The 141051-nt window shown below is 46.4% G+C and overlaps 7 protein-coding genes and 1 pseudogene across 9 annotated transcripts; 7 read left to right on the top strand and 1 right to left on the bottom strand.

The window, feature by feature from the left end:
- LOC129327828 (zinc finger protein 585A-like) overlaps positions 1-411 on the top strand; it is a 25697-nt pseudogene extending 25286 nt beyond the window's left edge.
- A 7514-nt stretch (positions 412-7925) lies between these two features.
- Positions 7926-16806, bottom strand: LOC129328718 (zinc finger protein 154-like). 2 transcript variants are annotated; one of them, XM_054977966.1, is made up of 5 exons: positions 16388-16806; positions 16099-16225; positions 13983-14062; positions 12922-13048; positions 7926-9215 (listed from the first exon to the last, which is right to left on the bottom strand). In XM_054977966.1, the coding sequence occupies exons 1-5, from the start codon at positions 16751-16753 to the stop codon at positions 8095-8097; spliced, it is 1821 nt and encodes a 606-aa protein (XP_054833941.1). In that variant the 5' UTR covers positions 16754-16806; the 3' UTR covers positions 7926-8094. The 2 variants fall into 2 exon arrangements, with proteins under 2 accessions (XP_054833941.1, XP_054833942.1); XM_054977967.1 differs by having other exon boundaries at positions 7926-9212.
- A 5358-nt stretch (positions 16807-22164) lies between these two features.
- On the top strand, positions 22165-29692 carry LOC129328716 (zinc finger protein 397-like). Its single transcript, XM_054977963.1, has 4 exons — positions 22165-22191; positions 24715-25725; positions 26349-26466; positions 27353-29692. The coding sequence occupies exons 2-4, from the start codon at positions 24937-24939 to the stop codon at positions 28276-28278; spliced, it is 1833 nt and encodes a 610-aa protein (XP_054833938.1). The 5' UTR covers positions 22165-22191; positions 24715-24936; the 3' UTR covers positions 28279-29692.
- An 18355-nt stretch (positions 29693-48047) lies between these two features.
- On the top strand, positions 48048-55941 carry LOC129328717 (zinc finger protein ZFP2-like). Its single transcript, XM_054977965.1, has 4 exons — positions 48048-48104; positions 49290-49977; positions 51539-51665; positions 53688-55941. Exons 2-4 carry the CDS (start codon positions 49573-49575, stop codon positions 54977-54979), a joined length of 1824 nt encoding a protein of 607 aa, XP_054833940.1. The 5' UTR covers positions 48048-48104; positions 49290-49572; the 3' UTR covers positions 54980-55941.
- A 4487-nt stretch (positions 55942-60428) lies between these two features.
- LOC129328747 (zinc finger protein 502-like) lies at positions 60429-68847 on the top strand. The gene is made up of 3 exons (XM_054978026.1): positions 60429-60487; positions 64726-67081; positions 68622-68847. Exon 2 carries the CDS (start codon positions 64773-64775, stop codon positions 65691-65693), a length of 921 nt encoding a protein of 306 aa, XP_054834001.1. The 5' UTR covers positions 60429-60487; positions 64726-64772; the 3' UTR covers positions 65694-67081; positions 68622-68847.
- Positions 68848-71715: 2868 nt separating this feature from the next.
- Positions 71716-114559, top strand: LOC129328682 (zinc finger protein ZFP2-like). Of its 2 annotated transcripts, XM_054977907.1 has the most exons (8): positions 71716-71754; positions 74017-74104; positions 76464-76542; positions 77006-77132; positions 77711-77803; positions 78744-78836; positions 80336-81366; positions 110584-114559. In XM_054977907.1, the coding sequence occupies exons 3-8, from the start codon at positions 76528-76530 to the stop codon at positions 111439-111441; spliced, it is 2217 nt and encodes a 738-aa protein (XP_054833882.1). In that variant the 5' UTR covers positions 71716-71754; positions 74017-74104; positions 76464-76527; the 3' UTR covers positions 111442-114559. The 2 variants fall into 2 exon arrangements, with proteins under 2 accessions (XP_054833882.1, XP_054833881.1); XM_054977906.1 differs by lacking the exons at positions 71716-71754; positions 74017-74104; positions 76464-76542; ... (2 more) ...; positions 78744-78836; positions 80336-81366 and adding exons at positions 92154-92209; positions 106911-107769; positions 108194-108320; positions 109686-109931 and having other exon boundaries at positions 110291-114559.
- Positions 114560-119722: 5163 nt separating this feature from the next.
- LOC129328725 (zinc finger and SCAN domain-containing protein 31-like) lies at positions 119723-125112 on the top strand. The gene is made up of 4 exons (XM_054977985.1): positions 119723-119804; positions 121008-121838; positions 122145-122271; positions 124263-125112. The coding sequence occupies exons 2-4, from the start codon at positions 121107-121109 to the stop codon at positions 125087-125089; spliced, it is 1686 nt and encodes a 561-aa protein (XP_054833960.1). The 5' UTR covers positions 119723-119804; positions 121008-121106; the 3' UTR covers positions 125090-125112.
- An 8189-nt stretch (positions 125113-133301) lies between these two features.
- Positions 133302-140196, top strand: LOC129327827 (zinc finger protein 436-like). Its single transcript, XM_054976580.1, has 4 exons — positions 133302-133967; positions 136943-137069; positions 137598-137693; positions 138677-140196. The coding sequence occupies exons 1-4, from the start codon at positions 133302-133304 to the stop codon at positions 140080-140082; spliced, it is 2295 nt and encodes a 764-aa protein (XP_054832555.1). The 3' UTR covers positions 140083-140196.
- Positions 140197-141051: the final 855 nt, after the last annotated feature.

The following is a 141051-nucleotide window of genomic DNA, read 5'->3' as shown; positions in this document are numbered from 1 at the left end:
CTGACTCTATGTTGCATCTTAATGTAATGTTTGGGGAGGGGGGAGAGCATCCTAAAGATCTCTCCATGGCATTATAGGATGTTGTCATGTTTTCTCTGTGTTCATATATTGTTTAACCCAGAATATTTTTGAGATCTAATATTGAACTAGCTTAAAAGGTATCTCTTTCCTGGACTCAGTGAAAGTGAAATTAGGGAGATCCAGATTCAAGTTCCCACTCGGTGATGAAATTCATTGGGCAACGTTGGGCCAGTTACTCTCTCTCAGATGCCTCTACCTCACAGGGTTGTTCGGTGGGTAGACGGGGGGAGGAGAGAGCCATCTGCGCCACACTGAACCCTTCAGAGGATGGTTGAATTTAAAAAAGAGAGAGAGACTGCTTTGTGGTACACTATTTGATTGTGATGCACTTTGAACATGAATGCTTTATGGTTATATTAAAAGTACATTTTGAAATATGGCACCCTCCCCAGGTTTTATTGTGTCCCCCACATTGCTTAGGAAGTACGTAAGAGACCATCTGGAGGTTTGTCATTAAGAAGCCGATCACGGATAACTTTCCACTGAGTCTTGCGAGACCACGGAAGTCCCGAATTTTTATTTGGGGATGGTAAAGGCCAGTGATATGAAAAATGTAGATTAATCCAAGATACTGTCGGCTGTTTGTAAGGACTATTGGGATATGCAGCAGTCAACCTGTTCTGGTTGGTACTTCCCCTTAAAGAGCAGATTTGCAGGTCGGAGAATGCTTTTAGAACGGGGGCTATTGAAGAGGGTACAGATCTCCAACAGCAGTCCTTTTAACCCCACCACCTAATTTATTTTATTTATTTAAAACATTTCTGTGCTGGCTTTCCACTCAATTCAGCGTCCCCAAGGTAACAAACCTTAAAACATTAGAGACATTAAAAAGCTTTTAAAATATAAATATATAAAAACTATTTAAAACACATAAAACATAATATGAACAAGTAAGAATATGAGCACATAAAAACTCAAACAGGGAGGAGGGCTAATAAGAATTAGCGAGGGAATGTCAAATGAAAGAAAAAACATTTTTTGTGCCTTACTTCCTTGAGCAGGGTACTCCTTATTCAGTCTCTTTTGTGTGCAAGGAAGTTGTTTCCCTCTTGTTTTAAATGAAAGAAAAAAACATTTCACCCATGGGCAGAAGACAACGATAGAAGGAGACAGATGTTGCTTCCTGGGGAGGAAGTTCCAAAGATTCAGCACCACAACCCAGAAAGCCCTTTCTCAGGTTGCCAACTGCAAGGTCTTCTCTTGATGCCCTCCATATGGCACAAGACAGACACAGTTATCTGTGCATGAATTTACTTCTGGATTACACCATTGCAATGTGGTCTCTATGAGGCTGCTATGGAAGACCACTTAGAAGCCTCAACTATATTATTTCTTTACTTCATTAATGCCCCACAGCTGTCCCCAATGGGGACTCAAAGCTGCTGACAACATTCTTCTCTGTTGTATCCTCACAAAGGCCCTGTGAGGATAGGGTTGCCAACCTCCAGGTGGGGGTCTTGCGATCTCCCAGGATTCCAACTGTCTCCAGATGACAGAGATCTGTTCTCCTGGAGAAAATGGCTTCTTTGGAGGATGGACTGTATGGAATTGTACCCTTCTCAGTTTCCTCCCCTCCCCAAACCCCACCCTCCCCAGGATCTCTGGGAATTTTCCAACCCAGAGCAGGCAAACCTATGAAAGGATCCTGCTTATAACAACAGAAAGTAAGACGCATACCTCCTAGGATAGGCCCCAGGCCCTAACTTTTTACAGTCCCGCTGGGAAAATGGCTCCTTTGGAGGGTGAACTCCATAGCATTGTATCCAGCTGTAGTCCCTCCCACCTCAAACCCCCAATTCTCCAGAAATGTCCCAACTTAGAGTTGGCAACCATAAGCTACACCCATACCCTGGAAATTGAGTTGGTCTTTAAGCTGCTAATGGACCCAAATCTTGCTCTTAAGTCAAGCATAAACTCTGAGGCAGAAATAATGTATTTAAAAAGAAAGCGTCTATTAAAAACAGAAAATTGTCCTAAAGGGGGAAACATATAAGGTAAGTTCATTGTTTAACTTATGCAGTCGCCAGACTCTAACATTCGTCCAATTGCACTGATATGAAGAGTATTATGTGGGGGGCGGTGGAGGGAATCTGGGGGGTGAGTATTAATCAGTGTTTCTAAGATTAAAGAGATATATGAAAATATACTGTGAAATAGAGAAAAAGGAGTGGGGGACTTGAAGGAGGCACGTCATTTCTGTCTGTATCCCTGTCCCCCACGATTTCCTCTTTTCCTCCTCCTTGTACCCCCCCCCCCCACATACACACACACACACTCTCCTTGTTCTTTGCTACTCAGGGCTGGACCAGGATCTATTCTGCAAATAATACTTAATATCACACAATTTAATTTTTAACTTCATTTTTGTCATCCACCTTTTCTGTTGCGATTCAAGCTGAATTGTCATAACATGGAATTGCACAGTTAAAGAACAAGGACTTTTAAAAATATATACTAAATAATCCCTTAAATTGGATTGCATAACTGGAGAATGACAAAATAAAGACAACTTAGTATACCTAATAAAACAATGCAGGATAAAAGGGGAGGGAAAGAAAGCTGCCTACACTTTTCAGCAGCAATGAACATGAGGAATGAAATCCATGTTGTACCTTCTACTGGGACCAACCAAAAAGCCACAAACATTGTGCAAGCTTTCCGGTTCAACAGGACTCATAATTAGCACATTAGAAGAATAACCTCTTTACACAACAAGATGGGTAGGAGTGTGTAGCAGTAGAAAAGAGCAAGAGTCCAGTAGCACCTATAAGGACAGATGGACTCACATTCTAGCGGTGTCTGAAGACGTGAGCTGTGGTGGCTCAGGAAAGCTCATATTCTACCACAAATTTTGTTAGTCTTATAGGTGCTACTGGACTCTTGCTCCTTTCTACTATTTACTGAAAAAACCCTTCCCATCAACTTCTGTTCCCCTCCCCCCACCCCTTTATAGGCGGGCTATGAAGGGAGACAAAGGAAGAAATAAAACAAGATGCAGTCTTTCGGGTGCCACTAGACCCCTGCTTCTTTCTGATGGCTCCTGAGTTTGGCGGAGCCCATCAGACAGGCTTCCTTTCGGGAAATCAACCCGAGGATAATCAAGGGGGTTTATTGCAACAGCCGCAGAAGCAGAAGCGCAGAGGCGGGAGCAATTTTCTATTGGGCAGAAGTCCAGTGAAGAGTTAAGAAGCGAGAGACGCAGATTCCTAGAAAGGACTTGAAGATGTGAGAGGAAAACTCGGACCGCCTCTTCCCTTTCTAGCCCCGCCTCCATTAATTCATTGCCTTTTAACGTTGATTGGCTGCGACTCGCATGGGGCAGGAGAAACGTGCAAAAGTGAATGGCTGCAGGTAAGTGAAGTGTCGTGCAGGATGCAGGTCGGAGGGACTAATTTCGCATTTTCAAACTAGAGGAAGGAATGGTGGGAAAATGAAGGCAGGCAGGCAGGCAGGCAGGCGTTAAGATAGGAACGCAGGCACACAGATGGGCACATAGCAGCTGCCTTCAACATACAATCTGCATATACTGAGGTTTGGAATAGCGATCGAAGTTGTTTCCTTTTTTCATTTCAATATCATCGGGGTATGGGTCAGTGCAGTATCTTTTAAGTTGGGGAAGCTCCGCAAACTGAGAGAGAGAGAGAAGTGGATCCATTGCTTTAGAGAGTAATTCCAAGCACGTTTAGGCAGAAGTAAATGACGTTTACTGGTTTATTTCCTAGTATCTTGGCTTGCAACTTCGTTTTGTCTCTGGCCTGCCCTTTGCCAGCTATAGGGGCTGACAAAGTTTAAAAAGCCAGTGTCACCGTCTTTGAAAAGAATACGTGTAAATGACTAAACCTCCACCCAGCCATACTGCGTATTTTGGGCTGAGCTGCAACTGAAGTTCTATTATTGCTGTCTGCTGTTTGGATGCAATGTGGTGCAAGTCTTCTTTTGGGTCTGAGTTGAAATCCTAGACAAGTGTGAATGTGGAGTGGGAGAAGTGGAGAAGAGGGGTAAAATTCACGGAGAATATGACTGTCAGTGGCTAAATGAAACCTCCGTGCTCAGAGGGAATATACCTCTGAATTCCAGTTTATTTATTTTGCTTACTTTGTAGTCTGTCTTCCTCACAGAGACTCAGTGATTTATGCAGTCAATTAAAAACCATGCGGATTACAGAATTAAAGAACAGCACACCCCAAAATAGGATAGAATAAATCTGCAAAACTGTTTTATGTGCTTTTAATATGCATTTTAGTTTTGCTTATGGATTGTTCTTACAATGTTTTGTTTTAATAGCTGCCTTGGTGGCCCTCACTGGGCAGAAAGGTGGCATGCAAATGTTGCAAAGTAAAACAAGCAAATAAATAAATGATTAAAGGAGTGAAAGTGACCTAAAGTTTCACTGACATCACTGGTGACCCTGTTCTCTTCATGCAAATGCCCTCCTGAACACTTATATGTTTGCATATTCTGTACATTTAGGCTATTTGGGTATGGGAATCTGTCAATCTTAACCCTTTGCAAGGTGCTACCTTTTGAAGCTTTTGCTCAGAGGAAGCATCCCCTGCAGAGCAGCAGATGAAGAGAGGCAGTCTGGTAGACGTGTGGGATCTAGGCCACGAAGGGCTATGAGATGAAGTGCCTTGAATAGAATTCAGGAGCAATTCGCGAATACGAGTAACGTGCATGCTCTGCTTAGCTCCTGATAATAATAGAGCTTGTAGCATGCTGTACCTTCTGTAGTTTGCACGTTGTCTTCAAGGGCAGACCCATGTAGTGTGTGTTAGAATAGTTGTCACATTCTGTCAGGTAGAGCTCAGTACCTTCACTACACGAGTTAAAGCTTTATTGACAATCTACGAGTTCAGCAGTCCAGTACAGGTTCATTGCCAGGAATGAAGTTCTGCACCAAGCCCCCAAGCTTATGCAGCCCAGTTCCCACCCCCTTAGCTGCCAGCCTAGCCTAGGTTCCCACTCCCCATCCCCCAATAGCTACAGTGTATATATAAAGCAGAAAGGACAGCAAAGCGGCTAGCAGTGAAGTGGAGAGGATGTTTTAGAAATTTCAGGAGTTCCAAGGTTATGTATCCATGGCAATGGTTCTTCTTCTCAGGCTGAAAACAGATAAGCTCTGCAGAGGAGACAACCACAGCGCCCAGCAGAGTTCTAACACAATGTGAATACAATGTCCATTAGAGTCCAGTCCTTAGCCTAGGCTCCCCTGGCTCTTACCAAGCAAGTCAGGGCTGTCAAGTCTGTAGTATGGCAGGCGATGCCAAGACGCTGACAACAGTCTAGCTTCCGGGTTCCTTCATTGGATTTTCAGAATTATCTAGCCGGCCCCTATAGAAACAGGAAGCTGGAGTAGATGAATCATTGGTCAGAACCATCAGAGAGGCACATGCTAAGGACTGTTCGTTTTCCAACCCGTGCCCTAGTCTGTGTTCTTGTGGAAAGGATGAAGGAGAGCCATCTACACAATAATACACTGCAGGAGAACAGTCTGGGACATTTATCATGTGACACAAGGATGTGTTAATTGTTCAGGTGACTCCACTTTTGTGTGTCTTTTATCTTTACACAGCTGTCCTCCTTTTCTTTTTCCAGGAACGATCTTCTCCAGCTCTCAGCTGCCTGCCTGAGCTCACCTATTTAACCCGTAAATAACAACATTGTGCTGAAAAACAGTATCTTTGTGGGGGCAATCCACATTCTGTGTTTGTTGAAAAAAACTCATTATCTCAATTCATAACTTTTGGGAATCATCATTTACCTTCTGCTGAGAGCATCTGGGAACGTGTGTTTCCGAGTTGTCTGGAGATTCTGGAGAATGCAAACTGCTGTGCTGGCTGGCCAAAAGCTCAATGGACAGGGAGTTGTGATGTCTGAGCACAACAACAGAGCAGGCCTCATGTCTGGTTTTCACCCTCCTTGCTTTGGGTCGTGGAAGCACATACCGTCGGTCTGGACTGGGAGCAACCTGTCCTTCAAGAACTCCAGTTCTGGGCTACTAAAGAGTTCCACTCAGTTCTAAGCCAGTTGAAGTCAATGGGCTCACAAGGGTGTAGCTTATGGTTGCCAACTCTAAGTTGGGACATTTCTGGAGAATTGGGGGTTTGAAGTGGGAGGGACTACAGCTGGATATAATGCTATGGAGTTCACCCTCCAAAGGAGCCATTTTCCCAGCGGGACTGTAAAAAGTTAGGGCCTGGGGCTTGTCCTAGGAGGTATGCGTCTTACTTTCTGTTGTTATAAGCAGGATCCTTTCATAGGTTTGCCTGCTCTGGGTTGGAACATTCCCAGAGATCCTGGGGAGGGTGGGGTTTGGGGAGGGGAGGAAACTGAGAAGGGTACAATTCCATACAGTCCATCCTCCAAAGAAGCCATTTTCTCCAGGAGAACAGATCTCTGTCATCAGGAGACAGTTGGAATCCTGGGAGATCGCAAGACCCCACCTGGAGGTTGGCAACCATATCCTCACAGGGCCATTGTGAGGATACAACAGAGAATGGTGTCAGCAGCTTTGAGTCCCCATTGGGGAGAGCTGTGGGGCATTAATGAAGTAAAGAAATAATAAATACATAGCTGAGGCTTCTAAGTGGTCTTCCATAGCAGCCTCATAGAGACCACATTGCAATGGTGTAATCCAGAAGTAAATTCATGCACAGATAACTGTGGCTGTCTCGTGCCACACGGAGGGCATCAAGAGAAGACCTTGCAGTTGGCAACCTGAGAAAGGGCTTTCTGGGTTGTGGTGCTGAAACTTTGGAACTCCCTCCCCAGGAAGAAACATCTGTCTCCTTCTATCATTGTCTTCTGCCCATGGGTGAAATTTTTTTTCTTTCATTTGACATCCCCTCGCTAATTCTTATTAGCCCACCTCCCTGTTTGTGAGTTTTTATGTGCTCATACTCTTACGTGTTCATATTATGTGTTTTAAATAGTTTATATATATTTATATTTTAAAAGCTTTAATATCTCTAATGTTTTAAAGTTTGTTACCTTGGGGACCCTGAATTGAGTGGAAAGACAACACAGAAATGTTTTAAATAAATAAAATAAACTAGGTGGTGGGGTTAAAAAGACTGCTGTTGGAGATCTGTACCCTCTTCAATAGCCCCAGTTCAAAAAGCATCCTCCACCCTGCTCATTTGCTCTATAAGGGGAAGTACCAACCAGAACAGGTTGACTGCTGCATATCCCAATAGGCCAACAGTATCTTGGTTTAATCTACATTTTTCATATCACTGGCCTTTACCGACTTCCATGGTCTCGCAAGGCTCGGTGGAAAGTTATCTGTGATCAGCTTCTGAACAACAAACCTCCAGATGGTCTCTCTCAACAGTCTTATGTACTTCCTAAGCAATGTGGGGGACACAATAAAACCTGGGGAGGGTGCCATGTTACAAAATGTACTTTCAATATAACCATAAAGCATTCATGTTCAAAGTGTATCACAATCAAATGGCGTACCACAAAGCAGTCTCTCTCTCTCTTAAATTCGACCATCCTCTGAGGGGTTCAGTGTGGCGCAGATGGCTCCCTCCTCCCCCCCATTCTACCCACCCAACAACCCTGTGAGGTAGAGGTGTCTAAGAGAGTAACCGGCCCAACGTTGCCCAATGAAGTTAATCACCAAGTGGGAACTTGAATCTGGATCTCCCTAGTTTCTCTCTCACTGAGTACAGGAAAGAGAGACCTTTTAAGCTAGTTCAATATTAGGAGCTCTCAAAAATATTCCGGGTTAAACAATATATGAACACAGAGAAAACATGACAACATCCTATAATGCCATGGAGAGATCTTTAGGATGTTCTCCATTATGGATTTTAAGGAATGCTCTCCCTCCTCCCCAAACATCACATTAAGATGCAACATAGAGTCAGGATGGTTTACAGAATGGAAAGAGAGAGTCTAAGAGCTGTTTTCAAAGCACTTGCTTTGGGCAAAGAAAGAACCCATTGTATAAAAGATCCCTTAAGACTAGTCGAGGTATGATTGTTCAGGGGTGGGGAACCACTCTATTTATATGCTTTTGTGTGAATTCCTTGATGAGAAAATCTGTGTTCCACCCGATGCTTTTGTTATGCCCTGCGAATTTCTAGGATTTATGGGATCCTCATCCTTGTGTATTTGCTGATGGGAAGTTAGCCTTTTTCTGTTGCTGAAAGTCTTTCCACACTCTGGGCACTGATACGGTTTTTCCCCTGTGTGGATTCTTTGATGCGAAGTCAGCGTTGAGCTCCAAGTGAAGCTCATGCCACACTCTGAGCACTGATAAGGTTTCTCCCCTGTGTGGACTCTTTGATGTCTAGTAAGAGTTGTGCTTAGATTGAAGCTCTTTCCACACTCTGAACATTTATATGGTTTCTCCCCTGTGTGGATTCGCTGATGCCTAGTAAGGGCAGGACTTTGACTAAAACACTTTCCACAATCGAAGCATTTATATGGTTGTTCCCCCGTGTGCATTTTGTGATGCGATATAAGGTTTGTGTTCCGAGTGAACTTCTTTCCACACACCAGACATTTAAACGGCTTATCCCCCGTGTGGCTTCTTTGATGCCTTGTAAGGTCTGAGCCTGTACTGCAGCTCTTTCCACACTCCATGCATTTATATGGTTCCTCTCCTGTGTGGATTCTTTGATGGTAAATCAGGGTTTTTCTCCAGGTGAAGTTTTTCCCACACTCTAGGCATTGATACGGTTTCTCCCCTGTGTGGATTCTTATATGCGAAATAAGATTTATTCTGTCTCTGAAGCTCTTGCCACACTGTAGGCATGCAAATGGTTTCTCTCCTGTGTGGATTCCTTGGTGTCTAATAAGTTTATCCCGTCGTCTGAAGCTCTTCCCACACTCAGAGCATTTAAAAGGTTTCTCCCCTGTGTGTATTGTCCAGTGAAGATTAAGGCCAGATTTTCGTGTGAAGCTTTTCCCACACATGGGGCATTTACTCCTTTCATTCCTCGTGGACTTTTTCCTTTGGAGTGGGATTTCTTCACAGCCACCATTCTGAAGTGTGGATACAGTCCTCCTCTTCTGTTTCACTTCAGTTTTCTTTGTCTGTTCATCTACTTCTTTACATCTGGTTGTTTCCAGCAATGTCCCAATTGGATCTCCCTGGTGCCCACTCACCCACCTGTCACCTGCTAAAACAAAGGCAGGAAAAAAGATGTTAAGAGACAGAAGGAGAAATTGAGCCTGAAATCAAGAAATCATCCCAAGTAGTTGCAGCTATGAATGACGGACTGTATCATCTTGAAGCATTAGGTTTTTTGAAAAAGAACTTCAGAATTAGACCAGCCTGTCATGCCACATATTAAAAACCTTTTTATTGACAATGAATGACACAGTGTGTTCTGGATTCTGGCCAGGGAAATAGGTTCATCTTGGTGGTAATGTATGTTTTTATTCATTTAGGATATTTCCATGCTGCCTCTTCAGAGCCCTGTTTGTGGCATCTTACAATTAAAACAACGTCACAGTATTAAAAACATGTCATTGGACATAAACAGCATAAAAACTATTCAAGAAAAAGAAACTGGCAATTTCAAAAGCTGGTAAGATAAAACTCCTAATTAAAATTATTGTGAGCATTTTTCAAGCAGAAGGTTCCCAATTTAATCTGGGATAACTCTAGATATACCGTCTCAACTAATAGGGCTTAAAAAACCTGTTCGTAAGACCTAGGAGACCCACCACCACTATTCAGAGAAGAAGGTGCAGGGTGTGCCAATGGCAGCTTCAGATGTTTAATAGAAGAGATGATTGTGTAAAGCCAGTGATCATCAAAGAGGTCCTCAGGGATCCCTGGCGCCTGTTTGTGTGATTCCTGTTGCCCAGATGATTCTTCCCCAAAGCAAAGAGCCATTCTTAGTTTTTCTCCATTTCACTGGTTCAGGAAGTACTCCCCTGGCTTTTTGTAAACGATGCAAAACCAAACTATTCAAAAAGGCTTTTTACTTGAATGGGAGGGCTGTATTGTAGGGATGGGGTCTCAGATGCTTCGCTAATGAGTTAGGGACCATAGACTTCATCACTAGATCGCCTTACATTTTATCTGCTGCTTTAAATATGTACTCCTAAGTATCACTTGTGCTCTATGTTGTCTAATGTTAGTCCTAGAATTGATTATGTTCTGCCTCAGTATTTTTTTCCTGCTCTGTATTGGATTCTTGCTAATACTATGGTCGCTTCCACACGTCCTTAATGAGACGGCCTGCTAACGGAACTTTGGTGGGTTATCTCACTCATTACATAAATCATCATTTCCCACGCATGAGCAGGTTGTCATGATCCTAGGTTTTGAGCGTTTTTTGTGAAACTTGTTTTGTTCCGTTTTCATTTTTGATGCTGCTTTTTTCGCACGATTATCTAACGTTATCAGTGCCTCTGGAGGCTTTTTTGCGCTTTTGAAGTGCCCTGCCACAAATCTCCAACCCCTCCTCTTGCCATTACCCCTCCCACACAAGTGTCTGGCTCTCATGTGCAATTGTATAAATCCCCCCCTTTTCTTTTTTTTTACTTTTTAAAAGGTTCCTTGTGCTATTACGGTGCAGTGCTTGCCACATTGGATCACTCAGCAATCAGTTTAGGAAGAAAGACTATCCGTTTAGGAAGAACATTGGGAACAGAATGCCATTTCTCATTTTATTTCAAACTAGCATTAAAGCTTGTTGTTTTGGAAAATATAACAGCTCCTAGCAGTGCTTCCTCCCACCCCGGCACCTCTCCCTGTGGCATCAGTCAAGAAGGGGATGGGGAAGAGAGCAAGGGCTCCCTCCTCCTCTGATCCCTCAGCCACAGCTTGGCTTGTGCACGGCCCTCCCAAGATCCAATGGAGGCAGTGGGAAGCACCATCCCCGCTGCTGTGGGACGTTGGGAGGGCCTTGCCCCGCACTGAGCCTTCCCGCAGTCTGTGCTGAGCCCTTCCGGGCCTCTGGAGGTCCCAAGGAGGCAGCGGGGAGGCAAACTGTTTTGCCCCTCATTCACTTCTTATCCCTGCATAGTGCGCCTCCACGGGGATAAGGAGTGAGTGCTAGGGAACATGGTTTCCCTTTTATATGGTAGGATATGAAATCGTGGGATTGCGCTACTCTACTGTTCACATATTTATTAAACACTTTTGCATTTAAAACTTTGGGAAATCAACAGGAGAGAACGGAGTACTACGCATGCCCAGTTTCTACAGAAACTGAAGGACAGGATGACGATATAGCGCAATCCTGCATGGGCTCCCCCCACCCCCAAGGAAAATTTGGTGGGATTGCACCAACGTCATTTGTGACAAGGTGCAGAAAGAACGCGCTTTCTGTTTTGGGACCTTTTTTCCTTCCTGTTGGGTTAATGATTTATGATTTTGATTATGATAATATTTAGCAGAGTAGAGACACGTGTTCAGCTTCTAAAATAATGTTTACTACATAAAGGATAAAATAATAAAGGTTACATTGGTGATAAAATAAAGAAGAGCTAACTAGCTTCTACGTCCTTACATGCTGGAGGTAACTGTGCAACTAACTAGTGGGCAATGGCGTCCTGGACAAAGGAAAGAATGTTACTTGCCCCCAATAAACTTGGTCAGCCAATAATCGATCCTAGATTAGTTCATTAGGCAGGCAACTCCCCTTTGCCCTGGCGGGAAGAGTTACTGGACATCTAAATGGCCTCATGCTAATTAATTATGCCAAGCTAAGACAGAAACAGATTAACCCTTTCATGACAGAAGTGAATAACACGTGCAAATCCTAACACTTCCGCTACAAACACACACAAGAAATGCTTGAGGATGCTGCGTATAGAAGGTGAGTTAAGAAAGCAGGTTGGGAACACTCAGCTTCAGGACAGAGAAAGCCCGAAAAAAGGGACATGTGGCAGCAACCCAAGTCTTTTAAACTTGTATCTATTTACCCTATGGCATTGTTTATGGAAATGTCCTTGATACTGTATTGAAATGTACTTAATACCGATTGTACCAATCTCATACTGTGTAATCCGCCTTGAGTCTCAGTGAGAAAGGCGGACTATAAATGACATGAATAACAACAACTACAATAATAATAACAACAGCCCAGGAGACAACACCTTTTCATCTCTGGAGTCTGCAACTGGCCCAAGGTCAGCCATCGAGCTTCCATGGCAGAACGGGGATTGGGACCTTGGTCTTCCAGACCCTAGTCTGACACTCTAACCAGTCCACTATGCTGGCTCACAAGATGCTTTAAATACACAACGGTGTTTAACCATGGGGGAGGGATATTGTCTGGGCAGTGCTGAAAAACAGCTGCTGCTTGTGTGCCTGGGCTTGACGTGGCCCCTGAATGCAGAAGAAGAAGAAGCCGGGAAAGTGTTTCAGGAACAGAAGGGAAGCCCAAACCCTGAGGAGAGCCCCCTACTTATCTATCCTACCCAACTTCCTCCGATGGCCAGCCAGGAGGCAGCCCGCACCATCCAAGCCTGATGCCATCTAAGGCATCTCTGGGAAAAGGGCTCCCGTCTCAGAGGGCTCCTTTCCCACTGAAGTGGCCTCATAATCCTGCCAAATGGAAGGTATTGGCTACTGAGACAGCAGCAGAGCAGGTACATATACGACTTCATAGCATTTGTACACTAATTTTCTTTTAATTTGTTCAAAAGGTTTCTCTCTTGTTTTTCTGTTACCTGCAAAACTGGTTGTATATATAACCCTGAATCAACTGTCTCTGGATCAACGGTCTCTCGCCAGCCAACAATACTTCCATTTTGTCTGTATTACAGTTCCGTTTCTTTGCTCCCTACCTTGTCCTTCGCTCACCTCAGGTCCCAGTTTCAAGACCTCCACTGACTTTAGCATCCCAGGAAAAGGAGGAGTCTCACCTCGACAGGTCACATTGGCAAAATTCTCTAACATGACTTCCCAATGGAGGTCTTTCTGGCCCGGATCCAGCAGGGCCCACTCCTCCTCGGTGAAATGCACAGACACCTCCTCAAAAGTCACCAGGCCCTGAAAGAAGAAGACACCCATTTTCTCCTCACAGATTGTCAATCCATTCATTTTTGTTACATCAAACGTTTATTTCCCACAGTTGCTGCTCACAGGCTCCTGTGATGGCTTCCAAACATAAGCCTAGATGATAACTATGTTTTCTGCTGGCAGAAGGCATTTCTCAGAATGGAATCCACGGGATTTCTTTTATTAGGACCAACCCATCTACAGACAACAGTGTGTAAGCGTCTGAGTTCTCCAGAACTCTTTGTCAGACTGGATGATAGAAATCTTCAGGACATGACAAATTCTCCTTGGAGTAGCAGAAGGCATTCCAGCCCCTGGAAATAAGAGGGTGAGGTACCTATTCTTCCCCTCGCACACCCACACACAATAGATTTGGGAGAAAAATGAACTGGCATCAATGAAATTAAAATGAATCAACAGAAACCCTGGAAAGACGAAACTGTTTTCAGGGGGCTCCTGAAACTCTCTAAGTTCAATGCCCGGTGAACAGCTGTGAGGACCAAACTCCAAAATCAAGGTGCCACAACACACTAGGCCCAGCGCATGTTTGTTAGCTTCCTATCAACTAGGGGACAGTGACTGGGTAGATCTTCACCAATCTGCAGGTTCCTACCGAACATGGCAGTCTCATTCCATTTAGGGATCTATTGGGAAAAATCAGCACTTTGAAGGGTATCTGGAAATTAACAAGGTTGTCTATAACTCATGCTAGCTAATGACCTCATAGCTGCCTTAATGCCACCTATGTCGAAAAGTAGTTAAAGTGAATGGAGTTAACGGTCATAAGGGCCACTCATGGTTTCACGAGCAATCATCTTTGATAAAAACCAAGAGAAAGAGACAGAGCCTTTCAGGCGCTTCAAGATGTCTGTGGGAGACAGAAGTGGGCGGGGTTGTAACCTCTCCCTTAAAATCTCAACCTTACCTGATCTGGCACTAAAGTTGCGTCCTCTAGACCACCAAGAAAAGATGACCTTGTTGGTTTTGCTGGCACCGTGTCCCAGCCTATGAGGAACAGAAAAGAAGGTGGAGAGATAAGTTAATAAATATTTTCCACTTAAGTTCTTTGAATTAAAAAAACCCCTCTCCCCATTTACCTCACTGGGCACTCTTAAGAACCTAATAGATTCCTCCAGGATCACACCAAAGGTCCGCCTAGTGCTACATGCTGTTTTTCTCTGTGGCCAACCAAATGCTATTCAGAGATACACTGTCTATATTTTTTCTCTACCGCTTTGAAAGTAATCTAACACACTAGCCATCATTTTCATTTTTTGGCAGCAAATGCCATATGGACTAGGAACCTGACTAGTTTAGGTCTCAAATAAACCAACACATTGCATCACTTCCCTTTGCTTGCACTGAATTAACTGCCAATCAGACTCCTTATTTGATGAAGCGAGCTTTCACTGATTTATATTCTGGGAAAGCTTATACTCTGGGAAATTTGGCTGGTCTTTAAAGGCGCTACTAGACTCTAATTTTGTTCCACTACTACAGAACAACACAATCTCTACAATCTCTTTTTTGTGACCCTGATTTTTCACTGATACGAAGGAGGAAGGAAAATCTCTTTACCTCATTTCTGTCTAAGCTATGGATTTTATTTTATTTTTCTTGTAAAAAATCCCAAAACACGTTAATCTTTTCATGCATGAAAGAGGCTTCAACCCTCTGACAGTTTCAAACACCAATTTCTCTAAAGCCATTAACATGCAAGCCATTTTTAAACCCTAGCATTGAATATGCCTTTCTCATTATCCCTGCGCACGGAGCTGACATCTTCATTGAGGCAGCCATCCGGAGTCAAGGATTTTCTCAAGACAGGCAGTGTGCTGTAGTGGTTAGAGTATCATATTATTTTATATATTTTGTTTGTTCGTTTATAGTCCGCCTTTCTCACAGAGATCCCAGGCAGATTACACAGCACAAGTGAAATACAATATAATCAACAAGCAGGACGTTCACTGAGCAAGTACATGCAAGGACCTGCTAGTTGAATCTCAATAACTTCACTGCAAGAGTCCAAGACTTCATGAGTTAAAGATTTATTGAAGATCCCCCGTTCAGCATCCCCAAATGCTCATTGTTAGGAATAAAACTGTTTCTCAGTACCCAACACATATAGACAGTTAAGCACAGGCCCGTTTGCCCCCCCCACCTCTTCTATCTATAACGAATAAGGAAAGGAATTTAGCTACACTAGAGATATCCTGGAATGCAAGGTTATGTATCTACGGTAATGGTTCTTTTCTTGGTGAAAGTTCAACATAGTTCCTCTGCCTGCTTGTAGAGAAGAAATAGTGTCAGCTAACAGGAATTTGTACACACGAGATTTTACACAGCATGTCAATGAATATCAAACCCCAATATTAAGTCTTAAGCACGGCAGAGGCACGGCAGGGGCTGACCAGGAAGCTTGGCTTATGGCAGGGGCCATGACCCTGAGAGTACAATAATGAACCACAGTTAGAACATTCAGTGAAAACAAATACAACGGGGTATAGTAGCAGAAAAATTTGGGAACAAGCCTAAAGTCGAGCCCAGAGATGAAATCTTTCTTCTACAACTCATAAATAATTTACATGGCATGTTAAACAACATGCCAACTCCCTAGTAGTGCATGTATCTGCATGAGCAGACAGTATCCAATAGTGCATGCTATAGTCCCAGAGACCCCAGGGGCCCAAACTGGGGTGCAGGGGATGGGGTCCAGGGAACAGCAGGGCACCTACCTTCTGTGCGCATGCTAGGTGTGCGCACACTCCTCCACAGAGGAATTCTAGAGTGTGCTGACTGAAAACTGCCTCTTCGGACCCACCACAGCCCCTTCCTTCATCCCATTCGACCAGACGAAGGAAGAAAGCACTGTATGTGTGTGAGTGCTCAAACTGAAACTGATTCCAAAGGGGCAGTTTTCAGTCTGCAAAGCACCGGGATTCCACTGTGCAGGGGGAGTGCATGCACATGCTCCTCCACTCATGCCCCCCATGCATCCCACAGAGAGAAAAAAACCTGACACACACCGCATTCATCATTACCCAGTGAGGTGATGCCTTGGTTAGCCTCCTGTGCGACTCTCCTGGAGTGCGGCCTCTGTTTGGTGCCTGATCGAGCCTTCTCTGCCTTAGGGAGTTTGCTGGCTATTCCCACTGAAAGGCCCTGCTCCTGAAACAAAGAAGGGAGGTGCCCATGCAGGGAATGGGGAGAAGGATTAGGAAAGAAAATTTGGGACATCAGTCCAGAGAAGTTCGAGGGGGGGGGGGCGGGGACTGGGCAATGGGTGGAGATTGCCCATCTTTTCTGCTTCTTAGATAAAAACGCTCTTACCTGCTCCGCCTGGCTCAGGAGGAAGCCTTCTGCCAGGGCCACTGCCTGGGAACTGGTCTCGGGCCCACATTCCCTGACCCAGCTCTCCATTGCTGGAGGCAGGACGGCCAGGAGCTGCTCCAGAATCACCAGGTCCAGGATCTCCTTCTTGCTGTGCCTATCCGGCTTCAGCCACTGATGGCAAAGATGGTGGAGTCGGCTGCAAACCTCTCGGGGCCCCTCGGCCTCCTGGTAGCGGAACTGCCTGAAGTGTTGGTACTGGACATGCGAGCTGATGGTATCTTCTGCCAAAAACGTCTGTCTGGCTCTTTCCCAGAATTCTCCCTGGCTTCCACGCTCCACGACTTCAGGACCACGCCCATTCATCTTCAGTCTCTTCCAAAAGATCCCCCTTTGTTCTTCTGCAGCCTCTTTTAAGAAAGGGGCTGCTTTAAAGACACATCAGGGTCCAAGGAAGGCCGGCAAAGTCAGCACATCGTTCTACATTCAACTTCTTGCCCTCAAATCAGGAATTTCAATCAAAGTAAAAGATGTCAATTAGCATCTCTGGCTTCTTCGGGAAGGAAAGGAAATGAAGAAAGCTTCGATTAAGAAAGAAATTACAGGATTACAGGTGTCTGTGTTCGTGCACGCGTGTCCTGAAAATATTTCCCCCTCCTCTTTCCTACTTCCCTGTATCCTCATCCCATAAGACCTGCCTCTGATTGAATCACATCTGACCTTTCCCATTTTCTCCATGATAATCTAGGCTAATACAAACCAGTCTGAAACTGATTTGGCTTTGCAGAGAGGAGAAACGGAGACGCTCCCTATATGACAACACCTGTTCCAAATGCACCAGTTCCCCTGATTTGTCCCTGGGTTGGATTCAAACTGAATTTTACACCCATGTAAGATCCTTTCGTTAGTGGAAGAGAATGTTCGTGCCACCTTCCCTCCCACCACTGCAGCTTGCTGATCTGTGAAATGTCATTCCTCGGGGCAGGGAACTGAGAGAGGGAGCAAATTGAACTTCTGAAGCAGGAAGGGGAAATGGATCAAAATTACCCCACCTCTTTCGTTAGCGGAAATTTTAGATGTTGTTAAGATGCCTTGCTAAACTTTTGCTAGGGTGAGTTGCTAGATTTGCCCTTCTTCACATTCCAGCACCTCATCTTAACTCTATAGGAGTAAAACCTCCAATTTGGGGTGCTGGTGGGCACAGCTTGTCTCTAATGTGTGGGTCCACCCAAACTAGGGGCCTGTTAACTTTGGGGACTCCTGGAGACAGGCAAGTCCTGTGTGATGATTTCCTGTGATGTCTCAATTAGAAGATGTCGGTGATGTGAGGTGGGGGTGGGAACAGAGGGACTCTTCCATTTAGGGTTGCCAGCTCCAGCTTGCGAAATTGCTGGAGATTTGAGGCGGTGCCTAAGGAGTGCTGTTTGGGGAGGGGCCTCAGCAGGGTATAATGCCACAGAACCCACCTACCAAAGCTGCCATTTCCTCCAGGGGAACTGATCTCCGAACCCTGGAGATCGGTTGTAATTCCAGGTTGTGCAAGGAGGATGGCCACCCAGAGTCCCTCGACACCCCTACTGATGCACTTCCAGCCATGTCAATGTGCACATGTGAATATTAAGGTGGCAAGCCCACCCAGTGGTGGCTTCCCCACAGCCCTGCTGGTGCGCCTACAGACACCTGAATGTGTGCCTGGGAATATTAAGTGCGATGAGCTGTCTGAAAATTCATCTGCCGGTAAAGCTCATTGGCAGCTAGGCGTGTGTGGGCCACCAGATCAATTCAGCATCTTCCCCAAAAGCAAACCAAACCTGTGGAACTGGTAGTGTAGAGTGAATGAACACTGCAGGGAGAGAAAAGCCTTGAGCAACAGAGGAGGAAGGAGGCAATAATCCTGAATAGGAGAAGCTCCCAGGTGCGGCTCTTCTGGAGGAATTCCGGATGGGGCAGCTGTACAGGCTGTTGGGTGGGTGAGTGGATTGGTGGGGGCTCTGTCTCCCCATCTTTTTGTCTCCATTGACGGCTGGGGGGGGGCTTCTTCCCACCTTACCCTTCATTTCTCTGCTTTGCCGCTTCCATTAACCCTCTGTTGCAGATCCCGGCCCCCAACCACATTTTGCAACTCACCAGATCTTGAATGGGGCAGGGAATCAAAAAGGGAAGTGGGAGGGCAAGGAAAAGCCTCTCTAGGAATAGGACTCTCTTTGTTTAACTCTTAAACTGAGAGCACCGCAAGATGCTTTTTGAGACAGAGTATAGGGAGGTGTTTGCGTTCAGACTGCCAGTTAAAAGTGGATAATTTATTTACTTCATTATTACCTTCCCACCACCACCATCCAGCTTGGGCTTCGCTTGTCAGGGCTAGGAAGCTAGTGCCAAGATATTATAAATACAATATGAATTCATAGAAAAATAGACCTATATACAAGACCAAGTCGAGGATGTGAAAAAGCAGGTGAGAAATACTATAAATGTGGATAAAGTTCATACATCTGTATTTTTTTTATCCAGGAACAAAGCATGGAACAAAAGATGAAGACAGTCCAAGCTCATCTGTGCCCTGCCCAAACTGGGGCCGGCTTGCTTTTCACTTTTTGTCACAAGACTTCCTCAGGGCAACTTCCACACTTCATTTACGTAATTACAAAAATGCACTTGAACTCATCTCTGAGGGGCGGCTTCATATTCCACCGCTTCTGGGCACTGCTGAATTAGCCAAAAGACACAGCATTTATTTGGAGTTTATTTTATAAACGGGGTGGGTGGGTGGTGTCCTTCATGTTAAGTAGGATTTAATACAAATATACATTTGGGAAAGTATTACACAAAGTAAAAATATCTACTTCTCTACAGTGTTTGTAAGGTTATAAGGCTTTAATCCCATGCCTCCTTAGTCTGGAGTAGAAAGAGAAGTTAAGATGCTCCTAAACCAAGCTTCAGCCAGGTGCTCCCTGCAGCCTAGGACCTCTTGGCCCGGCTTGACCTGGTTGAAAGGGGACATCCACGTCAACGGCCCTTTGGAAATTTCCCCTCTAAATTCAATAACCAGTCCCTCCCCCTCCATTACAAAAATGCCCCACCCTTTCATCAGAGGGAAGATGCTCCACCTTGTTTATATCGGTTGCCCCTTTTCTGTATCATTCCTAATGCCAGGATACCCTCTTTGAGAAGAAGCAACCCAAACTGCATTCACTGTTCCCCATGTGGCCATATCATAATCATATACTTTATTACATGCCTGTATCATAGGCATGGGGAACAGTGAACACAGTCCAGATATGTATGTATGTATGTACGATCCACTTTTTCTCAATGGGCTTACAAATATGATTTTTATGTGTACATATGGTTGCTAAGCAAGCATCTTTTGCATCTTTATTTGTAAATGGCCAGCAATGATCAGCTAGAGGAGGACTCTCGCCCAGTAGCCTTTAGGGAGGAGCCATGGCTCAGTGGAAGAGCCTCTGCTTTGCATGCAAAAGGCCACAGGTTCAACCCCCAGCACCTCTGATTTAAAAAAATATCAGGTAGCAGGCGACATGAAAGCCCTCCACCGAAGACTCTAGAGAGCTGCTGCCAGAATAGACAAGATTGACTTGGGTGGGCCGATGGTCTGATTCAAGCTGTGTGTGTGATGTTGGGTGAAAACAGACATGCATCAACATAGCAGGAGGTCAGAGCAGAACATCTTGCCCTGTGGCTTTTTTTTATCCCCCTCCCCAAGAATGACCAACCAGATGCCTCCTTTAAACCCACAAGCACCTTGAAAAGGCAGCAACTTTCTTTAGTCTCGCCCCCCAACCCCACAATTGGTACTCTTTTTTTAATTAAGCGTTTTGTATGACAAATAAGCAAAGAGCCCCTGGAGACTGACAAATAAGCAAAGAAACCTGTGGTGCAGAGTAAGAGCCCCGTGGCGCAGAGTGGTAAGCAGCAGCACTGCAGCCCAAGTTGAGTTCGATCCTGGCGGACGCTGGGTTCAGATAGCCGACTCAAGGTTGACTCAGCCTTCCAATCCTTCTGAGGTCGGTAAAATGAGGACCCAGTTTCCTGGGGGTAAAGTGTAGATAGCTGGGGAAGGCAATGGCAAACCACCCCATAAAAAGTCTGCCAAGAAAACGTTGTGATGTGACATCCCCCCATGGGGTGACGGGGGCAATGTGCCCACCGTCCTGTGAGCTCTGCTGGAGCTGGGGATGCGACGGGAAGAGCAAGCCCGCCTCCTCTGCCCTCCCTGTCATCAATCTCCACTCCCGGCCTTCCAGCCCTTCCCAGACCCCTCCTGCGTCTCAGCCCTCCCCAGACCCCCCCTTGCCCCCTACCTACCAGCCCTCCGGAGACTCCTCCTGCCCCTCCACCTGCCAGCCCTCCCCAGACCCCTCCTGTGTCTCAGCTCTCCCCAGAACCCATTTGCCCCCTACCTGCCAGCCCTCCGCAGACCCCTTCTGTCTCAGCCCTCACCAGACCCCTCCTGTGTCTCAGCCCTCCACAGACCCCCCCCTTGCTCCCCTACCTGCCAGCCCTCCCCAGATCCCTCCTGCCTCTGTCCTTCTCAGACCTCTCCTGCCTGTTAGCCCTTCCCAGACCCCTCTGCCTGCTTGCCAGCCCTCCCCAGACTCCCCCCCGCACCAGCCCCAGCTTTCTAGAGCCCGTTGTATTTATTTGCATAACTAGCTTTGTTTCTAGTGCTAAATAATTCCTTAAATTGGATTGCATAACTGGAGAACAACAAAATAAAGACAGTATATCTAATAAAACAATGCAAGATAAAAGGGGAGGGAAAGAAAACTGCCTACATTGTTCAGCAGCAATGAACATGAGGAATGAAATCCATGTTGTACCTTCTACTGCGACCAACCAAAAACCCACAAAAATGTTGCAAGCTTTCCAGCTCAACAGGACTCTTCATCATTAGTACATTAGAAGCATAACCTCTTTACAGAACAAGATGGGTGGCCATATTGGAGCCAAGCTACAAGTGACGCCTGACACAGGTTGGACATTTGTCAGTTTCCGTCAAGTTTTGATGGGAAATGTAAGCGCTCTCGTCTTGCAGCTGTAATGGAGAGCCAAGCTGTAAAACCAGGACGCCTACATGTCCCATCAAAACTTGCGGTAAGCTGACAAGTGTCCAATCTGTGTAAGGCGTCACTTATAGCTTGGCTCTTAGTCTGTCTGTTACACTAGAAAAGAGCAAGAGTCCAGTAGCACCTATAAGGACAGATGGACTCACGTTCTAACGGTGTCTGAAGACGTGAGCTGTGGTGGCTCAGGAATGCTCATATTCTACTACAAATTTTGTTAGTCTTATAGGAGCTACTGGACTCTTGCTCCTTTCTACTATTTACTGAAAAAACCCTTCCCATCAAATTCTGTTCCCCTCCCCCCATCCCTTTATAGGCGGGCTATAAAGGGAGACAAAGGAAGAAATAAAACAAGATGCAGTCTTTCGGGTGCCACTAGACCCCCGCTTCTTTCTGATGGCTCCTGAGTTTGGCGGAGCCCATCAGACAGGCTTCCTTTCGGGAAGTCAACCCGAGGATAATCAAGGAGGTTTATTGCAAGAGCCGCAGAAGCAGAAGCGCAGAGGCGGGAGCAATTTTCTATTGGGCAGAAGTCCAGTGAAGAGTTAAGAAGCGAGAGACGCAGATTCCTAGAAAGGACTTGAAGATGTGAGAGCGGGAGGAAAACTCGGACCGCCTCTTCCCTTTCTAGCCCCGCCTCCATTAATTCATTGCCTTTTAATGTTGATTGGCTGCGACTCGCATGGGGCAGGAGAAACATGCAAAAGTGAATGGCTGCAGGTAAGTGAAGTGTCGTGCAGGATGCAGGTCGGAGGGACTAATTTCGCATTTTCAAACTAGAGGAAGGAATGGTTGTTGTGGGTTTTCCGGGCTGTATGGCCGTGGTCTTGGCATTGTAGTTCCTGACGTTTCACCAGCAGCTGTGGCTGGCATCTTCAGAGGTGTAGCACCAAAAGTCTCTGAAGATGCCAGCCACAGCTGCTGGCGAAACGTCAGGAACTACAATGCCAAGACCACGGCAAAACAGCCCGGAAAACCCACAACAACCATCGTTCTCCGGCTGTGAAAGCCTTCGACAATACATAGAGGAAGAAATGGTGGGAAAATGAAGGAAGGAAGGAAGGAAGGAAGGCGCACAGATGGGCACATAGTAGCTGCCTTCAACATACAATCTGCATATACTGAGGTTTAGAACAGCGATCGAAGTTGTTTCCTTTTTCATTTCAATATCATTGGGGTATGGGTCAATGCAGTATCTTTTAAGTTGGGGAAGCTCGGCAAACTGAGAGGGAGAAGTGGATCCATTGCTTTAGAGAATAATTCCGAGCACGTTTAGGCAGAAGTAAATGACGTTGATTTACTGATGTATTTCCTAGTATCTTGGCTTGTAACTTCGTTTTGTCCTAAAAGTTATTTTAAATGTTTGTGCCCTGCCCTTTGTCAGCTATGGGGGGCTGATAAAGTTTAAAAAGGAAATGCCACCATCTTTGAAGAGAACACATATAAATGACTAAACCTCCACCCAGTCATACTGCGTATTGTGGGCTGAGCTGCAACTGAAGTTCTATTATTGCTGTCTGCTGTTTGGATGCGATGTGGTGCAAGTCTTCTTTTGGGTCTGAGTTGAAATCCTAGACAAGTGCGAATGTGGAGTGGGAGAAGTGGAGAAGAGGGGTAAAATTCATGGAGAATATGACTGTCAGTGGCTAAATGAAACCTCCGTGCTCAGAGGGAATATACCTCTGAATTCCAGTTTATTTATTTTGCTTACTTTGTAGTCTGTCTTCCTCACAGAGACTCAGTGATTTATGCAGTCAATTAAAAACCATGCGGATTACAGAATTAAAGAACAGCACACCCCAAAATAGGATAGAATAAATCTGCAAAACTGTTTTATGTGCTTTTAATATGCATTTTAGTTTTGCTTATGGATTGTTCTTACAATGTTTTGTTTTAATAGCTGCCTTGGTGGCCCTCACTGGGCAGAAAGGTGGCATGCAAATGTTGCAAAGTAAAACAAGCAAATTAATAAATGAGTAAAGGAGTGAAAGTGACCTATAGTTTCACTGCCATCAACGGTGACCCTGTTCTCTTCATGCAAATGCCCTCCTGAACACTTATATGTTTGCATATTCTGTACATTTAGGCTATTTGGGTATGGGAATCTGTCAATCTTAACCCTTTGCAAGGTGCTACCTTTTGAAGCTTTTGCTCAGAGGAAGCATCCCCTGCAGAGCAGCAGATGAAGAGAGGCAGTCTGGTAGACGTGTGGGATCTAGGCCACGAAGGACTATGAGATGAAGTGCCTTGAATAGAACTCAGGAGCAATTCGCGGATACGAGTAACGTGCATGCTCTGCTTAGCTCCTGATAATAATAGAGCTTGTAGCATGCTGTACCTTCTGTAGTTTGCACGTTGTCTTCAAGGGCAGACCCATGTAGTGTGTGTTAGAATAGTTGTCACATTCTGTCAGGTAGAGCTCAGTACCTTCACTACACGAGTTAAAGCTTTATTGACAATCTACGAGTTCAGCAGTCCAGTACAGGTTCATTGCCAGGAATGAAGTTCTGCACCAAGCCCCCAAGCTTATGCAGCCCAGTTCCCACCCCCTTAGCTGCCAGCCTAGCCTAGGTTCCCACTCCCCATCCCCCAATAGCTACAGTGTATATATAAAGCAGAAAGGACAGCAAAGCGGCTAGCAGTGAAGTGGAGAGGATGTTTTAGAAATTTCAGGAGTTCCAAGGTTATGTATCCATGGCAATGGTTCTTCTTCTCAGGCTGAAAACAGATAAGCTCTGCAGAGGAGACAACCACAGCGCCCAACAGAGTTCTAACACAATGTGAACACAATGTCCATTAGAGTCCAGTCCTTAGCCTAGGCTCCCCAGGCTCTTACCAAGCAAGTCAGGGCTGTCAAGTCTGTAGTATGGCAGGGGATGCTAAGACCCTGACAACAGTCTAACTTCCGGGTTCCTTCATTGGATTTTCAGAATTATCTAGCCGGCCTCTATAGAAACAGGAAGCTGGAGTAGATGAATCATTGGTCAGAAACATCAGAGAGGCACATGCTAAGGACTGTTCGTTTTCCAACCCGTGCCCAAGTCTGGGTTCTTGTAGAAAGGATGAAGGGAGGAGGGGAGAGCCAGCTACACAATAATACACTGCAGTCTGGGCCATTTATCATGCCATTGGACATCCAGAAGTGGGTCAGTACACATGGCCACGAGACCTGTGCCATTTATCAGGTGACTCCACTTTTGTGTGTTTTATCTTTACACAGCTGTCCTCCTTTTATTTTTCCAGGAACATCTTCTCGAGCTCTCAGCTGCCTGCCTCAGATCACCTATTTAGTCCGTAAATAACAACATTGTGCTGAAAAACAGTATCTTTGTGGGGGCAATCCACATTCTGTGTTTGTTAAAAAAAACACCCTCAAATTATCCCTATTCAGAACCTTTGGGAATCATCATTTACCTTCTGCTGTGAGCATCTGGGAACGTGTGTTTCTGAGTTGTCCACAGGAACATGGCTGTGGAGGAGCTGCGAATCTCAGGGTTCAGTCACCTGGGCCCAGCTACGCCAGAGGAATGGCTCCATCGACAGATAAAAACAGAAGCGCCGGACCCAGTTGATCCCAAATCAGGAGACGGGCCATACATTGTCAAAGCTGGTAGTATCGGGGAATTTCTTCAAAGCTCCCATACTTCTGACGAGTTAAGGGTGGAATTATACTGGACTTGGGAAGCCCAGTGGCAAGAGTTCTTGAAGAAACTGGAGTCTTCCCACTCAGGGTGGGGAGACCCACAGCTGCCGGGGGAGCCCGCTCCATGGGACGATGCCAAGGCCTTTCTGTCTTCTTTTGAGCAAGTGGCTGAAGCCTGCCGGTGGCCCAGAGAAGAGTGGGTGGCCCGACTTCTGCCGGCCCTCAGTGGAGAAGCTGAGCAGGCCTTTGGCAAGCTAAAGGCCAGAGACAAGGCAAATTACAGGAAAGTTAAGGCAGCCATCTTGCAAGGAGCTGCCCTGAGGAGAGAGAAGCAGCGTCAACACTTCCGGCGTTTCTGCTATCAGCAGGCAGAGGGGCCACGAGGGGCTTACAGCCAGCTCCAGAAACTTTGTCATCAATGGCTAAGAGTGGAAAAACGCTCAAAAGCCCAGATCTTGGAGTTGCTGATCCTGGAGCAGTTGCTAAGCGTCCTGCCATTGGACATCCAGAAGTGGGTCAGAGCACGTGGCCCTGAGACCTGTGCCCAGGCAGTGATCCTGGCTGAGGTTTTCCTACAGAGGCAAGAAGAGGCTGTGAGGTGGAAGCGGCGGGTGAGGACAGATCAGTCAGCGTGTGGGGGTTGATCTCTGCCTGCTCTTGGCATTATGGTTCAATTGAGGGAGGGTCTGGGCTGTGAACAAACTTTGATTCTTCCCACTTTGGCTGCAATGACATCTTGACAGCCTTAAAAAAATCCTTGTGCCAATGTATTTATTGTTTCATTGGACGCCATTTTGTCTGCATGGAATATAAGCATGCCAACAGCCCTGAAGAAAAATATCCTGTCCTTTTACTAGAGGCTTGATAAGATATTGTTTACTAAGTGATGTGATTTATCTCCATGCCACGAAAAGCTTCATCTGCCCATTTCCACATATTAAGCCTCTGTTCAAAGGACAGGGGATTTTTCTCCGGGCCGGGTATCAACCTTACTCCAGCACCTACTTGGAAACAGCTGTCTTCATTATAGAGGACACTTGAATTGGAACTGCTCAATATTTTCTCTTTGGCCCCATGGCAGCCGCTTCGTGGTTCCTCAATCCTCCCTGACAGCCATTTTGTGGTTGTGCCTGCTACTTGTTTTCAAAATACCAGAAGCGTCTACAGAGTTCGCAAGGTTGGGAGCTCCTGTTCGTAATACAAACCCTGAAGAGCGTTTTCACTGTTGTTTCAGGAGCCGATGCCATACATGAGTTGCCCAGAGGCAGAGCAGGCTGTACCTGACACCGGACAGAAGCCTCTGGGCCAGGAAGCCAAGGAGGGGATTGATGGCTTAGATGTGAATTGTCAGGGTAAGGATTCCGTTTACCTTAAGTTTCTGATGTAATAATAACAACAGCAGCAGCAACAACAGTGTGTTTATATACCACCCTTCTGGGCAAATTAGTGCCACACTCATAATGGTAAACAAAGTTAATGTTAGATCAAGATGGGTAGCGGTGTTAGTCTGTAGCAGGAGAAAAGAGCAAGAGTCTAGTAACATCTATAAGACTATCAAAATTTGTGGTAGGCTATGATCTTTTGTGAGTCACAGCTCACTTCTTCAAATACTCTGAAGAAGTGAGCTGTGACTCATGAAGGTTCATTCCCTACCACAAATTTTGTTAGTCTTATAGGTGCTACTGGACTTCTGCTCTTTTCTACTGCTAATGTCAGCGTTATTATTATCCCCACAATGCAGCTGGGGCTGAGAGTAGTGGCTTACCCAAGGCCACCTGCAGAGTTCATGGTAAAAGTAAGAGTCGAACCACCAGAGTGCTGGCTCGGAACCCAGCCACTTAGCCACTATGGCTGCTTCTCTTCAGCCTGAGAGCTTACGTTTGATATGTTGGATATGGTTAAAGAAATCCCAGTTAGGTGCTGGAATCCAGTTGCAGATATATGGCAAACTGTTTATATGTGGTTTGTTACAAATCTCCTTAAATTCCCTCTCCATGCGAGATTTCTGGTTCATACTGTTTGGGCTAAAGACATTTCTCTTGTGGGGCTTGGTGGCAAAGATCTGGCTTTGTTTGAAACACACACGCACATCCTGTGCTTGTCTGTTCTGTTCAGCTGTGAAGGTGTATTTTCAGAATTCTCACAGCCCAGCAAGCTCCGTGTCTTCTCCCTATATCTATCTAGTGGTTCAAGTAAACACAAACGCTTGCATTAGGATTCTTTTCTCATTTCTTCCAGAACATTCCAGGCAAGGGAGAGAGAGCGAAAGGGGAAAAAATCAACTGGGAAGTCCTGAACAAACAAAACTGTCCCAAAGGATGCCTCTGAAGGCAAAGCAAAATGCTGTTTCCCAGGGTGAGGAACAGGCAGGAGCTGTTAAATACCAACACCAACCAAAGAAAAGGCGAAGAAACCACTGTAGGAATGGAACAGGTGCATCTATTTCTTATCTAGGGAATGAGAAGGCTGTCAAAGAAACCCCACAGCAGCAGACACTAAATACACAGCTGGAGTCCATAGAAGACCTCAGAGAGGAGTCAGGCCAGCTTATATGTGACAGACCTCTTTTTCAGTGTACTGAGAAAGGCCTTGGTCGCAAAGACCTTTTTGCGAATCACCCGCGAAGAAATGGCTTGCATAAATGCACTTCCTGTGGAAAGACTTTTAGTCAGAGGTCTCGGCTTGCTCTCCATGAAAGGGTGCATTCAGTGGAGCTCTATCAATGCTCCCACTGCCCAAAAGCCTTCAGCCAGAGTCGCCAGTGGGTCGCACATGAGAGAACCCACACTGGACGGAACTTGTGCAGATGTTCCTACTGCGGGCTCGGCTTCAGCCGGAACTGGCTCCTCGTTCTGCATGAAAAATCCCACATGGATCGGAAACCCTACAAGTGCTTGTATTGTGGGAAGAGCTTCAATTGGAAGTCACAGTTTATCATCCATGAGAGAACCCACACCAAGGAGAAACAGGGGAATGGTGGAAAGCCATATAAATGCTCCATCTGCGAGCAGTCGTTCACCCATCGTTGGCTCCATGCAATGCATGAAGGGACACACACTGGTGAGAAACCTTATGAGTGTGCAGAGTGTGGGAAAAGATTCTATTCGGATACAGGCCTTACTAATCACGCAAGGATCCATGCCGCAGAGACGGAAACAACCTGAATAGCCCTGGGACTTAATTTACAAGTTGCACCTCATTGTAGAATTTATAGTACATAATATCTCAAATCTTGACCTGTTTCTGAGAAAAGGTTCTGTGAGAATGTTTCCTATAAGACAGAAAACAACCCATGAGAGAGAGAGATAATTAGGGAGGGACTAGCTCAAAGACAAGGTTTTGTATATCATAGGAATTGTGACCAATAAGTGATCGATCTAGCCAGAAGATACCAAAAAAATCTACATGAGTAGGGAAAAACACGAGTAAACCAAATCAAGCAATGCCACCCCTTCCTGTGATAGCTCAGTGAAGGAATTGCTTTTTCATACAAGCAGGTGCTAGAGAATAAAAGGGCCAGAATCCAGGATTGTTTTGGTTCTGTGATGTTTTTCTTGTTTTTTCCCCTTGATGTTTTTTTCCCCTGGGGCCTAATGGACTCTGTAGTTCCCTCACAGCCACAGAATGAGTTTTCTGTGTGTAGAGAATTACTATTTTATGGAGGAACATTCATTCCCTCACATGTGCTCCTTCTTGAAAATCAGAAATGGGACATGCTTAGATGCAGGTTTACAGGCCCGTAACTACCATAGGGCACATGGGGGCAAAACCCTCTGAGAAAAACACTCCCCCCCCCAACCGAATTCCTAGCTTTCATTTAAAAAATAAAAATCAATCCGTTCCTGACAAGATAAATTCTTATCTGCTCTTTGCTGAGGCTATTTGCTTCTTTCCTTTTCAGTATTTGCAGTGATAACTGGTGTGAAGATTTTTAATATTTTAGTATGTCCTCCTCTGCAGTGAGACATTTGTCTCAGGAGCAGGTGGGCTGAGGGTGGTGGTGCTGGAGCAGAAAAAGGCACGCCCAAATTCACTCACTTTGATATCAAGTTTTTATGTTCTATTGCAAGCCGTTTTGCTGTAACTTTCCTGAGTCAAATAATGAGCTTCTAAACACTTTTTCTCACCAGTGAATAGCCACTGTCCAGTTCTTGTCCTCGTCTCCCACAGAACTGAAATTAGGGCTGAAGAAGCACCGTGCTCAGGCAGGATTGAACTCTGAACCAATGGAAAAAGAACTTCTCAGAGGGCCAAGGAAGCATAATACCACAGCGTTCTTAAACTCCTTGCTAGGGAAGGAAGGTGAGGAGAAAGTGGCTTCCCTTGGTGGGAATCTCCCTTAGGCCAAGGGTTCCCTGGAAAGCAGCCTGGTAACCTGCTCTGGTACCTCCTGAGAACATCTATACTGACCCTCTGAGAAGATGCTTTTCCAATGCAGTATTAGAAGACTAAAGAAATAATGGGGTGTAAACCACTAGAAGAGTGTTTTCCAAACATGGTTCTGTAGGTCAGGGGTTCTACAAGAAATTAGTAATGAATTCAATATTTGTACAAAAATAAACAAGTGCAAATATCATACTGAAAGTAAACATTAGATGGACTTTGGATGTGAATTTTATTTTGATGTTTAAGTAAACTTTATTTTGATCAAAAAGAGTCCAGTAGCACCTTTAAGACTAACCAGTTTTATTGTAGCATTTTGATTTGATATTTGGAGAAAAAGATTAGATAATACAAAAAAGAAAAAGTTCACACACACACACACACACACACACAAAAATATATATAGCAGCTCTACAAATTTTTCTTGACAATAATTTAGCAGTAATAGAATTGTACTCCCTACCATCACCTTTTTCTAGCCTGTAAACATTTTCACAGGTAGGGGTTCCTTGGGATTTGAAAAATTAATTTAGGGGTTTCTCCATGGGGAAAAAATTTAGGCATTAGAGAATACCTTGTGGAACACTTGCGACCAGGCACATAGGGAAAAGATTCAGAGAAATATCCAAGAGAAATACATTATACTCAAGGAAGCCAAAGGAACAAAGAATGGTTTTATAAAAAGGTTTATTACAGAAAAAAGGGAGAAAATGGTGGTTGGATTCAAGAGATAGGAAATAGGCGAAACACAACTACAGTGAAGCGCACACACAGATTTTCAAATAAGCAGTAAAGTTACTCTATCTCAGCTAAGTGCACGTTACTAAGGCTGTAGAGGGTTCCTCAGAGCATGTGCAGATAGTGGAGGAGCCACTGCCTTGGGGGTCTCCAGATGTCACATGGTTACAAAGTGGGAACAAAAGAAAAATCCTGACCTCCCAGATATTTATGGGTAATGGAGACTGACGTAAGGCAGACTCCTCTGTAAAATGGAGGCGCAGATTTAGCCGGTCCTATGTACCGTCTCTAATATCAGAGGCTACTGTTACTAGTGACAGAATTCCCCAAACTATGCCTCCCACCCTTTTAATGGCTCTGCACTTCCATGACAAATAGGAGATCTGGCCCAAATTGGGTGTCCTTTGTCAAAAAAAGGAGCAAGTTTGGCCGAGTAGCCCAATATGTATGTGTGAAAAAAGAGTTATTCTCAGGTAAACCCCAGGGGTCCAAGATACAGATATTCTAGGTAGTACTCGAGCCATACTGAAAGAAGTGAATTTAATGAATCAGAACATTTTATGTGCCTTTACCATTTCTATGCAGTTTTACTTTATTCTCGGGTACTATTGTAGTATGCTAATACATTGCGGAGAGAATTAACATGGGAGACACATGTTAATGTATATTAGGCACTGGGAATGCTGAGGCTGATCAGTGAAGTACCTGCTGTTTTGCAGTGGCTACTAGATATGCTTATCAAGCAAGCTTGCTGCTAGGAAGATACACCTGCATTCACTATGTGCTATGCCATACTTACGGGCTGATAAGGGAAATCTCTGAATAGTTTGTGCCAGATGTAACCATAGAATAGTTACGGATAGACACGGGAAGCCAGCTGCAAATGGGAGGAGCTGAATAGTTACTTTCAGACAGGAAAGGCCTGGACAAGGAGTGGTCAATAAACCACTCAGCAAGAGAAGTGAATTTGCTTCAAGTTAATTAAATTAGCAGAATCTCCCAAGGCTGTGAGAAGTCCCAAGCAATAGATGTGGGGCACTGAAAGCAGCTTTCTACACATTCCAAAAGAGGGGAGCTTGCTCCCCTCCCACAGTACCCAAAAGGGAACAATCTGCCTGTATAGTCCAAGGCTGCTGAACCAACACTTAGATGCCCTTGGCAAAATGTTACACTGTCAAGTGGGCAGGAAATAAGGAGAACCCTATGAATGGGAAAGTGTGAGAGAGGAAAGAGATGCTCCTTGAAAAGATAAAACTATACTAAAGTGATAAGCAATGCTAATTGGGAAATACTGTAATTATGGTGCTGACCAGAATTATTCTTCCAATAGGGACCACTGGATCATTGGAGGTGGTCACTGGGACAGATCAATGGGGTCACAATTATGCTTGAGCCAATGGGACCCCCCAATATTGTAATGAACCAAAGCGTATAAAACATCTTGCACAGCTATTGTAGCTTTGATGAATGTTGGACACGAGGGATCCTTTACTTTCTGTGTAACTAACGCTCCTCCATGTTTAATAAACATAGTAGACTTGCTTCTTTCACAGGACTCTGCGTCTGTCTCTTTGAATTGGCTGAGGGACATTTGAACCACTGATTGCATGGAACAATACTGAATTTATGGTTTTTGTCACACCCTCCACACTTAAGTATAGCAAAAAATAGATCTGGGCCCAGGAAAATGATTTCCCTGAATGCTGCAAATACTCTGTGCAGAGGGCTTTTCCCTTTTTACACAGCAGCTGTAAATGTCTACCTACCTGGTAACAGCAATTAATTTGTATGTTTTTATTGATTTTAACTTGTTCACCACCCAGAGCCCCTGGGGATGGGCAGTATATAAATTGAAATATAAAATAAAAAAATAAATACAATTTGTTGAAAGATGTGTTTTGTAGGATTGCCCAAAGGCTTGAAGAAAAACATCCTATCTCTTTAAGAGGTATAATATGTGGGTTCCTCTACATTTTTATGCCCCCAGTCTCACAGCAGTGACACCTCCTTCTATGTACAACTGGGGCTTTTCCAGTATTTTAACAATTGGTAATTGAGTACCTTATTATATGAATGTGACTCTGTTTCTCTGAATTCTGCTTTCATTTTTTTCATGTAAGTCTAGCTGCTGCGTCCCCCGTCCCCCCCACCCCTTGTGGAAGTATAAGGGGAAAGGGGCTAGACTCACTTTTAAAAGAATGAATATGGGGAATTCAGAGAACCTGGTGCATGATACAATTGTATAACCTAGCTCACAGGGTTGATAGGGTAAAATGAAGAACCACGTAATCTACTTTGGGTTCTCATTGAGGAGTGTTGCACAAAAGTGCCTCCCCTTTGCCCCTCCGATTCGCTGAGCAAAGAGAAGAGACAGACAAGGGCTGATGTAGAAAAAAGTGCATTTGCAAATATAGGGCACAGGCTTCAAGATGAGCTCAGAGTGTACCCCCAGAACAAAGGAGCACATGTTACTTTTAAGGGCTTGTGACATTTTGGAGAAACGAAAAGTCACATTCAAAATAAGGCACCTGATCTCTTTTACACCTTTAGATTGGACTATTGTCCACCTTTCAGTCTCGCGACAACATCATTTGCCATCCTATCCTGGTCTCCATAGTAGCATCTTCCTTCATTCCACAACTGGTTACTTTTCTACACAAACTCTCTTCTCCAAAGGGGAAGGGGGGTGGAACTTATAATTCTCCCTTTGTCTTTGGCGTTTGCCTTTTCAGATGCCCTCAGGAATGTCCAGTTATCTACCCAAGGCTAGACATTCTCTCTTTCCATGTACAGCTAGGGAGAAAAGGGGGGGGGGGTGGCCAAAGAGCCGAGACCAGTTACTTTAAAACATAAAGAATCCATTTTATGTTTCTTGCTAGCTTAATATTATGGCTATATGATTAATCCATAGTCTTTACTAATATAAATTTGCTAATTCCACAGGAGCAAATGTCCTTGACACCTTATGGAAACGTCCTTGTTACTGATTGTACTAATCTCACACTATGGAATTAGTCTTGAGTTTCAGTGAGAAAGGCGGACCATAAATGACATAAATATAAAGAAGAGGTAAATGAACTTTGACTACTGATTTGCTCTTATTTCTACAATATTATTGTTCTGTGCCTCTGACAATATCCTTATTGTTTTCTGCAAAATCAATGCCTGTAAAAGGCCCTTTGTTCTGAGATCCTCATTTAGGCAAACCAGACTATCCTTTGGAGGGCTGAACCTGGAAACAGCAACACGCATCCTTATTACCAGAAAACCTTTTATTGTTAACTATCATGTACTCTAGGAAACACCAACCACAGAAGCCAGGAGCAAACTGCAACAGAAGTGTTTATGTACATAAGCAACAAAAGTGCGGGAACAGGGAACCAATAGAGAACAAAGGCGGGAACAGAGATCCAATCAGAAACTCACGACACAGTTTCTCTCTAAATATGCAAAGTGGGTGAGTGAACATTACCCATAAGATTGCTAATTTACCTGAATGCATGGCATGTCTCCTTATATGGGATTATTTGCTAATTTTCCCTGGACCAAATGCTTGCAACTTACTTTTGCATTCAACACTCCACAGAATTTTCAGGACACCTTTCCAGTCTGTTCAGGGTGCATTTTAGATCGGAAACATAATAGTAGTATTGCATGATTTTCATGTCTAAAACGTTAACAGGTGTCTTTAACACATCCCCATTTGTTGTTTGTGTGGTAATATTATTACTCAATTTTACGACATCCCATTTTTACAACATAATTTTTTTTAAAAAAAGTGGGGGAACACCCCATCCCAGGAAAGCAGAAGCCCTACTCTTAAATTACAGAAAACATACAACCTGTGTTCAATGTACACTTTTTTCTTTATATATGCATGTACACCTGATTGTGAGTGAAACCCCCAGTACTGGTCCCAAGTTACATTTCAACATGTATCGGCTCTTTTTTACACGGAAGATGTATGCACGTTCACTGTAATGTATGAAGAGGGCTGGAACTGCAGCAGTGGGAGCAATTTTGATGGTGGTGGAAAGTGCCGTCGAGTCGCAGCCGACTTACAGCGACTCCAGCGGGTTTTCAAGGCAAGAGATGAGCGGAAGTGGTTTGCCATTACCTGCCACTGCGTAGAAGCCCTGGACTTCCTAGGTGGTCTCCCATCCAAGTACTAACCACTGCTGGCCCTGCTTAGCTTCCGAGGTCAGGCGAGCTTCGTTCATGCTAGTTTTGCAGAACTACAAAAAGAACTAAGCAGCAAGAGATGCTGATTCCTAGCAACTGTTCTCTCGCCAGAAAAACGCTCACCTCCAGGTGGGGCCTGGAGATCTCCCGGAATTACAACTGATCTCCAGACCACAGAGATCAGTTCCCCTAGAGGGGGGAGTCTATGATGTTATACCCCACTGAGATCCCTTCCCCCCAAACTCCACCCCCAAATCTCCAGGAATTTCCCAGGGACAGATAACTGCCAACCCGCCGGTTAGTCAATCGGGGGAGGGGGGCGTGGCGCCAGAATGGGTTTAACCCCGGGAACGATCAACTAGTTTTATTCGGAAAGCATTTCAGCAAGTGCAGGTAGGGAAAGCGGGCGGAATACTTGGGGTTGGGTCCCGAAAGGCTTTCATTGCAGGGTCTTGGGGAGGGGGGTGTTTGCTGTAGCAAGCCTTACTTGCCACCAGATTGCTTCCCTCCATCCAAGCAAGGAATCGGGACCAGAGAGCAAGAGAGACCGCAGCTGTCCCTTAACAGGCAATTCAAGGGTAATACTGGTTTTCCGGAGCTACCCTCCAAAGCTGCACGTTTTACGTTTTGCAGAATGGCATAAAAGTAGCAAGAGTCCCTGGTCCCTGGAAGGAACTTGAAGATGTGAAAGTGGGAAGAAAACTCGGACCGTCCCGTGCATTTTTTATTAAAAAAATACGTTGTTGCGTGGCTGCAGCTTGAATCGGGCAGGGCTGGGGAAACCTGCAAAGGAGAACGGGCCGGCTTTGGGCAAAGGTGCGCAGGATGCAGGTCAGAGGGAGGTAGTTTGCGCTTTTTAGGAGCAAGAAGGAAATCCCTTGGTGGAAAATCGAATGAATAAAAATGGGAACACATGCACACAGATTGCACGCACAGCAGCCTGCAGCATTTACAGCGCAAACCTAAACACAATTTCTTAATAGTAAGCCCTATTAAGCAGACTTTAGGATTCTGAGCAAGACCTCCTTAGGATTGTTCTCATAGTCTGCATGTGTGGGCTGGGGCGGCAAGTGCAAGCTATTTTTTAAGGTTGGGATTTGGGGAAGCCCCACAAGTTGAGAGAGGATTATTTGCTTTAGTGTAATCCCAAAAAAGGGTAGGCAGAAAAAAATTGCAGCAATTGTTCCTCACTATCCTGGTTGGGAACTGTTTTTGGTTTTCTCAAAGGTATTTATTTAAAATATTTCTGCTGTGCCCCTTCCCGAAAGCTCTGGGCAACTAACAAGGTTTTTTTAAAAAAAAAATGCTACTGTCTCCAATTTTTAAAATTTTATTTACATTATTTGTAGTCCGCCTTTCTCACTGAGACACAAGGCCGATTACCCAGTGTAAGTACAGGCAGTTCCAAAGACATTGCAATAAAATTTGAAAATTTGCAAAGATTTAAACTAGCAGAAATCCAATATAGAGTTCAAGAAATGCTGAAACATTATAAGCAATTCTACGACTGACATATTAAATAACCTAGGAACTAGAGCAATAAAATCTGTAGTCACTATCCCTTTACTGATGCAACTTATTGCGATGGCTTATTTTACAGCCCTCCTATCCAATTAAAAAAGCCTTGAATAATTCAGTTTTACATAAGCCAGGAAATTGGGAGGTTTTCTAACAACTAAGGTGTCTTCCAAACAGATTATCTGCCCAGTGTTCAATGCTTTGGGGGAGCAGGTTTCCCCTGTTTCTCCTCAGCACTGTGGTACATTTCTGCACTGCCATGAGTTTCCTTGGATTTTCTCCAGGTTTTCTCAAACGTGTTGACACCAAAATTTTGGGAAAGATCACAATAAAACCTGGATGGTTGTTGTGTGGGTGGGAAAATTTGAGATTTGTGGCCCACCTGGAAGCCATTTGCTCCCCCTGTCACAGAACGGGTCATTTAAATTATATAAAAATCAGCATTAGAATATTATCTATATACTTTCCCTTTTTTTGTCCAGGAATGATTTTCTGGTGCTGCCGGCTGCCTATCACCTTTTCAGTCTGCAAATACCAACCCGATACTGAAACAACAACAGCTCCTTGAGGGACAACCTGTGGCCGCAAGGAGTCAGAGAGGAAACTAGGAGGAAAATATAAATCAACCAGCTGGAGCGTGATCAGCCATTTTCCCTCTACTGCTCCTGGCAGACCCCCTGGGAAAGACTGGGAAATTGGACATCTTTGGCTGCAACCCTTAGCTTATTTCAGGGGGGAGGGGTGTTAGGAAGGAACACCCTTGTACACTCTGGAGAAGGCGGGGGGAAATTTGCTGTTTGGATTTTGCTTGTCAGGTTATTTTACTGTTGCTTTGTGCACTTGCTGGCTCTTGGGTGGGCCTGGATTATAAAATCTTCCTTCCCCCCCCCCCCCCGGTTTGAGGGATCAGTTTTTGTGGGGTGTGGGGGCTGTCTTTAGCTTTGTTTTGCTCCAGGCCTTTTTTAAAAAAAAATTGGGGGGGGTGACTTTATTTTTTAAATTCTGGATTATTTTTTTTCTTTTCAACTTTGAAAGCCCACGCTATAGGTGGTTGGTTGGTTGGTTGTGTGCTGGGGTGTGTGTGTGCAGAGCGTGCTTTTGAAGAGAAGTATTTTAGTTTTAGGCAGTATTATAAGAATGAGTGACAAGAGATCGCGGCGTGGAAGGGGGAAGGCAAAGTGCAAGCGTAGCCTGGATGGGGGAAATGGGAAGGCTTTGGTTCCCCCCCAGGCTGTAGGCAGAGCTCAAGAGCGGCTGGGCCACGGCAGTGCCCTAGGCTCCCCTTGGGGTACTGTGAACAAGCGGCCTCGCAAGGCCCTTCTGCCACCCAAACAGCTGCCTTCGAAGCTAGACGATGCCGGCCTGGGGCCCGCTGCTGTGGGCTCCAGTTCGACTCGGGGGCAGGAGCCCAGCTGCTCTTCAGAAGTAGGGCAGGAGGGAGGGAGGGAGGTGGAGGTGCAAGAGCTGCCTGCTCCATTCCTTCACCCTCCATCGGTTTCAGCCAGCTCCTCCGTCGCTGCTGCTACCCAGAAGGTCCATAGCCTGATCTGCCAGATGATCATCGAGGATGGCTGGACGTTCTCCTTTGTTGAGGGTGTTGGATTCCGCTTCCTCCTCCAGGATTTTGCCCCTTGGTACGAGATTCCCACTGCTAGGACACTGAACCAGACTGTGGCACCCTCCTTGTATCGGGCTGCTAGGGAGTTTATGAAGCTGCAGTTGTCCCAGGTTCAGACTGTGCACTTCACCGCAGATGTCTGGGCCTGCTCCAGGTCAGAGATGGCCTATCTGTCTCTGACTGCTCACTGGTGGCACCTTGAGGAGGCTGTGGGTGGGCGGCAGAGCAGGGTGAGGAAGAGGAAGACAGGCCACCAGGCAGGCTACCAGCAGGCATTGCTCCATGTCAAGATGGTGGACCAAAAGGACATGGTAGCCAGCCTCTCTGGTGTTGTCCTGCAGCAGATAGAAGATTGGCTAGGTAGAGACATCGCCGCTGGCTTCATGGTAACAGATGGCAAAGCAGATGTCAGGGAAGTTGTGAGGGATGTGTCCCTCAGGCACATTCATTGCACAGCTCACCTCCTTGACCTGGTGATGACAGATGCTCTCCGCTCTGGCTTGCAGCCCAGCTGGGATGCTGAAACTCATGAACTGTGGCATCTGCTTGAGAAATGCCGGGGGGTTGTGCGTCACCTTCATAGTGTGAAGGCCAGCCGTCTGCTGCGTAAGAAGCAGGCGCAAGTCGGTGTGCCACAGCACCGCTTGATCAGTGGCAAGACCACCTGCTGGAAGTCCATCTACGCCATGGCCGATCGTCTTGTGGAACAGAAGGACGCTGTCCTCCGAGTGGCTGCGGTGGCTAATCTTGTGCCAAGGGAGAGGCTGCTGGCCTGCGCTGAGTGGCAGATGCTATCCCAGACAGTGCTTGTCCTGAAACCCTTTAAGGACTGTGCTGAGGTTCTCAGTTGCCCCACAGCAAACCTTGGTCAGGTCATTCTCTCGGTCCAGTTGCTCCAAGAGAAGTTGGCCTCGCTCTCCAATCCAGGTCAGGATGGCACCCCACTCCTTCCGGCAGTGGCAGCCCTGGTTCAGAGGTTGCAGAGGGGCATTGAGGCCCATCTACAGCCTCTCACCCAGGAGAGGGTGTACATGTTGGCCTCTCTCTGTGACCCCCGGATCAAAGGCAGCGTCGCCCTGCGCGCCAGTGCTCTCCCCCACTGGAGAGACGAGCTCTCCCAGTATGTGAGGGACTTGCAGGCCAAGAGGGGTGTGTTGGCTCCAACAGAAGCAGAAGAGGAGGACATAATGACACGCGCGATCAAGTGGGTAGTGGCCTCCAGTAGGAATGAGAGGCATGGGAAAGAAGACGGGGCTGAACAGATGGTAAGGGAGTACCTTGCAGCACCGTGTGAGTCGCCTGATACCACTCCCTTGAATTACTGGGCCCGGAAGAAGACAGTCTGGCCAGGCCTGTTTCTTGCGGCTCAGGAGCTCCTCTCCTGCCCTGTCACCAAGGTGCAGAACAAAAGGGTCTTTTCCCGGATAGTCAGTTCTGCCCTTTCTCGCCATATGTTCCCCTGGAACTGGGAGGAGCTGATATTCCTGAAGGTGAACTTGCCACTCTTTGACTTTTCAACATTGGATATTGAGATGGAGTGAAGTGAGTAGGCCGGTGGCAACGTCCCTTCATGCTAACCTCCTTCAGTCTCAAAGGGAGCCCCGTCTCCTCTCTCCAATTCAGCTGAACAAAGTTGTTGTGTGACCGTTTCAATTCTTGGGTTTTTTTGGGGTGAAGGAGATGAGGCTAAGTGTCATAGGTTTCTGTCCCCCCAACTCACTCTACACCTTGCTGCTTTTACAAGTTCTCCATGGAGCCAACCCATCCCATTTTTTAAAGAAATGAGTGTGCCCAATGGGCCCAGCTGCCGCAAGGGAGGGAGAGCTGCCTTTCTCCCAAGCTTTTTTCCCCAGTCAAAAACACTCTGGAGGGGAGAAATTTCCCAATTTCTGCTGCTCCACATGGAGGTATTTTGTGCATGTATGGCAGCAGAAAGGGGGAAACTCCTTCCCTGCACTGTTTTGGCATAGGGAAAAAAGCTTAGGAGAAAGGTAGGAGCTCATCCTCCCCCAGGGCAGCCTTTTGGGCCCATTTGCTCTCGTTTTTTAATAAAAGCTAATTCTCAAGCTGAGATGTGTCTGTGCGGAGCACAGGGTGGCTCCATGGAGAAATCATAAAATAAGTAACGTGTACAGTGACTCTGGCAGTATAGACTGCAGAGAGGGGTGAGTGTTCAAAACCTATTTTCCTCATTTTTGAGGCCTTGGGGAAGTGATATGTATCTGCAGGAGAGTCAGTGTGAGCGTGGCTGTGTTTTGTTGTCGCTGGATGTGTGTGTTTTTACATTTATCGCTGGATCTGTTTGGTGTTACATTTGAGGGAAGTTTGCTAATCTTTTCAGGGTTGCCTGGAAACACTGAATACTTTTTTAAAGGATTGTGCTGCAAATCTCTCCATCTTAAAAAGAACAGGACTGAAAGCTTTCAAGTTACTCAGGCTGTATTTGTTATCACCCCCCTCCCCCTGAAAAGAGATGATGTTTCAGTCCACAATCTTGTGGCCTTCTCACATCCAGCCTAGTGATGAGGGGAGAACAGTTTGCACTGTGTGTTTATTTTGGTTGTGGGTTTTGGTTTGGATCAAGGTGGCTTGTTGCAACTTCTGGAAACTTAGGGGATTGATCTTTCTGCCTGGTGTGGGACGCAGTAATTAAAATCTTTGGAATGATAAAAACAGATTCCCCAAACTAAGAGATGGGCCATGCGCTGTCAAAGCTGGGAGAATCGGGGAATTCTTTCCAACGTCCCACACTAAGGGTGTGGTTGTACTGTACTTGGGAAGCCCGCTGACAGGAGTTCTTGAAGAAACTGGATTTCTCCCTCTCAAGATGGGTAGCTCCATAGCCACCAGGAAGGATGCCTGCCCAATGGGACATGCTAAGGCCATTGTGGCCTCTGAGCAAATGGCTGAAGCCAGATGATAGCCCAAGTAGCACGACTCCTGCCAGCTGCAGCAGAGAAGCTGAACAGACCTTTAGCAAGCTGGAGACCAGAGACAAGGCAAATGACAGAAAGGTGAAGGCAGCCATCTTGTAAGGAGCCACATTGAGGACAGAGAAGCAGTGTCAACACTTCTGAGCGTTTCTGATATCAGCAGGTGAAAGGGCTGCAAGGGATTACAGTCGATTCCCAAGAAATTTGTCATCAATAGCTGAGAGTGGAGAAATGCTCGAAGGTTAAGATCCTGGAGTAGCTGCTGAGCATCCCGCAGTTAGACATCTAGGTCAGAGAATTCAGTCCTTCAGTGAACCTGGCTGAAGTTTTCCTGCAGAAGCGAGAAGAGGCTGTGAGATGGAAGCCATGGGTGAGGGCAGGTCATTCGTCATGCAGAGGTTGATTTCTGCCTGTTCATGGCATTACTGTTCTGTTTGAGGGGAGGGTCTGGGCTGTGAACAAGGTGGAAGAGAAAGTTTGATGCTTTCCGCATTGGCTGCAGTAGCATCTTGGCAGGCTTAAAAATAAGGCCCCAGTTGCATTGGAGTTAAGGTGGGGCTGTCAGGTCCCCTAGTGGGGCAGGGGATCCCCCCTCCCACCCCCCCTCACCTGGCCTGCAGGGGGGAAAGGTAGGGGAACAGGCCTCCAGGGCACATTCCCAGGGCCTACATGATGATGTCAGTAGGCAAGTTGCAGGAGATTAACAGGACCTGTTTCCTGGTGCCCACTTCCTCAGAGCAGCAAATCCTGGCTTTCCTTTGTGGCACTGAAGTTCTGAATAGCCGTGGAAGTGTCCTTTGAGTCTGCCTTGAGCATAGGGTTGCCTGCAGGCCTGGAGAAAAATGTCCTGTTTCTTTAACAGAAGCCTGATGAGATGTTATTTACCGGGTGGCCTCCATGCCATGAAAGCCTTCACTTGCCCATTTGTATATGATAAACCACTATTTAAAGGACAGGACTGTTTTTCCCCAGGCCTGATGGCAAACTTACTGGAGTACTTGTTTAGAAACAGGTGCCTACATAATAAAGGGTCATTCGGAATAGAGCCACGGAACATCTGATTGGCTCCTCCTGGCAGCCATTTTGTGGTTTCCCTTGCTCATTCCTCCCTGGCAGCCATTTTGTGCTTGTTGCTTGTGACCTGATTTCACAATACCAAAAGTACCCACAGACTTGGCAGAGTTGGTGGCTCCTGTTCTTAGTACACACACTGAAGAGCGTTTTCATTCTTTCAGAAGCCAGTGCCATTTGTGAGTTGACTCGAGGCGGATCACAACTCTACACCTGGACCAGGAACCCTAAGAGGCTGTTGACAGCTTAAAGTGAGTTTTCAGGGTAAGTATTCTGGGATGCTGGGAAGGTTGGGTGGGCTGCTTCTAACCAGCCTGGAAGCTTTCTCTTGAAATACTAGATGAATTGAAAGAAGTCCCAGTTAGGTGTTGGATTCTAATATATGCAGTTCTTGGTACAATTGCAGATCTACAACAAATGGTCAGTAAGAGGTTTGCTATGAACTTACTGTCCCCAAATTCCCTCTACGTGTGAGATTTCTGGCTCACTAGGCCATAGAAATTTCTCTGGCATAAAGGTTGGAAATAGCCCAAGGGGGTAGAATGTGTGGGGCGTAGGGGTAAAATAACAAAGCTACTTTTCCTAATTTCAGGATTCATCTTACTTTAGCCTAGGAAAAGTGATTTGTGCTTGTGAGTCTTTCTTTTCCAGCATGCAAGAGCTGGGAGGGTCTGAAAGAGGAGGCCACAGGGGCAGAGTATGTACCAGAACAATTGCTGTTGGAGGAGCATTGTGGGAATCAGCATGGTGAAAAGGGTCAGGCTCCCCAGCCTTGGGAGCAGAAATTTGCCTGTGAGACTGGGTAGAGGTCAGCATTCCCACAGAACCCCCACTTAGGGGGGTTGCAGGATGAATCCATCCTTCACAGGAGAAGCGACAAGAGCCCTCCCCCAGTGCATCAAAGCATTCAGGCAGGTGAGGAGGGACCACAGCTCAGTGCTAGCATGTCTGCTTTGATTTCAGAAGGTTCCAGGTTCAGTTCCCCAGCTGCTCCAGTTTAGAAGCCTAAGATAGCAGTTCTTTGAAAGGCCTTTTTCAGCTCTGAGGTCCTAGAGAGCTGCTGCCAGTCAGAATAAATAGTGCCGAGTTGGGGAGGGAAATTAAGCCAGAGAGCACAGAATTCCTGAAAATCCCAGATAGTTTTTTTTTTCTCCCTAAGTTTTCTGGTCCTTGTGGCTCCTAAGTGTGCAGGAGATACTGGCTGAATTCTTAGATGCCTAGAGGGGGCATAGAAGAAGATTTTTTGGTACACTTAAAATATAAGACCACACCAAAAGTAAGTCACTTGAGTGCCCCTGTGTAAGATATCGGCTGATTCCGCACACGTTGGATAATACGCTTTCAATGCATTATCAATTGTTTGAGGTGGATTTTTTGTTCCACATACACAAAAATGCGTTCCAAATGATCTATAAAGAGGATTGGAAATGCATTATCCAACGTGTGTGGAATCACTCATCTTGTGTTGAGAGACTCTGAGAAGGGAGTGGGGTTCCTTCACCTTGTCATCCTCCTTTCTTCTGAGGAGTTAGAGCTAGCATGTCCTTGGATCATTTCCCTTTGGTAGGGCCTGGCCCATCTTGAGGTCCACCCCTTTGATCGATGTGACCCTGTGGGACTCCTGTGAGATCTGAATGATTCTTATGGGAAGCTGCTGCAGTCTGCATCTAGCTCCCAGTTCACCCCCTGGTTCTCCCACCCAATCTCAAGGCTGCATTTCAAGGGTCTGCCATGTAGTGAGCTGTTAAGAGGCCTGTCGCTGTCAACCTGCTGACCAGCCACCTTCTTCTTAAAGGTGCCGTGTGTGCTAAATGGATGCTGATGGTGGTTCCTCAGTTCCCAGCAACCAGCACTGACCAAAGGCAAAGAAACCAGTGTGTCTGTTTCTTATCCAGCAAATGAAACCCCACAGCAGCAGCAACCAGATACATAGTTGGAGCCCATGGGAGCCTTCAGAGAGGATTCAAGCCACCTGATTTGTGACATCACCTTTTCAATGTATCTAGAAAGACCTTGTTTGTGGAGACGTCCTGGCAAGTCACCAGCTGCATAAATGCTCTTCCTGTGGAAAGACATTCAATCAGAGGTCTCGCTCTCCACTCAAGGGCGCATTCAATGAAGAAACTCTGTCAGTGTTCCCACTGTCCACAAGTTTTCAGCCAGTCACAGGTGGGTCATGGACAAGAGAACTCCCATTGAATTTGTGCAGATGCTCTTACTGTTTGATTGGCTTTAGCCAGAACTGACTCCTTGTTCTTCACGGAAAACCCTACATGGATTGGAAACCCTATAAATGGTTGTATTGCAGGAGGAGCTTCAGCTGGAAGTCACAGTTCCTCATTCATGAGAGAACCCCCGCCAAGGAGAAATGGGTATGGTGGAAAGCAATACCAACGCTCCACTTGCGAACAGTCACCCATTGGTGACTCCACATGATATACAAATAGATGCACATGAGTGAGAGAAAATATCCAGATTTCAGGACATCCCTCTTCCCAGCAACAGCCTCAGTTGTTTAAAAAAATTCTTGAATGTTTATATCCTGCTATACAGTTGATGTTCTTTACAGGTTTAATAAAATGCAGTCTTTGACAAAGTTTTGTCCAGGCTGTCCTCTTTCTCAGCCTTTTCCCCTTCAGTTCTCAGTGTCTAGTTTCTCTCCTTTTTAATATCTAACAAGTGGTGGAGATTTAAATTTTTTGTGTTTCTCCTCTACAGTGAGACATTTGTCTCAGGAACAGGTGCACCTGTGGGCAGGGGGAGAGAAGAAGGAACGCACAATTTCACTCATCTTGATAATCAGGTTTTTTATTGTAAGCCATTTTGCTGTAACTTTTCTGTGTAAAAGAATGAGCTGAGCATGCATAGAATTTCTTTTACTCACTAATGAAGAATTACTGTTTAAGCACCTCCCCTCGCCTCCCACAAAACTTGAGTTTAGGGCTGAAGAGGCACAATGCTCAGGCAGGTTTAAGCACAGAAATTTAGCTATAAAAAAGAATTCAAAGGGCTGAGGAAGCAAAGGTGTCATAGCAATCTTAAACCCCTCCATGTCTCACTACAGAAAAATAAAAATCTGAGACAAGAGGAACCAATTCTCAAATGCTGTGATCGTGAGGAGAGGTTTGTGTGGTTTCCATATTTCTGCTGCTGTCGCAGTACAGGGCAACAGGGCTTCCACATAGCAGGTTTCTCTGTATTTATTCCCATCTCCCAGCAGCAGCCAGTGGTTAAACTTTAAACAGGGGCCAAATGAATTTTGGTGTGCTGGTGTTGTAACTCTTCTCCTCCTCCCTTGTTATTCAGGAAAATTCCATGTCCACGCTATAACCACACAGGAGACATGACAAAAATAATATTTGCCTGGAGAGCATTGGATCTTCAAAGCTTCAAAATATTTACAGATGTAGCCATTAGCTTCAGCTGAGCACACAAGCCATTAGGGGGAAAATATCCTTTTGTTAAAAGCCTGAATAATGAGAAATGTTATAGCAGCCTAGTTCCACTGAAAAGTATGGTGTTTTGTTCAGGATGCTCCCGCAGGTACCGGTAACTTTAAAGAAACAGGCAGGATTTTGAATGGTCTGTCGCTACTGCCTCTGAAGAGACCTCCTCAAGGTGCCACAACAAAGAAAAGCAAATACTATAAAATCATAAAAGGAGCAGCATAAGGATTATTGGTATTGAAACATCAAAAACAAGCTGGGGTGTAAAAACAGTATAAAACATTAAGCAGCCTAAAATGATCTCCATAAAACAATCAGCATAGAAGCAGACTGTTAAAATGACGGAAGAAGAAAAATGTTCAGCTTGTCACCTAAAGGACATTAAGGTAGGCATCAGGGAAGCCTCGGAGAGAAAGCCTTCTGCAGGTGAGGGGCCGTTACTGAAAAAGTCACAGACTAGAGTCCACTTTATCGGATACTTGTAGCAAATCTTCACTATGCAGACACACGCACATGAAGAAAAGTTGTCGAGAGAGAAAAAGCCATGGGATGACGGAACCACAAGGTGAGATGTAGAAAAATAAAATATGAAGAAAAGTACAGAGGCCATTAGCAATAACAGAAGGTTTTCATAATGCAAATTTTCCTACTTTTTAAAAGCTGGTTTGACGCCTGTAATGGCTACATACTCCCAGGTCCTTTTTGAAGTCCTTTGGTAATGGTGCGAAAGCTCTGGATGAATTTTTAATCCTGCAATTTCATACAGGAATCTGCTCGGGCAGAGGCAAGGTGACACAGCTGAGTTTCTTAAAATTGCTGAGACTTCAGAAAATTGAATGGAAAATGATGTTCCTATAACCTTGGTTAAGGCAGAGTCTTCCATTCCAATGAATAGCGACTCAGCTTTGGCACAGATTGAGCATTACACATAAGCTCATGAAGCTGCCATGCTGAATCAGATAGTCCACCTTTCTTGCCAAGACAACAGTGTAGGTCAGGGGTGGGCAAATTGCGGCCCGCGGGCCACATGCAGCCCACTACAGAGTTTGTGGCCCGCCAGGACAGTCAGAAAAATCCGCCTTGAACCGAGATTTGCAGCTATAGATATGAAATTTGCACAATAAATAAATTGAATAAAACTACCACTATTTAATTTATTGATTTTTATGATACAATTTATACCTTTTCTGAAATGCAAAGTTAACTGATGAATGCAATCATTCTAAAAGGTGCGGCCCTCTGCTAACCTCCGCTCCCACAAAGTGGCCCCCGAGCCAAAACAATTGCCCACCCCTGGTGTAAGTCAATACGGTCGACAGCTGGGATATTCAGTAAATAACAATAGGGTAGGGTTTGCCAAAATTTAATCCAATACAGATCAGGAAACAATGGAACAAAATAAAAGTAAACAGATACATGACATGGAACTATCCAGTAGGAGCATACTTAAAGCAGCAGACAGCACCCAGCGGTATAGTCCACAGTCGCTCTCATTCCCATAGATCTCAACCATTTCCGCACAGCACTTTCCTATTATCGGAGTAAAAAAAAAAAAGGTTTGCAAAGTTTGCAGAAAGCTGAAACAGTGGGAGCTTTCCTGACCTCTTCAGACAGGCCATTCATTCCATGAACCGGGGGCTACCACAGAGAATACAAGTGTACTGGCTGCTGTTGATTTTGTGCAGGATGTTACCTGCAGAAGGACCTGTTCAGATGAGCAAAGCTTTCATGGCAGAGCATAGGGGGAGAGGCCTTGAACGACTGTGTGCGATAGCCAAAACTGAACCAGAATTGAACTGAGCCCACCAACTGATAAGGAGACAATGGAGTGACTACAGAATGGGAGTAATATGAATGGTGTTGCCTGTCAGGCTTGTGTTTTGGCCCTTAATTATAAGACAATACACAACGCTGGGGCACTTTCAGAAGTAACTCGTGTTTCCCCCTCTATCCTCGCAACATCTTTTGAGAGGTAGGCTGAGCAAGACTGGCCCAAGATCACCCAGTGAGTTTCATAACAAGCAGGGATTTGGACCAGGGTTCCTGAACCTTAATCTGACTCCATGCTGGTTGTCCTGATACTGGTTTGTCAGATGCATGATGTTTATTTGGCAACTACATTATTTTAAAATACAGATAACTAGCATTCTATGCTTGTTCAGGGCAGATTTTCTCTTACAAATGTTGCTGATGCCCCAGATTTGCAGATCTGTGATTTATAGTTTAGCTGGTCTTGTTTTTGGGAGGTTTTTAAAATTACTTTTACTCTGTACTGAAGATGAGGGGAGGGGAGACAGCACGAGATAGCCTGATCTTGTCAGATCTCTAAAGTTAAGCAGGGTTGGTACTTGGTTGGGGGGACCACCAGTAAAGACTTCTGAGGTAGGCAATGACAAGCCACCTCTGCTTCTCACTTGGCTTGAAAGCCCCTTGCTGGGGTTTCCATAAATCAGTTGTGACTTGACAGCATGTACGGATGTACTGAAAATGGCCCTTGGCTATTAGATATACGGAGAAATACAGGTGCATACAAACACTGGTGCCAAAAGAGTACAAAATGCAAGTTAGCAATGGGCCTGTTTCTTTGATCCAAGAAAAAAACAGACCACAACTGCGATGTCAACATTCGTAAGGGGGAAATGGTGAGCACTAGATGTGCTAACAAATGGCACCACTGCACATCATGTGCTATGGGGCCAACAGTGGAGCTACAGTCTTCTAAGCCCACTGACTTCAATGGATTAGGTGTAACTGTTTTAAGATTGCATTGTTAACCTTTAAAAAACTCTGGTGGTGTGCATCACACCTGTTTATTTTTCTTTATGAGCTGCTTAGCATGAAAAGTATTTTTTCCCCTCATGCGCTGCACGTTGTGATTCTTTAAGAAATGGCTTTTACCAGAAAGGGAGAAAGGTCCAAGTAATATTCTTTGGGTCCAATTGTGGAGTTTGCCTAATGCCTGTGGGATAACAGGCTGCCTGTGGGAAATGAGTGATGCAGCGTGAGTCTCCAGTAGGTGGCAGCCACGGTGCCTCTGGGCTCTGCGACGCCATTTAACAATAGACAGCTAAAAGGGAAGGAGGAGAACGACTGTAGGAAAGGTGAGTGGAGAAGTGGGAAGCATTTGGGCAAGGAACAATGGGGGCCAGGGCCGGAGAGGTCCTTGGCTCAGCAGCAAGAGCACAGGCGTTATACGCAGAAGGCCCCAGATTCAATCCTGGCTGTCTCTGATTTTAAAGAGGATCTCAGGCAGTGAGGCTGAGAGAGAGTTCCCTGCCAGAGATCATGCTGGACCAAGGATATGATCTGGTCCTCTACAAAACAAGCTTCCTGTGGGTAAAACTACTGGCATGTGGTAGCGAGGAAGGACAGTTGGAATCTGATTTACTGTGCTTTTTTAAAGTAACCCACACAAAAAGGGGTTTTCTGTTTCTAAGTTCTTTTACGTTCCTTTCCTGAATAGGGCAGATTCATCTGCTAGGTGTTTATCAGTTCAGCTGATGGCCCTACCCTTGTTTCATCTGCTACAAAATAAATCAAGTCTCATACAGTACATTGCTGTGCTGGTGTGGGAAGAAGATAGTGACCTCTAGAGAGTTGTGGGAGAGGTTCTCTATTTGAAGTTACTTGTCTCTAACAATTTGTCCCCTTTTCTTCACTTGGGGGGGGGATGCTATGTTAAAATTGCAAGCTGTTAGCATTGCTTTCTTCAGGATTCCATGCGGAGTCTCCAGAAATTGGGGTGGGCCAGTGGGGGATTTGTCTCTAGCTCACATCTATGTAAAATACCTGAGTACGAACCATGCTTCTATGGTTTCTCTCCCCAGTCTGAACCCAAAGTGCCATCTGTATGTCATCCCCTCAGTTCCTTCTCCCCTCTTTGACTAACTGAAAGCTCAGTGTGCATGTGTGTGCGGTGCACACGTGCATGCCATCAAGTTGCAGCTGACTTATGGCAACTTGCGGTTTTCGCAACAAGATATATTAAGAAGTGGTTTGCCATTGCCTTCCTCTACAGAACAACCCATCATCTTCCCTGGTAGTCTCCAAGTTCTGACCAGGGCTGATCCTGCTTAGCTTCTGAGATCTTATAAGATCAAGTTACACCATGCCACCTTCCCTCCACTGAAAGCTATGTCAAATGCTAAATATTATTTTTTCAGTGAGTGTTATTAATGATTTCATTTCCCAGTCTTTGGCAGAGCAAGGAACAGCATCTGAATGGAGTTGGACCTTCCAATCCTTGTACCTTCCCTACTTTCAACCTTAGTCTTTTCCCCCCACAGGAAGGAGCTAAGGAGCTGCTACCCACAGGAAGCAGCTCCTGAAAACATTTTAAGCACACTTCTTTGGAATTTCTACTATGGGATGCTTCTGGGCCAGCCAAGACACCCTTTGAGAGGCATAATGATTTTTCACATATATAGAGAGAACAGCATGAATTTTTAGAGTCTTTGAGAAGCAAAGTCAAAATCAGTCCAAGTATGTAAAATGCGTACAGAGAAGGAGGTAAGGTCATCCTAAGGAGACCAGCTTCCAGTTGCTCTGGATCAGTGGCAGCATCTCAAAATGGAAATAGGGTGGAAAGTATCAAGAGGGAAGGATGTGAACCAGGTGGGAAGTCCAACTTCTGTCATAGGAAATGTTAGCCGTCTTGATACCAGAGAGACAAAGGAAAACATTGCCATTCTGCCAGGGGTAGAAATGGAGATGCAACGCCAACACTTCCGACAGTTCTGTTTCCATGAGGCTGAAGGGCCACAGAGGACTTATGCCCGGCTCCGGGACCTCTGTCATACGTGGCTGAAACCAGAGAAACACACCAAGGAGGAGATCCTGGACCTGTTGATCTTGGAGCACTTCCTGGCTATCCTCCCAGGGGAAATGCAGAGCTGGGTCAAGGAACGCAAACCGGAAAACTGTGCCCAAGCCGTGGCTGCTGCTGAGGAGTTCGTGATGGTTCTAGAACAAAAGGTGAGAATGTTGAATGTGGCCTGTGGGTGGAGAAGGGCCATAAGTCAGTGGTAGAGCTCATGTTTTGCAGACATGTCTCCAAGTCAGTCCTTCCAGAGATATATGTTAGGTATAGGCTTATGATGTGCCTGCTTATGGCAGGTGATCTCCAGGCAATTACTTCTGTAACGGACAAATTCAGAAAAATCCATCACCAGTCTCTGCAACGGTATATCTCTTCCAGGTACAAGCCAGAAATTAAAATAGGTAGCTCTAGGAATTGCTGAAATCTCTATGATTAAACCATAGAGTTTACCATAGAGTTTACAGCAATTCCTTGAATTACCTATTATCACTTCCAGGTTGTCACTTGCAGGTTGCGCTTGGAAGTGACAGTGACAACGTTGATTGGATTTGATTTATTAGACTTTTAGCCTGCCCTCCCCACAAGTGGGTTCAGGGCAGGTCACAACATCAAATTCACAATACAATAAAATGTAAAAGCATACATTAAGTAAAATATACTCAAATAGAATACAAAATAGTTAAGACCAAATCATTCCAAGATGCGGCATTTGCTATTTCTCAGTCAATATACTCAAGCACTGTGAGTTGCAACACAGCAGGTTGCCAAGATTGAACCAGCAAAGTAGGGCCTCCTGACGTAGGGCAAAGTAGGGCCTCCTGACGTAGGGCAAAGTAGGGCCTCCTGACGTAGGGCAAAGTAGGGCCTCCTGACGTAGGGCAAAGTAGGGCCTCCTGAAGGCCACAGCAGGAAGGCTGGCCGGATAGTGTGCCCGTGCCTCAACCACAACCATAGGCTTGGTGGAACATCTCTGTCTTACAGGTTCGGTGGAACAGTAACAGGTCTCTCAGGGCCTGGGTCTCAACGGAGACACAATTCCCCCAGGCCGGTGCCAGGGCTTAAAGGCCCTGGCCCTGGTCGAGGCCAAGGAAACATCCTTGGGGCCAGAGATCACCAGTAGATGTTTGTCAGCTGAGCGAAGTGCTCTCCAGGGAACATATGGCAAGAGGTGGTGTCACATGCCCCCCTACACCCATGCACCCCAACCCTCCTGCCGTGGCAGATAGGAAAAACCTTTCTCCACCTTCTTCTAAGATCCAATGCCAGAAGGAATAGTTAACAAGAAACAAGGTAGACTAAAGACTTGCTTTGCATGAGATAATCTTCATCTATGATGCTGCTGTCTCCATCTCCAGGCAAGAAGCAGAGATTCCTTGATGACAATTCTGGAGCCTCTTCCGCCTGTCTTACAATATTACCTAGAACCCAGTTCCATCTTCAGAAGTGGCTTCTGGTCATGTGTCAGGAGAATCCGTGGCCTATCATTGAAGAAGCTGAATAATTACATTTTGGTTAGGTGTACAACTTGTGCCCCAGATGCTGCTCAGTGGATCTTGTCCTTCCTCTTTGTAGCACTGTATCCAGCACTGGTTGGCTATGCACCAGTGCAGTCACCAGTCTACTTCTGTCCTTCTCCCCAAGATAGTTTTGCATCTGTCTGTCCGTCCATCTATTCATCCTGTATTTTTTTAAGTGGGGTGTTTTTCTTTTTTTCAGGGACTAGTAACCTTTGAGGAGGTAGCTGTGCGCTTCTCAGAGGAGGAGTGGGCCCTGCTGGATCCAAACCAAAAGGCACTACACTGGGAAGTGATGCAGGAGAATTATACAAACATTGCATCATTAGGTAAGGACATCCTTTCCCCTTCAGCAAAGATATGGGGGACACGTAAGTCTCTTAGGGCTGATCAAATCTCCCAACTGTTTCTTTTTATTGTAAAGCAGCAGCAGGGAACTTTTGGGTCGGACCACAGCAGCAGCGAATCGGACCACAGCACAATATTAACCGTTTGACTCTACCTAATTTTTCTGTTCTAAATTGTATTTATTTACTTCATTCATACCCCGCCTTTCTTCTCAATGGGGGGCCTCAAGGTGGCTTTTCCTCACAACAACCCTCTCACAGAATTACAACTGATCTCCAGCCTACAGAGATCAGTTCCCCTGAAGGAAATGTGTGCTTGGGAGGGTGGACTCTCTGACATCATAACCTGCTGAGGTCCTTCTCCTTCCCAAACCGCACCCTCCCTAGGTTCCACCCCAAATCTCTGGGCATTTCTCAGCCCAGAGTTGGCAACCCAATACGGATCAAATGGGTTGAAACTTGACATAGTTCCACCATTTTGAAGTCAGAGTTTAGTTTTGGCACAGAGCCACCCCTCCATCTCCCCTTTAAGTCATGGTGAAGGAAGTTTTTCCTGTGCCCTTGTTTAAAGATGAAAGCCCTGGGAGACCTACAAGTGCTGCTCAGAAAACCTGCTCTGTCAGGTGGACACTCGCCTACAAAAGCGAGGTTCCGCTGTGCCCCACCAGGGAATAGAGATACCAACCTCTGTGTGTTGTCCCAGAATTACAACTGATCTCCAGAGATCGGTTCCCTTGAAGGAAATGACAGTGTCAAAGGGGGGGACCTTATGACATCATATCCACTGAGCTTTCTTCCCTAGGCACTGCCCCCAAATCTCCAGGGATATCCCAAGCCAGAGTTGGCAATCCTACCAAGAGGTGAAACCCCCACGTGGAAACAGCTCATTTTGTTTTGTCTGTGTTATCCTTTAAAAATCTGCAGTCAACTAGGGTTACCTTTGTTTAAGCCAGGGGTCCACAAAACGGTGCTCATGCGTGCCACAGTGCTCGCTGACACCTGTCCTAGTGCCCACTTAGTGTTTTTAGAAAGTGGATGAGGTAGCGTTCCCAGGTGCCCGGCAGTGGTGGGCAAACTCCCAGTGGTTTGTCCCATTGCCTACTGATTGCTGGCAATCGGCAGGAGGTTGCAAGCTGCCTGGCAAACAACCTGGGCAAGTGCGCAGTGGGTGCACTCCTGGTGAGGCACGACAACGTTACTTCCTGTAGTGATGTCATCAAGCTTTGCGCGAGAGTGCTCCTGTGCTTCAAGGTGACCTATTCTAAAAGAATTGGTCCCACACGAAGAGCAGGAACACTCCCATTTGAAGTGCGATGACATCACTTCCAGAGGGTCACACTGGTGAGTACTCCCACCTGCTCCTGGGAGGGGATGGGTACCTGGCAACTCTAGGATAGGGCTAGGTGGGGCTTTTGCCCAAGAAGACTTCTCATTGGCCATTGGGAATTTGATTGGCTGTGCAGATTTTTAAAAACTTTGCTTTGGCAGCAGCTGCTCCCACAGCACAAGGATCGTCACTGCATGACTGAACATAAATGATGGCAGCCATTTTGTGGCTGGCTCTGCCTTCTGAGGCAGCTATTTTGTGGCAGCCATTTTGCAGCTGAGCCCACTATGCTCTGTCAGAATTCCAAAAGTGCTCACAGGGTCAAAATGCTGGGAGCCACTAGTCTAAGCTGAGTGAAGAGTTACTTGTCCCAACACTGTCTGAAGATGGTAAAGAGATCCTTGCTTAGCCACAGTCCGTTTCCTGAAATAAAATAGTGAGCCACATTCTTGATGCACTGAATCTCAGGGCTGCTCAGTGACACCTTATGGTTCCTCCTATGTTTGACTTTTCTTGGTCTTTTGCAAATGAGGCCTCTGGGGATGCTTTATCAAGACTAAGAATGCTATGAAAATGGAGGGGGGGCTTTAACTCTTTGCTCCCCTGCTGTCTTTGTGCCCCTTTCCCCAGTCTAGGCCATCTCTCATGCCTGATTTATTTTTATTTTTCCATTACAGCAGTTTATAGGGAAGCAAGCACAACGGTCACAAAGCAGGGAAGTCTTGAGCCAACCAAATCGGTTGTGCCTTCCCAAAGAAGGATGACAAAGAATGCCTTTCAGGAAGAAAAAAATGAGAATCAGTGCGGTCCAAGAAGGCAGCAAAGAAACCACTCAATAGGCAGCTCAAGGAGACAGTCGAACCGCTACTCAAGGAAAAGAAAGAGTAAGTCCATTCTCTGTGGGGTCAACAAGGACCTCAATGGAACCCTACTAGATCACGAAGGGGAGACCTGCCCCACAGCAGAGAAAGGTCTCAAAGAAGCCTCAGCTCTTCCTAAACAGAAAAGAGTCTATAATCAGGAGACACCCTTTCAATGCGCAGAATGTGGGAAACGTCTGAGTCGCAAGGATCACCTTATGAGACATCAACGGCTCCATAAAGAAGAGAAACCGCATAAGTGCTCATTCTGTGGGAAAGCTTTCAGTCAGAGCTCACGCCTCATTGCGCATGGGAGAACGCACACTGGGGAGAAACCATATGAGTGTACTCAGTGCGGGAAACACTTCCGCACGTGCATAGGTCTTGTTCATCACAGAAGGGTCCACGTGGAAGAGAAGATCTACAAATGTTCGTATTGTGAGAAGTGCTTCTCTCAGAATTCATTCCTGATGCTGCACGAGAGAAATCATATAGAAGGGAGGCCCTTCGACTGCTCTGTCTGTGGGAAGAGTTTTAGCAGTAACTCTGAGATTATTAGGCATGAACGAGCGCACACTGGAGAGAAACCATACAAATGCTCTTTCTGTGGGAAAACCTTCACTCAGAGCTCCCACCGCATCACACACGAGAGATCCCACACAGGAGACAACCCCTATAAGTGCCCTGTCTGTGGGAAGCGCTTCAGTTGTAATTCACACCTTATTGTTCATGAGCGCATCCACACTGGAGAAAGACCCTTTCCGTGTTCGACCTGTGGAAAGAGCTTCGGTTCGAGGTCACACCTTATCGTTCACGAAAGAATCCACACTGGGGAAAAACCATACAAATGTCCAACATGCGGGAAGGGCTTCGCTTGCAAGTCATACCTAATTTTACACGGGAAAACTCACTCAGGGGAAAAACCACACAAGTGCTCTGTCTGTGGGAAGTGCTTCAGGCGCAATGCAGACCTTGTTGTTCACCACAGGACGCACACAGGGGAGAAACCGTACCATTGTTCTGCCTGCGGGAAAGGTTTTCATCGTCAAAAACACCTGGCGAAACATGAGAAAACCCACATGGAAGTCTTCACCTTAATCATCAAATAATATATACGGGATGGAGAGGCCCGAGTTTGAGAGAAGAGTTTTTTCATAAATCATTCTTAATACATAATGCGGGATGGGGGAGTCACATAGCTCAGTGCAGTGCACATATTTTGCATTAAACAGGTCCCAGGTTCCATCTCTGATGGAGTCTGGATCTCAGAGAGATGAGATGGGGAAAAGAGTTGTGTCCTGTGATCTTGGCACACAATTATAGGGGCTGGTTCTGACTGATAAAGCACTTTCACATCATTAATGTGAACTTTATATATCTCAAAAGTTCACATCATTATGAATTATGAATGATGTGAGATACATGATCATTATATGAACTTCATATATCTCAGAAATTTTCCATCATGATTGTTAATGATGCAAACATGTTTATAGAAAAGCAGAATAGGGTGAAACAAGCTTTCCTCTTCCCTTGCAAATGACACATGTATTTATTTCCATAGCAAATTTCCATGCTGGTTTGGAACCTCTCTCCATGCTTCCAGCTATCTACTCCTTCCTCCCTCCCTCCCACCCTTCCAAAAACTGTTCTGGAGATGAGGGTAGGGTTTTCCATGACTGGACAGGTTCTAGTCAATCAGTCCTCAGCACAATCCATTCTACTTCAAACTGTTGGACTCAATTCTCTCTCAGTAACATGGAGGGCTTTCCAGAGCTGTGGCTCATGTTTCTGCTCTTCTTAAAGACAACCAAGGCTGCAATTTTGACTGTACACACCAGGCACCGTGTTCAAACAGCCTGTTTTTAGTTGCTCCTTTCCCTAGAAGGAGACCCACCAAAATCTGAGCTTGGATTACTTCTATTGGTGGTGTAAGATTTGCCTTTTTTCATTACTGGAATTAAGAAGCCTTGAGGTAATTTTAATTGTTTAGTTTATCTATGAAACCTCAAACTGCTGTTGACTTCCCAAAGGCCTTTGCGATAGAAACTGAAATAAAATTTGGGGAGGTGACGGGAGATAATTTTGTCACAATTTACTGCTTATTGAGGTGGAGAGAGCAAGGAAAGAACTGGTAACTTCTCTGAGAATGTTTATCTAATATTCATTTGGATAGGGGGTGGAGTTCCCAACCTCCATATGGGCCTGGCAATCTCCTGGAATGGCATCTGATCTCGAGACTGGTTCTCCTGGAGGAAATGGCAGCTTTGAAGGAATGGCTCTGGCATTATATCCCCCTGAGGTGTCTCCCCTCCTCAAATGCTGCCCTCTCCAGTCTCCACCCCCCAAATCTCCAGGAATTCCCCAACCCAGAGCTGGCAACCCTAGTGGGGAGAGAGTTCATCTAATTACCAAACGCATCATGTGCTCAGTTTAGAGGAGAGAGAATATTGGGGGGGGGCTTAGAATTCATGTTTTCTGATTGTACAAGGGTGGTATTGCAACTCTAAAAGCTTCAGTACTGCTTGTTCATTCATTGGACCCAAAGGAAATGGAATCCAGACCACAGATGAGTCCTCAAAGGTCAAAACAGCCCTTCCCCTCCCCATCTTGTTACTGGCATAAACCAAGGATTGAAGGCTATGAATACTGTTGTAGTTGCCTAGCTACTGCCACTGAGGACATCCATTTCTTAAAGCTACTGGCTCTCCTTTTATCATTTTGGGTTTTGTTTACCCACTCCCTTTATTTTTTTTAAGATTTCAGATTTTTCTGTAATCCTTGGACCTTTTCAGGTTAGTGAAAATATCTGTCTTATCTACTTGTAGCTCTAGTCTCTGGATTTACATATCCACTGTTTTGGCCACCTTGAGAATTAAATATATTGATATGAATATGTACAGTGCCTTCTAACATTAATTGAGTGGCAGCATTCTGTACCAGGAGAACTTCCCGACTTCAAGGGCAGACCCAGGTAGAACATATTACAGTAGTCTAGCCTCATTGTTTTTTGTGGCATGGATCTACATGACCTGATCAGCATGTCAAGGTAAGAGGCCATCCTTTGTGCATAAAAGCTGGCTAAAATATGGATAGGCTGAGTCTGATGTCCATTCACAGGGTAGTGATGTTCCTGGCTGCCAGATGCAAGATGCATTGCACTCTCTCTTCCCCCCCCCCCCCGCCACTCCAGAGGCAGATCTTCTTCCCAGTTTCAGGAGGAAGCCCTTGGTCCTCAATCCATGAGCAAGAATCCAAGGGCCCATGGACTAGAATTTCTGTCATGCATATGCCCCAATGCCAGCTTCAAAACAGAGACGAAAGAAGGAGGGAGGGGAAGGCAGAACCTCAGCATTAAAAATTCAACCTCTAATGGAAGGTTTCTTGACCAAGAAAGAGAAGCAAATATAATAAATAAATAAATGCAAATACCGTAATCAAATAATGCAAAACTTTAAAGATACTTCACAGAAAAACTAAATATCCTAACTATACACAGCTACAGTTCAGATGTGAAAATTGTCTAATATTAGATGATCCTGTCCCTTCTGGAGGAAAAAAAATCACTTGTCATATATGGAGACAAAACACATCTTCAGTTGAAAAACTTGATAGCAAGTTCAGTACATTTTATATTCTGTAATCCCTATCAAGTGTAACGAACTGTGATGTATACTATAAACAAAGAAATCTCGAAAGCTTAAAAATATCAGAGTTCTTACAGAATTTGGGGTTCCTGTAAGTTTGCACAATCAGTGTGAAGGTTTTCAGCAGCAACCTGCAGATGTCTTCTAAGAGACTGGAGAATATGAGACAAATTTAAAGGAAACTGCAACCCATTAATCCAAAAGATGTCATAGTAACGTAAACTCACTGCAGCTGTGTAAGAACAGCTCAGAGCATGAAAATTAAATAGATATTTCATAATGATCCATGGTTCACAATATAGATTTTTAAAACAACATGAAAGAAAAAGATGTATGTGTACAGACAAACATAAATATATCAAGAATTCAGTTTGAGGTGAGTAGCTGTGTTGGTCTGCAGTACCAAGATTTGAGTCTAATAGCACCTTAAAGACCAACAAGATTTTCAAGGTATAAGCTGTAAAGACTCAAAGCTTCTTTCCTCAGGTAGGAGTTTTGCCCAAATGTCAGAGCATTCCCAATGATGCTCTGATGTCACTTCTGAGTGCATGGGAAGTGATGTCAGTGTGCTGGGATGCTGCCAGCCCCCCCCCCCAGAAGAGTGGTGGTGGGAAGTGGCCAATGGAGGCAGGGGGATTCCTTACCTGTGATTTAAGGTGCCACCCGTTCTGGATGGGGTTGCACTCCTCTTGAAGGAAATGATTCATCGTTTGGGGGCGCTCTTGGACCCAGGCCTACTGCTGGATGTGATGGTGGCAACTGTGGCCAGGAGTGTCTTTTACCAGCTTCAACTGATGAGCGGGCTGCAGCTTTTCCTGGGCAGGAAAGATCTGGCCACTGTGGTACATGCCCTGGTGATATCTAGATTAGGTTACTGCAATGCACTTTGTGTGGGGCTGCCCTTGAACAGTGTTCAGAAACTTCAATTGGTGCAGAATGCTGCAGCCTGGGTATGGGAGTGGGCCATCGGGCTCCTATCACTCCAGTCTTGGCTCAGGTTGCCAGCCTCCAGGTGGTGTCTGGAGATCTCCCGGAATTACAACTGATCTCCAGGTGGCAAAGATCAGTTCCCTTGGAGAAAATGACTGCTTTGGAAGGTGCACTTTATGGCATTATACCCCACTGAGGCCCCTCCTCTCCCCAAATCCTGCCCTCTCCAGGCTCCACCCCCAAAATCTCCAGGAATTTTCCAACCTGGACTTGGCAACCCTGGACTCTTGGCTCACCTATACTGGCTCCCAAACCTGTTTCTGGGCACAATTCAAGTTGCTGGCGCTGACATTTAAAAGCCTATATAGTTCTGAGCCAACATACCTGACACAATTTAGTGTTTCAACGCTTTTTAATTTACTGGTAAGGATTGTTTCTATTTAAAGCAACGTTTCCCTTTGGTGTCAGACTTCTTCAGAGCCCTTTGAAGAGAAACGCAAAGCCCAAGTTCAAACACGAAAAATGAAAAGAAAAAAAGAAAGCCGAGTACTGCCCTTCTATTAAAGCGACCGGCAAGCCAGCCAACAAGTTTTTAAAAATCCAGATTTAAAATCGCATTACAGTGAGGCACCCCACTTCCCCACGATTATCAGAGAGATTTTTATATCTCTAATTTTATGCCATCCCTTTAAAATAGGCACATATAGCCTGGTCCTTTGCTGTGGGATATCATAGTAGAATGTTTGCATTGCCTTTCCTGGGCCCCTTGAACAGCCGAAATGCTTATTAAGGGTTAAAGAGAGAGAGAGCCGCAGTCCTAGAGAGGCCAATGGGTGGGGGAGGGGACATGAGGGAAAGCCATTTCCTGCCTCTCCCCCCCTCCCTCTGAATACTCTGAGCTGCTTCTTGAATGGTTGAAAAGTAATCTGGTAAGATCAAAGGGGCGGGGGGAGAGAAAAAAGGGAATTGGGAGGGGGCTGCAATGCGGGTCCCAAAGCAGAAAGGAGGGGGAAAGAAGCAAGGTGGGGAGAGACCCTCCTAGTTCCCCCCTCCACTATGGGTCCCCCACACAGCACCAGGGAGAACACCTTTGTGCGGAGCCATCAAAGGTCCTTTAGAGAGGGACTTTGGAAGGAGAGGCAGTGGGAAGGGGTTGGGGGGCTGAGGGTGAAATTGGAGGGGGCTCAGGGCAGAGCAGATGAGGCCTGGGGTGCAGAAGAAAGGACTGAGAGAGCTGGGGTGTTAAGTGTGGGGGCACAGACTGTAGACCTTGACCCTCGAAGACCGCACAAAACAGAACCTAAAGGGCGAAAAGGGGGATTTTCTGAGGACACTATCAATGCTTTGCCCTTTTCTGTTTTGAACATAGAAGCAGTCACGTTAAATGGGTCGTGCGTGCCCGATGCAAAACTGAATTATTCAAAAAGGCTTTTTACTCAAATGGGAGGGCTGAATTGCAGGAATGGGGTCTCAGATGCTTCACTAATGATTTAGGGACCGTAGACTTCACCACTGTGTTGCCTTACATATTATCTGTTGCTTTAAATATGTACTATGTACTACCTGTGCTTTATGTTTGCTTTATGTTGTCTAATGTCTATCCTAGAAGTGATTATGTTCTGTTTCAGTATTTTCTTCTACATTGTATTGGATCCTTGCTAACGCTATGTCTTTTTAAACTTGTACCTATCTACTTATGGCATTGTTTATGGAAATGTCCTTGATACCATATGGAAATGTACTTGATACGGATTGTACTAATCTCATACTGTGTAATCCGCCTTGAGTCTCAGTGAGAAAGGTGAATTCTAAATGACATAAATAAATAATATGGTGGCCTCAGCAAGGGGCTTTCAAGGAAATGAGAAGGTGCACATGGACAAGTTATAATTATGGTGTTTTTTTACTGATATAAAGGAGCTCAGGTTGCCAAACCTGACCTGGTATCCTGGTTGGAAGAAGAGCTGTTTCTCCTGAGCTCTGATGAAGAGGAGAGATTGGCAGGAAGCAGCTTAGATCTACCACACTGGCTTGCCCATGGTATTTGTATCTTTTAATTAGCAGCCGATCAAATGGTGTCTGGTGTAGTAACCAAGGAAGCTATCCCAAGAAACATGCCGAAGGAGTCTTAGCAGGGGAAGGGAACAGGGACAGAGCAATCATGGGTCAAGTTGGAGGGGAGGCTGGGCTAACCTAGAGCTGACCAAAAGCTGAGCTGGCTTTTGTGGGATGCAGGAGTGCTTCTTCCTTCAGACAGGGTGTGAGATTAACTACACTCCCACTTTGTGTGACTCAAGGTGAATCGAGTTTGAGGCCATTGAGGTTGTGAAGTTGGGTTCTCTTTTGGAAAATAAACTTGACCCCTCCCCCCATTTCTGCTTTCTTTCTACGTTTAATTGCTAAAAAGGGATGCTGTAGCTGAAGCCTTTGGGAGGACCTCTGCTCCTTTACCTTACTGGAAGAGAGATTTTTGTTCCTGGATTTAGGGGGGGGGGTCTTTCTTAGGACAGGAGGAAAGGTTCGTGTTTTGAAGGGGAGAACTGTGGTAATGCAGACTTGAAGGCCCTTGTTTTGCCACTGGGAATGAGGGATTTATTTTGCTGGCATGGGTCTCCAGTTGCTAGACCTCAGTGAGGAGTTCACTTCTTTCCAGCCTTCTCAATCCCCTTCCTTCTTTCTCAGAGCTGCCTCCATAGGCTTTTACAAGATTTACAGCATGCTTGTCTGAAAAAAGCCTTCCTTAATATTGTCAGACACACATACCCCTTTTTACATCAGCCATCATGAAGAATAGGGAAAATGTTTGAAGCCTTACTTTTTAAAGATATTCTCCACAATGCAGGGGCCCACACATTTTTTATTTATTTATGTCATTTATAGTCCGCCTTTCTCACTGAGACTCAAGGTGGATTACGCAGTGTGAGATTAGTACAATCAGTAGCAAGGACATTTCCATACAGTGACAAGGACATTTCCATAAACAATGCCATAGGGTAAATAAATACAAGTTTACAAAGACATCGCATTAGCAAGGATCCAATACGGAGTTGAAGAATTGATAAAACAGAACACAATCAGTTCTAGGGCTGACATTAGATAACATGAAGCACAGGTGGTACATAGGAATACATATTTAAAGCAATGGATAATATGTAAAGAAACATGATGGTGAAGTCTATGGTTCCTAACTCATTAGCAAAGCATGTAAGACCCCTTCCTTACAATACAACCCTCCTATCTGAGTAAAAAAAGCCTTTTTAAAAGTTTCTAGATATACAACTTTGATATGCAGGGCTTTTTTTCACGGGGAACGCGGGGGGAACGGAGTTCCGGAACCTCTTGAAAATGGTCACATGGCTGGTGGCCCCGCCCCCTGATCTTCAGACAGAGGGGAGTTTAGATTGCCCTCTGTGCCGCTCAGTGGCGCGGAGGGCAATCTAAACTCCCCTCTGTCTGGAGATCGGGGGGGGGGGGGACCAGCCATGTGACCATTTTCTCTGAGGGCAACCCACTGAGTTCCACCACCTCTTTTCCCAGAAAAAAGCCCTGTTGATATGTATGCAAACAATAAATTTCACAAAGCATCACACATGAATTTCCTCTGTCAAAGGCTACAGAAGCTCTGAAAGAAACAGCTTTAGAGAGCTACATGCAGAAAGAACTATTTAAATTTAAAGGTGCACGATTGTAAAGAGCAATTGTTTCACAGCTTGTATACCACAGCAACTAGCCTCAAAGCTGCTCAATAACTGATGTTCTTCCATCTGTTCTAAAACAAATCTGCCTGAGAGACTATAAATTTAAACGGTATAAAAAGCCTTTTTTTAATGAGAGCAGAGGCCAAATTACACCCATTTCAGAAAGACAACTTTTTCAGTGCAATCTTAAGGAGAGTTACACCAGTATGAGCCCATTGAAAGCAATGGGCTTAGACCGGAGTAACTCCACTTAGGATTGCACTATCATACAGAGTATAGCATACATACATGTGCTGTGAGAAATGGCTCAGAGAGATGCTTTGGTAAAAGGATGGGGACTGTAGACTAGTCTGTTGATGTAGCTATGCCCCTACTGGGTAGTTTCCACCTTGTTTAATATGTCATGTCAAATTATTTATGTTGTGTTTCAGCAGAGTTTCATCTCGGTATTTGGAATTATGCTTGTTTTCAAATTTCTGCCATCCATTGCCTATTGTATTGTTTATTGAATGTCCCAGCTGTTGATTTACAGCTGTTGATTTGTTATCTGCCTTGAGTCTTGAGTGAGAAAGGCGGACTATAAATGACATAAACAAATTCCAAAAGGTACGTCTTACCTGCTTTTTAACAACCATGTATGTTAAAATTTTACAATCTTTAATGAAATCTACTGATTTTATTAACCCTAGATCTATCCTTTCTTGATCAAAGGCCTGCGTAAAATTATTTTTCTGACAGAACAGCTGTACATACTAGGTATTCTAAAGATCTCTGACATTTCTCCCACGCTTGTACAAATATCATTTTCTCCATTACTGTACCAAATGATACACCAAAGGTGTATCAGTGCCCAGTTGTTCAATTTCTCAAACTAAACTAGTTTCACCTTTCCTAAACCAGCTAACTTGCAGCTGACTTGGAAGAGTTGCAATACTATTCAACATTAGGAGCAGCAGTTCCAACTTTTCACCAAGATTGCTATATAATTTTGTGTTGAATTCTGGCTTTAAGGATTTATCATTCCTCAAAGAGTCAGGCCAGAATGCGATCAATCTCTCCATTGTGTCTCTACCAACCACTGTCCTACTGAAATACTGTTCTCCATCTAATTGCCACAAGTTATAGATTAGTTAGTACCATGTAGTCTGTCACAGGGCCAGACTCTTAATCAAGATTTTGGAATGTGTGTCCTTTGTAGTCTTGCCTTCTCTACAGCAGCTTATTTGGTGCATGCCCTAATTTCAGGGGCCTTTTTTTTGCTGTGTTCATAGCAGATACAGCCACAGGCCCTTGTTTTTACCATAGAGAGTGAGGGGTTGACTCTGCTGGTCATGATCTTAAGTAACTAGACCACAGTGGGGAATGGACGTCTCCCAAGCCTTTTCCTTCTCCTTCCCTCTTCCCTCTCTGCTGCCCCATCCTGCTAAAACTACACCATTTCAGCTTGCAACCATGCTCTCTGTTGGAGAATCAGCCAATGCAGGGGCAGCCAATCCACTAGGTGACCCTAGACAATTACCTAAGGCACCAGTGGTGGAGGGGCACCCATCAACTCACTACTTCTGCCCAGCCATGCCCCCTCATTACCTCTGCCCAGCAATGCCCTCCCTTGCCACCCACCGGTACTACTGGGCACAATCAAAAAGGAAAAAACGCATTCCTCTTTCCCTAGATTGAAAACTTACCTCTGTGATGTTAAAGAGAGCGGCAGAAATGATTTAATAGTTTGAGATCTCTCGTTCACATCAAACTACCTTCTGCTTCATCTGGCTGGCTTCCCCTTTTCAGCCTGTCTGCCATAGATGTGAAAAATAATCACTCAATCCAGGTTTAAAAGAAGCTACAATGCTTTATTTAGGCAGCTGATGTTCTTTTAAAATGGAGACCCACAGCTAAGGTGCAGAATCTTTTGTAAGTTACAGAACAAAAAGGCTAGTTGGTTTTTTTAAAGTAGGAAGGCACATCTTAATATATGGTTCATTGTAAGGCAAACTTTATTTGCAGCATACACTTCTGATGCTGCTTGCATGCAGCCTAATAATCACAAGAGAGTCACAGAAAGGGAAAGCAGCCAACATCATATGTGGTTAACATCCATTTGCTTATCTTGAACTGTCACATACTGGTGCCTATGCAATTTCCTCTCTGTCTCTCCCATGAAACGGCTATTTTCTAATAGATTGTAAATTGTTTAAAAACGTTAAAGCATAAATAGCCGTACCACTTTTCGAGGCCACCCTTCTCACCACAAAACACTTCTCTCTGTAACTTCACCCAAACAGTAAAAGAGAGACTGAAAACCATTGGGTCACTTGAGGCAGAAGTCTCCATTGTATATTCTCTCTCTCTTGTCCTCTTGGGCTATATTCATTATCACGCAAGTGGCTATTCTGCCCATTAACTCAGCTTGAAATTAGAAGGAATTCAGAAAGCAAGGGGGAGAACTGGCTATAGACTGTTGGAACTTAAATCCTGAGCATGCACAACATACAAAACAACCATTGCAAAGCAAAATAGAAAACTCTGACCCAGATAATTGTGGAAAGTTCTGTTATCACAACAAGTTTCTCTTTCTTTCAGCAGGACGCTTGTGGGAGTCAGCAGTTGAGATACCTGATCATCCAGTGATGGAGAAAGAGGATACATTTTCAGATGTGAAAGTGAAGGTTGAATATTGTGATACCCTGAGGGAGGAAGGGGGAAAGCATCGATATAAAGAGAAGAAGAAATCTGTTTTTTTACAAGAAGGTGACTTTCTACTTCCAAAAATATACAAACAAGACAATAGGAATGAGCATGCTGGAAGCAGGGATAATTTTCCTGAAAAAACAGACATTAATATTCAATTGAACACCTATAAGAGAAAGAAAATCTTTAAATGTCTGGAGTGTGGGAACAGCTTCAGTCAGAGTGGAAGCCTTACTGTCCATCAAAGAGTTCACACAGGGGAGAAACCTTATAAATGCCTGGAGTGTGGAAAAAGCTTCAGTCAGAGTGGAAGTCTTGCTACCCATCAAAGAATTCACACAGGGGAGAAACCTTATAAATGTCTAGAGTGTGGAAAAAGCTTCAGTCGGAATGATTACCTTACATCCCATCGAAGAATTCACACAGGAGAGAAAAAATATAAATGCCTAGAGTGTGGGAAAAGCTTCAGTCGGAATGATTACCTTACTTCACATCAAAGAGTTCACACAGGAGAGAAAAAATATAAATGCCTGGACTGTGGAAATAGCTTCAGTCGGAGTGATCACCTTGTTTCCCATCAAAGAGTTCACACAGGAGAGAAAAAATATAAATGCCTGGAGTGTGGAAATAGCTTCACTCGGAGTGGAAGGCTTACTGCCCATCAAAGAATTCACACAGGGGAGAAACCATATACATGCCTGGAGTGTGGAAAAAGCTTCAGTCGGAGTGATAACCTTAATTCCCATCAAAGGATTCACACAGGGGAGAAACCATATAAATGCCTGGAGTGTGGGAAAAGCTTCAGTCGGAGTGATAACCTTACTTCCCATCAATGGATTCACACAGGAGAGAAACCATAGAAATGCTTGGAGTGTGGAACAACATTACAGCAAAAAATTGGTTTACAAAATTAAAAAGCAACAAGCAGGGGCCAGGGACAAACTGTTGCAGATTCTGTGGAGGAGCAGTGGAGGAGGGAAGCTGCATTGGGTCAGGGGGACAGAGGTGGTGATATTGGAGGAGGTAGGGAGTTGCACTGGGTCTGACGATGCTAAGAGGCCTGCAGCTTCCAGGGGCTGGTGGTGGCAGTGATGGGGGAGGCAGGGTACTTGCAGAGAGGGAGAATCACATCCCCCCCCGCCTTTTCTTCTTCTCTCCCGCAGCAATGATGTGTAATTCTTACTGCCTTTTCCTCCAACCCTTTCTATGTCTGTCTTCCCCCCTTAACACCCCCAACCCATTCTCTGTCTCTCTGTTCCCCTTAACCCCCCCTCATTCTCTTGCTGTCTCCATTCCTTCTACAGATGGGTTTGTGGCAGGGGGTCCTTTCCTGCCTTGCTTGACCAACCTCCACCCCCTCCTTCTGCCCCCCTTACTCATTCCTTAATATTTGCCATTTGGCTATTAGATAAATGATTGGGGGGTGACCCCCACTCCTTTCCTTCTATGCCTGCTTTGTCCCATGGCCAGAGATGCCTATGCTGCCATCGCCTCCTTTCCTCCCCATGGAGCTGACTGCGGTGGCTCGCCCCAGCCCTGCATGCTGTTGAGTGCTACTTGTCCCTCGAAGCAGTGCACAGCCAGAGAGAGCCCTTCTCTGGAGCAGTCCTCAACCAGGCAGGCTCCCCGCAAAGTCTTGGCCAAATTCTGCACAGTCCTGCAGAGCAGGAGACACAAGGAGGGCATCAGGGGGCAACGTAGCTCACCAAGATAAGACAAGAGGGTGTTGCTGGGTCCTGTCAAACCCTCACAGCACTTTGGGATGCATCTCCCATTTAGAGAACCACTTTTCTTTCCGCATCTAGCTGTGCTGGTAGGGAGAAAAGGAGGAGAGGAGGCACTGGAGGGGGCAACCAGTCTCCAGTTCTTGTGGCAGCTTGCCAAAGAGAGTCCCACCCCCTCCCCAAGTCCCTGCAGCCAGCCAATAAAAAAAGTTCTCAGGAATCCCTTGAAGAGGAGGGTGTGAGCACAAGGAGGAAACTGTCTCCTAGATGTATCAAAAATAGACTGGGAAAGAAGACCTCCCCTTTGGAAGTGGCAGCCACACTTAATTTTTGGTCCTTCAACACTCTTATCAAGCATCAAGAGGTCGCGATGCAACTGACAAAGAGAGCTGTGGTTCTTGAAAGCTTATGCTACAGTAAAGTTGGTTAGTCTTAAAGGTGCTACTGCACTCTTTTCTATTTTGCTACTACAGACTTAACACGGTGAACTCCTCTGGATGCAACTGCTGGAGCTCTTCTTCCTTGTAAGAAAAACAAAACACCCATCATTTTTGAAGTAGAAAAAGTGGAGGGGGGGGGATTGAATGGTTGGGGTGTTTCCATGTGCAATGCTTCAAAATCTCCTCCCCTTCAGCCCAGCCCCCCAGCTGCCAGTCTCCCTGCTCCGGCCACCCAGCTCCCCTCTTCATTATCTGCCCACCTGCAGCTTTAGTTCAGCTGTGGTGGGGGGAGCAGTGGACACTCCCATCGCTTCACTTGCTCACCCGTCTGCTCCCCCCCCCCACCCAGGGGCCCGCCAAAAAGCAGCAGAGAAGCTCTTCTGCCTGCCTGGCCACCCCCACATTCTGTTGCCCGTCTGCCTCCCCAGCTCTTGGCAGGAAGCTGTGATGGTTCCTGCTTTCTCCCACCCACCTCTCAGCAGAAGACTGGCCGCTGACAGTTTCTCTCTTTGAGGGGGGCAGAATTTTATTTTCCCCTCCATTTTTTTGAACTATTGAGGTTTTTCTGAAAACCTGAGGGATCCCCCAAATTTTCTGAAAATTCTTACCACTGTTTAAATGGTCTCAGTCCATAGATTTAAGCATCCGCGTGCCGGAACTGCTTACAATTAGATGCAATAAAGCAATGTAATAATATATACCTTAATTCAGTTTAATTACATAAAAGGTTTCTGAGTGGCAGAAAGGGTGGAGCCACCCCCACCTGCTAGTGAGGCCACTGTCCCTTGACCTCCCTCCCATTGGAGTGCCAGAGGCCAGGGCGGGAAAAACCCAGCAACTGTGCAATCACAACAGAGGCATGTGAGATCAGTGACACTCCAGGGCACCCCATAGATGAATCACATTGGGTTGCCAACCTCCAAGTGGGGACTGAAGTTCTCTCAGAATTATACCTGCTCTCCAGACCATGGAGACCAGATCCCTGGCAGCAAATAACATTCCATTTATATACCACCCTTCAGGACAACTTAACACTCAGAGTGGTTTACAGAGTATGTTATTATTATCCCCACAACAATCACTCTGTGAGGTGATTTCACCCTGTGAGGTGAAATGGCAGCTTTGGAGACCAGACTGTATGGCCTCATGTCCTCTCTGAGCATTTTTTGTTCTGCCCTCTCCGAGCATAGTCTGGCCCTTGGTTCGATGCCCACATGGGTGAAGGCCATAGTCAGGCCAGCCATGGACAGCTCATGCGTCACCCCTGCTAACCCCAGAAGGATAGAGGCGAAGACCCAGCTGACAAGCTGCAGCAGGCTTCCATCATTTTGTCATGCCCTTTCACAACCCCTGTGTGCCACACAAAAGGGGCCGTCACTGCCACGGCAACCCACAGGAGCTGGTTGGTTTAGCCCAATAGGTGCTGAATGAGTGCCTGGAGCTTGACAGCCAAGGAAGAGGGGGGTTGCCAGGGAACCTGATAAAATTCTCTGGACTCTTATCACCCTGTATACGGTAACAGGAAAAATGTTGTATGTGAAAATTAATTAGTATGGGGGGGGATAAATTTCATTTAACTGGTATTATTATTGGAATCATATTATTGTGGGGCTGTATTTTTCAGAAGCCTGGTTTCCAGCCTGTTGCCCTTTTCCTTTAATCAAGAGGACTGCATTGAAAGATTTCGGCACTTGGCAGACCAGAAAAGTTGGACTTCGCTTACCACAAAAGTTCTATTAAGCTACAACCAGTTACTTGACTGAATTCTAAGAAACCCTTTGAATATTTTTTGTTCTCTGTTACTCCTCTATGTTTAGTTATACAGAACCTGAGATATTGTTCTGACTATGAGTGGGTTTGACTTAAAGAAAGTTGTTAACTTACATTTGTCTTGCAAGTTTTGTTCCTAGCCCCATAGAACCCATACAGAAAGAGGTTATAACAGAGGTAGCCTTCCACCCTGAACCGTCCCCCCCCCAATCCACTCATCCGCCCCACCAAGCAGCATGCCTTGTCAGATGCCAACAGCGCCTTGGAGGAGTGTCAGACCCAGAGACCTGCCTCCCCTCCCCACCAGCCTGGCAACTGCCTAAAAATCCCCTCTGGGACTAGCCCCTCATACTGGCTTCCCACTCAGTTCAAAGGTCCACCCCTGAAAGATATCCCCTTGCCCTTTGTCACTGGACAGTGCTCTCAATGTGTCCAACCCCCTTATGAATGTTGAACATGGCAGTGGCTGAGATTGCAGGCCTCACAGTCCTCTGTAGGGCACTGTTTAGGGGGCTGTTCCAACTTACCATTTAGAGGAAAATTGTGGCCATCTAATTCCTCGTAACCTTTTCAGAGAGGGAGAAAATGGTAGAGGAGACTTCACTTCCCAACTTTTGCAATGGCTTGTAGATCACTTGGGGAGCAAGTAACCCTCCACTTAAAAGAGGGTTGGAGAGCAGTGAGGGATTTCTGCTGGGACGAGTGAATTCTCTCACCAAAACAAGTAGTTTCCTACCTTTGGAGCAGGGCTGGGTCTTGTTTGATTGCTTGAGGGCTGAGCATGGGGAGAAGGTGGCCTATTGGGCACTGGTGGCAGGGGAGGGGGAGCCACACAGCATCTTCTTGGATTCCAGATACGCTTCTCCTGTTTCATGAGCTCTGAATAAATCCAAGGCGACAATGTATGGGGACTACTGAAATAGCGGAGAAGCTAGCCAAATCTGTCTGATCGCTCATTCAGCCAATTCTTCATTATCAGGTTAACTAAAGCTTGGACATTTGCCTCATTTTTTTTTCTTTTTTAAGTTCTGGTCAGATGGAAATCTGGGTGTGTCTTTTTAACTGCTGCATTCACCAATCATGCTTCTTGATTTCTTCAGAAACATGCTTCTGATGTCAGATAACAGCAACAACAACAACAGCACATATACTGCTCTTCTAGACAGATTAGTGCCCCACGCAGAGAAGTAAACAAGTCAGTGTTATTATTATCCTCATGATACAGCTGGGAAGTTGGGGCTAAGAAGAGTGGCTTACCCAAGGCCATGGGCTGAGCTCATGGCAGTAGTGGGAGCTGAACCAGGAGAACGCTGATTCACAACCAAACCACTTAACCACAGTTCAACGACTTCTGGACTGAGGCTAATTCCCTTTGTTCCCCTGGTGTTTGAGTATCTTTGTTCAATGTTTTTTTGAGTGTCTGGCGTTCAGGAATTCACCCAAATGGGTTGCTAGATCCTAACTGTACTGAAAATCCCCCTTGCATGAAGTACTCATGCTTTCTTTCCCCCATGTTCAAGGGGAAGAGTGGTCATCTGAGAATAATAGTATGGAAGGGAATGGGCATGATTCAGTCTATCATAGGTGAAGAGCCATGAGATCGTTGCCTAGATGCATGTCAGTGAAACATCCAATCACCTTTTTCTGCTGCTGTAATTAAGCCCACAGGAATTTCTACCATCACCAGCTAGGATACCCAGAATGCTGACAGACTTCCATTTTCACATTTGGGGTAAAAATGTAGTCTTCAAAGAGGTTCATTTATCAAAGATTTCCTTCAGTGATGTATTCAGTGAATACATCTAGACAAAAGTGGCTTATACTGTTCACCATTTCATCCAAATCCACAATGTCTTGTCTATGATTTTCACCTGCCCAGCTGCATGTTGTTTGGTCTTCATGGTTAGACATGCCTGCCAGAAGCATAGGAGAATCTTCTGCAAAGCACAGCAGAGCAGTATCTTGGCATCTACCTCATGACCTAAGTTACTAGTGGACCCTCCCTTTGGCCAGTGGTGTAACATTGGTAACATAAATGGCATACAAATGGTAATGGCTGGAGGCATTACTATTAGGGGAATTTATTTGCTTTCTAGCAGTTCTTTAAACTTTGAAATTCGTCACTTGGTTTGTGAGTTATAGCTCCAACTAGAAAAGGTAGAAAACATTGGTTTCAGTCATCTTGATGACATCATAAAAAAAATTAACCTATGAATCAGAAGGGAATATCATGTCAGATCATAATACATAGACATACACCTTTCAGAAATAAACAGAAAGTTTTGCCCCCTTACTTAATGTGTTGATTTTTGGCCCTTGGCCCAGTGACTAATATTCTTTGCCCTCAGTCTCCTCCCAACCAAACCTTTGAGCAAGAGCTATCCATCTGCAGTTAGCAGAATTTCTGCTCCCCAGATTTTGCACTGCGGTTTCTTTTTTCCTTGTGCCATCTGTAGCTATGTAAGTTGTCACCTACAAATCTCACTGATTTAGCTAGGGCCAGTATTCAAGTTTTAAAGTGATATTTTCCTTTAGTGTCAGAAGTCTTGAGGATCCTTTGAAAAGCAAAGCCAAGCCAGCATTCAATATGGAAAAAGGAAAACCCACAAAAAAAGGGTACGCCAAATTCTGCCCTTCTTTTAAGTTAATGGGCAAGTCAGCTCACAGGTTCCAAATATCAGGACTTTGAAAGGGTAATACAAAGTCTGTTTACAGGGAGGCAACTGCACTCCATCACTTGGCCCTTTGCTGTGGAGTGTCAGATTTATTTATTTGATGACGGGCAACGTTAATCCGTTCTGATTTCCTGTCCTGGGTACCTTGAACTGTGTGATGCTCTCTAAGGGTTACAGAGTGCGAGAGCTGTATTCCTAGAGAGGCAATTACGGGGTGGGCATGGAGGAAAGTAATTTCCTGCTTCCCCTCCCTTCCAGCGAGCAGCCTCTTCCTCTTCCGGGCTTCAGCTTGAAGGGCTGACAGGGAACCTGGTGAGCTCAAAGGGGCTTGGGGGGCGGGGGGAGAGGGCAGACAGAGAGGAGGGGGACATATGAGGTGGGGGCTGCAGTGCCAGACCCCAAGCCGTCAGAAAAGGAGGGGGAACAGCAGGGGATGAAAGCAGGGGGATAACTGGGAGGCTGAGCTCTTGGCGGGGGGAGGTGAGAGGGGGGAGGAGGGAGGAGGTGCGGAGGGAATCGTGGGGGGCTGGGGGATTTTAGGTGGAAGGAGGGGCAGGTACAGGGAGCAAGGGAGTGGGAGCTGAGGGTGAGATTGGGGGTGAATGCTGGGCAAGCAGATGAGGCCTGGGGTGCTGAAGAAAGGACTGAGGGAGCTGGGAAGGGGGTGTTAACTGGGTGTCACGGAGTGTAGCCCTTGACTCTTGGACGACTCGCGCAAAGCAAAACCTAAAGAGTGGAAAGGAGGGTTTTCTGAGGAAACTCCTCAGTGTCAATACTGTGCCCTTTTCTCTTTTGGAAATGGAAGCAGGTGTGTTAGACCCTTTTGGATGCAGGAGACTAGCCCCTGCTTTTATGCTTTGAGGAAGTGGGGTTTTTCCTGCTTTCCCACAGCAGCTTGGAGCATTTGGGCACCATATGGAGTGTTTCCAGGCTTTTCACTGATCTTTCCCAAATCTGCTTTGCCACAAAGCTCAAATTTGCAACCAAGCCTGGATGACTGCAACTTCAAATTCCTCTGTTCTCACCCAGATCTCAGCCATTTTTTCCTCCCTGCCCTAGGAAGGGGTTTTTAATGAGCAGTTGAATATTGCTGTATTGTTATAACATTGTGTCTGTTAGGTTACATTGAGGCAAAAATGTTTGGTTGCTGATTTTACAAACCAAAGAAAAAAACACTGTTGGCATCTGTGTGTCTGGTGGAGGTGGCCACTGCTGGAAGTCTGGGGCAGGGAAAATGTCAGGAAATCTGCCATGTTGAAGCCCCATTGTTCCTGTACTGCATCTGCATGACAGCAGCAATGAGGGAGTCACACAAGCTTGGCCCCTCGTGGAAAACACCTTTCTTGTTCTAGCCATTCCCTTGTAATTTTGGAGCCGTTTATCTACTCTGGCATGTTTGAAAGGGTGTTTTCCTCCAAGCCCTTATAGATTCTTAACCAGAGCTGCAAGATCCCTTTGGAATCAGCAGGCAAGAGGCATAGTCCCTGCCCAGCAGGGTGGATATGATTTAAATCAAATCAAATCTATTTAAATTATTATTTAAGTCTTACTGACTAGATTTAAATCACAGTTTTCTACATAAAAACTCATTGTTGCTGGTATAATCTTAATATTTACAACCAGATGAAAGTTTCGTTTTTAGAATAACAACTTTTCAGATTTGTTTTGCAGTTATATCAAAAAATTACTGATTTGGTTATACTATTAGAAACACATGATAGATAATTATGAAATTATTGAGAAGTTACTATCTCCAGTTTAATAGGATAATCATTCATATTTGGACAACTTTTCTGCTGTACTTTACTAAAAGGAGAAAAATTACCATAACCTTAATAATAACAATTTATTTTTATTTAACTAAAACAATTACATTATAACATATGTATTGTATGTGCTTAAACTTCCATGTTTGTTAACTAATGTGGTTAAACAAAATACCTGTTTTTAAAAAAGGCTATCAGTCTGGTCCACACATGAAAAACTTAAAATACTGTCATCTGTAAAACCAAGCATTTGTGATAATATTTTATAAATAGAAAAATTGCCCAATAGTATTATAGAAACCTTTGAAAGAGCATGACATTGTGAATGGATTAATGGAATTCATTTACCAAAAAAATTAAACACTGCATGAATATACAGCCTCATGCTACATAATTAAAAACTAATCTTTATTTCATGATGAATAACCATTGGACTATAATATATGTTAAATAGAAAACTATCTTTAGATAGATTTTTCCTCAGAAACATTTTATGTAAAAAATCTGATTTAAATTTTTAAAAATCTATCTACCCTGCTGCCCGGCATATCTGAGTCTCAAGTCTGGTCTAGATATTCAGGGGGAATTGCTGGCAGAGAACTCAGGAGTTAGAGTGCGTATGTGTATGTAAAGTGCCAGCAAGTCGAGTTTTCAAAGTAAGAGAAGGTGGGACTACCTCCCCCCCCCCCAAGAAGGGCTGAGTGTGGGGAGCTGTGGGGTCAACTACTCTGGAGCCTTCCTATATCAAATGTAGTATCTTGAATTGCATCCAGAAGTTTGCTTAGGTTTTTCTGTCCCTCCCAGGAAGCAGCTAAAAGACACCTTGGATGACTTCTCCAACATCTCCATGCTGTAAAGGGAATCTGTGGCATTTTGCTCTCTGTATGAGGATTGTGGTATGTAACAAACATGTCAGCTCACTATACAGCTCTAATATGGCCTATATTATGCTGTCTCCCCTTAGTGTTCCCAAATGATTTTTGCTGACACCAGAGGCCTGGATATCTCACTTTGACATGCAGTATGGGAAGGCTTTATTATATCTGGTAGAATAACAGAACAGCCAGCGCGTGTGGATGGCTGTGAGGTAGAAGGGGCTCCTTTATTCTACTATATAAAAGGCAAGCTATATTGGCGACGACTCACTTTTTATCCCATGCAGGTGCACTTGCAGGCCCCTCATCCGGGATAAAAAGTGAGTCATGGGCAACATGGCTTTCCTCAGAGGCCCTAAGGAGTTACTCCCAGGTAAAGTACACAATCAGGGAGATTCCCAGTTCCTGCACACACACCTGGGACGAAGGGCAGCTGAGCACAGTGGGAATTACTTCCATGTAAGTGAGCAAAGGATCAGAGCTGTTAATCTTGGGGGCGGGGTGGGAATCAATCATGGAAGGAAGCAGGTGGACGTGGCAAGCTTTGATTTTAAAAAAAAAACTAATTGCACAGAGTGTGCATGAGATTTCTTATGGGACACCCTTTGAGCACCCAGCACAGGGAGAGAGAGAGGCGGTGGGGGTGTCTCCAAACCCCTGTACAACCCCCAGAGTTTCCCCAAAGAAGGATGGGCTTTAAAAAACTCAATAGGAGGGGAAAGTAGAACAAAAGGGGAGGAACAGTTTGTGTTTTCCGAACAGCAAGTCGCTGGTGCTGAAGTGGCTGCCAGGATCTCATTGGGAAAGGGTGGCTTTTGAGTCCATGATCCGCTGGACTACCTTACTCTAGAGCAGGGGGTGGCCAAACATAATCGAACCAACCCCTTTGGAATCTACCGGTATGGAATGACTTGATGGTTCTTAACAGCTGATCATAAAATACTGATCGCCTGGAAATCTTCAGTGGGGGACAGGGGAGGGTGCCACACACAGTAAGAGCCACACACAGTAAATGTCAGATGTTTGAGAGCCACAAGACATGATGCATTGAAGTGACTTCAGAGGATGAGGTGGGTTTGGGGGAGTGTCCTGAAAGTGACATCACAGGAAGGGGTGGGGGTTGGTGTAGGATATGGGAAGTGACATCATTGGAAGGGGGTGAGGCTTGGGAAGAGCCTTTGACTTGGAAGTGGCATCACAAAAGTGATGTCACATCCTTGCTAGACACCACCCCCAAAGTCTCCTGGTTCCATCCCAAAAGTCCTCAGGTATTTCCCAAGTTGGACCTGACAACCCCAATGTTTTTATTGAAAATATGAAAGACATGGAAGGAAAGATGGAATGGGAGGAATGGAAAGAAAGGGAGGGAGGGAGGGAAATAAACTAAACTAAAATAAACTTTATGGCCATAGCAATGCTCAGAGACCTCTGGGAGCCGCATGATATGTATAGAAGAGCCGCATGCAGCTCCTGAGCCGTAGTTTGGCCACCCCTGCTCTAGAGTAACCCCTGGCTGAAATCTAAAGGGCTCTCTAGGTTGGACCTAGGAGGGAGGCATTTTACAGCCTGCCTCTCCCCACCCCTTCTTGAAATTAAAAAGCCCCCAATTAGGCAGAGCCTAGATGGGCTGAAGATTGGTCAGTTCTTCCTCTCCCTTCCTCTTGCCAAAGGTCAGGCTCGATCTTACTTGCTTGGAAGTAAGCCCCGCAATTACAAGGCTGGCTTGCTTCCCAAAGGGTAGGACTGTTCAGCCCTCCCCGAAAGACACGGCTGGGCTGCCTTGGAAAGCTGGCACAGTTTGGAGCAATCGAAGCAAAGGCCAGAAGTCAAGAATCAAAGGGTGGGGGGACTCCAGGCTGGATATCCAGGGAAAACTAAGTGGCCCCAAGGATCGCCGTCGCCTTCCAGGCACAACAAAACCCTTCACACTCCCCCGCCATGCCCTCATTCTCCCTGATTCAAACGCACCCTCCCCTGTCCCCCACTGAAGATTTCCAGGCGATCAGTATTTTATGATCAGCTGTTAAGAACCATCAAGTCATTCCATGCCGGTAGATTCCAAAGGGGTTGGTTCGATTATGCAACAGAAAGAGTGCCCTGCAGGTACTCAGTTAGGACTAGAGCTCATTGTATTTTTCCACACAATGAGCTCTGTTGCTAGTTCTCAGTGAAAAATGTTTTACTTAAACAAGCTTAGAGTTTATTTATAAGTACACATGCCTAATGGTTCTAGAGTAGTTTATAAGCGTAGTGGTTGCAGATCTGCTAACGTTTCTAAATGGACTTAGTCACAAAGACTTATTTTCCCCCAACCATATAGGCTAATAATATCCAGGAAAAAAAGAATACAGCACTTCCCTCCTTCTCTGTCTTTTCCCAGGATAGCTCTCAACAGCATTTGAAGATCGCACTGAATTCTTTTCCTCCGAAAAGCTCTCTAAAACATGCAGCCAGCTCAGGTACGGGGTCACTGGTGAAATGTGCAGAGGATGGTGCATAAATGCCTCCTTCTGTGTTGCAAGGCTCAGTGGATTGGGCTCCTTCTTGGTTCTGGTGATGGGAGATTTTAGGCTGCCCACTGAGGAGGCAGAAAAATGGCTCCCCCCCCCAATCTAGAATGGCATGGGCATAAAAGCTAAGTAGGAACTGTGAAACAACTCTGGACCATGAATCTTGTATGGTCCTTTACCATATGGTCATCTCTGGTCTCTGCCCTACAAGGCTGGTATCCCCCCTGCAACTGAGGGATCCCCTCTGGCTCCAAAATGCCCCCAAGGAAGACTGAGATGGGGGCTAAATGTCCCCGCGGGGCTCTTCTCCCTTACTGTCTGTGCTAGTCTTCCAGTATTCATTCACTGCCTCTGTCTTTGGCTTCCCTTATCCCATGCAGTGATGTAAAGAAGTGCTTCCTTCCTCTTCCAGGGTCCGGTGTCCTTTGAAGAGGTGGCTGTGTATTTCACCAAGGAAGAATGGACCCTGCTGCGCCCAGCCCAGAGAGTTCTGTATAAGGATGTAATGTTGGAGAACTTTGGGAATGTGGCCTCTTTGGGTGAGGATCCTTTTCTCTTGGGCTGTTTCCTTCAGGCTGTGAGGAGTGACTGTAAGGAAGTCCCTGATACGGAAGAATATGGTCAGTCTGCCTGCCCTGGGCCCAGTGGCTGATCTCTGCCACCCTCCATGATCCTTCCTCAGATGTGGGAGGGGTTCTAGACTCCCACATCTGAGGAAGCCCCTGCCTGGCAGTCCTGTGCCTGGACCACGCGAGAGGGCATCAAAAGAGGGGCCAGGGGATGCTTGGTCTGGAGAAGGCGGGAGGGTCGAAGCGGGGACACGGTCTAGTCTGGACCTTGTGTTACATGCTCTGAAAGGTGGCTGTGGAGGGAACTCTGCTGGCTTTTCTTCCACTGACTTGTTCGCAGCTGGTATTTCCATCTCAGCTTCGCAGGGGGGAGGCCTAGCTCTGCCAGTGCCGGATGGACGATTCTTTGCCCCAGGCTGTACTGCACCCCACCTGTATTATTTGGCTGCTCTGTATTTCGGGAAGACAGAGAAAAGGTGGGATGGAATTGCTGAATTCATGTGCACGCACAAGAGTTATAATTTTGTGTGTGTTTTTCTGCTAAAAAGGACCTCAGATCACCAAACCTGACCTCATATCCTGGCTGGAAGAGGAGGAAGAGCTGTTTCTCCTGATCTCTGACGAACAGAACGGATTGACTGGTAGGTGCTCAGACTCCTTGTAGAACTGTGTGTTTGATGCCTGCCTACATTTCCATCCAAAGGCTAGTGTTTGCTTTCTGTGGCCTTCTTAGTAACATTGCTAGTGTACAAATGGCATTACATCTATACAACCCATTAATGGCCCCTTTGAATGGATAGCAGTCTCTCAGTCTTCAATCTGCACTTACCTAAAAATCTGTTAAAGAGTTAGTTTTCTTATGACCTATGACTGGTAAAGAACCACAGCCTGAAACCTCATCCAGCAAATGTCAGTGTTTTAACCTAATGCCCTCTCTGTTTGAGGAAAGGGGTGAAAATTCCCCTTGGGGGGGAAAAAAGCTTTCTCTCTCAGGTCTCAAATTTGTATTAAATTCGCTCCTGGGTATACAACTGCCCCTACTTCTGGTTGTTGAACTAATTGTGTTGTGATAGCCATACATATTTGGCTATAACTTCTGATTCAAGTGTATAAATTGCTTAATGTAAGGTGTTATGCTTGATGCACCCGAAGGAACTATCTGGAAAGTTACTGTGCAAATGAGGTGGATGATGACTTGTATAATGTAGAAAGGAATTTTTGTCCTTCATCTATTTAACATGTTGCTTAGTATTTAAGCTGCATTTTGGCATTGTGCCATTGACTGTCATGTTTTTACCCTTTCATAGTATTTTGTCCTTCTCTGCTTTTGAAGTCCGACAGTTGTTTACATTATGGAACCTTTGTGGTACTAGATATTTTTTACTTTCTTCTCATTTGGTGGGGTGTCTTTTTTGCTTTGTATCTCTAGGACATTTCTACATTAGGTTTTTGTTGTTATAGCTGTCAGCGTCCTTTGCTTTTCATCTACTTCTGGAAGGACAGACTCGCGCTGGCTTGAATTACTCAATTTGTGTGTCCTCAGAAGGATCATAATTCTGCTTTTTCTTCCCTGGTTGAAAGGACCTCAGATTGCCAAACCTACCCTCATATCCTGGCTGGAAGAGCAGCAAGAGGCGTTTCTCTTGTTTTCTGACGAAGAGGAGGGATTGACAGGTATCTGCTTCGGTCTGCCAAGGGACTGTATGTTGCCTTTGCTTCATTTCAAGGGCTGGCAGATTTCCATGGCTTTTTTTATTCTCACAGTTGCTTCTCCTCAGAAAAGCTTGGATGAGTTGTGAATGCTGTAATGGTGCTTGTAGATGAAAACCGGCAACTTTCTTCTCCCACGTCAGATTGCTTCTTCTCTGTCTAGCCAAGTGTGGTCCTCTTCGAGAGGCAGGGGCTGTCTGGCAAAGCTGTTTCCCAGCCCTGTTTCTCCTGAGATCCCTTTAACTGGAGTTGCCAAGAATTGCTCTTGGGGCATTGCTCATTCCACGCATGTGCTTTACCACAGAGAAACTCCAAAATGACTCCAGAAAGCACTAATTTGAAAACATTCTGCCTCTTTCTACTCTAGCAAAGAGCAGGGTTGTGACTGATTCTAAAGCTGTGTGAAATTGGGAAGTGAAGATATGAGCTGTGAGAGCCAGTCTCTCAAGGATGAATCTCCAGGGAACCTACACTGGCCTGCAGGGGTTCAGAATTAATGCCAGCACATGTTTTCTAGCTAGGCCAGAACCAGTCCTGCAATAATTTACAGCCTGAACCAAAGTTCAGTCACTCTCAACAGAAGTTTAAGACTTGACTGGACATCTTCCTTACATAGGCCACAATGAGGAATCAGCCATTCCCCAGCCTTTCCCCTCTCCTTCCCTTTTACAGCTGGGGCTTTTTCTTTGCTGCCCCCATCCATCTTGAATGAGAATTGCACCCTGTAAGTTGGCAACCAGACTCTCCGTAGGAAAATCCGCCAACATAGGGGCATCCCATCCACTAGGTAGCCCTAGGCAATTGCCTAAGGCACCAGTGGTGGAGGGGCACCACTCAGCTCATCAACCTCTTCCCCGCCATGCCTCCCCCACCCCCGCCTAGCCCACTAGCAGGTTTTCTGAGCACAAGCAAAATCAGAAAGGGGAAAGAGGGGAAGTTTCTTTCCCTACATCTAAAGCATATCACTGTTTAAAGATATTTTAAACAGATAGGCAGAAATATTTATGGTTCACATCAGATCATCTTCTCCATCTGAAGGCCACCTCTATTCAGAACATCTGCCATGTGTCTTAAAACATGAATGGCAGCTCCTCTCTTAAAGAGTGCCGTTTGTCTCCCTACAAGCCCCCTCCAAACCACTCCCTACTGTAAGTTCACCCAAGCAGGAAAAAAGAAACTGAAACTTACTGGGTCACATTGAGACAGAGGGTTTCCATTCTGTATTCTCTCACTTTTGTCCTCTTGGGCTATGGTAAATTACTGTATGAATGGCTATTCTGCCATCTTAGTTGGAATTTAGAAGAATTGAGAAAGCTAGAAGGAGAACTGGCTACATAATGATTGGGCTTAACCACTGAGCATTCACAAAGCGCAGACATAGCCATTACAAAGCAAAGTAGAAAACTCTGACCCAGATCATTGTGGAAAGGGTGCTCTTATCATAACAAATTTCTTTCTTTCAGCAGGACATTTGTGGGAGGCAGCAAATGAAATATCAGAACATCCAGTGATGGAGAAAGAAGATACATATTCAGATGTGAAAGAGAAAGTTGAATACTGTGATGCACTAAGGAAGGAGGAAGGAAAACATGCATATAAAAGGAGGAACATTTCTGGTCTTTTAGAGGGGAGTGACTCTGTATTACAAACATACAAACAAGACTGTAGAAATGAGTGCACTGGAAGAGGGGATAATTTTCCAGAAAGTTCAGATATTAATATTCAATGTAACTCCTATTACAGAAAGAAAATATTTAAATGCCTGGAGTGTGGTAAAAGCTTTAGGTGGAAAGATAACTTAGCTTCCCATCAAAGGATTCACACAGGGGAGAAACCATACAAATGTTTAGAGTGTGGAAAAAGCTTCACTCAGAGTTCACAACTTACTTCCCATCAAAGAACTCACACTGGGGTGAAACCATATAAATGCCCGGAGTGTGGAAAGAGCTTTTGGCGGACAGATACCCTAACTGCTCATCGAAGAATTCACACGGGAGAGAAACCATATAAATGCCTTGAGTGTGGAAAAAGCTTCAATCAGAGTGGCAATCTTACTTCACATCAAGCAGTTCACACAGGGGACAAACCATATAAATGCCTAGAGTGTGGGAAAAGTTTCAGTCACAGTGGAAACCTTATTTCCCATCAAAGAATTCACACAGGAGAAAAACCATATGAATGCCTGGACTGTGGGAAAAGATTCAGTCGAAGTTATTGCCTTACTTCCCATCAAAGAATTCACACAGGAGAGAAAAAACATAAATGCCTGGAGTGTGGAAAAAGCTTCAGTGAGAGTGGAAGCCTTACTTCCCATCAAAGGACTCACACAGCGGAGAAGCCATATAAATGTCTAGAGTGTGGGAAAAGCTTCAGTCATAGTGGAAACCTTATTACCCATCAGTGGATTCACACAGGGGAGAAACCATATACATGCAGAGACTGTGGAAAAAACTTCAGTCGGAGTGACAGCCTCACTGCACATCAAAGAATTCACATGGGAGAAAAACTATAATTGCCTGAAGTGCAGGAAAAATGTTGGGTGTAAAAATACCATAAGTTCTCATCAAAGAATTCACAAGAGAAACTACAGTAGTGCTTGGAATGTGAAAAGATATTACATCAAATGATCTGGCATATAAAATTAGGAAGCTATGCAATAAAAGAGCATAATATATTCCATAATTCAGTGTATTTGCATAAAACATTTCAGAGGTTAACAGCCAAATCCAGAGTATCTGCCAGCCACAGCATACATACATGGTGCTGGCATGGTACCAGCTCCAATGGTTAGCTCCTCATGGACATTGTCCTGGGGTGGGAAAACCACATGAACCACTCTGCAAGGCCTAGATTGTACAGCAAGCATGCCGGAGTCCCTAACAACCCTGGCAAAACCCACCCATCTCAGAGCGGTGCCCAATAATGTCCTCTGCATGGCAGTCAAGGAAGCATCCAACCACCCTTACCTTGGCGTGCCAGAGGACATGCAGGAAAGGCCCAGCGCTTCTGCATCTCCATCAGAGTCCCATGATTGTGAGTTGCAGGAGGCAGCCTACTCCAGTGCGTCCCACAGATGAGTCCCCTAGGGTTGCCAACCTGATCTGCTGGTCATAGAGTCTGCTTTCCTGGGACAAAATGGCAACTTCAAATGGTAGACTCGATGGCGTCACATCCCTGTTGACCTCCTCCTTTTACCAAAACTCCGCCCTCTTCAAGTTCCGCCCTGAAATCCATAGGAATTTTCTAAGTCAGAACTGGCTACCCTAAAAATAAGTGCCAGAGTCGCAGCCCATTGCCCACTTGCCTTCTGCCAGGCTAGGTATACAGGTATTGGGGGGGAATATGTGACAGCACCCAACCAGAGTCTTTAATTCTCCCTCCCCATATTCCTCCAGGAAATGGTGCCCACCTGTGAAGCAGGACTCATGGGTTAGATACCCTGGGGGAAGGGAAGGCTGTCAAAAGACAAAGACCGCTCGTTCTCCTGGCAGTGGCCCAACAGGCAGAGCCTGGGCCCCAAACTATAGCTACCACACCCAAGGCTGATGTCCTTCACCAAGCAGGCAGACACAAAGGAAGAACACCATTGTTAGGGATTCCACTGAAGCCCTGGCAGCACTCCCAGTCGTACGGGGTCTGACAGGGACTGTTGCAAAGGCAGGCGTGGCCCAGTGGAAAGGCATGGGATAGCACACTTGAGGCCTCTGGTTCGATCCTCACATGGGGAAGAGGCCAGAGTCATGCTAGCTATGGGTGGCTGCTGTGTTGACGATGCAAGCTCATGAAGGGGGAGAGGAGGACCCAACTGGTGGTCCGCTCCAAACAGCCATGGTTCTGGCTGATGCTGTGTCACAAGCCCTGCTTGCTACACTTGAAGGGCCATCACTGCCAGCAGTACCCTTCTGCCCTGAGCTTGCAGTGTTGGACCCTGCCTGCCCCACATGGACCTCCTTAGACCAGTCCCCTTGTAGTGATTCAGGAGTCTGCCCTTGAAAGAAAGCCCCTTACCCTCTCTTATTGGCCCATGCACATAGTGGGCTCCATCCCCTTGTGAATATTCTATGAGGCAGTGGCTGAGCTAGCCCCACTCTACAGCCGGGAGAATGCAGGCCCCGCAGTCCTCCTCTTCTGTAGGGTGTTGTCACAAGTTACTATTGAGAGGAAGACATTTATTGAGCAAGCCCCAGTCCAGACCCAGAAGATCTTTTCAGAGTGGGAGAAAACTAAGGAGGAGACAAAAGGAAACATTTGCAATTATCTCTAGAAATTTAAACTCTTTGCTTCCCCTGAGACCCTCCTCTGCAATTGGTGAGGAGGCAACTGCCCCGCCAATCAAAGGGAGTTTGGTGCTAGAATATATTTTCTCAGGGAATTCTCCACATGGTCCCTGTGGGTGTCTTGTGGAGCCCTTTTCCTGGAGACAAAATTAACATAATATGAACCTGAATGAAAACAACATTTGGAGTGGAGGGAGAAGAGGAGAGATCCTTTTTCAAATGTGTGTCCATTTTCTTGCAGATTTTGTCACAAAGCAGGGTCTGGTCTCTTTGCTACAGAGGTTTCTGCGTGTTGTGACTAGGGGTGTGCAATTCGGGTTTCTGAAACCCGAAAGAAACCCGAAACAAACTTGTTTTGGGTTGTTTCGGGTTATCCGAAACGTTTTGGGAAACCTGAAACGTTTCGGGTTATCCGAAACAAAATAACCCGAAACGTTTCGGGTTGTTACGGGTTGTTTTGGGTTTTTCAATGGGAAAATGCCTCCGTCTTCCCGGATGCCTGGGGGAGGCATTTTCCCACCGAATCAAGCCAAAATTGGTGGGGACCTTCCTCTAACTCCTCTCTAACAACCCCCCAAGTTTCAGACCGGTTGGACTTTGGGGGGCCATTTTATGGCCCCCCAAACCAGGTCCCCCTATCCTCGCATAAGAAAGGGAAGGGTGAGCATATTGTTAGCTTGCTGCTGCTCATCTTCTTCATTATTTCCTATGGGGAAAAAATGAAGAGGCAGGCTTCCTTTGCCAGGGGTGGCATTTTGCATGCAAAATGCCCCCCAACCCTCTGGGGCCCTTCTCCCACCCTTCCTCCCACCCCCCACCAAGGCACAGCCTGCTCCCACTTGGGGGGGCATTTCATGGCCTCCCCAAGTAGGTGCTCTTTTCTCTACTACTTACAGCTGGGGGAGGCTTGTCTTGCCAGGGGTGGCATTTTGCATGCAAAATGCCCCCCTACCCTCAGGGGCCCTTCTCCCACCCCTCCTCCCACCCCCCACCAAGGCTCAGCCTGCTCCCACTTGGGGGGGGGCATTTCATGGCCTCCACAAGTAGGTGCTCTTTTCTCTACTACTTACAGCTGGGGGAGGCTTGTCTTGCCAGGGGTGGCATTTTGCATGCAAAATGCCCCCCAGCCCTCAGGGGCCCTTCTCCCACCTTTCCTCCCACCCCCCACCAAGGCACAGCCTGCTCCCACTTGGGGGAGGCATTTCATGGCCTCCCCAAGTAGGTGCTCTTTTCTCTACTACTTACAGCTGGGGGAGGCTTGTCTTGCCAGGGGTGGCATTTTGCATGCAAAATGCCCCCCTACCCTCAGGGGCCCTTCTCCCACCTTACCTCCCACCCCCCACCAAGGCTCAGCCTGCTCCCACTTGGGGGGGGGTTTCATGGCCTCCCCAAGTAGGTGCTCTCAGCCCCCAAAGTCCACCCCCTACAGCCCCACACAAACCCAATTCCCCCCAGCTGCCACACACAGACCCAAATCCCCACATTAGCCCCTCACAGACCCAAATCCAACCCCAGCAGCCCCACACCCATAACCCCAGGAACAGGCTGGCAAAGGCCAGCCCTCTCCCTTTGTTCCCTATGCTGGGAACTTCTAAACTCTCTTTCCCTGGGCAATTCTGCACAGCCCAGGGGTGCCACAATGGTGGGCACACTTCTGAGTGCCAGCTGGTCCCTGTGAAAGAGCACCTGAACCACAGACACCCTCCCTCAAATTCCCCCACCACCTACAGAGATGGCTGGCCAGCCAGCCCCATTGTTCCCTATGATGGGAACCAACTGCACAACAAAGAATAAAACACGAACAACACAAAATAAAGTTTTTTAAAAATTATTTTCTCCCTTTCAAAGTACAAGTAGGCAAAGCATTATGACACATTACACCAGCAGTCCCCCACACAGAAAAATAACACAACTCACTTAACATCAGAGAATCACAAAAGCACAATTCGTGTCAAAAACACTTTATTTCTTGAACAGCTTTAGGTTACACAGCAGGGGGGCACACCAAATGGCATGGCAGCAGTATCTTACACAAAAATAACACAACTCACTTCACATTAAAGAATCCCCCCCAAAAATTGCTGTCAAAAGCACTTTATTTCTTTAACTGCTTTAGGTTACACAGTAGGAAGGCACAACAGTGCATGAAAGCAGTGTACTACACAAAAATAACACAACTCACTTCACATCAGAGAATCACCCAAACACAATTGCTGTCAAAAACGGTGAAGTGGGTTGTATTATTTTGTGTAGTACACTGCTATCATGCCCTGTTGTGCCCTCCTACTGTGTAACCTAAAGCTGTTCAAGAAATAAACTGTTTTTGAAAGGAATTGTGCTTTTGTGATTCTCTGATGTTAAGTGAGTTGTGTTATTTTTGTGTAAGATACTGCTGCCATGCCCTTTGGTGTGCCCCCCTGCTGTGTAACCTAAAGCTGTTCAAGAAATAAAGTGTTTTTGACAGGAATTGTGCTTTTGTGATTCTCTGATGTGAAGTAAGTTGTGTTAGTTTTGTGTAAGATACTGCTGCCATGCCCTTTGGTGTGCCCCCCTGCTGTGTAACCTAAAGCTGTTCAAGAAATAAAGTGTTTTTGACAGGAATTGTGTTTTTGTGATTCTCTGATGTTAAGTGAGTTGTGTTATTTTTCTGTGTGGGGGACTGCTGGTGTAATGTGTCATAATGCTTTGCCTACTTGTACTTTGAAAGGGAGAAAATAATTTTTAAAAAACTTTATTTTGTGTTGTTCGTGTTTTATTCTTTGTTGTGCAGTTGGTTCCCATCATAGGGAAGAATGGGGCTGGCTGGCCAGCCATCTCTGTAGGTGGTGGGGGAATTTGAGGGAGGGTGTCTGTGGTTCAGGTGCTCTTTCACAGGGACCAGCTGGCACTCAGAAGTGTGCCCACCATTGTGGCACCCCTGGACTGTGCAGAATTGCCCAGGGAAAGAGAGTTTAGAAGTTCCCAGCATAGGGAACAAAGGGAGAGGGCTGTTCCTGGGGTTATGGGTGTGGGGCTGCTGGGGTTGGATTTGGGTCTGTGAGGGGCTAATGTGGGGATCTGGGTCTGTGTATGGCAGCTGGGGGGCAATTGGGTTTGTGTGGGGCTGTAAGGGGTGGACTTTGGGGGCTGAGAGCACCTACTTGGGGAGGCCATGAAATGCCCCCCCAAGTGGGAGCAGGCTGAGCCTTGGTGGGGGGTGGGAGGAAAGGTGGGAGAAGGGCCCCTGAGGGCTGGGGGGCATTTTGCATGCAAAATGCCACCCCTGGCAAGACAAGCCTCCCCCAGCTGTAAGTAGTAGAGAAAAGAGCACCTACTTGGGGAGGCCATGAAATACCCCCCAAGTGGGAGCAGGCTAAGCCTTGGTGGGGGGTGGGAGGAAGGGTGGGAGAAGGGCCCCAGAGGGTTGGGGGGCATTTTGCATGCAAAATGCCACCCCTGGCAAAGGAAGCCTGCCTCTTCATTTTTCCCCCATAGGAAATAATGAAGAAGATGAGCAGCAGCAAGCTAACAATATGCTCACCCTTCCCTTTCTTATGCGAGGATAGGGGGACCGGGTTTGGGGGTCCATAAAATGGCCCCCCAAAGTCCAATCGGTCTGAAACTTGGGGGGTTGTTAGAGAGGAGTTAGAGGAAGGTCCCCACCAATTTTGGCTTGTTTCGGTGGGAAAATGCCTCCCCCAGGCGTCTGGGAAGACGGAGGCATTTTCCCATTGAAAAAACCCGAAAGAAACCGGAAACAACCCGTAACAAACCCGAAACGCTAAACCCGAAACGGCTAGCCGTTTCGGGTTTTGCTGTTTCCGAAACAGATTCTTGTTTTGGGTAAACCCGAAACAAGAAACACGAAACAGAGTGCCTTTGCACACTCCTAGTTGTGACTATTGCCCAAGTAGCCTACGGCGGGGGGGGGGGGAAGCAAAAAAAAAACCCACCCAATGCTGATAAAAGGGAGCATATGAAAGCCTGAAGAGAAAATCCAGTGTAAAACTTAATTGAGTTTGAGCTGAGTCCACACTAGTTGCTCCAGAGCTTTGGCTAAGAGTTCTCTCTCTTGGGGCCAGGAGGCAAAGAGGGTTCTAATTCTCATTTATTTTCGAAAAGCCTTAATCGGTGGCCACTATCATGGATCTGGATTTGGGGGGGAGGAATCACGTGAGTGCTGCCGCTCATTCAACATGGCCACTGTAGCGGGTCTGCTCTGTTTCCGGTGCAATCCACTGGTCCTACAGGTCAGTTGCATAGATGTTTAGCAAACACGAGTCTCCTCTGGAGACCATGGCCCGGGGAGAAAGGGGAATAGGGAGTCTCATCCATCATGATGCACTCTGCGGGACTGCTTTTCACATTAATTCAGTATATTTCTGGGGAAATCCTCTTGGCTGTAATAAAGGAGACCTGCCTCTAGTAGTCCAATACGTGGATCTCAGTCCTTAGTTTTAAATGCATCACTTTTTGGCCCACTTCATGGGAAGGAAGCCCTTCTACCTGCTCTTACAGAATTCCTGCAGCTTTTCTTCCACCTGCCCTGTCTCTTCTCCCTGCTTCTTTTCTAGGAAGTCTCGAATCAGTTTTGTTTTCTCTACCCAACGTGGGTTGATCAAAAAAAAATTATGGCTCTGACACCATCATCCCAACTTCTGTCATGGATGAGATCAGGACATTTATGGAGACTGACTGGTGTTTGTAGTGCCTCCAAGGGTGAGAAAAGCCACCTCCGGCCCAAATGGGCATTTTTTTCATAGGCAGGAGTGAAAATATTGCCTCTCTTTGATATGCTAGTGCCTCTGTATGTTCTGGTAGGCTATTGCTGAAAGACCGGAAAGGGAGCTGTCCATTGTCTCTGTGTGTGACAAGATGGGGGGGGGGGGGGAATGTGATCCTGCGAAGGAAAGCATCCTCTTCATGCATAGATCAAATGTGTGGGGTTTCTTACATTACAAGAACATTAGCAATCTCCCTCCTTCATTTCTTTTACTTATCTGCTCCCTAGTTCTGTAATCTATTTTTTCCCCCACAACAGACTTCGTTGCTAGTAGGGAAATAATATGCATCCTTGCCTGACGGCTTTGCCAATTGGAAACTAGTCTGTTTCCCCATATTCCGTCCTGACAGTCGCCTCTTGTCCAGAATACAGGTTATATATCAACACAGTCAGATGCTGTTAGGTGCCCATTTTTTTCAATGCCACCCATAGCTTTTCATGATCCACATAGTTGAAGGATTTGGTGTAGTCTATAAAACACACACTGATTTTCTTCTGAAATTCGCTGGTTTGCTCCATTAACCATTGAAAATTTACAATATTATTTTATTTATTTACTAGCAACAAAGCCCGTTGTGGGGAAAAATACAACAGGATCTAGAAAGCTGAGGCTGGCAGGTGGGCAGGCTGGGGGGGTTGGCAGGAGGCCGAGCATGCCGGTCACCGCTCAGCCCTGATCATGGAGCGTAGGCCAGGAAGGTGCGTTGGGGAGGGCTTGTGGGCAGGGCAGGCATTCTCACACTGGCGCTGGCCCCATCATGGCTGGGAAGGGCTTCAAAGGCAGGCCCATCCTTCCTGCCACAGACCCTGGCCCAATTGGGGCTGGAAAGGGTGGAGCCAACCTGCTGCAGGTCTTTCTGAGGCTGCAGAGGTTTGGGAGGACTGCATCTGGATAAAAGGCGAGTCGTCGCCAATACGACTCACCTTTTATATAGGAAGACTAGCAACAAAGCCCATTGTGGGGGGAAATACAACAGGCTCTAGAAAGGGGAGGGCGGGCGGGCGGGCAGGCATTGTCTCCTCCTCCATGCCTGATCGCGGCTGGATGAAGGGGGGATGGGCATTGCCACCTGTTCCACGCCTGATCCTGTCCAGGAAAAGGTAGGGGTGGGCATTGCCTCCTGCTCCACTCTTGATCCTGGCCAGGTGAAGGGGGATGGGCATTGCCACCTGCTCCACGCCTGGTCCCAGCCTGGTGAAGCGGCGGGGGCGGGCATTGAGCAAAATATATTGCTATGAATTACACTTCACAAGTATTTTGTTTTTCTTACGTGACATTTTCACAAAGGGTTTCTTTGGGGAAAGGCAAACTTATCAAGGCTTCTGATTGGCTGGGGGGGGCGTTTGTATTGTACTGGACACAACATGGGTCATAGAATCCCTTTCTGTTGATGAATGAGGGAACTCATTAACAGTGGCCAGATATTAACAGACCTCACAAAGACAGAGATTCTGTACTTGGGTCGTGGGCTGTTGGGTTTGGGAATCTGGCTCCTGACCCTACGCTGGGACATTGCTTGTACTTGTTCTGAAGGTCAGGAGCTTGGGGGTCATCCTGGACGCCTCCTTGTCGATGCCCAGGCCACAGCGGTTGCTCGGTCTGCTTTTTCCCATCTGCATCAGGCCTGGCAGCTTGTCCCTTTCTTTTCAACTCATGACCTAATGACAGTGATCCATGCAACTGTCACCTCCAGATTAGATACTGTAACTTGCTCTACGCAGGGCTTTCCTTGGATCTGGTCCGGAAATTACAACTGATCCAGAATGCAGCTGTGCGTGCCCTTATGAGGACACCATATAGAGCACATGTAACACCAATTCTGCATCAGCTGCATTGGCTCCCAATGGAGTTCCAAATCAGGTTCAAGGTTTCGGTGTTAATCTATGAAGCCCTTATCTATGAAGCCCTTACTAGATTGGGACCAGCATATCTGTGGGACCACCTTTCACTATGTGTTCCCCAGAGGGCACTTTGTTTGGCCGAAAAACAGCTGCTGGTGGTCCCTCGCCCCAAGGATGTTTGCCTGGCCTCAACAAGGGCCAGGGCCTTTTCAGTCTTGGCCCTAATCTGGCGGAACTCTCTGTCTGCTGAAGTTAGGACCCAGGGAGATCCTGCAGGGCCTGTAAGACTGAGATGTTCCATTGAGGTTGGGGCATGAGTGGGCTCCTTTGCTGGTCTCCTGTTGAGGGGGGATTGAAACTCCCCTCACCCCGGTTTTCCACTGACGCACGTAATATTGTCTACCAGTTCCTATCTCATGGGATATTTTGGTCTGGGTCAAGCAATATGGGCTGCCGCCTTGAGTTGTATGTTTACTGAATTTTGTTTTTTGTGATTTTATTGTGATTATATTATATGTGATGTTACCCACGCTGAGCCCACTTGTGGGAAGAGCGAACTATAAAATGAATAAATAAAAATAAAAAAATAATTTTAAAAATATGGTGGACTGATGTCTTTCTCCTGGAGGGACCTGGGAAAATGAAAACACACCACCCGTTTTGAGTTCTGCTGCATTCTTCTTGTTTTCTTGACATGATTCTGGGAGCGCCTTTCCTCGTACAAGCTCTGCTTTTTGATGATATCTTCTATTAAGTGGTTCTGCTGCGAATCTGCACTCTACTGGTTCGAATCCCACTACTGCCATGAGCTCAGTAGGTGGCCTTGAGTAAGCCACTCCTCTCAGCCCCAGCTCTCCAGCTATATTGTGGGGATAATAACAACACTAACTTGTTCACCGCTCTGGGTGAGGCACTAATTTGTCTAGAAAGAGTGGTATATAACCGCAGTTATTGTTGCTATCATCATTTTTATTAAATATAGCTTTCCTTGGTTTACTACCCGAATGGGAGACTACATTGATAAGGATCTGGGTGTATTCTTCTTAGCTTCCTCGCGTGGCCTGGCAGGCATTAATTTAGATTCCATAGGATTTTGCATGGTTCTGCTGTGTAACTGTTTTTTGTTTGTATATTGACAGTCCCCATAGCTAGACCACTCTTTTCTTTTGGAGAAGCATCTGATATAATTTTTAAATGATCAATAAACTACTTGGTGCAGTTATCTAAATATTTCACCCTTTCAGATCTAATCTTGGACAGCATACTACAGAGTATGCCTTTTATGTTTCTTTCACTTTCTTACAAACCTCAGATTCTTATAAAAATAAAAGATTTTTTAAAAAAGATACCGTTCAGTTTTGCTTTAGGGATTCAGAAGTTCTGGACTGAATCCACTTGAACCACTTAGGTCTATGTTACTTACATAATAGCTGTAAGGTGGAGAATGACAAGAGAGGAGAGATGCTCTGCTAAATAATAATGAGATTTATGATAACCAATCATGAACAGTCACCTACAGTGTAGTAATTAAGAATGCTGGACTAGGATCTGGGGGAGGCAGGTTTGAATCTCGGTTCTACTATGAAGCTTGCTGGGTAACCTCGGGCAGTCACACACAGCCTAACCTACCTTACATGGTTGTTGTTGGCTGCTTTGAGGAGAAAGATGAGGTATAAATGAAGTAATTAAAAATATCTATATATGGAAAGTGGAGGGTGAGGAAGAGAAAAAGCAGCTTGCTAAAGGTGAGTTTGGGGAACACAGGTGACATCTGAACTGGATCTCTGTGGGCTGGATTACTACTCACTCTCCCAGCGCCACACACGAATGCAATCCCTGTGCAAGGCGACTACAGTGTAAAACCCTGTCACTGCTTAGGATTGTACTGCCAAGAGAGGGTGAAAACAGACCAGTGACCGCAAGATCCCCCACTCAAGATTGCCAGCAAAAATCAAGGTCAATAATCCCGTTCCCAGGCTAATGTGATGGTGGAGAGTGCCGTCAAGTCATAGCCGATTTATGGCAACCCCTGGTGGGGCTTTCACGGGAAGGGACTAACAGAAGCGCATTGCCTGCCCCTCCAACCCTGGTCTTTATCGGAGGGCTCTCATCCGATTACTAACCGAGGCCGACCCTGCTTAACTTGGGAGATCTGACGAGGTCGGGGCTCTCAAAGCTTCTTGCAAGAGCGCGAATAAAGGCAATGCGCCTAATTTTGCGCCCCTGCTCCTGCGCAAAGACGCATGAGGCATTAGCCTCCCCAAAAGGTCAAAATGGAACCGCCCCCTCATCCAACAGGAAACTAGGAGGTGGGCATGAGATACTCCGGACTCTTTTTCTCTCTATGATCAACCCCCCCCCCTTCCTGTTTTGCCTCCTCCCCCGGAAAGTGTGTGTGGTTTTTTTTTTAAATGTAGTGAAATCTCTGGGGAGAAACGTGGATCTGAGGACCCTGGGTGAGTTGAAGGAGAGGGGAAATGAGCGGATTAAAAAAAAAAATCATAGCTCGAGATGCAGAAATTTAGCAGCAGGTCCTCCCAAACTGCAGGGCTTCCGCGGCTGGTTTCTGCAAAAGTCGCATCGGGTGCGCAACCTGGTCCGTTTGGCGGGGTGGGGTGGGGCTTAACTGCCCTTTTTCGGGGGGCAGCGAGGAGGACATTAGGAGTTTGCTAGCTGCACCCCACCCGGTCAGGAGAAAATACAGAGAACGTCCTTTTCTTTCCCGCTTACAGCAAAGCCGTTCTCAGATCAGGAGGGCAGGGCCATGGCAAAGGTTTACAATTGCGCATTTTTTCCCTCCCACTTTCCTCGTGTTGGGTGGATTCAAGGCAAACAAAAGAATTCTGCATATTCTTGCCAGGGCTTCGAGAACTTCCATACTGTCTGTTGTTTTAAATATGTGCTCCTGTGTACTACCCGTGCTTCATGTTGTCTAATGTCAGCCCTGGAATTGCTTATGTTCTGTTTTAGCATTTCTTCAACTCTGTATTGCTATACCTTTGTAAACTTGTGTTTATTTTCCCTATGGCATCGTTTATGGAAATGTCCTTGACATTGACTGTACTACTCTCACACTGTGTAATCCGCCTTGAGTCTCAGTGAGAAAGGTGGTCTATAGATGACACAAATAAATAAATTAAATAAACTCACTGCCAGAAGATCGTATTGACTTACTCTGTGTAATCTGCCTTGAGTCTCAGGGAGAAAGGCAGGCTGTAAATAATGTAAATACATTTTTTAAAAATAAGTATGTTGATGAACACAGTATTGTGCGTGCAATGTCAAGTGGCAACCGACTTATGGTGACCCCCCATCCTGGGATCTTTAAGGCAGGAGATGAGCAGAGATGGATTGTAACGGCCTTCCTCTGTGTAGCAACCCCAGCGTTCCTTAGTGGTCTCTCATGTCCAAGTACTGACTGAGCTGGCTATACCACATGTTGCCAAGTAGGCCCCCTCCCCTGCTTTGAAGCCTGCTATGAACTGTGTTAGAGTTTCCTGCATTACTGTTTTACTGTGCACCAAAGACTGCTTTGCACGTGTGTGCTCTGATGCACGTGTCAGTTTCCTGCCTGCGTGTCAATTGCCTTGCTGCTGCTATAGACTGTGTAGTTTACTGACTCCATGTTTGGCTAACTGCACAAAGGACTCTCTTTCTGGGCAGCCCTGCCCTGACCTGTATCTGGAATTCCCAGTGTGTGTTTGGACTCTGTTACAAGTGTGCCCCGTGCCTGCACTGCCATCTACCACGGACCGTGCCTGTTCCCTGCTTTGGACTGTGTTTTAAAGTGTTGTTCCCGCTGCCTCCATGGAAGCCTGCCTCATATGGGCCCAAGCCGCTGCTAGCAGCCGGGCGCCTGCCGGGGAAACCTCCAGCGAGCCTGGCTAGGCGCTCCCTGGTCAGTTCCCGCCTGGAGCCTCCCGCGGGTAGGTCGCCGAGCTTGCCCTTGCTACCGGGCAGCCTGCTATCCAGCCCCAGCTATGCCCAGCCGGCATCCATGTTCTCAGGCAGCCAGAAGACCCTGGGAAGAAGACTGCTTTGAGAAGCCATTTCGGCGAAGCGGGCACACCACGTCCGCAGCGAGAGCCCCTCGCCCCGCTCTGCATATCTTAGGAGCCGCCCCGGAGAAGGAACTAAGTGCCGACCATCCCAAGCACTTAGAGAATGCATCTCAAAGAAACCTCCGCATTCCAAAGCTGATGACATCAGGACAAGCCCTGTCCGCTGGAACATCCTTTCAGCCCACTTGGATTTCCCCCTCCCTCTTTTGTCCCCTCTTCCTGAGGTGTCACTTATCACAATCTGATTACCAAAGTGGCCCATCCAAGCCATTCAGTAGCCCATTAGACCCTTTGTTTTAATCTGTGAGAACCACCAAGTACAGCACCAGCCCCAGGGTACGTTTTGGGGTATTTAAGCTGGTCTCCCAGACCACTCAGTGCTTAGGCCATTCCTATCCAGACTTCCTTGCTGTCCGTCTGTGGTTCCAGTGCTGGCATTGGGCCACCTCGCTGTTGTGTCTCTGCTTCGCTTCAGGATAAGTGAGTATTCCCCCTATCATCGTTGGGAACCAGCTAATGCGAACGTCTCTGTATTTCTTACTCTGTATTTCTTAGACCTTGTATGTTCTTTGTATGATTGTGCAAGCTAGGCTTACGCTACACTCAATACACGTGTTTGGACCTTACTCCTTGTCTGCCTCTTTTTCACTAGAGTGTCTGGGATCGGGACCTCCGTAAACATAGGTTATGATCCTCGCTTAATATTAATATTAATAGTTACAGACTGCTACAGCTAATTCCCCATTATAATAAAGAGCAGTTCTGGTAACAGTTTACTGGTGGAGAATGCGGGCATAACCCAGTTCGTGTGAATACACGTGAGTCGACACGCGTGTCTTCAGCGAACTGACTTAGAGGAAAATTTTCCAGACCTCAGTGCAAAGAGTGCAATTTAGCTCAGGGAATTAAAAGTGTGATTGTGTGTGGCTCTAGTGAGCATTTCTATCTTGTGGGTTGGCTTTTCCCCCATTTCCTCCTTCAGCCAGCTTTGGACTACTTGCCTTTTGTGGTGCACCGCGAGGCCCTCCAGCCGTTATAACTGGTGTACTGTGGGTGAGGACCTCTGAACTGGTGAAGTTCCTGGCCACCTTCCGGGCCGCCTAAACGCGTCTATGTGGGTGGGATCCCAGAAGTAGGCTCTATAGATTTATATACTTCCTGAAGCAGCACATATAAAATTCTCTTCTGCCCTCCCCCGTCTCTCCTAAGCCCGTCCAAACCCCCGTTCCTGCCAGCACTTAGGCTTCAATCCCCGCTCCGGAGGAAACGTGAAGGGATCGTTAGTCCGTTTGGTTGTTCAGTCAGTTTAGCTTTGGGAGTCTGAAGCCAGGTTCCTGAAGCCCCGCGGCAGCCTGCCGCACCGTGCTTAAGAGTTTTAAGTTAGACTCTTGAGCGCTTTTCGCCTGAGAGTTTTAAGGTAGACTCGTGGGCGCACCTCGCTTGGGAGTCAGTGGGACTCTTGGGCACACTTCTGCTTGGGAGTTGTTAGAACTCTTGAGCGCACCTCGCTTGGGAGTACAGTAAGCTTTACTCCTGAGCACTTTTGCTTAGGGACTTGCAGAGGCAGTCCTTGAGCACATTTAGTCTTTTGGTCGAGGCTTGGAGACAGTTTAATCGTTTGTCTCTGAGCACGAGGCCTGGGGACACTTTGAGTTTAGTTCTTGGGCAGAGAGCTTGAGAGCATTGTTGGCTTTTGAGCAGAGGCTTGGGAGCATTTCTGGTTGCCTGAGCAGAGGCTTGGGAGACCCCTTAATTGCAGTTTCTGAGCAGAGGCTTGGGAACCCTTTTTGGTTTTCTGAGCACATAGGCTTGGGAGACCCCTGAGCTTTGGTTTTCCGAGTAGAGGCTTGGGAGACCCCTGAGCTTTAGCTTCTAAGCAGAGGCTTGGAAGCACTGAGCGTTTTTGGTTCTTGGGCTTAGAGAGCTTGAGAGCACCCTCTGAGCCAGTAAACTTTTCCTGGTCCCGTGGCTTGTAGGCAAGCTTGAAACGGGAATAGGAATTTTCCCCTCTCCCCCAGAGGAGAAGGATTGAGCGTAGGACCCTAAAAATACCCTTGTAAACCCTAAAAGTAGAACCTTAAAACCCCCTGGTAAAAAACCCTTGAGGACCTGAGGGAAGGATAAACCTCCCAAAAGGAACATAGAGAGGAAGAAGTTGTTAAAACCCTTGAGCAGCTTTAATCGCCCCACCCCTGGTGTCGCTGATCCACTCTTTTAACCTCCCCCGAGATCAGCCTTAAACTAAAAAGAAAAATGTACCGGGCAAACCCCACCGTGCCCCGCCTGGAGAAGTGGCTAGTGAAGAAGGGAGATTGCCCTTGGGAAGCCGGTTCCTTCAAGGGACCTGACCCGCTCCAGATAGTCAGAAGTGCCTTTCAAGATTTTTGTGAGAAAGAGAAACCCAAGTCGAGCAAGAAGGACAGATACGGAGCTTGGGCACTTTTTACTGCCTTACAGGACAGCGTGTCCCTGATAAATAAATTACATATAGCGCAGGAAGATAGTGAGCAGGAAATAGAGAGGCTCAGATTAGCCCAAGACAAAGAAAGGAAGGAGCTAGAGGAAAAAGCAAAGCGAGAACAGGACGCCCTGCACCTAGAAATCCAGAGTCTCAGGGCCAAACTAGTCGAACAAGAGAGAGACCATGAGGAAAAGGCAGTTGAGTGGCGCGCTGAACGCGTTAATTTCATATTGGAAAAACAAGGATTAACTACCGCCCTCCAGGACGCCCAGCACAAGGCTGAGGCGGCCACCGCTCGTGCCGACATGGCTGAGCATGCAGTAATCGAAGGACAGGAAAGAATCGCTAAGCTAACCCATGCCGCCCAGTTCATGGCAGAACACAATCACTCCAAGGTAACCTCCGCTGATCATTCCGCTTGTAAGAGGGAGCTAGAGGCCCTAAAACAGCACCTGGGGATGCAGCAGGCCGTAATTTCCGCCGTTCATCCCGCAGCCCTCTTGGCCCTCCCCGAAGGTAGTACCGACGGTCACCTCCTTCGCCCCAGCCCGAGGAAGCTCCACAGCCCCTCCATCCGATAGCTACCAAAGAAATTGTATCCATGGACGAGGATGGCAGGAAAACAGACCGGGTCGTTAAGGAAACCCGCAATTGGAGGCCCGACGAGCTCCAAGCCATAGCAGATCGCATGGGACCCCTAAACCGAGACACGGCCATCCAGTGGTTCACCCATGTGACCACCTCCCAGCCCTCCGCTAGTGGTTCCGATGTGGCCCAGCTGGCCCGCCAATGCGCTGCCCCTGAAATAGTCTCGGCCCTGAATGCCTATATCTCTAACCGAAGGTTAGCCACCCGCAGTCAGTACGGAGCAATTAAAGAAATTTGTGCATTCCTGTGGCCCACCAAGAGTTTGAAAGCCCTGTATATCGCAGAGTCTCAAAAACCTGGAGAGGACCCAGAGGCATATTTAGCTAGAAAGCAGCTTCTTGCAGAGCTAGCAGATGAAGTAGATCTGGATGCAAGCGATGTACCCGACTTTGACGAATTAGAATTCAGGAGAGCAGTCTTAGATGGACTCAATAGTACCACCCGCCTAGCACTGGCAGGAGTGGAGCCCGGGAGCATCTCATGGGGAGACCTGGAGGCTCGCATCAGGAGCATTGCTGGCCTGTTGCGAGAAACCGGCGCCATCCGCCATGTGAAGTCCCCAGCCTCCCATAGGAAAGAGAGTGAGCCCATTAACACAGTCACATATGCCAACCATGGTCCCCACTCCCAATACCGGCCCCAAGGGCATAGCTCGTACTCGGAGCCTAGAGGTGGCATCTTGCGTGGGAGAAGTGGTAGCTTCACTCGGGGCCGCAGCCAGAGGGACTCCCATCCAGGAGTAACCTTTGCGCCCACCCCCAGTCGCTACCCTTCCTCCCCACAGGGACCCTCTGAGCCCTGGAGACCTGCGCTGCCCTCGGCACCCCCGCCCCCTCGGGCACCTCACCCCTACAATCACCAGGTCTACCCTCCCCCAAGTCAGGCTGACTCCTGGAGACCGCAGCCAAAGGACCATGAGGAGCCCTCTGACCTAGGCAGCCTGCCGCCAGCCAGGGACTCACTCCGCTGGGAACTCTGGAAGCGACTCAAGGATCATGGGGCAGACATGGAGCTCTTCCACCAGCAGCCCACTTCAGTCCTTCTCTCTGCCCTTCTAGACATCTTTAGGAATGGCCCTCCCCAACATACACAGCCAGTGGCTACAGTAAGAGAAGAGCCTCCACCAGCTGGGAACCCCTTTTTCCAATAGGGTTGCCCGGGGGTCACACATGATTCTCCCCACTTAACTGCCCGTGGGAGAAAACCAAAGGTTGAGGCTAGCCTTCGACCTCCGGGAACTAAAAATAGCTGGAAACTTAAAAGAGAGAAGGAAAGATTCCAAAGGGTGATTCGCACCCAGAACCCAGCACCAACTTTGCCAGACACCTCTGAAAGAAATCTGGCAGAGCTGCAAAATAAAATTCAGGAGCTCATAAGTGTAAATAGGGAACAGAATTTAAAAATAAAAGATCTTAATAAAGAGAATAAGGAATTAAAAGAAAAATTAAATGCTTGCACAATAGAGAAAGAGCAGCTCCACAATAAATTCCTTAGCATGCAGACTTTGCTGGAAAACCAGAATAATGAAACTGCCACTTTAAAAACCCTGATGCAAAATCTCCTAGAATCCCAGAGACTCACTGAGGCCAGATTAAAGACTTTAGAGGAACAATCAGTGATTGAATCAGCACCCCGCCCCGCCAAAGGCAGTGAAACAGGTAGTCAGTCACCTTTGCCTCCAATTTCACCCTCAGCCCCCATGCCCAAGAAGCCAGAATTCACCTTAGCCTCTGAGCATGTGCAGAGTTTAAAAGTCATTCCCCAAGTTACTGCCTTGGCCCCTATAGAACCCTCCACAGATTTTTGGACCCATATCCAGTCAAATCATGTACAGCCCTTTGTGACTGTGCCCTCTTGCAATGATCCTGAAGAACAGGTAAACAAAAGTAAAAATGCAGTTCCTTTAAAAGAATTAAATTGCTTTGAGAATCCAGTGCTTGCAACTACACACCAAATAGCTTTCTGTCAGCCTTCCCTGACTAACACCCCTGAAGAAAACCTCATGTTGGGCCTGTGTGGTTTAGTAGTGCTCGAGCTAATTCAGAGACATTTGTGCAACTGTTTCCACGTTTTAAAATGCTCAAGCCCAAAACTTAATGAAAAGGTAGAGCCTCCAGCAGTAAGTGCAGTCAGGAATGTAATAAGGCAAGTGAGCAGACTCCAGAAAGAATCCCAGTTGCTAGCAGCGTCTGAAACAGACTGTTCCCACTCAGCGTTACACTCCCACCCCTCATTGAAATGGAAAAACTGGCCAGACCAGGATTCTGACCTCCTCCCAATTCTTCCTTTTGTCCTCTCCCAGGCTGAAGTAAGCCCAAATAAATGTAATCACTGGTTCCCTGTCAGAATTTGGAAGGGATTAGAACCAGGAGTGGAAAAGCCACCTTAAGGAGACTTGAGTTCAAGTCCCCGCAGCCCCCGTCCCTTTTCGTTGTGCAGTCTTAACTTTATGTGTGTGTGAACCTGAAGCCCAATTCCCTTTTGAATTTAGATGTAAAAGGCCAATGTAGCTTCCTATAATCATGTAAAAAGCCAACTTGGCTTCATATAATCATTTAGTGTTTTTGTTATTTCTTGTCAGTTCTATTCTTTAACTTCATTAGGCGGGCCCCACAGTTGGGACCCTTGGGAGAAACACGGCAACCAAAGCCAAATAGGACCACCACCGAAAGTGATTCTTAATTGGATTGTCAGCCGCATGTTCGGGAAAAAATTGCACAGGCAAAAGAGATTTGCTGTGTGAAAGTGGTTGGAGAGGCTTTAGCCCAAGAGTGAATGCATTTCCAATATTGGAGACACACCAATAAAGGTGATCTCTGTATTTGAAAACATTTCACCCGCCGTGCTGGTGAAGATCCCGCATCTACGTAGATTCGGGGTCTCACCTGCCAGACCCACGCTTTCGCATGATGGTCGGCTTTGGCTTTGAGGGCCGTGCCTCCCCTGGAGAAGGTCCCCCAGATAGCCCAACATCCCTCTTTTACTAATGTTCATATTCGTCATGGTGAGTTGCTATACGGCGCCACCACTTAGTACGCTTTAGTGCAAAAGTAAAAGACCCGCCAGTATTTTGTAAATATGTGCCCTCTGGAATATGTTATTGAGGTGCGTTCGCCACGCACAAGGGGCAGCGTGCCTCATTTACATAGCCAAGATCCCCCGCGCCAAGATGACCCCCAAATAGCCCAGACCCAGTGGCGCCGGCAGATCTCGGCCGCCTCCGCCGCTTTTCGATAAACGCCGCCGAGCACCTTCGGCTCCACTTTGGCCCTTTCCGCCAGCAGCCGCCCGCCCCACGTAATCTTTTCCCTTGCCCGTACCGCACAAGGGAAAAGAAGGGGGGGAGACATATTGAAGATATAATGAAGCCCTGCCAGGCCTTCCAAGTGAGGGCAACCTAAAAGCACCCCACACCCGTATGCTTCGTGCTCCGTGTATTTTTCTTTTTGCTCAGTGCATTTTTCTTTTGCTCAGTGTATTTTTCTTTTTGCCCGGTGTATCGTTTTTCTCGTAACTAGAAGATGGGGCCTCCCGAGGGAGTCCCCCCCAAAAATTGGTTGTCCTGCAAACATAGGACGAAGGCCTATTTTTGAAAAATTAAAGCGAGGGCCCCCGTCTGCAGCAACCCTTATAGTTGCTGGAAACCGCTCTCTAGTTTTTTTTTCGTTTTGAAGCGGCATGGCCAGGCCGAGCCGGACCGACACCTCTCAGCCCGCAAAAGAAAAGCAGCCCGCCACCGAGCAAGGGGCACCTGAAGGCCACATAGTCTAGGCACCCAGGGACCCCTGGGGCGAGTTTGCATAACCCCGCCTAATGCACAGCCGACCCTTGCCTGACGTAAAGACGTTACCCTCTGAAATATACACGCTTTAGAAAGAAGCCTCCGCACAGGAGTTCCCCAGAGCAACAAGCTGGAAGGCTCGCTTAGTGCTCCGGGACTTCTCGTTCGAGCCCCACCTAATAGACAGTGCTGGCAGAAATACGCCCTCCGTTTTCCCCGCTTTACGTCATTTTATTTTGCTGCAATAAACTCAGGGAACCTGTACTTATCCCCGCAGGTCTCCCCAGGATATTTTCACCACAAAAAGGAAAAGGAAGGCCAGGAGATGAGGCACCTGGCTACCCTGTGTTTGCTCGTGCTGGCAGGCACCCTAATAGAGGGACGCCCGTCCAAATTAATGCCCTACCCCCACTGGAGATGTATCAATACACTAGCAGAAAATGAAATGATGGTCTGCAAGGTTGTGCAGCAGAGCAATATGACCACCCCCACGGACCGCACTAACTTCCGCAGTTGCGAAGAGCAGTGGATCCGACCCCCAGAGCTTGTTATTTTATGTGTGGGAGTAAAAACTATGTCCCAGGAACTAGTATGCTACTCACCTACTGATACAGTGTCACCACTTGCTCCAATTCCATGTATGTTTCTTCCCCGTATCAGGCCTGCCCCCACCGCAGTCCCGGTGGTAGACAAATATACCACCCCTGCCAACTTCGAAACCTCGCCATTTGTCACTGAGGCTTTCGGACCATACTGTGAAGTTATCTTAGTGTCGGCCGCAGTATGGAAGGCAGGAGACCCCTTTAGAATGACCATCCTACTAGGCACCACTGCCACTGAGTCTGCATCAGTCACTGTCATGCCCCCTTCAGGCACAGCTCTCTCCTTCGCTATAGAGCACTGGGAGAACCTGACCTGGATTGTAAAAGAGGAAGACCTAGCCAAACATGGCCCACCCGATTGGATACTGGTTCAACAGACGCCCGAATGCCAAACCAAGCCCCTAGTAGAGAAATTTCACCGGCTTGGGCTGCTCTTTGTAAATTTGACTCACGAACCAGGCAATTATTCCCTGCTGATCCGGACCCAGGAGACCCACACCATCCAAATTGACCCTTTGATTGCTAGCAATGAACAATTGAGCCAAGGCGGCACGCATATAGTGGGCTCCCATGTTTTGAAAACTGACATTCGAGAGAGAGTTCTAGTCCGCCCGCAAATGTCTTTAAAAGAGATCCGCATCGACTTAGCTGAGCTAAATATAACCCAGAGGCTGCCGCAGTGCGCTCCCTATCTGGAGGCCGGTAGCAAGGGTTGGAATGCGTGGCTACAACTGTGGATCGATCCCTCTCCTTCTCTCTCGCGTGCCAGACGAAGCATTGCCGACTGGACTGCTCCTGCAGCCGGAGGCTTAGCAATCATGGATTCGGTCAATATTGAGACTCTCGCTAATAAGTTTGCCCATGTTACGACTAGCATCTCTGACTTAGGTAAACCAGTGGTGCAGTCCCTAAATTCCATTTCGAATGGGCAACACGAGATCAGCTCCATTTTAGTTAACTGGGAGAGTCAAATTGAAAGAGATTTTTCTCTGCTGCTCAAAGGAACACAGTCTTTTTGAACGCAACGTGTCAATAGCCATGGCATGTATGCAAGCCCAACAATTAAACCAGGCTGTGGCCATGGGGCTAATTCGGCAAGCCACGGACGGGCACTTGCCCCTGGAAATTAAAAGATTGATTATGCCCAAATTGTCACCCATAGAACTGGAGCTTGAATCCTGGTGGTCCCTTGTAAATTCCTCATTCTCGCCGACCACCCAGGAGCTTAAACTATTTTTATTAACGGCCAGTGCGCACGAGTCATTCCATATGTATCCAGTCGTGCCTCTGGGACTCCAAGTCAGCGACACCGAAGTCCTCTACGCCCGCCACCCCGACCATTGGGCCCGCTTCACCCCGACCGGATGGAAGCTCGTCAGCCTCCAAGGGTGCCAGCATCGAGACCAGACCGGCTTCATTTGCCAAGACCAAGCCTTTGCACCGCATCACCCCTGTGTAGCCCCGCAAGTCGACGCCCTCAATGAGTGCCCTTTTGAGGTCGTCCGGGAGAACAGCTCCGCTGTCGTCTACCTTGGGAAAGGATGTGCCTACGTGCGAACGGCCTGCGACTTTGTGATCCTGAACTCGTTCCAGCTCAAGCCCGTGATCCCGGGAGTCAATCGCTGCTTTTGCAACCTGTCTTCGGTGGCAGCCTGCGACTTCACCTACACGGTACCGGTCTGGACCCAAGAAGAGATCCTGGTGGCACCCTCCATCTATCGACATGTGAAGCCCATTCCCCTTGGCATCGGACTGGAATTAATCCACGAGCTCCTGGCCCACCCGCAGCTCCACCGCACCCTCCAGAGCATCCAGAGGGACGGGGACACTACTGCTTTGGTTGTGTCCCACAACGGAAAGGAGATTTTGGATCTTGTCCAGCGGATTAAGACCACCGGCGAGCATTCGTGGTGGGAAACCCTCTTTGGCTGGAGCCCCACTGCCACTGGAATTTACAATTTGGCTTTGCACCCGATCGTTGTGATTTTGGCCTTCCAAGTTTTGTTGTGTGCCTCACTACTCTATTTGGGCTGTTGGAGCCGCCGACAGCTCCAGCAACTCCAACTATCCTACCGTTTGGACCATTACAACCCAGACCTCCTCTTGCCCTAATGGTTATTCTTGGCGCCCTCCTTTAACCCGTGTTTGTTTTATTGCTTGTGCTGGTATGAACTATGCTTGGATTTTATTGTGTGTACGGATCCTGAACCAGCCCCATGGACGCTTTGCTGCCGGACACCGCTCCGAGGCCCTCTTGTGGACTAGGGGGGGACATATCTCTCGGCCTCCCAGCCCACGGCCTGCCTACGAACGACCGCCAGCAGCACCACCTCCATGAGGACTAGAACTGTGTGCCTGGAGCCCTTCTCGCCGCCTGCCGACCCTGCTCTGCGGATTGACGCAGACAGCAAGGGGGGGTGGAAGTGTGTTTTGGAGCACATGAACTAAGCTTGCTTGTTCTTGTATATATATGCAACCCAGTCCAGCAGCTGTACTGCGGACTGAGCCGTCTGTGATCTTTGTAGCTCTATTGTTTTATGAATTTCTTTGCATTGCTTTCATGAATTTCACTCCCATGAATTTAGCCCCGAACTAGTCCCTCCCTCTATCTACCGCAAGTGCGCCCATGAACTTCATCCCGATGAATTTGATTTTAACCTTAGGAATTGCCTTTTTAACCCGACTCCCTCCGCCGAGGCAGTTCTAGTCTATGAATTTGATTTTAATCCAGCCATATTGATTTGGTTTTTAATTGCAGAGTGTATTTTTCTGCCCCCATGAGCCCTTCCGCCGCCTACCCCTCATGAATTGTTTCCACGCACTTGCTTTTATTCTTGCTGCTTTTGACTTCATGAACTATTGCTTTTAATCACATATATGTATTTATGATTTTAACCATTTATGAATTAGCCTACCCTCAATGAATTATGCCATGCTTGCACATTTCACTTTACCCTGTATGAATTGCTTTTAATTGTCCCTGCTTTTAATCCTATGTATCTATTTATGATTTTAACTATCCATGAATTAATCCATGTATATGAATTGCTCCTGGTTTTTAATGCTTTTAACCCACCATGAATTCCGTATGAATTACCTCCCGCCATGAATTGATCAATGTACCCAAATATGAATTGTTGTTGTTTATGTGCATGAATTGATCATTGCTGCCTATTACTATGAATTGCTATCACTTATGAATTATTGCTATTTATTCTGACGATTGCACTTAGCACACCCCCTGGTGTGAACCCAGAGACCTGCAGCCCATTGGCTGATCTAAATTGCACTTATTCGGTTAGGTGGTTCTCCAAACTAAATTTTTGAGTGACGCCTCCCCCTCCTTCCCTTCCCACTCCTTCTTCGCTCGAAGCTCGACCACCGGACATTGCCGACCACCTCGCCTTTGAAGTCAAGTTCGGAGACCCGCGCGCCTGACGTCCCGGGGTCTCCGAGGGGGGAATTGTTGCCAAGTAGGCCCCCTCCCCTGCTTTGAAGCCTGCTATGAACTGTGTTAGAGTTTCCTGCATTACTGTTTTACTGTGCACCAAAGACTGCTTTGCACGTGTGTGCTCTGATGCACGTGTCAGTTTCCTGCCTGCGTGTCAATTGCCTTGCTGCTGCTATAGACTGTGTAGTTTACTGACTCCATGTTTGGCTAACTGCACAAAGGACTCTCTTTCTGGGCAGCCCTGCCCTGACCTGTATCTGGAATTCCCAGTGTGTGTTTGGACTCTGTTACAAGTGTGCCCCGTGCCTGCACTGCCATCTACCACGGACCGTGCCTGTTCCCTGCTTTGGACTGTGTTTTAAAGTGTTGTTCCCGCTGCCTCCATGGAAGCCTGCCTCATATGGGCCCAAGCCGCTGCTAGCAGCCGGGCGCCTGCCGGGGAAACCTCCAGCGAGCCTGGCTAGGCGCTCCCTGGTCAGTTCCCGCCTGGAGCCTCCCGCGGGTAGGTCGCCGAGCTTGCCCTTGCTACCGGGCAGCCTGCTATCCAGCCCCAGCTATGCCCAGCCGGCATCCATGTTCTCAGGCAGCCAGAAGACCCTGGGAAGAAGACTGCTTTGAGAAGCCATTTCGGCGAAGCGGGCACACCACGTCCGCAGCGAGAGCCCCTCGCCCCGCTCTGCATATCTTAGGAGCCGCCCCGGAGAAGGAACTAAGTGCCGACCATCCCAAGCACTTAGAGAATGCATCTCAAAGAAACCTCCGCATTCCAAAGCTGATGACATCAGGACAAGCCCTGTCCGCTGGAACATCCTTTCAGCCCACTTGGATTTCCCCCTCCCTCTTTTGTCCCCTCTTCCTGAGGTGTCACTTATCACAATCTGATTACCAAAGTGGCCCATCCAAGCCATTCAGTAGCCCATTAGACCCTTTGTTTTAATCTGTGAGAACCACCAAGTACAGCACCAGCCCCAGGGTACGTTTTGGGGTATTTAAGCTGGTCTCCCAGACCACTCAGTGCTTAGGCCATTCCTATCCAGACTTCCTTGCTGTCCGTCTGTGGTTCCAGTGCTGGCATTGGGCCACCTCGCTGTTGTGTCTCTGCTTCGCTTCAGGATAAGTGAGTATTCCCCCTATCATCGTTGGGAACCAGCTAATGCGAACGTCTCTGTATTTCTTACTCTGTATTTCTTAGACCTTGTATGTTCTTTGTATGATTGTGCAAGCTAGGCTTACGCTACACTCAATACACGTGTTTGGACCTTACTCCTTGTCTGCCTCTTTTTCACTAGAGTGTCTGGGATCGGGACCTCCGTAAACATAGGTTATGATCCTCGCTTAATATTAATATTAATAGTTACAGACTGCTACAGCTAATTCCCCATTATAATAAAGAGCAGTTCTGGTAACACACACAGCCTTCCCTCCCACGACTGAAGTAGACAGCTTTAAAAGGGGATCAGGGACTCAGCAGCTATTAGCCCTGAAAGCTAACTGCCAAGAGTGGGACTCAAACCCGGTTCTCCAGACTAGAGTCTCATGTTCTTAACCACTACACCAAACTGGTAGACTGACGGTTGACAGGTCTGCTGGCAGCTATTAGCCACAGTTGTGGAACCTCCATATTCAGAGGTAGTGTGCCACTGTGCATCAGGCGGTAGGAAGCCACAGATGGAGAAGGCCATGGTCCTCCTCCGTTTCTTGGTGGGCTTTCCACCTGTTGGGGACAGAATGCTAGGCTAGGAGGACATTTGGTGTGATCCCGCAGGCCTCCTCTGAGGTTCATTCATATCACCGATGTCCAGACCTGAGAAAGAGGCAGGCAGGAAAAAATACTAATAAAAGAGGGGCAAGATGATAACGGGGGAAATCAGAAGGCACCTCCGCCGGGCCATGTCAAAATGGGGAGGAAACCCTTCTTCACTTTGAGCAAACCTGGTTCTCAGCTGAAGACCAGCTTCCAGGGATTTCACGCTGAGGACCCCCGCCTCCTTTCTAGAAGCAGACTGGAAAAGGGACCTTCTGTGAGTCTGCCCTGTGCTTGTACCACACAGCTATGGGTCACCATCTCAGAACCATGGGCCCTTGCTACTGCATTCAATCTGTGTTGCTCCCCCAAATTTTCTCATTGTGCTGTTTGCCCCTTTCGTTCTCAGAGAGAAGTCCCTTCGTGCTGTCCTAGACAGCTGCAGCATCACTCACATCCTTTTAACCATGCGCCTCTGATCCTGGGGAAGACCATCCCTTTGAGGACTCCCAAAGGGGGTAGCCAGCATGAAAATGGAGGAGCAAGACCCCGCACGGCATAGACAAGGAGAGGGGTTAGAGACTGGCAGAAAGGGCCCTCACGTCTTCCAGGGAGGAAGTATCGGAGAAGCCGTACAGAGAATTTCAGGAGCACAGCTGGTAAAACAGGAGCCGTGTGAAGGGCTGCTTCACCACTGGGAGGCACAGTGGCAGGAGTTCCTGAAGACGGTGGAGTCCCCTCAGTCATACTGGGCCATCCCACAGGCACTAGAGGAACCCACCATGCCGTGGGGCAACCCAAAAGTCTTTCTGGCCACTTTTGAGCAAGTAGCCGAAGCCTGCCAGTGGCCCAGAGAAGAATGGGTGACCCAGCTCCTGCCAGCCCTCTGTGGAGAAGCTGAGCAAGCCTTTAACAGACTGAAAATGAGAGACAGAGAGGATTATGGGAAGGTAAAGGCAGCCATATTGCGAGGGGATGCCCTGAAGAGGGAGAAGCAGCGCCAACATTTCCGGCGTTTCCGCTACCAAGAAGCTGAGGGGCCGAGAGGGACGTGCCTCCAGCTCCGGGAGCTTTGCCGTGGGTGGCTGAAAGTCGAGAGACACACCAAGGAGGAGATCCTGGAAATGTTGATCCTGGAGCAATTCTTGAGCATTCTCCCAGCAGAGATCCAGAGTTGGGTACGGGAACATGGCCCGGAGACCTGCTCCCAAGCAGTGGCCTTGGCTGAGGATTTCCTACAGAGAGACACGGAGAGAATGGAAAAACAGGTGAACGGGCTTTGTGTGAGTGATCTTGAGAAGGTCACAGTAAGGGGAGGGGAGTGAGGTCTCCGTCTGACTCTGCAGATGGGACCTCCTGTCAAGGTCTAGCATCTCCCTGCAGAGTTGCCAACTATGGGATAGGAAATTCCTGGAGATGTGGTGGTTGAGCCTCGGGAAAGCAGGGGGTGAGGAGAAGGACCTCAGTGGGAAATAAAGCCATAGAGTTCATCCCTCCCCACACCCTGCAAATGATCCGTTTTCTCCAGGGGAACTGATCTCTTGGTCTGGAGATTCCAGGAAGTCTCCAGGCCCCACCTGGAAGTTGGCAGCCTTATGGCCCATACAAGTTCTCCACTTGCAGTAAGTTTCTTGGGGGTGGCATCGCCTCACTCCTAGCCACACCCTTCCTTCTTAAAATGTTTATGTTTAGGTACTAACACTGCTTGCAGAGGCGGCTGTGAGCTTCTCTGAGGCGGGCCAGGCTCCGGGTCATTCTGGACAGAAGCAGCTGTGCTTGGAAACCAAGAAGGAAGATGACGAGGAAACCAGCTTGCTTGGTAAGGATTACTGGGACCTAAATTCCCAGATGATCCTTGGAGATCGGGAGGTTCAGCATCAGAAGTCTTTGTCCATTTGTGGTTCTGAGCAAGTGGTCTCGGTAAGTGGACAGATGTCAGAATAACAAATGGAACGTCAAGACGTCAAATTGCAGTGTATCCTAGTTGACGGTTTGTGGAAGTGTGAAAGCAACGTCAATTTGCAGGAATCGCTGTATTGTGAAACTGGAGCAGGCTCTTACTCTATAAAGCCACAGCAGTTCTTTTCCTTACGATTTGCCCTGTCAATATAAAATCTGACCTGGAGAATCTCTTTGAGGTATGTAAGGTCTGATGAACAAGGTTGAAAAGTTCCTCTTTTACTCAAAGAGAAGCACCATAGGAAAGAGAGAATTTATTTATTTATTTATGCCATTATAGTCTGCCTTTCTCACTGAGACTAAAGGCATGTGAGATTAGTACAATCAGTATCGAGGACATTTCCATAAACAATGTCATAGGGTAAATAGATACAAATTTACAAAGACATCGCATTAGCAAGGATGCAATACGGAGTTGAAGAATTGCTGAAACAGAACATAATCAGTTCTAGGACTGACATTAGACAACATGAAGCACAGCTAGTAAGTACATAGGAGTATATATTTAAAGCAACAGATAATATGTAAGGCAACATAGAGGTGAAGTCTATGGTCCCTAATTCATTAGTGAAACATCTGAGACCCCTCCCCCCTCCCTACAATACTGCCCTTCTATCTGAGTAAAAAGCCTTTTTGAATAATTCGGTTTTCATTGTTTGCAGAAAGCCGGGAGAGTGGGGGCTCTCCTGGCCTATTTTTTTAAAAAACTGTCCAACAGATAAAAGAGAACTCCATTCAATTTCTATTCAACAAAATTGTGTTTATTTGTACCCTACTTTCTTCCCAATGGAGACTCAAAGTGGCTTACACCATTCTCTCCTCCGCTGTATCCTCGCAACAATAACCCTGTGAGGTAGGTGAGGCTGAGATGGTGGCTGGCCCAGTATCAGAAACACATCATGTAATTAGAATGTGGTGTGTGTGAGAGAGAGAGGTTTGTATTTGACTGTTCTTTGTGAAGTCACAGTTCCTTTAGACAAAGGGGAGTAAAATTTCACTACCAATGAAACCAGTTTTGGGGAGGATGTAACAAGTTGCCCCCCAGTTCAAAATGGTTTTGAGTGTTCATCATTTTCTTTCCTTCGTGGGACCTCTAGCTTCCAGAACCTTCTGTACGTCTCTTCATGAAACCATTTCTCATTTCACTTGCCTCGTTTATAATGCTGTGCATTTTGTCCTCAGATGTTGTCTCTGTTTTGATGCAAACATATTTTCTTTATTCCAGCTGTGAAAGGCTACATAAACATCAGCTCGGAGCAAAAATATACCTCAGATGGCTCAGAGCCAGGGAGACCCTATGGAGCAGAGGAGAATATTTCCCCATGGGGCAAGCAGGACAACTTCCCTGAGAAATGGCACAGACGGGAGTTCCAGGAAGCCCATCCAGAGAAGAGAGTACGTGAAACAGATTCTTTTATGGATGGTCACGGTGTGGTCGGCGAAGCCACGGTTCAGCAAAAAATTCATCATGGTAAGAAGAAAACCAGGCAGACAGTGCTGGTGGGGAAATCTTTGTCAAAAACCTGGGGGATTTCCAGTTGAAAGGATCTTGTAGTAGGTGAGGTGAAAGACCTGCCTGAGACCATAGGGAGCTGATGCTAGTCTGAATAGACAATACTGGCCGTAATGGACCAAGGGTCTGGTTCGGTATAATGTGACTTCATGCGTTCATGTATAAAGGGGTCTCAGCGGATGCTGGAAAAAATCTGTATGTGAGATTCTTAAAGGGCAGCAGTGGGTCAGAACAGATAGTCCTGGATTTGCCGGGCAAATGGTCAAAGGCACCTTCCAGTGTCCCTCATGAGAGTCTGTTCTCCTCCATCCCAACAGATTATAGGCAGATGAGAACCTTTGAAGAGAATAATGTTCAAAGGGAAAGCCTGGAGCAAATGGGCTGGTTCGAGATGTATGCAGGGGGTTCAAGAGACATTTCGCTCCTCCATCGGGAAAGAGCCCCAAAGACTCCGTACCAGTGCACAGAGTGCGGGAAAAGCCTCAGCCGCAAAGACAACCTGACGAGACACCAGCAAATGCATGCGGGGAAAAAAAAGCCCCACCAGTGCCCATCCTGTTTGAAAACATTTCGGGATAAGTCTCACCTTATCCGGCACGAAAGAATCCACACAGGAGAGAAACCCTTCAGTTGCTCTGTCTGCGGGAAGAGCTTCAGCTGCAACTCGTACCTCATTGTTCATGAGAGAATCCACACAGGGGAGAAACCATACAAGTGTGCTGTCTGTGGAAAGAGCTTCAGTTGCAATTCCTACCTCCTCCGCCATAAGAGAATGCACACAGGAGACAGGCCATACAAATGCCCCGTCTGTGGGAAGCGGTTCACTTGCAATTCCAACTTGATTTTACACAAAAGGACCCACACTGGGGAGAGACCCTACAAGTGTTCCTCTTGTGCAAAGACTTTCCGCCAGAGGTCCCACCTGATTTTCCATGAGAGAATCCACACCAAGGAGAAGCCATTCAAGTGCCCAATCTGTGGGAAGAGCTTCGGCCGTAATGCGCAGTTGATTCAACACAAGAGGAGCCACACGGGTGAGAAGCACTACCAGTGCCCCATCTGCGGGAAGAAGTTCAGTTGTATGTCGTACCTGATCCAGCACGAACGGATCCATGGTCGGGACAAACCATATAAGTGCTTGGACTGTGGGAAGACTTTCCGGCGGAGTGCGGAGCTGTCTTCACACCGGAGAACTCACACTGGGGAGAAACCATATCAGTGTTTCGAATGTGGGAAGACCTTCAGCTGGAGTGCAGGCTTGACCTCCCACCAGAGAACCCATACTGGGGAAAAACCATATCGTTGCTCGACATGTGGGAAGAGCTTCAGTCGGAAACGGCTGCTGATCCTGCACAGTCGGTTGCACCTGGGAGAGAAACCATTTCAGTGCTCAACGTGCGGGGAAAGCTTCAGTCTGAATTCACATCTTATTAGACATGAGAAAACCCACATGGTGGAAGCCACATAAACAGGCGCTGTATCCCACTTAGAAAAATTTCAGTCAATTAATTGTTCAAGCTGATTAATTAAATCGGCATCCATTTTCAGGAGGACCAAAAAAACCATGGGTTCCTGGTTTTTCACCCTTTGTCACACTGTCTCTGGAAGAGGCATTCCCCCATATGTGAGAAAGAAGGGGCATGCTTGTCTAAAATGCTACCTACCAGCCATTAGACTTGTAAATTTCTGTGTAAAATTTACAGCTGTGGAGTAAGATTAGAGACCCATAAAGACCAACAAGATTTCCAGGGTATAAGTTTTTGAGAGTCAAGCTCCCTTCATCAGATACTAGAATCATAGAGTCGGAAGGGGCCATACAGACCATCTAGTCCCCCTCAACCTCCTCTTCTCCAAACTAAACATTGCCAAGGCCCTCAGCCTTTCCTCGTAGGGCTCAGTCTCCAGACCCCTGATCATCTTTGTCGCTCTTCTCTGCACTTGTATCTAATAAAGGGAGCTTTGACACTCAAAAGCCTATACCCTGGAAATTTTGTTGGTCTGTGTTACTGGACTCAAATCTTGCTCATCTATTGCCTACCAACATGGCTACCCACCTGAAACTTACAAGTTTTTCATTGTAAAAAATCTGCATTCGAGCACTTACCAAGCAAAATTTGTGTTAAATAGCCCAAATGGAAAAATGCAAGTCTGTGTGCTGGAAAATAAACTTTATTCTTCAGAGCATGTTTAGATATATATAAAAAATGATCCCAGTGTAACAGGTTCCTTCAGCTTTTCCACTAACGTGTTCACAGCAAACACTGGTTTCCTTGCCGTTTTTGTCTCCCTCGATGCATCTGGTGGAATGTGTGACTTCTGTTTGCTTAAAATTGTTTCTAGTTAAATAATCGTATGGCACTTAATTTTATGAAACGAAGACGATGTTTGTTCATTTTTACACTGAAAAATTATGGCGGGACAGAGCATACATCTTGATTTCACAGACATTGGCCAGTCAGCACTCAGCAACCCCCATCTGCTTCACATTACCAGAATTCCATTCTCCTGACCTTGAGCCTCCAGAGAAGATGGTGCGCATCACGACAACATCATGAGTGCACTTTCCAGAGGAGGGTGGTTCCTGTTTTTATGTAAATCTATACACACACGTAGTCACAGATTAGGAAGCAGAAAACTTGTAAAGAAGAGCAGCGCCCCTTGGAAACTGTTTTCCAGAACTTCTTTCAAATGAGAACAGAAAAGAATCCACACTAGTTGGTGTTTCAGCTCTGGTCTTCAATTGACACAGGCCACACAATTCCAGCGTAGCTCTCTGAAATCCACTGCATATGTTATGTCTTGGATTATAGCAATGAGTTGCCTAATAAATTAATTAAAAGAGTCCTCAATTGGGCAGCAGTTTGCTGAAAGAAAAACTAATAGTCCTTGTGAAAGGTAAGAGTGGCAGGCTCTCTCTTTGGACATGCATTCCCTTTTTTCTTGCACAGGGAGATGCCTCTTCTAAGAAGATGCCTTCTCATGACCCACTGATGCAACACAAAGAGCAAATGCATTTCCCCCCCCCTTGAGTTTTCTTTATTTGAACACAGATGTATGCAGTTTAAATTAATTTATGAACTTGCAATCTTAAGAAAGGGAAGCCAGGGTCTTGTAAGGATGTAACCGTGCTTGGAATTCCTCTCCAAAACCCCTATGATAAATTCATGAAGGTGACTTTAATTGGGCCTAAGTGTGTCTTATCATGGGTGAACAGTAAATGCTGGTTTAGATCCTGCAAGAGACCCTCAAATCCCACTGTAACTTAGCAAGATAAAAATAGAAACCAAAAAATGGGAGGAAATTTCTTTTTTAAACTGGAGCTGAAACTGTGGTTGTTGTGGATTTTCCGGGCTGTATCGCCGTGATTGTAGTTCCTGACGTTTCGCCAGCAGCTCTGACTGGCATTTTCAGAGGCATAGCACCAAAAGACTGATCTCTCAGTGTCACAGTGTGGAGATGTTGGCAGGTATTTTATATCTACTCAGGAAGGTGGGTTTGGGCTGAGTCATCCTGTAAGAGTTTCCCAGGGTGTGGAATGCTAATGAAGGGAGGCTTCACTGTATCCTGAGGAGGTTCTTTTGCAAATGGATTGGTGCTTGATATGCTGATCTTCTCTGCAGGGCTATTGTAGGGTGTAGAGTATTTTGTTAGCCTGGTGTTTTTCAGGACTGGAAACCATGCTCTGCTTCTGTCTGGAAGTATGGCTGGTAAACACATGTTCCATCTTTCTGTAGGTGAGATTATCGATCTTGTCCCAATCATGTCCTGAAAAACACCAGGCTAACATCGTTCTCTGGCCGTGAATGTCTTCGACAATATATGGAGCTGAAACTGTTCAAAACAAGGACTCAGGGAGAAACCAATCTAATCAAACATGGACATATTTTTTTTGGTTCAATTCCTTGATCCAAACTCAAGACACATTAGATTAATTTCAGATAAGTAGCCTTGTTGGTCTGTCGTAGAATACCAAGATTTGAGTCCAATGGCTCCTTAAGAGTGTAAGCCTTCGAGAGTCAAAGCTCCTTTCGTTAGACACCCTGGAAATCTTCTTCGGTGCTGCTGGGCTCAAATCTTGCACTTCAGATTAATTACTAAGATTTGGATTAATTAAAAATGTCTCTCCTATGAACTGGGCAGTAGAATTTAAAAAAAATGTTTTTAGTGTAAGAATATGTAGACTGCTCCTCCTAAGAAGAGGCATTCCTCCTTTTCCCAAAAAGGAGGGGGTCCCTCACTGTGTGCATTCCCTAGTGATTGTGTTTGTTGGAGCTGAGAGTATCCGTCATCTGATAATTATGAAGTAACGATTCTTACTGCATTATTACGGACAAATGGAATATGGTTTGTTGTGGGTAGAGGGAAGCTTTGGATCTGGTGCATTTCTCATTGGGGTCAGTGAATGTCCCATTTAGTTAATGGAAGACTGTTACATTTAATTATCTTAAATAATAAATATTGTTTGTATGACCTAATAAAAGCCTGTTTGGATTCAGATGTGGAATCTGTCCCAAGTAGCTTCATGGTCCAGGGTTTGCAAAAGATGGTTTGAAATTTTTGATCCTCTGATATGACTAAATCTGGATTGATGGCCTGGATGCTGAAGACGTGCCTTGGAGACCTTAGACTGAGCCATCATTTTATTTTGATTTAATTAAGTCCTCAAAATTATTTTCTGTCATTTTCACATGATGAATAGTTCAATGAATGCGACTTCATGGGGTACAAAGTGGAATTTATGACATTTTTTTTTTAAAAGTCACCCAAATCTGGTTTGGATTTTTTGTTGATAGGGTCAGGTATGGACTTTGAGGGACATTTTAGCAAAACAGGCCCAGGATTTATTTAGTCATTTTGCAAAGCTGGTGGCTATGGGTGACCCTGTAGGCATCTGGTACCTTTCATAGCAATGCAGCCTAGTGAAATTCCTGACCAGACTACAGCCGCTTTGATTTCTGTTTGTGAGGCTGAGAGCCAAGCTACAAGTGACGCCTGACACAGGTTGGACATTTGTCAGCTTCCCTCAAGTTTTGATGGGAAATGTAGGCATCCTGGTCTTGCAGCTGTAATGGAGAGCCAAGCTGTGAAACCAGGACGCCTACATTTCCCATCAAAACTTGAGGGAAGCTGACAAGTGTCCAACCTGTGTAAGGCGTCGCTTGTAGCTTGGCTCTGAGACAGCCATTCTCATACCTAATGGATTCAAGATGTGAAATGTCTTAGCATTGTGGTAAAGTTCTGCTCTGGGGTGAAGAGAACTTGGTCCTGATGTGATAATTCCAGCAGTAGCCAATTGGAAAATGTCTCTTATGTTTCCTTCACCAATTGAAAAAGTTTAGTAATTTACTTTATTCATACCCTGCTTTTCATCCAGTGGGACGCCAGAGCTGTTGATATCATTCGTCTTTTCTCCATTTTATCCTCACAACAACCCTGTGAGATAGGTCAGGCTGAAAGGGTGTGGCTGGCCCAAGGTTACTCCAGAAAGCTTCCACGGCAGAACATGGATTAAGAGTGGGGAGAGACCAGGTTATGAATCCCCACACAATCATGAAATGCACTGGATGACCTTGGACCAGATAGCCTGGCTTACCTCACAGGGCTGTTGTGAGGGTAAAATGGAGGTGGAGGAGGAATCATGTATGCTTTATTGAGCCCCTTGAAGAGAGATATAAATATATGTTAAATAAATATGAACAAGTGATCACTGCTGCCACCCCATCACCACCTCCTGACCGAAGACCTGGAAGATCTATAAAGAGAAAAGGGACCCAGGGCCTTGTGGTTCAATGCTTCCCACAATAACAACAACAACAACATTCGATTTATATACTGCCCTTCAGGACAACTTATTGCCCACTCAGAGTGTTGTGTTATCCCCACAACAATCACCCTGCGAGGTGGGTGGGGCTGAGAGAGGTCCTAGAAGTTGTGACTGACCCAAGGTCACCCAGCTGGCTTCAAGCAGAGGAGTGAGGAATCAAACCCAGTTCTCCAGATTAGAGTCCCGCTGCTCTTAACCACTACATCAAACTGGCTCCAAACAACCTGCTACAAATGTAAGGAACACTTGAGGCTTCAGGGGATTTCACGTACATTATGATAATGTGATTCTCACAACAGCCCTGCAGAGCTGAGTATTTTTCTCTCTGTTTCAGGTAGCTGAAGGAGTTTGAAGCACCTTTTGTGGTCCTCAAAAAGTCAATGGGAACTCCCAGCACACGTCGTGTTCGATGGCCTGGGGTGGATCCAGGCCAGACCCAGAAACAGTATGATATGTAGGTGGGCCCTGAGAATGGACATCTTTTATGTATCCATGAATCAATGCAATTGGGGCACTGAACATGTGAAGCTGCATCAGACCCTTGGTCCATCACTGTCAGTGTTGTCCATTCAGATTGGCAGAGGCTCTCCCTGAACTTTTCACATTACCTACTACCTGATTCTTTCAACTGGAAATGCCAGGGATCGAACCTGGGACCTTCTGCATATCAAGCAGAGTTTCTACCACTGAGCCGTGGACACTTCCTAACCAATCATTACCAATTGCAGTCACAGAAGACCCGAACAGTTGGTTGATTTAGTGCGAAGGATGCGGATCAGGATTGTGCACACTGGTTCCATCCCTTTACCAGGCCAGACTTAAGGATGGTAAGGTGGACTGCATTCCAAGGTTCCAAATGTGACTGCCACATTGTGAGGTGGGTGCTGGCAGGAACAGTAATGAGAGGCTTGGGCCTCTGTCCTTGCTTGAGAACCAGCTGTTGGCCACAGTGCGCTAGCAAATGCTGGACTAAGTAGACCATTGGTCTGATCCGGCAGATCTGTGTTGTAATAGGCGACTCAGCCTGCCTTTGGACACTGGGGGGCGCTGCATGTCTCTTTGAATGTAATGTATAAGTCTAGCAATCTGCCACTCTCTTGTCTAAGGTGGGAACGCCTACTGACTCCTCCTCTCTTGCCTCTGTGCCTCTTGGGAGATTTCACACCTTCCCTCATGCTCTTCCAAGAGAAAAGATGTAAAGCCACCATGCTCCTCATGGAGCCCTTCTCTTTGTCCACAAACCTGCACCTACAACCTCGCAGCCTAGTTTTCAGGCCGTGGTATTAGCCTAGAGAATGTAACTCTTTAGATAGGATCTTTCCCTTGTTATTACCAGAAAATATTGCTATGGAGAAATCTGCTACAATAAACTGAAAGTTCTATCTTTCTATGAATTTTGTCTGAGGATTAATTAATGCACGTTTGTGAGGGTTTAAACGCTTCTGACTAAATCACTCTGCTATATGTTACTCTGCTAAGTTACTAAACTAAATATATAAAATACCATAAATCTCTAACAATCTGCTTTCAAGTTTTTAATGCAGTGCCTGTAAAAATCAAAGGAAGGGTCAGGCATTTGCAGCCTACACATTTTGGGCCCCATGCAGACGATGGAGGTGGTGATGGGGTGGGTCCAGTAGGTGTATTTGATCTCCCTCTTCACATGTCTCTGTAAGGAGTGGCCCTCTGTAACAGAGCTAGAACATACCTGGATTTTTTCTTTGGGGGCATCTTTTGGAGACAGGATAAGAAAAGGATAGGATAAGACAGAAGAACATTATATTTGCAAAATTACGTGCTGTCATGTAATTTAACTTATCACTACAGTGTAGGATGATCTCTTTATGGCATCTTGTCCTCCTTGCCTGAAGCGATTTTTGGCTGGCTCACATGTTACATTCTAGGTATCCTTGGTTAGAGCAGGGGTGTTCAGTAAGTGGGAGCCGAATTTTCAGAAAGGGTAGAAGGAATGACTACAAAATGGCTGCTACGGGAGTCAGGCCCAGTCATAAAATGGCTGCTGTCACGGTGGTAATCTCCAAATGTTTGGAGGTTCCAAGTCAAACATCCTCCCATGATGGAGCAGCTATATCACAATGTGCAGTCCCTGCACAACCAAAGACTCCTGAGGTCTTCAGAAGTACCTTTTGTTCCTGAGGGTAAGAGACTGAGGGTGGTGGGACTTAACAAACAAACATCCTGTGATGCTGCAGCATCAGTAATAATGATTTGATGCTGCATAATCAGAACTAAAACATTTATTTATTTAATGTCATTTATAGTCTGCCTTTCTCACTGAGAATTAAGGCAGATTACACAGCATGAGCTTAGTACAATCAGTATCAAGTACATTTCCATACAGAGTCAAGGACATTTCCATAAACAGCGCCATAGGGTAAATATAAACAAATTTACAAAGACATACCATTAGCAAGGATCCAATATAGAGCAGAAGAAATGCTGAAACAGAACATAATGAAATTGAGGACTGATAATAGACAACATGAAGCTGAAACAGAACATAATTCTAGGACTGACATTTGACAACATGAAGCACGGTAGTGCATAGGTCTACATATTTAAAGCAGCAGATAGTATGTCAGGCAACATGGTGAAGTCTATGGTCCCTAACTCATTAGTGAACCATCTGAGACCCCGTCCCTACAATACAGCCCTCCTATCTTGAGTAAAAAGACTTTTTGAATAATGTGGGAGGTGTGGACCAAGGGTGGACCACCTGGCATCCCTACTGGTAGGGTAAAGAAAAGTCAGGATTGGTTCTTTGCTTTGGGCAAAAAAATGAGTGGGTGCCAGAAAGCACATTGGTGGGCACCTTGCCACCCATAAGCATAATGCTGGGAATCGCTGGGTTAGAGTGTTGGACTTGAGCCCAGGAAAGTTGTGTTTTTTTCAGTTATTGTTCAGCCATGAATCTTGCTGAGTTAGCATGGGCTGCTCACTGTCTTTCCTGACCTACATCATAGAGTGGATGAAAAGATAAAACAGAACGGCCCTGTGTATGCTACCTTGAGCATCTCGAAAGAAGAACATGATTCACTGTATCCGATGCAGATACGACAATTAATTTTAAAAGATTGCATGATAGAAGCAAATATATGTATTTGGAATAGGGATATCATACAGGAGTGCATAATGGCGAGCCGGGATTGGCCTGCTGCTCCCCGTAGAGAGCTGCAGTCTCAAGTTTGCTGCTGCATAAAGTTTGAGAATTGCTCCGGTCAGCTCATTCATGAGGAAGTGAGGGGATTTGAAGCAAGCAATTTCAGGCACCTGACCAGTTGGTTTCTGAAAATTAAGTGGCTATTCAAGGCATCAGCAGAAAAGTTAAACAATTGGCAACCTTACATACATTCATTAAATCTATTTATATTGCTACCTGTACACACACATTTAAAATGTTTATAATAACACCTAAAATATATGCTAAAATTTAAAAAAGACTATATGGAGAGAACTGTCTGATGAATTTCTACCAATATGTGTTTTTGTGTGTGTGTGTAAGGATTATAACAATATCATGCATTTTGAACACTGAAATGGTTTAATATAGATAACTTATTACATTGTTGGTTTTATTGTGTTGTTTTTACTTTGTGAGATGCTTGGAGCAGCTTCCTGAGAGAAGCCATTTTCAAAATAAATATATTAAGTGTGATTCGAATGTTAACAATAAACCGTTGAAGAGCAAAAACTGTGTGACTTTTCAACTGATGTTGAAACATGAGTTTGGGCTTTCAGTAGTTAAATCTATAGATGTCTGTGGAGGACTCGATTCCTAGAGAAGGCAAAAAGGGAAAGTAGCAAGAGCTGATCCAGGATGTAAACAGTGAAAGTCCGTCTTCCTGTTTCGTTCTCTTTTTCACTCCTCCCAGAATCTGGTTTTTTGTTTTGGGCTGAATATTTTTGAATATTTTCCTATACTGCAGTTATTATACAGAGTTTTGTGTTTGGACCATTGAGGGACATCCCTGATTCTGGGAAATTGGGTGAGTTAAAAAGAGGAAGGGAAACTGGCCTCACATAGAAGTAGTCAACTGTCTTGACGGCATCAGTTCATACTGAATGTGGGATCACCTACCAAAAAGATTCCTTGCACACAGAAAGGTAGTACATCAGGGTGATGTGTCCTAACCCTGACATGCTAGTTTTCTATGTGTGCAGGGATTTATTTTTACAGGGGGAGGTAATCAGCCTTGCAGTTCTTACAGAGGTGGTCAATATGTGTATAGAGGTTCATAACAGAGTTGTCAATGTTCAGATGTAGGTTTTGATCTTTAAAGTCTTTTACCTCTGAGATCCTATACAGGGCCATTATTTGTGCTGGCCTGACTGTTAAAATCAGCTGAAGATACCCTCTTGATGGTATTAACCTCACTTCAAGTGTGAATGTCGAGCTCATGGAAGGGCATTCTTCACAAAGTGCCCCACAGTAATGGCACTCCATTTCCCTAGAAATCCACCCGAATTCATGTATAATTATCAGACCAGTTGTAAAACTTTTCCATTTGCACCAGCCCTTTCTGGCTGGGATTGTTTCTCCAAACTAGAGTGTATAATATGTAAATGAGAGACCATGTCTATTGTGTAAATTTTTAAAAAATTATTTTGTAAGAAAAAAAACCACGAGTTGGATATATTTCTCCTTTGAAGAAGCATATGTAATATGCTATGCTCATTCGGATTTCAGTAATCCTAGTCCTAACATATTGTTTATTAGATGTTTCTTTGTATTGATTTATACCGAGCAATCTGCTTTGAGACTCAGTGCGAAGGGTGGACTGTAAGTGAAGTACATAAATAAATAGATAAAATGAAGCCGTGGTTTGAGATAACTTTTAATATCATTCATTGTAGGTTTTTTCTTCTTAAAGTTTCATTTCTTCTTAAATGTTTCAGTGCAAAGAGATGTGCTGGCCAAGTTTGTTGAAACAGGCCCAGAGTTTACATGTTAAATACATTAGGGGAGTGGTAGAGCATCTACTTGACACTCACAAGTTCCCAGGTTCAATCCAGGGCACCTCCTATTAAAAGGATCTAGTAGGAGGTGATATGAAAGACCTTGGCCTGAGACCTGGGAGAACCACTGTTAATGTGAGTTTGACAGTATTGACTTGGGCCAATGGTCTGATGTGTTCATGTTTTGTTAATGTTAATTCCCTCTAGTTTCCTTTTCCATCTCTTTCTACCAGGTAGAAAGACTACTGCGCCAGCCTCCAAGTTCTGTGAACTCTTCTGTATCTTCCTCCTGAATTGAGAGAGGCTAGGCCAAAGACATTGCTGATCTGGAAATGGATGAGACACTAGGACTCAAAATAGTGGATGTGTTAGAAGGACCAGGCAAAGCACCTCATGTCCTCCAGACTGCAAGCCTCAGGAAATTCTCCAAAAGGACACCAGCACAGCAAAAGGTGAAACAGGAACCCAGCGAAGGGCTACTCCAGTGTTGGGAGGCCCAGTGGCAGCAGTTTCTGAAGGAAGTGGAGTCCCCTCACTTGGGATGGGGAATCCCACAGTTGCTGGAAGAGCCCACACCCTGGGATGACACGAAGGCCTTCCTGGCCTCCTTTGAACAAGTGGCTGAAGCCTGCCAGTGGCCCAGGGGAGAGTGGGTGGCCCGGCTCCTGCCAGCTCTCAGCGGGCAGGCTGAGTGGGCCTTTAGCAGCTTGGATGTTAGGGACAAAGGAGATTACGGGAAAGTGAAAGCAGCCATCTTGCGAAGGGATGCCCTCAGCAGGGAGAAGCGGCGCCAACATTTCCGTCTCTTCTGCTACCAGGAGGCTGATGGACCAAGAGGGGCTCACAGCCGACTCCAGGAGCTCTGCTGTCGGTGGCTGAAGACTGAGCGGCACACCAAGGAGCAGATCCTGGAGCTCCTGATCCTGGAGCAGTTCCTGACTATCCTTCCATCAGAAATCCAGAACTGGGTGAGAGAATGTGGACCCGATACCTGTTCCCAGGCAGTGGCCCTGGCCGAGGATTTCCTGCAGAGGCAGCAAGGAACAGAGAGATGGGAGCATCAGGTAAGATAGAGTCAGATTCTGTAAGTAAATATGGTAGACAACCTCCAGGGGAATTAATCTCTGTAGTCTGGAAATCAGTTGATATTCTGGCAACTCTACTCTGAATGTTCGATCCTGGCAGCAGGAAGAGATAAAAATGAGCAAGCACAGTTGTTTTTGTGCCTTGCTTTATGGGTTTTCCAGAACCATCCAACTGGCCTCTGTTGGAAACAGGGAACTGGGCCAAAGAGGTGATTACTTTGATCCATCAGGGCCCTTGTTCTGTACTCCTCATGCTAAAAAATGGACCTTCGTGGCTGTTTTCAGGAGCTGAAGCCGTTGGAAGAGGGAGCCATGAATTTTCCAGATGCTGAGCCTGTTCTCTTGGATCCTGGCCAGGGCCGGCTGCACAGGGAAGCCAAGCAGGAGAGAGAGAGCGATATCAGCCTCTTAGGTAACAGTTGTGCTTCCTAGTAGTTCCGAAAAGAGCGTTTCAAAGTTATCCATGTTTTCTATGCTTTCATTTAAGACGGGTGAAAAGAATTCTTAAAATTTCATTTACTTCATTTATAACCCACCTTTCTTTCCACTGAAAACCCAAAGCAGCTTATATTGTTCTCCTCCAGTTTATCCTCACAACAACCCTATGAGGTGGGTTAAGCTGAGAGTGTGCTACTAGCCCCAGGTCAGCCGTCGAGCTTCCATGGCAGAGTGGGAATCCAAACCTGCGTCTTTCAGATTCTAGCCTGACATTCTAACCTCTAAAACACACTGGATTCATTTTTTTTAAAAAGAAGGATTTTCCCTTTAGTCCGGCTGGTGTAGTACACTCCACAAACTGGCATAGGTACCTTCCTTTCTTCCCTGTCTATGGTCTGTTTTAATTGCCTATATTTTTATGCTGGGTTTTAATTAATGCCTTTTAATGTTTCCTTCATATTGCTATTGTTTTGTAAGTCCCCTCAGCCAAGTTCCTGGAGAAGAGGTGTACAACTTTTTCAAAAAAAAGAAATAAATCCCTCCCTCTTGTAGTTCACACCAAACTGGGTTCTGTGCTAACCGTCGCTTAGAGCCTTAAACCCCAGTTAAAGCTTCCAGGCGTGAAAGTGGCAAGCCACTGTTTAAAACAACCAAACAGCTTCCAGATTCTTAATTGTGTCAATTCACCCCTGTGCTTCTGGAGGCAGGGTTCTGGGACATCACACCAAACAGCATGCTGATCATGAAGTTTTCTTTAACCGAGAGGCGGCCTGAATTTTTAAGGATCCACTAGTCCTTTTGTTCCATAAGAAACCTGATTGGTTGGTATTTACTTAAAGCAATAGACTGTACATACTATACATAATGGTATAGTACACAGTCCTTATCTCTTTCCAACAGATGTCTCGGAACCATTTCCTTATAGGACATTCCATTTACCGGTGTACAAAAAGCCCTCCTGAATAATTCAGTTTTGCACAGTTTGGGGAAACCCATCCTAACTTCATCAGGCAGGCCTTTCCATAAGATGTGGCTACAACATGGAATGTGTGTGTGTGTGTGTGTGTGTGTGTGTGTGTGTGTGTGTGTGTAGGCAGTAGTTGATTTTGCCCATGGGCAAGGTGGCACCTGCAGAATGCTCCATTCAGATGAGCTAAACTGTTGTGGCACAGCATAGGGAGAGAGGCATTCCCGTAGATATGAAGGGCCAGGGGCTTCGTATGTGATAGTCAGTACCTTGAATTAAGGCCGGTAACTGGTGGGCAGCCAGTGGATTGACTGCAGAATAGGAGTAATAGGCATGCTCCGTCTAGCATTTTTTTGCAACTGCGTTAACTCCTGTGACAGAACCACAAGATTCAATATGGCTCAGGTTTAACCTTAAGCTCCTAACCAAGCCACCAGGGGTGGATTAGCTGACTCAGTATTTTTATTTATTTATTTACGTTGTTTATAGTCCGCTTTTCTCACCAAGACTCAAGGCGGATTACGTAGTATGAGATTAGTACAATCAGTATCAAGTACATTTCAATACAGTATCAAGGACATTACCATAAACAATGCCATAGGGTAACTAGATACAAGTTTAAAAGACATAGTATTAGCAAGAATCCAATGCAGAGTAGAAAAAACACTGAAGCAGAACATAATCAGTTCTAGGGCTAACATTAGACAATGTGGAGCGCAGGTGGCACATAGGAGTACATATTTAAAGCAACAGATAATATGTAAGGCAACACAGAGGTGACGTCTGCTTTTGAACCAGAAAAGTGTGGCTGAGGATTGCCTGCTCCAAGACCTTAGGCAGGGAAGGGTTCTTCCCAGCACCGGAGGTCCTGGACTGGAGGTGCTGGGGGCAGAACACGGTGCCCTCTGTAGACCAAACAGATCCTCTGTTGTGGAGCCAGCCCCCTCCTGGCTACAGACTTGGCATCAAGATTCTTTTTCTTCCTTTCCATTCCACAGATTACAGCCAGACAAATGATCAACAGGAAAGACCGGGGCAAGCAGAAGCAACTTGGACATGCCAGAGAAGAGTCCCTGAGAGCAGCTCACAGGGTCACGAGCCAGGGACCATTTCTCAGAATCAGCACAGACCAAAGATCCTGCCAGGGAGCCATGCCAGGAACAGAGTGGTGGTCTCTGGGGCAAACAGGAAGGTGATCAACGAAACTCCATTGCTGCAGACGAAAAACCTAAGTGTGGCCTCAGGGGAAAGCTTCAGGCAGAGCTCGGCCCTCTCCAAAGGAGAGAGTGTCCCCGCTCAGGAGAAGCTCTACAATAAATGTTCCATCTGTGGCAAAACTTTCAGCCAGAGTTCCCACCTTATCTTCCACCAGAGGACCCACGATGTGGAGAAACCTTTCAAATGTACGCAGTGCGGGAGCAGTTTCCACTCTCGCCAGGGCCTTATTTACCACCAGCGGAGCCATGCGGGAGAGAAGCCGTACAAGTGCTCCTTCTGTGGAAAGACCTTCAGTCAGAGCTCACACCTCCTTGTCCACAAGAGAAGCCACACAGGGGAGAAACCTTTCAAGTGCCCGTCCTGTGGGAAGTGCTTCAGCCGCAACTCCCTCCTGACCATCCATGAGAGAACCCACACCGGAGAGAAACCCTACAAGTGTTTGCAGTGTGGGAGTCGGTTCCACTCTGGCTCCGGACTGATCAACCACAAGCAGATCCATGCCGGAGTGAAGCCGTACAAATGTCTGGCGTGTGGGCGGGATTTTATTCGCAAGGCTCACCTCATCCGGCACCAAAGTGTCCATGGTGATGACAAGAACAGTACCTGAGGATCCTGCTCTGGCGAAACGCTTTTTCAAAAACTGATGAAACAGAGGTGGAGGAGAAGCTGCCACTTCCGTCCGAATCCTTGCTGCATTTCACTTGGTAGTGAATGGATCCTTTTGCAGTTGCAGAATTCATTTCTTGTAATGCATTTCCTTCCTCCTGTTCTTCACTGGATCAAGATAGTGCTGCTTATCTGGTCCTGCCTTCTAAAATGGACCCCATGACCACAGCGAAATGGTGTTTGTGAGGAGTTTGTGAGGAGATTTGGGCACTGGAGAGAAGGACAGATGCAGTTTTCTTGTGTAAAAACACACACACGCTTGCACAATTCTAAGCTGAGGAAGAAATGTATTGTACAGGATTGGAAAGCTCCGCCCACACCACAAGTGACAAGTACAGGAAGTGATTGTGGATCAAAAATCCTGCAAGGCAGGCCTGAACTGCAAAAAGATTTGTGGCTTTCTGAGTTACAAGTCATCAGCCAGATGGAATATAGCCAAATCCTGACCCTTTCTGAGACATGTACAAGCTGATGAACTTCCTTCTGGGAGGCCTCTGGTAGGAAACCAGATGTGGGAAGAGATGGACATGATCCAGCAAGGCACTTCTTTTACATTCTCAAGCTATAAACAAAAGGAAAGAATCACCAGTGTTCCAAGATGTACCCACATTTTCCTGTTTTAAGCTTATTTATTAACACCAATACAAGTTGTCATGTCAGGCTGGGCCGGGGAGAGAGAACGTGTGGAATTGAAGGCCCATACATTGCAGAGACACTTAGGCAGCTGGGTACTGGCTGCACAGAAATCTGTACCAGACACACGCCCTACAAAACCTGTCAGGGGAGCCTGGGTACCTCAGCATTGTCCCTGGTGCCCCCCCCCGCCCTGGGATAAATGAAAGCCAATGTGGGGTGGTGGTTAGGGTACTGGACTCAAACTGGGGAGAGTCAGGTTCAAATCCCCACTTAGCCATGAAGCTCAGCTTTTGGGGCAGTCACAGATTCTCAGCCTAGCTTACCTCAGAAGATCGTTGTGAAGACAAAATGGAAGCAGAGAAGAGCCACATACACAGGCCTGAGCTCTTTCTCAGACAGATGGGGGAAAACTGTAATAAATAAAGGACAGCCGTTCACTTGTGTGGGAGAAAATGAAGAAGGGGCTCTAACTGCAGGGTGTGGGGATCAAACCAAAACTAGCCAAGTGACCCCCAAGGTCTTGTTGGCACCATTCCCAGATTGGACTCTGATTGGCAGTCTTGGGTCAGAGTGGGAAGTTCTTGGGAATTCAGCCAGCAAGGTGTCCCCCTGGATATCCTTCTCTTGGGCACACGAGAGTGTGACGGTTCCTAGAAACTGGCGCATCTCTGTCTTGAGTGCCCGCAGGATACAGTGGTTTCACTGTCCATCTGGGAGACCCACGTTCGAATCCTACTATGCCATGGAAGCTTGCTGGGTGACTTTGGGTCACTGGATGTGTATGGTGGGGGGAGATAGTTGTGAATTTCCTGCATTTTGTAGAGGGTTGGACTAAATAACCCTAGAGGTCCCTTCCAACCCTATGATTCTATGATTCCCCCCTTCAGTAGGGAATGGATCCCAAGAGAGAGTCCCTGCACCCAAGATGCATCATGTGCCAAGTGGCAGTTCCAAAAAGCTCCTTTCCATCAAACCCCAAACAGTTCCTAGCTGTTTGTCTGCTCCCTCCCCACAGCAGAAGGTTGCGAGTGTTACCTTCTCTGTATTTATTTATTTACATCATTTTTAGCCTGCCTTTCTCCCAGTGGAATGCAGGGGGTTACAAATTCTGGTGGTAGTTTCCGGTGGGTAGCCTTGTTCTTATCATGTACAGATGCTAATTTCTGCTCTACTCAAGCTGCGTTGCACTTATTGTCCCTTTGCATCCTGATGCCCTTCTTTGCAACACCCCACCTAGTCAAGCTACACTGTGCCTTGGCATCCTGATGCCCTTCCTTGCAACACCCTCCCACCTTCTGGCTGGGGCATAAAGGCTCAGGGATCTGATAAAGGGAACTTTGACACTCAAAAGTTTATACCCTGAAAATGTTGTTAGTCTTTAAGGTCTTACTGGATTCAAATCTGGAAGTGCTGATGGGGATCGCATTCCTTGCATTCCAAAGGCTGGAGAGAGGTTCCGAGCTCTCAGGAAACCCACTGCTGTACTTGGCTCCCATTGCTTCACCTACAGATAAGGTTGCCAACCTCTAGGAGAGGCCTGGAGATCTCCTGGAATTCAAACTGATCTCCATACTACAGAGATCACTTCCCCTGGAGAAAATGGATGCTTTGGAGGGTGGACTCTGGCATTGTACCCCACTGAGCCCCTCCCCAAACCTTACCCTCCCTAGGCTCCATCCCCAAATCTCCAGGAATTTCCCAACTATAGCCAAAGATCCAGAGGAGTTAGCCGTGTTAGTCTGTAGTAGCAAAATCAGAAAGAGTCCAGTAGCACCTTTAAGACTAACCAATTTTATTGTAGCATAAGCTTTTGAGAATCAAGTTCTCTTCGTCAGATGCATGATACAAACTGGTCAAATACAGAAGAGGAGGAGGGAGAGGGGAGAGAAGGGGACATATATCAGAAGGGGACAAGATGCAATTAGAGCAAATCTTGTCCCCTTCTGATATATGTCCCCTTTTCTCCCCTCTCCCTCCTCCTCTTCTGTATTTGACCAGTTTGTATCATGTATCTGACGAAGAGAACTTGATTCTTGAAAGCTTATGCTACAATAAAATTGGTTAGTCTTAAAGGTGCTACTGGACTCTTTTTGATTTTCCCAACTATAGCCTGAGCAAAGCTCCTCAGAGCATCTTCCTTATGCCTCTCCTAAATTCAAAGCTGTTTCTAGCGATTTCCTGCTGCCCACTTCTCTGTCTTTTCCAAGCTTGGATGGTTATCTGATTCCAAAAACTGCAGAGAAATGTGCAGCTATTGGGGGCCGCCTAGTATCTCACTGAGGGCCCATCAGCCAACTGTCCATGCAAGCAATTGCCTTTACAAAGAGATCATATATGTGCCAAGTGAAGGGGAGAGAGGGAGGGAGGGGGTGTCTTGAGGGTGGGCAGGGAAAGGAATGGTTGAGAACGCCATAAAAAAATTATGCATATCAGAGTAACAAAAAACAATTGTGTGTACTGCATGTGCTTTCCCTTGATAGAGGTGAATAAAGGAAAATTTTTAAAACAAAATGGTGATGAAACTCTTTGGTAACCATTGCTGAGGTACTGATAGCTCAGTCTTTCAGTCTGTGCAAAGGTGGGTTGAGTCTCCCCTCAGAGAATGAGCTCAAAAGATTCCTGGGTCAAATCTGAACAGCTATGAGGAGTTGGCTGTCCCCTTTAGATGGCATGGACAAAGGGCAGCCAGCTCCCAGACCATCTTCCCTATTCACTGAGGCTTGTATTGGCCACTGCAAAATTCACACCGAGAACTCCATGTTTGCTCCCAGGAGATGGGGGTCCACTGATCACATGGCCCTGAGGGGTAGAAAGATTCTGCTGACTTCCCTTCTTGGGGAGTATCTCTGACTCCCCTAACAGTCTGTCCTTTTCAGACTTCCCACTCACCCATGCCTACCAGCCCTTGGCCTGGAGTACCTTGCAATAGCCTTGACCCCATTTTGGTCTTCTTCCTTTTCCGAAGACAATGAGGCCTCTTGAGCCCTTTTTCAATTACAGCCCCAACTCTTCCTTCCCTGAGGGTATGCTCTCCCTCATTATATCCAGTTTGGTGTTGTGGTTAAGAGCGACGGGACTCTAATCTGGAGAGCCAGGTTTGATTCCCCACTCCTCCACTTGAAGCCAGCTGGGTGACCTTGGGTCAGTCACAGCTTCTAGGAGCTCTCTCAGCCCCACCCACCTCACTGGGTGTTTATTATGAGGATAATAATAACATACATCGTAAACCGCTCTGAGTGTGTGTTAAGTTGTCCTGGGCGATATATAAATAGAATGTTTTTTTGTTGTTGTTGTTATCCACACTACACTCCTGTGAGGTAGGTTAAGCAAAGACAAGCCCATGGTTTTGCAGCAAGTTTTAGAGCTGCCTGAGGATGGGAGCTGTAGTTGTTAGATCTTGTCTATAATTTCACATGATATCTGAATGCTGTTTTGATCCTGGCTTGTTTTCTGGCGATGCCTCTGGTGTTTTCCGGATGGAGATGTGTGGTTTCCCCACTGGTACTGGAGCTGACAATAAGGCGTTTCCATATGGCAAGGTTCCCGGTAATTTCCCTGCCTCAGTTCTCTACTAATGACCATTGTTCCCCTCATCACTAGGTGCTTTGGGGTTGTTGTTTTTTAATTGGCAATTCAATATTGTTTAATTGGCAATTCAATAATGCTATAACAATTTGTCAGGTTTTCTGACTTCCCAGCTTTTAGTTTTCTAAAAAGTAACTTTCTAGCCCCTTTCCTTGCAGAGATATAAGGGGAAAGGCATATCTCCACAACAAAACAGGCTAGAGACTTGTTTTTTAAAAAAAGCTGGGGATTCATAGAAGATGACAGACACGTTATTATAATGTTTTAAGCCTTTAATGATACTAAATAACCGTTTTTAAAGGTGGGGAAATGGCTGGCACTGCATGGAAATGGCTGGCACTGTGGACTGGGGCAGGTAAAATGGTGCCAGTGTTGGAGGGGCAGTCAGATTATCACCATCCACACAGGTGTCACAACGGGTTTGCTATGATCTCTCCCAAATGCAGGTCTGGGAAAGATCACTGGAAAAATTAGGGAAACCTGGGAGGTGCAGAAAGGTAACTGCTATGGGGAAGCAAGGGGGGAAATCCTATTTCCCAACATCATTGAACTTGAGGCAAATAACTTGTATGGAAATGGCGAGAGAACAAAATAAAAACAGTATTGGCTGAGGTGATTTGAGCAATTGCCAGTGAGCAGAATCATGTTGTCACAAACCAACCAAAGTACAAACGAACCATTGTTTTGAGGGATGTCTGAATCATGCCTGTCTTAGCCTTACACCTTTAAAAAACATTGTGAGTAAATTAGTACCAAAATCATTTTTTCTTTGCCTGCAAAATCAGAGTTACGTCAAGAGAGCTTTGTGCCCCAGAGAGCTTTTCAAAGGATGGAAGGAATGGTAGGTTGAAAATCTAAAGGTGAGTCCTGGAGATTTCCCAGAATTAAACCTAATCTCCAGACTACAAAGATCAGTTCCCCTGGAAAAAATGGCTCCTTTGGAAGAAGGAATCTGTGGCATCATGCCCCACTGAGGTCCTTCCCCTCACTAAACTCTACCCCCAGGCTCCTATATGGGGTGTAAAGATCCTGGGGACTGGGGAGGGACCTTAGTGGGGTATAATGTCATGGACTTCACCCTCAAAAGCAGCCATTTCCCACCGGGGGAACTGATCTCTATTTTCTGGAAATTTCTGATACGCTCCAGGCCACAACTGGAAATTGGCAACCTTGCATCCACCCCCCACATCTCCAGGAATTTCCCAACCCAGAGTTGGGAACCCTATTGTGGGGATATATTGGGAGAGACACCCCCCCCCCCATATGAATCCTCTCATCTAGCCGTCTGGGACTTTTCAGGGAGATCCAGAAGAATCTTAAATCTTTCTGCCTGCTCAGTGGAAAAGGGGGGGTTAAATCCATGGAGCTTCGCTTCCTAGAGAGGGCGGCAGAGAATGGATAGCAAAGACTCCCCCCTATTCTGTTAAGGGGAGGGGGAGCTGGCTTTGCATTTTTCTGCAGTATCAGAAAAGGAGAAAGAAGAACCGTTTACCTAAGGAGACAGAAATTGCAGGTACCCTGGGGGGAGATCCTTAATAAGGGAACACCTTTATTGGACACTAATAGCAAAGGGCATCACTATTCTGTCTGATTAGGATGCGGAGGTGCTAGGAGCGTGCAGGTAAGCAGGGGTGTCTCCAATGAGGGGGAACATCAAGGAGAGAGGAAATTAGAGAAAAAGAGAGCCTTCCTCCTTCCTCCTGGCCCCACCAGGCAGGGCTTTCCCCATTGGCAGCTCCCATGTCCCAAAATAATCTCTAGCCTTACACAGTTTATGCTCATGGATGGGGTGGGATTAAGAGGACCGATCTCTGCCCCAAAGATCTTCCATTCTTACACAGTGTTCCAGCTTAAGTACGTTAGAAGAGCCCTGCCGGGTCAGAGCCAATGTAAATTAGAGCATCCACAGAGGGAAAGAAGCAGACCTACAAGGCAGAAGATCCAGTGCCTCACATCACAGAAAAACACAAGAGAGAGAGAGAGAGAGAGAGGACCGGCCCCTCCATCTATCTTTCTGTGTTGTGGGTGCCTCCTTCGTGCTTTAGAGAATTCCAGTGCCGTCCTAAACACTGTCATGACCTTCAAAGCCCACTCACTTCAATGGACTTAGGAGAGCAAAACTCTACTTAAGATGGCACTGCTCCTGAACGAAATGGATAGAGGACCCAGCCAGCCTGGGGGTATTCTCAGGTGGGTAGCCATGTTGGTCTGCAGTAGAAGAGCAAGATTTGAGTCAGTTGCACTTTGAAGACCAACAGCATTTCAGGGTATCAGCTGTCGAGGGTCAAAACTTAGCATCTGATGAAGGAAGCATGACTCTCCAAAGCTTATACCCTGGAAATCTTGTTGGTCTTGAAGGTACTACTGGACCTCAGTCTTGCTGTTCCCAGGAGTGTACATCTGTTCAGATTCTCCAGTCTTTCCCTGAAGATGTATAAATTGGCTCATTCAGTTGAGTCATCTAAATCATATCTTGAATGATCAAGGAATTGCAGCTCCAAGTAGGGTCTTATCTCCCCCGCACCTATTTTGCAAGCAGAAAGCCCCAGGTCGAGTCCCTGGAATCTTACTTATTTATATTTTTATTTTATTTAAAATCTCAAAGGGCCCAGTTGAAAGAATTTCAGCTAGCAGTAGCTGGGAAGGATCTCTGGCCCAGAACCGGGAAGGCGCCAGTTACGACAAAGTATTGAGCTAAAACGGACATGATACTAAGGTTGCAAACTGGACAAAATTTATCCTGACCCTTTAATACTCAATGCAGGGCTCACCAGGATGACACGGCGCTTAAAAATTTCATTGTAGTGCCTGGTATTTTCATTATAAAGATAGCTCCATAGTTATTTGTATACTACATCGCTTTTGTCCCATAAAATTATGCGAAGCGGTGAACTGCTTACTAATAGGATTTGTGGTCACAGCAATTAAAAACATAGTCATGAGTCTGGTGCCTAAATTTTGGGGCTGCATCCTACAGCCAAGGAAAATTGGTCAAGGCCTGGCTTAATGGGATCCTATTTACCAGGCGGCATTCTTTCCTTCCATGCCATGGAATGCTTCAGCTGCCCTCTTTCTGCATATTAAGCCTCTATTAAAGGGACAGGGCATTTTCCTCCAGGCTTGTTGGCAATCCTAATTGATAGTTCCAAAGCAATATCATATAGAGAAGGGCTGTGGCTTAATGGAAATGCTTCTGCTTGCCACACAAAAGATCCGAGGTTCAATCCCCGGCATCTCCAGTTAAAAGGGCCAGGCAGTAGGTGATGGGAAAGACTTGTGCCTGAGACCTTGGAGAGCAGCTGCCAGTCTGTGTAGGCCGTACTGAGCTTTCATAGATCAAGGCTCTAATTCAGTATCATGTGCAGGCTCATGTGTATATATGGATGAAATTATAGTATTATGAATTACTGGGCAGGCTATGTATACAGCCCAGTACAGGATGGTAAAGATCAAGTTTTATACTGGGTGACCTTGGGTCAGTCACAGCTTCTAGATGCTCCCTCAGCCCCACCCACCTCACAGGGTGATTGTTGTGGGGATAATAATAACATACTTTGTAAACTGCTCAGAATGGGCATTAAGTTGTCCTGAAGGGCTGTATATAAATCGAATGTTGTTTTTATTGTTGTTGTTGTTGTTATACACGATAATTAAAAACAAAAGACATTCTAAGGGATTTTTATGAGAAATTGAAATTATGTATGTCCAAAAGAATAAGATATACCCATTCAAACTTGCATATCCTTTGCAAATATTTGATATCTGACCGGTATTTGTGCAAAGGGGAGCCAATGTATCAAAGCACCGCTTTCCTCTTTTCCTTATTCCATCTTTTCCCTTTGCCCCTGACAAAAGTTTACAATGCCTGCTTAAGTGACTGAGATTCATTTGATAGCGCAACACTATTTTTTTGTGGTCCCTCAAGGAAGAAGATGGAGCACCTTCCAGGCCCGTTCTTGGGGGAGGGATCTGAAGGACCAAGGAAAGCTTTTCATACCCTCCAGACTGGCAAGCTCTGGGAATTCCTGGAAAGGAACCCCCAGGAAGAACTGAAACAGGAACTGGGTAAGAGTTCGCTCCCGGAGCCCCTAAACTCCGAGTTCCCTTCCTCACTTAGGAGAGTTCCACAGCGGCCAAAGAAGTCAACCCTCTGGGATGATGCGAAGACCTTTCTGGCTTCCCTCAGGCAAGTGTCCGAGGCCTGGCGGTTGCCCCAGGACGAGTGGGTGAGCCAACTCCAACCAGTGCTCAGGGCAGAAGTCGAGCAGGCCTTTAGTAGCCTAGACACCAAAGACAGAGAGGATTATGGGAAAGTAAAAGCAGTCGTCTTGCAAGGCGATGCCATGGAGGAGTATCACAAGGGGTCGAGAGGAGCTTCCAGCTGGCTCCAGGATCTTTGTCACCAGTGGATGACGGGTGAGAGACCTATGAAGGAGCAGATCCTGGAGCAGATGATCCTGGGGCAGTTCCTGGACAGCCTTCCACTGGAGATCCAGAGCTGGGTCAGGGAGCGTGGGCCTCAGACCCTATCCCAGGCGGTGGTCCTAGCGGAGGAGTTCCTGCTGCGGCAGAGAGAAGCCCAGGAAAAGCAGAAAGAGGTGAGACTCAATTCATTTTAGGGGACAGGTTCATGGAGGAGAGGCCTGTCAGTGGCTACCAGCCATGGTGACTAAAGGGAACCTCCACATTCAGGAGCAGTTAACCTCTGAATCCCAGTGCCAGGAGACAACATCAGGGGAAGGCCTTGGCCTCTGTGCCTTGATGTTGGCCCTCCAGAGTGACTGGTTGGCCACTGTGTGAGATAGGAAAGATGCTGGCCAAGATGGCCTACTGGTAGGGATCCCAGACCCCCAGTGGGGGCGGGGAATCTCCCGCCCCCACCCCCGCCCCCACTACCCAGACCCCACTCCCACTTACCTGAGCAGCGGGGGGGCGCACCTTCCTTGCACACTCCCCCATGGCGCGGCGCACTCCCATGCACCACAGCCACTGGGATCGGGCCTCGTTTGGCCCGGATCAGGGCCGCTGCAGAGCGCAGGAGCGCTCCTGCACTCCGCAGTGCTCAAAATGGGCCCAATCCACAGCAAACCGGGCTCATTTTCAGCAGCTGCAGAGCACAGGAGCGCTCCTGCGCTCCACAGTGCCCCAAAACGGGCCCATTTTGGCGCAGATCAGGCCCATTTTTGAGGTGCTGCGGAACGCAGGAACGCTCCTGCACTCCGCAGTGCCCCAAATGGGCCCATTCTGCCACAGATTGGGCCCGTTTTGCGACGCTGCAGAGCACAGGAACGCTCCTGCATTCCGCAGCGCCTCAAAACCAGGCCCGATCCATGGCAGAACTGCCTGTTTTGGGCGCGTTCTGCAGTGCCCAGCTGCATGATGATGTCACCCCCCCAAGTGACATCATCACGTCTATGGGGGCACGCACGCACACCCCTCCGCACAAAGGTAAGTACCAGGCCCCTGTCACCCGCTGGGAGATTGAGGGGGCCTGGCTACCCTACCTACTGGTCTGACCCATCAGGGATCTTAATTTTTTGTGTGCTCCTGGCAGAGCAGATGCTAAAATCTGGACAGAGAACAGGAGCTACAGACTGAGAAGGGGTAAGCCTTTTGCCTCTTTGTCCTTGAGTATGAACTGAAATGGTGAATTCTGTCCAGTTGTTTCTATTTTTCAGCAATGCAATAGATAGCAGGAGTCAAAACTCGGCTGAATTGTGTCAAGCGTTCTGACAATAATTAAGTGCCATCAAGTCACAACCAATTTGTGGTGGCCCCTCATGGGGTTTTCAAGGCAAAGGACAAGCAGAGGTGGTTTGTCATTGCCTACCTCTGCATAGTGACTGTGGACTCCCTCCCCTCCCCCTCCCTCCCCTCCCCCCCATTCTGAAACTGCTTAGCTGAAGGTAAACTGAAGCTAAGCAGGTTCAATGATGTTTATTACCACCAAGGAAGTCCGGGATCCCTGTGTAGAGGCAACCAACGGCAAAGCTCCTCTGCTCCTCTTGTGTCTTGAAAACCCCATGAGGGGTCGCCATAAATTGGTTGCAACTTGATAACACTTTATCATCATCATCATTGTTATTATACTTGACACAATGTAGCCAAGTTTTAACTCCTAATCTATACCCCTGGTTAAATCTTTGGCCCTTTCTCTTTCCTCCCATCTGCACCTACTGGTACAACACTAAGGCCAAACTAGATGTTACATTTTGTAACAAGTCAGGTCGTGGTTGTGCTGCTCTAAACTGAGTCAAATAATTTTCTGTTGGGCCGTTTCAGCTTGTAAAAATGATGCAAGTGGGGGAGCCTGGAGCCCTTCCTCTCCAAAGTTATGGTTCCAAACAGAAAATGTCCCCTGTGGTCCATTAACAAACATTACCCCATTGCTGCTGTGTGGCTGCAGGGAAAGAAAGCCGGGTCAAATTCCCTGGGCCCTACTCAAGTCGTTAAAAAACCGTAATGTGTTGTTTGTCCCTGGTCCAAAATGCGGTAGCGCAGGTCATCACCAGAGTGCCTTGCACTGCACATATAACACCGGTATTACAACAGCTGCATTGGTTACCAGTGGAGTATCGGATCAGATTCAAGGTTTTGGTACTAACCTATAAAGCCCTATGCAGACTGGGACCAGCATATCTATGGGACCGCCTCTCTCCGTATGAGCCTCGGAGGATGCTTCGATCCAATGATAAACAGCTGCTACTGGTCCCTGGCCCCAGGGAGGCCTGTTTAGCGTTGACCAGAGCCAGGGCCTTTTCGGTCCTGGCTCCAACCTGGTGTAAGGCTCTGTCTAAAGAAATCAGGGCCTGGATGGATTTGCTATCCTTCCGCCAGGCCTGTAAGACAGAGCTGTTCCGCCAGGCATATGGTTGACATTCTGGGCTACCCTGCCGGCCACCTAGAGAAAGCTGAGCCCCTACAAAGGGTATCTACCACCTAGCCTTTGCCATATATTTCTGGAGGTGGTTGGGTGGTGGTTGCTGGTGAAATCTGCTGCCATATGTTTTTCAAAAACCTGATGCTGTATTGCTTGTTGTGTGTGTTCTTTTTTAAATATTTAAGATGTTTTATGGGTTTTAAAGATATTGTATTTTATATTATTGTATTAATTGGAATCTGCCCTGAGCCTTCTGGTGCGGGGAGGGCGGAATACAAATCGAATAAAATAAATAAATAAATAATGAAGAGCCCTGTGACACCCAAAAGTTTAATACATTTATTGAGGCATACCACAGGACCTACTTCATGAAATAGACAATGAAGATGTGGCTCAATGTTAGAGCATCTGCCTGGGATGCAGAAGGCCCCAGGTTCAATCCTCAGCATCTCCAGCTAAAAGGAGCAGGCAGGAGGTGGTGTGAAAGACCAGCCTGGAGAGCAGCTGCTAGTCTGAGTAGACAACTCTGACCTCGATGGACCAAAGAGGTAGTAAAAGGCAGCAGAATGTATGTGTGTTCAAGATTAGTTTTTTTAAAAACCTAGAGAACCACAAAGCAGAGGAATCATGGAACCCAAAGACGGTCACCAAGCCACAAATCCCTGTTGCATGAATATTTCCTCTTTCTTTCAGTGTCCTGTTTCCTTCGATGAAGTGGCTGTGTTTTTCACTGAGGCTGAGTGGGCCCTGCTGAATCCGAGCCAAAGGGCTCTCTACAGAGAAGTCATGCTGGAGAATTATGGGAACGTGGCCTCTATGGGTAAGGCCCCCTTTGTCCTTCTTTCATAGGTGCGGATGGTGTGAACTGCTCCCATTGCTGATGACAGTTTCGGGAAGTGGTCGGGTGGCGTGTCTTGGCTGCAGCAACTGTACCTTGTCACTCCACATCCTCCCCTTCTGGCCTGGCTGAGATCTGGGGTCCCTTGAGAGGGAGGGGAGCCCCAGCCACCCAGCTATGCCACTGGCACCACTGACTTCTTCCAAGGAGGAGGGAAGGGGCCATGGCTCAGTGGAGGAGCCTCTGCTTCACATGCCAGAAGGTCCCTGGTTCCAACCCTGGCATCTCTAGTTAAAAAGGATCAGGCACTTGGTGGTGGGAAGAACCTCTGCCCATCTGAGCAGGCAATACAGACCTGATGGACTGGTGGGTATGAGGCAGCTTCACAAGTAAGACTTCCTAGAGGCCACCTTTCACCAGCTTAAAGCTTCTTCTGCTCTTCCTTGGCTTTCACCCTCTGGAACTTTCATAGTCAGGAGATCCAGAAATAACAGATTTCTTCCTTTCCAGAAAGGTCTCAGATCCACAAGCCAGACCTTGTCTCCTGGCTGGAAGAAGAGGAAGAGTGCTTTATCCCGTGCGCCAAGGAAGGGGAGACATCAACAGGTAAATTCTTAGGTTGGTAGCTGAGCCCTCATTGGTCCAAAGGGAAACCCCCCCCCCCAGAATTGGACTCTAAGCCATAATAAATTTGCTAGTTTTTAAGGTGCCAGAAAACTCTCTCATTTGGTGGTGGGGGTGGGGTGGGGGGTCGTGTTTTAGTGGTGGCCAGGAAAGATGAGTTTTCGGAGATGTACCACATTTGGAAATGGTGTGGAGATGGGAGTGGGGAGGGAAGGGTCGAATCACTCACAGCCTCAAGTTGCAAATAAAATGATTCCGTTTCACGCACACTTGCCGGCAAAGAAAACATGAAAATGTAGGAAACATCAGGTGACGTAGTCCTTCTCTCTTTCTCATCTTGTAAGGGGTTAAGAAACAAACAGCAATGTATATCAATTGGCTGTGCTTTCTCTAAGAACTAGGAAGCTACCACGAGCTGCAGAGAATAGGCCAGGCCTCCCCTCCCACCCTTCTTGACACTTCAGTGGTCCACTGCTTAGGGCATCTCCTTGGTCCCTCTCAGAACATCCAGTCTTGTAGTTATATACTGTAGAAGCTTTCTAGACCCCAGTTTTGGATGAGGAAGAGGCATCTGTTAATCAGCCAAGGACAAATCAGTATGCTATATTTCTTTTTGGTTTTGCATGTTGTCATTGTGGGGTATTTTTGCCCATTTTCATTGTTGTGTGTTCCCAATCCAATTTTTCCTGGTACAGTTACTACATTTTGTACAATAAGCCATGAACACAAAAATAATATTAATGACATGTTTAATCGGGGAGAGGGGAATTGCTGTCAGGAAAACAGAAAATGGGTGTGTAAATGAAGACTCACAAGTTTGACTCATACAAGGAAGAAGGGGAAATAAAATGTGGATTTTCAAGCAGGCTGTGAAATTCAGTAGTTTCCTAGCAAGAGAGGTCTGTTTTAAGGGGTGATTGTTTTCTCTTTGGATTCTTATCGGGTATCTTTCCTTGTCCCAACAGCATTTGTATGCAAGAGTGAGAATAAACTAGGGGAACTGTCTGCAGAACGAGTCAAGCCCTTGGAGTCAGAAGAAAATGTTCAAAACCAAGATGGATCAAAGCAGCGGAAACGAAAGGAGAAAAAAGGGAAGCAGAAATGGCGGAAGAAATCTGTTGCCCTCTGGGGTAGGAATTTCCATAAAGTGCTGGCCCATCAAAAAATACAGAAAGGACAGAAAACGAACAAGTGCCTCATCTGTGAGAAAACGTTTAGCTACGAATCAAACCTTAAGACACATGAAAAAATCCACACAGGGGAGAAACCGTATCAGTGTTCGGGCTGTACCAAAAGCTTTTGCTATCAAAGGAACTTGGTTCAGCATTTAAGAACCCACACAGGGGAGAGACCATATAAATGTTCAGGCTGTAGCAAAAGCTTTCGTTATCAAAGGAACCTTTCTCAGCATTTTAGAATCCACACTGGGGAGAAACCGTATAAATGCTTTGAGTGTGGGAAGAGCTTCAATCAGAGCTCAAGCCTTACTTCCCATCAAAGAATCCATACAGGGGAGAAACCATATAAATGCCTGGAATGTGGGAAGAGCTTCAGTCGAAGCACAGGCCTCTCTTCCCATAGAAGGATCCACACGGAAGAGAAACCATTTAAATGCTTTGAATGCGGAAAGAGCTTTACTGCCAGCACAAACCTGGCAACGCATCAAACTATTCATACTGGAGAGAAGCCGTTTAAATGTTTGGAGTGTGGGAAAAGCTTCAGACAGAATACGTGCCTCACTTTACACCGGAGAATTCACACTGGAGAGAAACCTTATGAGTGTTTAGAGTGTGGCAAGAGTTTCAGTCGCAGCACAAATCTTATCGCGCACCGGAGAACCCACAGAAAAGAGAGACCATTTAAATGTTCTAATTGTAGCAAGAGTTTTAAAGATCAAGCAAGCCTTCTTAAACATAACATGCTACACACAGGAGAGAAGCCATACAAATGCTCGGAGTGCGACAAGAGCTTTGGTTCAAAATCATACCTTGCTACACATCAAAGAATTCACACTGGGGAGAAACCCTATATATGCTCAGAGTGTGGAAAGAGCTTCCGGCAGAAAATAAGCCTCATATCGCACCAACAGATGCACACTGGAGAGAAACCTTATAACTGTTTTGTATGTGGGAAGAGCTTTAGTCAGAGCACACACCTTAATTCACACAAAAGAATCCACTCAAGTGATAAACCATATAATTGCCTAGACTGTAGCATGACCTACAGTGAAAAGTCAGGGCTTGATGCACATCAGAGAATCCATGAAGCAAGAAAGCCATTTGAATGCTTGGAATGTGGAATGAGGTTTTGCAAGAGCACAGACCTGAGTTCACACCAGAGCATTCACATAAGGGTGAAGCTATTAAAATGAAGCTTTTCCCATTCAAAGCAATCATAGCCCACATCCTATAGCACAGGTTTACAGCACAGAAGTCGTATCAATACTCTGATTATCTGTAATAAATCAGGCCTGATGTACAACCCTGTGCAGAAACCTGAATAAAAAGCACAATATACCCAGGAAGGTACGAATTGTTTCATCCAATTTTGTTATTTATTCATCACTCAGTGGAAATATGAACCGGGACAATGTCTCTCTTTATTTCATAGAATAAAATAGTAAATAAAGTCATTACAGTATTGAAGTAAAAATGGAGAGATGCCGTTTCAGATCCCCCAACTCTGCTGCGGAAACACTCCAGGGCTCTCATTTGTTGAAAAGTGGCATCCTATAACATAATTGTCTTAGCGGGTTTCCAACAATGCACATTTATCCTGGTGCGCCTGCATGGGCACACCAGGATAAAAAGTGCACCGTGGAACAGCACAACTGGAGGAGGAGGGCGGAGCAGGAAGAGTGACTCCTGCAAGCCCTGGTGGAGCTGGGGTGATGGCGAAGCGCCCACTGCCCTGTGAGCCCCACCAAGGCCGATGCACACCCCTCTTGGTGGAGATGGGCCAAAGGGCAGGGGCAAAGCTCCTGCCACCCCATGAACCCCATTGGAGGCCAAGGCGTGCCCCTCTCAGTGGAGCCGGGATGAGGGTGAAGCGCCTGCCGCCCCATGAGCCCCACCTGGGCCAAGGCACGCCTCTTGGTGGAGCCAGGGCGATGGCAAAGTGGCCACTGCCCCATGAGCCCTGCTGGAGCTGAGGCACGCCTCTCTTGGCTGAGCCGGGGCAACAGGGTGGGGGTGACAGGGTGAGAGCAAAGAGCCTACTGCCCTGTGAGCCCCGCCAGGGACGAGGCGCGCCTCTCTCAGTGGAGCTGGGGTGAGGGAGAAGTGCCAGAGCCGAGGCCTGCCTCTCTTGGCAGAGCCGGGGCAACAGGGCAAGGGCGAAG

The sequence above is a fragment of the Eublepharis macularius genome, chromosome 4, assembly GCF_028583425.1.
Source record: "Eublepharis macularius isolate TG4126 chromosome 4, MPM_Emac_v1.0, whole genome shotgun sequence".
Classification (NCBI taxonomy): domain Eukaryota; kingdom Metazoa; phylum Chordata; class Lepidosauria; order Squamata; family Eublepharidae; genus Eublepharis; species Eublepharis macularius.
This window is presented reverse-complemented; position numbering and strand designations above follow the sequence as displayed.

Coding starts and splice junctions, on each gene's coding strand:
- LOC129328718 (XM_054977966.1), bottom strand. CDS start 16,753: ATGAATGGGCGTGGTCCTGAAGTCGTGGAGCGTGGAAGCCAGGGAGAA. Junction 13,049..13,982: donor CAACTTTAGTGCCAGATCAG/GTAAGGTTGAGA, acceptor TTCTTCTTTCAG/GGCCTGGTGACTTTTGAGGA. Junction 9,216..12,921: donor TGCCAATGTGACCTGTCGAG/GTGAGACTCCTC, acceptor CCTTTGTTTTAG/CAGGTGACAGGTGGGTGAGT.
- LOC129328716 (XM_054977963.1), top strand. CDS start 24,937: ATGGCTGTGGAGGAGCTGCGAATCTCAGGGTTCAGTCACCTGGGCCCA. Junction 25,726..26,348: donor CTGTGAGGTGGAAGCGGCGG/GTGAGGACAGAT, acceptor CTGTTGTTTCAG/GAGCCGATGCCATACATGAG. Junction 26,467..27,352: donor CTTAGATGTGAATTGTCAGG/GTAAGGATTCCG, acceptor CATTTCTTCCAG/AACATTCCAGGCAAGGGAGA.
- LOC129328717 (XM_054977965.1), top strand. CDS start 49,573: ATGGAAATAGGGTGGAAAGTATCAAGAGGGAAGGATGTGAACCAGGTG. Junction 49,978..51,538: donor TGATGGTTCTAGAACAAAAG/GTGAGAATGTTG, acceptor TCTTTTTTTCAG/GGACTAGTAACCTTTGAGGA. Junction 51,666..53,687: donor TACAAACATTGCATCATTAG/GTAAGGACATCC, acceptor TTTCCATTACAG/CAGTTTATAGGGAAGCAAGC.
- LOC129328747 (XM_054978026.1), top strand. CDS start 64,773: ATGGAGAAAGAGGATACATTTTCAGATGTGAAAGTGAAGGTTGAATAT.
- LOC129328682 (XM_054977906.1), top strand. CDS start 107,029: ATGAAAATGGAGGAGCAAGACCCCGCACGGCATAGACAAGGAGAGGGG. Junction 107,770..108,193: donor CGGAGAGAATGGAAAAACAG/GTGAACGGGCTT, acceptor GTTTATGTTTAG/GTACTAACACTGCTTGCAGA. Junction 109,932..110,290: donor TCAGCAAAAAATTCATCATG/GTAAGAAGAAAA, acceptor CCATCCCAACAG/ATTATAGGCAGATGAGAACC.
- LOC129328725 (XM_054977985.1), top strand. CDS start 121,107: ATGGATGAGACACTAGGACTCAAAATAGTGGATGTGTTAGAAGGACCA. Junction 121,839..122,144: donor CAGAGAGATGGGAGCATCAG/GTAAGATAGAGT, acceptor GGCTGTTTTCAG/GAGCTGAAGCCGTTGGAAGA. Junction 122,272..124,262: donor GAGCGATATCAGCCTCTTAG/GTAACAGTTGTG, acceptor TCCATTCCACAG/ATTACAGCCAGACAAATGAT.
- LOC129327827 (XM_054976580.1), top strand. CDS start 133,302: ATGGAGCACCTTCCAGGCCCGTTCTTGGGGGAGGGATCTGAAGGACCA. Junction 133,968..136,942: donor CCCAGGAAAAGCAGAAAGAG/GTGAGACTCAAT, acceptor TCTTTCTTTCAG/TGTCCTGTTTCCTTCGATGA. Junction 137,070..137,597: donor TGGGAACGTGGCCTCTATGG/GTAAGGCCCCCT, acceptor CTTCCTTTCCAG/AAAGGTCTCAGATCCACAAG.